Here is a 144,179-nt window from a genome sequence, read left to right as displayed (position 1 = left end):
CGGGAGCAGAAAGGGCATCCACCCACTCACTCTGAGACATGTTGGCGGACTGATGGTCCAAGCGGCGGCCTGAACGGAGCTCCAGCGAGTAGGCATTGTAAGGAGAGGTACTGGGATCGTCAATCCACCTCCACCACGTATGACGACTCGGTTGAAACGAGGTTTATTGGCCGTGAACTCGGGAACGAACAAGCGCAACGGACCCGAAGATGAAGCGCACGTTCAAAAGAAGATGATGATTGTCAGCCAGAATATATGATGATGATTGACTGCTGTTCAGATGAGGATGAAGCGCCTAATAGATGCCTACAATATATATATATATATATATCACTCTCCCAATCATTACTCTCCCAAACGCTGTGTTAGTAGCATTTCCTTTATATTATTTTTAATGCATTTCTAGTCGAGTGCTGAAGTCAATATTATTTTCTTGGTTATATAGAATTGTTAGCACTTGGTAGCTGGTTGTTTGTTTACTATAGTTAGTCCCTCTTTTTAGTGTCCGCCTTTTCTTCTGTGTCATATCGTATGGGACTTCGTTACTGCTGCTGTCTATATTAGTGCATTTGTATGAATATGCTGTAATAATTTAAAATCATAAACTTGGCTTGCTTGAAGCATTGGATATTTTTTAAATAGCGGTGATTATGAGAAACTCCGTAGTAGAAATATACAGGAACGTCGACTACCTTGGCATTATTAAAGGGCCCGAATCACCTCTTAAGAAATCTTAGACCATCTCCACGAAGGAAACCCTGATGCGATGCGAAGCAGTAGCGTTGCGCACGGGTGGTGTCACGGCTTGAACGGCGCTAACGCGGGGGCTGCGGTGAGCGCTGGGAGATTCGTTTGAAGCGATGGCTGGCGTAGGTCTTGTAGGTGACACGTGCAGACATGTTTGAACGCGTACGCTAGGCACGTGTCAGGTTTATTGCGCATGAACCAACGAGTCGGGGGAGTAACGAGCGGCGGTCGCGGCAGGTATTGAGGGCGAACGGACGAGGTGGCAGCTGCGGGCGCCGTAGTGAGCTTGAGGCAGGCAAGGGAGAGAGTGACGTCAACGCGTACTGCGAGGGGAGCGTGACTTCAACGCGCTGCAGCGGCGTGACCTACTTGGCACCGCGCCAACACCTGCGGCATGCGTTGCGTTCGTACGGAGGTACAGCGTTACACAGGTCGGTCGAAGAGTTGCTTCACTTTTAATATTAAGAACGAGCGCGTGATTCTCCCCTGTCGTTTTTCCCGTCTTTGTGGCGCAATTCGTGACCCCAGCTTTTTGTTTACGCGATATCACGCACGAATAAGCCCTTGATTGGTCGTTATACGAGAGACATCTGTTGGGAATTGTCGCCGATCCTTCTTTGCCTTGCAGTCGTATGCCCGTTCTGCCTTTTTTCGCGATACTATCGTGCGCGATAAACTGATTTCACTTCGTTTTTTGCGTTTGCGACTGCGCAAACAGAGATGACAGCGTGTAGAAAAAAAGGGCTAAATCTTGACTGGCCCAATGCTTTGTGCTGACATTGCACGCATTTTCTGAATAAATAAGTGGCGGGGAGTAGTTAGCACTTTATAAGAATGCTCTTCTACAAAAGACAGTGTACTAGATGTATGGTGTAAATCAGTCAGAAAAATAGGGCTTCATTCGCACAACGTGCACGATTTCTGGTTTTTGCTGGCGAGTTGTCCAGGGGCTGTCAGGAACGACCACGTAATTAACGTCGCTCAGGCATTGTAAAACTGCGTAGGGGCCAAAATACCTCTTCAGCAATTTTTCAGACAGTCCCCGGCGGCGGATAGGACTCCATACCCAGACTTTGTCGCCGGGCCGATAGACGACATGTCGGTGTCGCAGATTATAACGTTGGGCGTCGTTTTTTTTTTTATTTGATATGATATATAAGGAGATGTTGGCGCACCATTATGGCGCTGAGGGCGTCGTAGTTTTGCTGCTGGGTGATTCGAACGCGTGCAAGCTGCCTCGCTTAGGCCGCGTTCACACTGAGCATTCCGGCCGCCGAAAGTGCTCCGAATCCGGTTCGGCGGCGGCGAGATCCGCCGAAAGGGCCCTCTCCGCGCCGATCGCTCTCGGACCGATTTTTGCGGCGTCTGCCGCCGAATCGGTCACCACGGACCAATAAGAGCGCTAGTCAAGGAATTTTGAAAAATGGCGGCCAAGTCCTACTCACTTGTTATGGCGCAGTGCACGTAACTGAATGTTGAAACCAACGGGAGTTTAACCAACTCTGTGCCTACTTCGCGTCCGTATTTCGTGTAAGAGGTGACCGAGCTTGCTGTTGGCGTGACCGAGCTTGTTGCGGTCTTGCAGAGCAAAAAGAACCCACCAACGCCGCTGGCGTCGGTGGTTTTTCTGCTCTTCATGCATTACAAGACAGCCACTTGCCAGCAAAGTAAGCAGTACTGTCTTTTAGATGCGGAAGCATCTTATACTCGCGCCTTGTAGTGCGCCGTCCGCACCGCTTCTCAAACATTCGACAGCTGACGCGCGCGCATGCGCCGTCGCGCCGTCGCCCACCATCTGTGCCGCGCGCGCTTCTCCTTCGAGAACATTCGACAGCTGACAGCGCATGCGCCGTCGCGCCGTCGCCCACCATCTGTGCCGCGCGCGCGCTTCTCCTTCGAGAACATTCAACAGCTGACAGTGCATGCGCCGTAGCGCTGTATATATACTCAAGGTCGGCGCTCGCTCGCTCGCTCAGTTGCCGCTCGTAGGTTGGTTTGTACGGCGCGTCGACGTCCGAGGTCGCGGTGAAATGAATTCCAACGAATCCACAAACACAATGATCGACGTCCCTTCGACCAGCGCCGTCCTTTCGCATACGTGTGTACGTGTTCACTCATTTAACACCCCCTCCTACAACCACGTTAACCAATTTAGCCATCGACCCAAGTAAGTCGCACTTTAACACCCCATTTCACAACCACGTTAACCCATTTAGCCATCGACCCAAGTAAGTCGCACTTTAACACCCCGTTAACCAATTATACGCTCCGCATCCTCCTCAGTGTTCCCCCGAGGGAAGCTGCGGGCAATTTTTTCTTGCGTACGAGAATCGTCGAAGTATACACCACCGGATAGCATAGCGGCGTTTGCGAGCCGCGACAACAACCGGGTGACAGCGCATCCATCCCGCGTTCGCCCCGTAGTATACATGGCATGTTCGGCGGCGCGGGGCGCGTCAAGTGCGAACGACGCTGCGTTTCGGCGGCAGGGGAATTTCGGTCGCTGTAGAAAGCGGATGTTTCAGTGTGAACTAGGCTTTATTCTGCTCGTTGGGTAAAAGATGCAGCGTCTAAATCGATGTCATTGCAGTCGTGCAGTAACATGGCGTCAAGCATCGTCGTCACTTCACGGCCATGCAGGAGACTTAACGGCGTTCTTCGGGTAGTTTCTTCTGCGCTGTATTATAGGTGAACGTGATGTACGGTAGAATGTCGTCCCAGTTCTTGTGATCCACAACGTACATACTCAACATGTCGGCAATAGTCTTGTTGAGGCGTTCTGTTAAGCCGTTGGTTTGTGGATGATAGGAAGTGGTTTTCCGATGGGCTGTTCCACTGAGCTCAAGCACTGTCTTCAGCAGCACGGCCGTGAAAGTGGCACCTCGATCCGTTATTATGATTGTCGGAGCACCGTGCCTCAGGACGATATTTTCTACAAAGAATCGTGCGGTTTCAACGGCGGTGCTACTTGACAAAGCCTTCGTTTCCGCGTAGCGCGTAAGATAATCGGTGGCGACTATTACCCATTTGTCGCCAGCATGGGAAGTCAGATATGGTCCGAGGAGATCCATTCCAATTTGGGCAAAAGGTACCGTGGGCACTTGAATTGGTTGTAATAGTCCAGCTGGTTTTAACGGTGGCGATTTTCGTCGTTGGCAATCAAGGCACGTGCGCACGTAATGCTTCACAATAGCTGGAAGTCTTGGCCAGTAGTATTTCTGTTGGATTCAAGCCAATGTGCGTGTGCATCCGAGATGACCAGACGTTGGCTCATCGTGGCAAGCACAAAGTATCTCCCCACGGATTGACGTCGGAACGACAAGTAGGTGGGTGCTTCCTCTGGGAGAAAAATTCTTCTTATACAGAACACCACTACGTAAGCAGAATGACGGCAGGCTCCTTGCAAATTTTCTAGGGACGGTTGTTCTCCGGCCATTCAAAAATTCAATAAGGGGAAGCAACTCGCTGTCTTCTTTCTGCTTGCACGAAATCGTAGTGGTGTCGACAACTCCTACAAACGCCATGCTGTAATCTTCTGTGTCATCGTCGCGCTTTATCAGTGACCTTGATAAGCAATCGGCGTCGGCGTGCTGCTGTCCGGACTTATACACGACCGTCATATCAAACTCTTATAGGGCCAAACCACATAAGCGCGAAAATGCACGCGACAGCGACGAGCGACGAAACAGGGCGTTCGCGCGACGTGTCGCGTGCTCGTTTTCGCGCGATCGCTCGGTTCTCCCGATTTGGAAACCGTCGCTCATCGCCCGGAAGTGCTGGGCTCAAGCAGCCAATAGCCAAAAACCGGAAAAGACAAAGACTACGTAGGTGCACGTGACCCTGCCCGAGTCACGTATGCGCAACAAGAAATAACGCAATGTTTATTACGCATGTGCATATAAAAAGTGCTGCAAGGCAATAATAAACACTTTCCGTTTCATTACACAACAATATACCTTATTTTTAAATTGCATACCGCTCGCTACGCGGTTTTCTTGGTGCGAGTAGACGGCCTCATGCCAGCAACAGTGAAGTTCGCTCGCCGAAGCCGTCGCGTGAATGAGGTTTGCCTGCGCTAGCGACTGATCGCGCGAAGACGATCTACGTCGCGTCGCTCGTCGCTGTCGCGTGCATTTTCGCGCTTATGTGGTTTGGCCTATAGGCGTAAGCTCCACCGTGCGAGCCGACCAGACGGGTCTTTCAAGTTGGTCAGCCAGCAGAGGGAATGATGATCGCTGACTACGTGGAAGGAACGACCATAGAGGTACGGACGGAACTTCATAACCGCCCATACGACAGCAAGACACTCTTTTTCTGTTGTGGAGTAGTTGGACTCGGCGCGGGAAAGCGTCCTACTAGCATATGCGACCACACACTCGGCTGAGTCTTGCCACTGGACGAGTACAGCGCCTAAACCCACGTTGCTGGCATCTGTGTGGACCATGGTAGGAGCATCCTCATCAAAGTGAGCAAGCACAGGCGGAGTCTGCAAGCGTTGTCGGAGATCGTCAAATGCTGCCTGTTAATTGTCATCCCGTGTGAACGAAACGTCTTCTTTTGTGAGTCGTGTTAACGGCGAGGCTATGTGGGAGAAATTTGCAATAAACCTTCGGTAGTATGCGCATAGGCCAAGGAAACGCCTGACTGCTTTCTTGTCTGTTGACATCGGAAATTTTCTGACGGCCGCAATCTTATCGGGATCAGGTCGAACACCTTCACGGCTCAGCACATGCCCTAAAAATTGGAGCTCCTTGAAACCGAAATCACACTTCTCGGGTTTCAGTGTCAGGCCGGCAGACCTTATTGCCCTGAATACCGATAGCAGCCTGTTCAGGTGTTCCTCAATTTTTTTTTTGAAAAACAATGAGGTCGTCCAGATAGACCAGACATGTCTGCCGCTTAAGGCCTGACAGAACGGTATCCATCAGTCTTTGAAATGTTGCGGGGGCTGAGCACAATCCGAATGGCAAGACTTCAAATTCATAAAGCCCGTCAGGCGTTCGTTACAAAAGCCTTTTTTTTCTCTATCTCGCTCGTCGACCTCAATTCGCCAATACCCACTTTTGAGGTCCATTGACGAAAAGTAGCGTGCATACCTCAGCCTGTCGAGTGAATCATTGATGCGCGGTAATGGGTATACGTCTTTCTTTGTCACACAGTTCAGCTTGCAGTAGTCGACACAAAATCGCAAGATTCCGTCTTTCTTTTTAACCAGCACTACCGGCGATGCCCAAGGACTTCTTGACGGCTGAATGACGTCATCATCAAGCACTGTCTTCAATTGTTCCTGGATTGCTTCACGCTCTTTCGGTGCTACGTGGTACGTGTTCTGTCGTATTGGCCTGCCGTCTCCTCCGTTGTTATCCGGTGCTTCGTCAGTGGCGTTTGACGGACCCTCGAGGTCGATGAAAAACAGTCTTTGAACTGATGAAGAAGATCTACTAAACGCTGTCTCTGCGCTGGTGACAAATCCGTGCTTACGTCAATAGGTGATGGGGCTGACGTGGCTTGCGGCTCGTCCTGTTGTACTACACAGCACTCGCGGATTTCGGTGATCTCGTCGAAGTAGGCAACTGTAGTGCCTTGTGTAATGTGTCGTCGCTTGGTGGCAAAATTCGTCAACAAAACCTCCGCTTCGCCGCACACAACACCGACAATACTTCTGGCAATTGCAACACCGCGAGAGAGTAGAAGTGTCAATACTTGTTCAGCGATTCCTTCTCCAGTATTCTGCTTGCTGCACGTGACCGAAACAAGGTGGCACGATAACGGAGGTACGGTCACATCGTCAATGACTCGCAGGGATTTTCGGTGTAGCGCTGCGCTTAGATCCGCTGAAAAGGTCAGTACACCGCCCGGTACATTGATGATGGCACCATGTTCACGCAAGAAATCCATCCCCAAGATTGCCTGTTTGCAACACTCTGAAAGAATAACGAAAGTGGCGACGAAGGATGCATCTCCTATTTTCATTCTTGCGGTGCACTTTCCGGTAGGTGTGAGTAGCTGCCCGCCAGCTCCTCTAATCTGCGGTCCTGTTCATTCCATTCTAACCTTCTTGAGCGTGTCTGCCAGACTCTCACTCATTATTGAGAAGTCCGCGCCAGTGTCGACCAATGCCATGACGTCATGTCCGTCAATAGTAATTGCAACTTCGGCAGTAACAACCCCCTCTTTCGTCGATTCATTGAAAATGTGTCTCTCTTCGCTCGGCAGTATTGGGGGATTTTCAGCACTTCGACGATTCACAACCTTCCCCCCTGAGGTCACTGCTTTTAGTTTCCCCGGGGTGGACTAAGAGATCTCCCTCTTTGCATTTCAGTGGTGCTCCGTCTATAGGATAAAGAATAACGCCCAGGAGAGGGTGAGCGTGACCGAAACCCAGGAGGAACATCGCGCGGGGTCATGACACTCGTGTCGACGTCAGGTGTTTCGTTGAAATGGCACCAAGGAATAGTGGAAGGAAACCCTTGGTACCCTGCGACGCGATACGGGCAATACCGAACGATGTGGCCTGCTTCCCCACAATGAAAGCACAGGGGCCTATGATCAGGGGTACGCCAGATGTCAGTTTTGCGAAGTGGTGGCCGCCTCGGCGTCGAAGTTTCTCTGTAGTACCGAGGCGCTGTCGGCGGATGTTGCTGATGGTACTGATGTGGTGTCGGCACGTTCGCTGGCTGTCGGCGGACTATGTCTGCATAGCTTGCCCTGGGAGTGCTCGTGTTCGGCTCAGGAAGCGAAAGCGCTTGCCTGATCTCCTGGCGTACAACTTCCGTTACTGAGGCGATCGCGCAGTCATTCGGTTTCGGCGATCGCGCAGTCAGTCGTTCGGTTGCGAACGACGGACCGATCCCACCGCTGCCACCACTGTTGCGAACGACGGACCGATCCCGCCGAAGCCACCACTGTTGCGAAAGACGGCGACGCCAACACGGCCCCGGAGGCGCCACTGCTTTCAACTCCGCCGGGAAGGTCACCAGCCGTTTGGTAGCGTATGTTTATCAGCTCGCGACTGCTTCTGCGCAGAGCTGATAAGACGAGCGGACGAGACGACGGTGAGTTAAACAAGGTTTATGTACAGCATATATACAGAGGCGTTACAATTTCGGCACTGGGGCCGACAGAGACTCGAAGAGCCGAGCTCTTCTCTCTAACACATAGTTCAGCCTTTCGCCTAAGACCGCTGATCGCGACACGCCGCAGGGCTTCTTTTATTTGCACCGGGTCCAACCAAAACGTCCAATCAGAAGCGCCGCTGGTCGTCAGAGCAGACTCCTCCAATGGGGTTCGCCGCGCGATGCGTCAGACCACCAGACATGAGGACGCCGGCTCGCTGTCACGTGCGCAACTGACTCAATGCACGTGGGCCAGAGATGCGCCGCGCGTGTTCACGCCGTGGAGTTGTTCGCGCCCGGCGGACTGCGGGCTGGCCTTGACCCAGATTGCCTGTTTCAGAGGCACGGACGTTTGACGAGGACTCGCTGGCATAACAGCACCCCCGCCGCCAGACAATGCACCGGAAAGACGAGCTGCTTCCACGGGGCTCGGATGTCAGGTGCGCTCGTTCGCCCGGTCCCTCCAGGTTCGCCTCCAGGGCCATGGGGAGAATACAGCTCCAGACTGTTCCGGGAACACATCCCATTTTGACGACGGATCCCAGCTCCACGGGCTTGTCGCCACAACTTGCTGGCCAACTTCGCTCGTCTCTTCCGACCATCTTCGGTTTCAGCACTTGTCGATGGTTCTGCAACTTGCTAAGAACGGTTCGACAACAGACAACACACGACACAAGCAAGTGCCCTCGGTCACCCAACAGAACACCAGACAAAGTATAGAACAACATATACCTATCTACGTGTCTATCGGAATTTCGTTGCCTCTACATCAAGAGGCACATGTGGGACAAAAGACTCCTAAAGTAAGAACTTGAATTTTTCACAATTACAACCCCGCAACGAATTAGAATACCACATAAAGTTGGCCCCTTGAGATCACTCTGAACGAGAGCGCTCAGCCCAGGTCGTGATGAGGTCAAAATTTTGCCCCGAATCGCCAGCGAGAAACCGAAAGGTTGAGAAGTTACTAGCTGGAACGCACTGCTCAATGCACCTGCATTAGCGTTTACCTTTCCTTTATTTTTTTTTTTTGATAGCGAACGTCAAATTTGCGCTGTGGAGCAACATGCTCCACTTCAGTAACCGGCCACTTTTAGGCGACGATACCTATGCGGCACCAAGAGCGGCTCACACTTGCGACGTTGCACAGGGGAACAACGATACGGCTTGCTACTGATTGACTCCTCACCGCTTAGCTCGATATCGTGTTCGATCACCCTCATGTTTCCGGGGCGGTCCGAAAACACGTCTTCAAACTCGGAACCAATCTTTCTCAGGTCCTCTTTCTCAGGTCCTCCTTCACTTAAGCTAGGCTCTAGGCTTATCTGCTCCCAAATTACTTTCGATCTCCCTTCGATCACCTCACTAGAACTCAAATTTTCTGCTTCCTCTTCCACTGAAGCCTTCAACAGCTGATTTACGACCGCTTGATGTTGAACATTTGGTTTCATCAAGTTGTAAATTTTGTGCTGCCGCCTTCCTACTTGCACCTCATAATTTGTATCGCAAGGCTTCGATAATACTTTGGCGGGCCCTTCCCAATCAACCTCAAGCTTGTTCCTTTTGGGTGGCTGCAGCCGCATTACCTGATTATCAACTTCAAAAGCGCGCTTCTTCCCCGATTTCTCGTAGTGCTCCTTCGACAGCACTTTTGCCGCGTTTTTCTGGCTTTCCACTCGCGCTTCAATTTGGCTTTCCACTAGCGCTTCAATCGAGAGATCCTCACTCTGCCCTCGAATGAGCGTCTCTCGATCAACTCTCGGCAGCTCGCTCCAACTTTCCGCTACAGGCGAGAGCGTTGCAACCCTCTCGCTCTGACTCAATGGCGCCACGTCGTCTCCCCCAGCGCATACCGCGCCGGCCGCTCCCGCGACGGGCCGCTCGCGTGACTGCTCACATGACTCATGCGGAAAATTTCCTTTCTGGGGTTCCGTCGACCCGCCGACAAGGTCACTTGAGAGTTCACCGCATGGAACCAAGTCAAGCTTCCGCGAAAGCTTTCGCGCTTGCGATCGCGTGGGAGCCATGCACGCTAAGTTGGGGAAGAACGATTTGCCCTGCTCTTTGAGAAGCTGCTCCGAGTTGTTGGAGAAAAGATAAGAAAAACGACCATTCAGCGCGGCAGACACAGCCGCTTCGGTGCAAAGCTTACCGAACGGGCCTTCAATGACAACGGTGGCGATTGGTAAGCGAACACTCTGCTCCTCGGCGACTTGCCTGATCCACGCGCATTCTCCTGTGAAGTCATCCGGAGACACCAATGAAGGATGGACAACGTCCATGGTTGCCGCTGAGTCTCTAAGTGCTCGGCACGTTTTCTCATTGACCCTAATTTCTTGGAGATACGGCTCCAACAACCGCATGTTTTTTTCTGATTCTCGGATCGTTGCGAAGGCAAACTTTTCCTGACAGTTTCTCGCGATGTGCCCTTCCTTTTTACAGTTGTAGCAGATTAGCGGCTTCCGTTTGTTTTCCGGTTCTAATGCCTGTGTGGTAGAAACCTCACTCGATTTCTCCGCTTCTGTTTGCCCTTCCCCTACACTGTCCTTCGTAAGAGACGGGTCCTTCTTGAAATTACGGTGCGGAGCGGGTTTCCGTTGATCAGGTTTCCTTGAAAAGCCCTCTTTCCTTTCATCCTTTTCAACGCGCGCTGCCCTGCTATGCAACTTTCGGCGAGTATAATACTCCTCAGCTAACTCAGCTGCCTTGTTTAACTGTACGTCCCCAAGTCTGTCCTGCAGCCAAAGTTTGACATCCTCCTCGATGCAGCGGTAGAATTGCTCCAATGCAACGCATTCCACCACTTTATCGCGGTCGTCATAAACACCTTCGCCCTTGAGCCATTCAATTAAATCGGCTTTAAGACGAAACGCGAAGTCAACGTGTGACTCATTCCCCTTTTCAGCATACCGGAACCTTTGTCTGAAAGCCTCGGGTGACAACTTATAACGTCTCAAGAGCACTTCCTTAACCTCGTCATAGCTCTCAAACGCTTCCCTCGACAAGCAAGTTATCGCGTCGGACACTTCGCCGGGAAGAAGAGCTAGCAGGTTCCGCGCCCAAAGAGACTGCTCCAAAGCATTTCGCTCACAGACGTGTTCAAACTTGACGAGATACTTCGCCATGTCCTCGCCTACTACGAACGGTGGCAGTTGATCCCGAATTCTAATACCGCTGACCTGCATCGTCGGAGAAGCTGCGCTAGGCGCCTGCGAACACTGTAGGATTGCCAATTCTAGTCGTTTCAACTCGAGACGCTCCTGTCTCTCGGCCTCCTCGCGTCGTTCGCGCCTTTCAGCCTCTTCACGTTCGCGAGCTTCGCGCCTTTCAGCCTCTTCACGTTCGCGAGCTTCGCGCCTTTCAGCTTCTTCACGTTCGCGAGCTTCGCGCCTTTCAGCCTCTTCGCGAGCTTCGCGCCTTTCAGCCTCTTCGCGAGCTTCGCGCCTTTCAGCTTCTTCACGAGCTTCTCGCCTTTCAGCCTCCTCACGTTCGCGAGCTTCTACTTCTCGCCTTTCAGCCTCCTCACGGCGTGCTTTAATATCCACCCAGGCCTCATCGACTTCCTCAGCCGACACTCCCTCATCCTTCATGATATCAAGGATCGCTTGCTTTCGTTTCGCACGGCCCAAAGTAATGCCGAGCTCCTCACAAATTTCGATGAGTTCCTTCACTTTAAGGTTCTCCATCGTTCACACTAGCCTCTTGCTGTTTGCCCCTGTTAAGAATCTACTTGCCGTACCCACTATAAGCCTACTAGCAAGACGCGCAAGCAATTTTTCACCCTCCCGTGTTTACCACCTCCGCATTAACTTTGGTTTCAAAGCACTTCAACTTGGCTTGAAACGATCAAAGCTCACTTCAATGCTTCACACAGCCCTTTCTCTAAACTACTACAACCTGAGCTAGAGTAGTCTGGTGAACTGAGGGGAAAACATCAGGCACTCACCGCATCGATGTCGCTGACGCCGGCCGATCCCACCGCTGCCACCACTGTTGCGAACGACGGACCGATCCCACCGCTGCCACCACTGTTGCGAACGACGGACCGATCCCGCCGAAGCCACCACTGTTGCGAAAGACGGCGACGCCAACACGGCCCCGGAGGCGCCACTGCTTTCAACTCCGCCGGGAAGGTCACCAGCCGTTTGGTAGCGTATGTTTATCAGCTCGCGACTGCTTCTGCGCAGAGCTGATAAGACGAGCGGACGAGACGACGGTGAGTTAAACAAGGTTTATGTACAGCATATATACAGAGGCGTTACAATTTCGGCACTGGGGCCGACAGAGACTCGAAGAGCCGAGCTCTTCTCTCTAACACATAGTTCAGCCTTTCGCCTAAGACCGCTGATCGCGACACGCCGCAGGGCTTCTTTTATTTGCACCGGGTCCAACCAAAACGTCCAATCAGAAGCGCCGCTGGTCGTCAGAGCAGACTCCTCCAATGGGGTTCGCCGCGCGATGCGTCAGACCACCAGACATGAGGACGCCGGCTCGCTGTCACGTGCGCAACTGACTCAATGCACGTGGGCCAGAGATGCGCCGCGCGTGTTCACGCCGTGGAGTTGTTCGCGCCCGGCGGACTGCGGGCTGGCCTTGACCCAGATTGCCTGTTTCAGAGGCACGGACGTTTGACGAGGACTCGCTGGCATAACAGCCTATGATCAGGGGTACGCCAGATGTCAGTTTTGCGAAGTGGTGGCCGCCTCGGCGTCGAAGTTTCTCTGTAGTACCGAGGCGCTGTCGGCGGATGTTGCTGATGGTACTGATGTGGTGTCGGCACGTTCGCTGGCTGTCGGCGGACTATGTCTGCATAGCTTGCCCTGGGAGTGCTCGTGTTCGGCTCAGGAAGCGAAAGCGCTTGCCTGATCTCCTGGCGTACAACTTCCGTTACTGAGGCGATCGCGCAGTCATTCGGTTTGGCGACGAGCTTCTTGACCTCTTCTTGTACGATTTCTCGTATTAGTTTGCGCAAAGAACCTTCGTCGGGTGTTGTTGCTGTGGTCGTGGCTGCCACGCTGATCGGTGCACTGTGGGTTGGGCGGTCATACTGGCGATAACGTAGATGCAGTGCGCGTTCGATAGATGTCGCCTCCTTGGAGAATTCATCAACACTTGTAGGCAGGTTTCGTACGAGACCAGCGAAGAGCTGCTCCTTAACGCCCCGCATGAGGTGGCTAACCTTTTTGGCTTCGGGCATATTAGGATCTGTTCGACGAAATAGCCGCGTCATGTCCTCAACAAACATCGTAACGGCTTCATTTGGTTTCTTAATCCGTGACTCGAGGAGACGCTGTGCGATTTCTCGTCTTTCAGTGCTCGCGAACGTGTCGAGGAACTTCTGCCAGAACTCGTCCCAAGACGACCACACGCGATTCGTGAACCATGTTCGGGCTCCGTCTTGAAGCGGAAAATAAACGTAGCCTAATTTCTGTGTGGTGTTCCACCCGTTAACATTCGCTGTGTGCTCGAATTCCTCGAGCCATTCATGTGCGTCCTCATATGCGTTTCCGTGGAAGTCAACCGGAAGTCGAGAGTTCAAAACAGTTACCTGTGTCGTGCTTGGGCTGGACATGTTGGGGCCAGTGCTTCCAGGCGCCGTCATGCTTTCTGGCACGGTCACGCTTTCCAGCAATGGACCAAACTCCGGGCTGAGGCCTAACAGGCGGCGCCCGCTTCGGTGAACGGGGGTGTCGATGCGCGGAAGTCTTTCTGGACTAGATGCGGGGCTGTTGTCAGGCGTCCCGAACATGTACCCAGCGCCTCCATCAGTTTCACAATGCAGAAACAGCAGCAGTTGAATACAGAAAACTCACTTTAATTGTACCAGAACACTGGCAAACTGATCGGAAGAGAGCCTCGTCTTTTTTCTCTCGCTGCGCGTGTTGTTCGTTGTTCTCTTGGTGCTGCATATTCAATGTGGCAATATAAGAACATCGACCTACAAGATTTTGCCTCCATCGAAACGTGCCTACAGATGTGGCAGCGACTGCTCAGAGAAGCTCTTTCTGCTATCTGCGGGCAGGTCGAATAATGGTGACGAAACGTCCCCCTAGTTGGCAAAGCTCATTTCGAACTCAGATTTCTGGCATGGGAGAACTGCAGGAGAAAGGGGATACATTCGCAACCTCTAATCGTTCACGTAGGTTTGTAGCGTAAGCTACACTGACCGTGGTTGAGCAGTTTCATGTGTCTTATCGAGAGCCGTGTTGCGCATGCCCGAGAGGCAGTGACGCCTTACGGTGCACAGCTGGCGCGCCGGATGAAGGCATGGAGAAGGCATGAAGGCATGGAGAAGGCACAGCTGGCGCGCCGGAGACAGCGGCAGCGGCAGCGGCGGACAACTACGGCGCTGCGCGAGAGCCAAGTTGTGATCTCATAACAGCTTTCGCTGTAACACCACACGTGACTTACTTCAAGAAATCGACGACACCACATCATCGATTGGCCAAAGCTGGCCCGATTCGAGGTCTGTCTGTCTGTCTGTCTGTCTGTCTGTCTGTCTGTCTGTCTGTCTGTCTGTCTGTCTGTCTGTCTGTCTGTCTGTCTGTCTGTCTGTCTGTCTGTCTGTCTGTCTGTCTGTCTGTCTGTCTGTCGGTCGGTCGGTCGGTCGGTCGGTCGGTCGGTCGGTCGGTCGGTCGGTCGGTCGGTCGGTCGGTCGGTCGGTCGGTCAAACAGACAGACAGACAGACAGACAGACAGACAGACAGACAGACAGACAGACAGACAGACAGACAGACAGACAGACAGACAGACAGACAGACAGACCTCGAATCGGGCCAGCTTTGGCCAATCGATGATGTGGTGTCGTCGATTTCTTGAAGTAAGTCACGTGTGGTGTTACAGCGAAAGCTGTTATGAGATCACAACTTGGCTCTCGCGCAGCGCCGTAGTTGTCCGCCGCTGCCGCTGCCGCTGTCTGGAACACGTCGCGCAAAATTAGAGAAAAAAAAACTTAGTATCAATGACACAGTGGCGCTCGAACCCGGCTCCGCTGGGCGCCAGCCCAGTATTAAACCACTGAACCACACCGGTTCGTTTTTTTTTTTTTTAAGCGTGAAATACTCCATCAGATGTCAGGCAGACACACAGAAGCGTCCAGAAGGGGAAGCCACTCCGGAACGGGGTTAAAAGTCGCAACAACACTGCGCACTTGAGCATCTGCTTCTCGGAAGACAGATCTCGTCGACCGTGGTGGCTTGACGTGTCTCTGAATCATGCAACTTTTCCATAGTGAATGAAGTCCCAACAACATAAACAGGTCATATGTATTAGTATTATGAGTCAGGTTCTTTTTGAATGGGAGAATCCTGATACCATGAGCTGTGATTAGAGGTTGTTTCCTCATTGCGGTGATTGGAACTTGTTGGCAAACTTGCCTTAGGCAGGCTTGATGCCGGGAAAGCAATCGCGTTAATACGACTTATAAAGCGTTTTAAAACAGTGAAAGAACAAGGAGTCGTCGCACAATGCGAATAGCGTAACGAGTGGGTCGTCCAATGCTCCAACCCATTACAGAAGCTTGTTTTGTTTTGTTTTTTTTTTCAGCTATAAGCTGTGGCTCATACCCAGTTCAGGCATAATTCCTCATCATCTTCCGCCACTGCATGAACAATCGGCACAAAATTTTTTTCAATAGTTTAGCTGATACCACGCTTCTCGGAAGAATGACGAAAAATAGCATAGCGAATGCCGGCCTACTACCCTAAAATTTTTATTATTAACGTCATAGTGGGCATCAAGCAAATTTGCTTGCAGCAGTTTGCTTGCATGATCCTTTTTTGGTGTGGCTCTCACCCCCTAAGAGGGATTGGTCAAGAAACCGGCGGTTAATGTAAGTCAACACCTTAAGATTATCCAGGTTAGGGAAATAGGATTACTTTATTTTTCTTGGCGCTATTATTTTGGCACAATACAGAAAAAGGGGGCAATAAGACAAATAATAAAATTTTTGAACAACTGAGGTGTAATCGTTATATAAAATTCTTCTGAAGGTTAAGTCATTATAGTGTAATTGTTAAATATTAAATGCTAGATTGGCCAGTAAAAATCGAGAGCCGATCAATGGCTCAGCAAGGTAATCTTCTTGTGTTACATAGAAATTCGCAGAACCCCCCGCAGATGTTCCTGTCGCTGAGTCCTAATGAAGCAGCCCCAAAGGACAAAATATAAGGAGTAGTAAGTGACATTTCTAGTTTTTTGAATAAAATTACCAATAAGTGTTTAGAAAGGGCTTTGAAGGACCGCTCTTCTAGCTTTCGCTGTGATTGTGCTGCGCCTTCCGCGCAGTCGTGGCGTTTCTTGGACAGAGTCTTGCGAGAACGTACGAGACAATTGCTTGGCGTTAGGTTTCGCTGAGTCCCATAAAGTCTCGCTCAAGTGTCGCGGACGGGAGTGCTAACATGGTCCCTCAAGATCGTGCTGCCATAAATAAACAAGTAGGCTTCGTCAACATACGCCTTCAATGGACATGGAAACTAAGTTCTTACATATTACACCCCACGGAAGGGACAGTTAATGCCAAGAAGCGCATTTTTGAGCGAAGAAGGACTGATAAATGGACGCAGTGCTTGCATTGCAAAGAAAGGTCAATCTGACTCTTACTTCAAGCCATGGCACTTTCTGAAAGCTGCCCTTTATGGTAACTAATAAAGATAGCTACTTAATAGGGGGGGGGGGGTCAATTTGTATTTCTGAATCGAAGCAGCTTGGTGATGACGCTTTCGGGCCTATTTGCGCGTAGTCGACTGCGTCGGAATCGCGAATATAACCTGCGTCGGAATCGCGAATAATCGTTATCAAGTCGTTGCATCAACGACTGCGTCTACTACGCAGCGCGTAGTCGACGCAGCCGTTGATGCAAAGACTTGACAGCAAGCCGCTCGTGATCTCCTCATGGCCGGTGCTTGCACAAGAACTCTGTTCTGCAGGCGATGGCCGCTTGCTTATAGTTACTTTTTGCCGAGCAAGTAGCCTGCCCGAGCTGGCTTCGCTGCAGACGGCCGTTCAGTGAAATAACCCCGGAAACCCGAATGCTGCCTCAGCTATACGCAGCGCAATAGCGCCGGCGGAGAAGCCGTTTCGCCGGGCAAAAAAAAAAAACTTTCTCTCCTCTCTTTATCGTCACTCGCCCCGGAGCCACGACGCTCCGAGAAGCTGCAGCAGCGAAGAAGAGCGCCGCCGATATCCATCCCTTGGTTACACCACGAACGCTCGGGCACCAACGTAATTCGTTTCTTGGTTTCTCTTTTTAAATTTTTTGTCTTAGTTTCCCCCTTGCTTCCACATCTGGTCCTGCTCTTGTTGCTGTGGGCGCTGAGCCTGCGGATCGACGAGCGCCAGGAGCGCAAGGAGATGAACAATCGTGGACCGGCCACGAACGTAGAAGGGCCTACGGCAGCGGCGTCGCAACCGGTTGGTTCCCTCCGGGAGATTCGGTCCCGTGGTGGCATTGAACCGACCTACGGCGACGCAATCTGCGCTCATCACCGACCGATTGGCTCGTCGATCGATCTGCCGCGGGGGGCCGAGACCACTTTCTCGTTCCGTTAACTGCGCGCGCGAAGACTCGACCGGCCAGCGGCGGCGGCGCAGCGAAAGAAGAAAGTGCTGCTCTTGCAGATAAGCGGCAGCGCTTCCTGGACGACGACGGACGTGGTTGCACGTAGGGTTGAACGTCCCCCTCGCGTCCGCGATGTCAACGGACCAGCCGGGCCACTCCCGGAACTGCCAGCCATGACCCAGTCACTTCGCGAAGCTATATGCACAGGTGCGTGGCTGTTGCCCTGCAGCCACGTCGAGGGCAAGCTGTTTCGTCATGTTTGCACGTCCGCTGACGTTTATAATACCACGGCTGCAGGCGGCACTTGCGACATGAACCTGCGACATGCTCGTTGTACAAAACACGAGCTAAAGGAAGCGTATATAGACAACTAGGTGATTTGAGTGCTTCGGAAAATAACCGTCCGCTTCTGGTTCGAGCATGCGAACTTTTCTTTTTTTCATTTGGTTCTATGGACTTGAGAAAGCTAAATTCACACGGCAAATCTTGCCCACAACTTGCAAGCCCAGTAGCGTGAAGTCATAGCCACTGGATCATATGGCGACTGGTTACAGTCGTCCTTGATATTAAACAGTTCTGACGGAAGCAGTGCGTGCACTCGCAATGCTGGTCCTTCGGTACTCTGAAGATCCTATACCGTCTCTGCAAATAAGTGCATTGGCGATGACTTATTGTGTCCACGACCTCGTAGATCAGCAGTCTTGAGCCATAGTTGCAGATCAATATTGGTACCGTTTTTTGTAGTCCTTGAGAATACAATGTTCTGACGGACGCAATGCATACGCTCGTGATGCTGATTGTTCGATACTTTGGTCATCTCATCGAATTTTTATTTGCAGCTTACCTCTTGTTGGCCTGCTCAAGCATGGTTGGATCCAAGATTTTTCCAATGAGGAGATCGGGGCATTGGGAAGAGGGGAGGTGGTCAACCTAAGGGGCGGACTGATAGGCCCCTTATTGCGGGTATACATTAAAAAGACTTGGTCGGTGGGTGAAGACATCTCTTTTCGACAACGACGATGACGATTATGATGGTGGTGGTGGCGATGTTGGCAACGGTGGCGGCGGAGGTGACTCGCTTTCGAGTCGGCTTGAATACATAAAGTATCCCGTAAATCTATTTGACAGCGAAAACTGTTGTGAGATCACAACTCCAGTCACTAGTGGCGCCGTAGTTATCCGCCGCCACCGCCGTTGTCCGTAACCACTATCGTATGAAATAATAAGAAAAAACTTAGTAAATAAGAAATACCAAGGACACAGTGGGATTCGAACCCGGGTTGATGCGTGCCAGCCCAGTATTCTACCACTGACCCACATCTGTGCTTGCAACTTGTTTCCAAACTGGCCTTAGGAAGGCTTGATAGGTGGGTAGGTAGGTAGGTAGGTAGGTAGGTAGGTAGGTAGGTAGGTAGGTAGGTAGGTAGGTAGGTAGGTAGGTAGGTAGGTAGGTAGGTAGGTAGGTAGGTAGGTAGGTAGGTAGGTAGGTAGGTTTGTCGAACGAACAGCCTCACGAGTGTCCACGGACGCCCACAATGAATGTTTTAGAGTGCAATTATGAATTTGTTTTAGTTGCAGCCCTATCGACAGGGCAAAAAAAATCTCCCAGATGGCCTACTAGCACGTCGATGTCGCCGACAGCATTGCTGGTCAGAAAGGGAAACTATGTGTGAGTGTGAGTGTTCTCGCTCGTCACCTGCATGCAGTTTTCACCGTGCGATACTAATTAGTCCGGCTGTTTCGAAATTTCAAAGAGCGTGCCTTTCTCCGGCATCTACAAGCATGTAGGTATACAGCAAATGGAACTCCGCGGTGTCTCATCGACGGCACGCTGGGGCACGACGTAGCTGGGCCACGTCGTTTAATGTGCGTAGCCGATGCCGTCAATGGAGATCGCATCACCGTCGTGGCTCTGGTCCTGCAAACACGTGGACTTGCAAACCCGCCCCACGGCGTCCCCGTGGCGATCGACTGCAGCGCGATGGTGAAGTACGGCTCTGTGCCTCGGTGTACTTCGTCCGCCCGTGAAAGGGACGTCAGCTTTCACAATAGTCTTATAGAGAAAGGCACGGCTGCTCTTTCTCTAAGGATTTTTTTTTTCTGCAGTGCAACGATAGGGACAGGGAACACGAGGATATGCGTGAGAATCACTGGTTTCTGCCACTCCGGCATCCGCGAACAACACCTGAGATAATTACTGCAGAGCAGCCGTTCAAATTGCTGCTTCGGCAGTCGATCTTCCATTCATGGCATCTACTAGAAATACAAAGCAGCATCAAATGACCAAGTTTGAGATAATCGTGCTTGGATTGCAGTTATGGACGTCGGCGTGGCGCAAGCCCGTGTTGTAAGAAAAGTCCTGAGGGGTATAGGTGTTGGTGTGAATCGGGAAGGCGGCAAGTTACGATTTAATGCACGCCCTGACCGATGCGAATGACTGCAGTGGCCTGATGTGCGACCGATGGCGGCGCTGCGAACGGCGCTTGTATGACGCCAATTTGGGGATTCGCGCGCTTTCGTTTCGGGGCCTATCGCCGTATAGAAACCACCGAGGGGGATAAACCTCGACAAAGAAGCAGTTCAGTTGGGTAGCTACAGACACTGTTCGAACAACCGTCGGTCTCCGTTATTAACCCATTTTGAAAGCACAGCGCCTTGTTTCATACAATTGCGTGCGGCCACTTGCCTCCGCGGCAAGTGCTGCGCAGTGTTTAACGTTGAATGTTAAAGGGCTCGTATTGATTATGTTAACTACATTATATTGCAATTACATTCGCCTTACCAGGCTCATGCATAAAATATGAATTTATAATACACCTCTCCAACCTACAGTCTTATGTTGTAATGGCAGTACAAATTATTAAGCTGTAGAATATTTACGGTCTCTTTTTATTAACAGAAATAATAGAAATTTGCAGCGCCACACTTGAATACTTCATTATTAAGTTAAGAATGGTGGCAAGAATAAATATTTAAATTAGTTCACAGTAGTGACTATGGGTTCCTAATTTATAAACGTTAACACAATGCACAATTCGATGTGAGCTCTCATGAGTGCACATGCTTTTTTTTTGTCTCTCTTTCTCTGTCCCCCTTTCTTTCTTGCTCCTATTACCTCACACCTATAGTGCTGGGTAGCAAACCGCATGCCAATATCTGGTTAATCTCCCGGCCTTCCTTTTTTTTTCTATCTCTCTCTCTCTTGATCTCTCTCTCTTGAACTGCAGACCAGCAGTGAACATAATTTCTGTGTTAGGTTACACGAAGACGTTGCCTCAACCTGCTTCACACTTATGTTAAGGCACTCGCGCAAATATTGCCCCATCCTGATTTGCCCGAACAGCGAGCATTCTCCACTGCGGCCGCAGTAGATCACGAAGGAGACGTTGAGTGGCGGGTTCGCAAGTCCACTTGTTTGCAGAACAAGAGCCGCGGTATAGAGATGCGGGTCTCCGTTGACAGCCTCGACTGCGCATTCAACAACGCGGCCTGCGTCGTACACCGTCTCGCCCTCGATGAGACATCGCGACGTTTCGCAAGCTTTGTCTACGTACTTGTTATATGCTAGAGAAAGGCACGATTACTGGAACATCGAAAAAAAAAATACCCGAACAAATCAGTATCGCACGTTTCAAAGTGTGATAACGAGCGAGAACACACACACACACACATATAGTTCCACGTTCTTACCCGCAGAGCGGTCGGTGGCTTCGGCGCACTCATCGGCCATCCGGGGGATTTCCTGGCCCTGTCAGTTGGGCAGCAACTATAGAACAAGATTATAATCTCACTCGAAAACAGTCTTTGAAGGCGCTCCTTGACTCTCGCGAGGCTGTTAGTTCGACGCAGTTCCCGTTTGAAGCAGACGATCTGCGTATGATCTGCTGCAGCGCGGTCGAAAATGGAATCCTCAAATTAACGCCACATGCGAGAGGATGCCACTCCAAGATCTCGAGGTCAATAAGGAGCTTCGCTCTTAAAAGGCGTCTTGGGTCAATGTGCAATGATACCGCAACGGTTGGAACGCGCGCGTCAAGTTTTCTCGGAGTTCTCTCTTTTTTCGAGCATATCTCGTAGATTTCCGTGGAAGCATCGCACACCGCAGAAATGTATACCTGGGCCGGGAACGTAGCGCGTAGGCTGGATAATATCTGGTCATTAAGGGAAACTGCTTGGATTTCAAGAGAAGGGAGACGCTTGAGGGGAAGCCAGAAAATCGGGTGGGAAGATGAGATTTAAGAAGTCAGCGGGTATAACGTGGAGGCGGAAAGTTCAGGACCGTGTTGATTGACGGAACGTAGGAGAGGCCTTTGCCCCGCAGTGGGCGTAGTCTGGCTGATAATGACGATTATAACTTAGAAGGGTGCGAAAAATACTTTTAAAAATACTTTTGTGGTACTTTATTTATAATACTTTATTACTGTATGTTATGATGATCGTACGCGAAAACATGGCACTGAAAAGTGTGCCGAAATGCGGCGCTGCAAAGTGCACCAGTCATGTAGATGTACCTCTCAATCCCGAGCTTGTCGGCGATAAGGTGTTTTTGATACAGGGTGTCCCACGTAACTTTCGCCAGAGCTTAAAGATATGCCGGAACACGTAATTACGATGCGACCAAATGTTGCTCATCATTGCCTGGAGTTGGTCAGACTATTTTTTGTGCTTTCAAGTATTGTTTAATTAGATCTGTTCAATTGACTAACTTTCGTAGGTACAAAGATGGATAACAAATTTCAATGAAAAGGTGTTAGATCGGCTTGCAAAACATCCAAATATATACTTTTGAGCTTTATATCTGTTAAGTATTAGTGTCTTTCTGCTAATTACAAATTAACGCGAAATACGAAAAAAAACACGTGACCAACCCGCTCGCGCGTCAGTGCGCACGATGATTCCAGTGCTCCCTAACGTTCCGCCCACGAATGACACGCTTTCCTCGCACTGGTTCATGACAGCGATAAGCAGTCACAGCGGTTATCGTTTTTGTGGCCGATAGCGAATTGTGTTCATCGCAAAGCCACCATCATCGTTGCGGCCCTGTCGAGACAGCACAACGGGGCAAATGCTATTCGTTCGTACGCGGAACGTTACGGAGCACTAGAATCATTGTGCGCACTGGCACACAAGTGGGTTTGTCACGTGGTACTTTTTGTATTTCGCAGACATTTGTAATTAGCAGAGAACACTAATACCTGACAGATATAAAGTTCGAAACTCTCTAATCGGACGTGTTGCAAACTGATCTACAACCTTATCATTGAATTTTTTATCTATGTTCCTTTCTTGAAAAGTTAGTTATACATATCTAATTAAACAACATTTGAGAACACACAAAATAGTTTAACTCCAGGCAACGGTGAGCAACATGCGTTTGGTCGCGTCGTAATTACGTGTTCAGGCATATTTTTAAACTCTAGCTTAAGTTACGTGGGACACCCTGTTTACGGCACTGTTATGTTTTATCGATGTCACTTGTCATTTCACGTTCCTACGTTTCATTGTTGCCTGTATATGTACGCATGCGTGCCGTTTTTACGTGTAGAAAGTGAAGTGCTGCGCTGCTAAACACGCGATGAAGGCTCACGGCATGGAGTAAAGAAATAATTGGAAGCCAGAATTGTGACATTCCAATTAAATAAAGAAGGGAAGAGAGAAAGAACAAAAGAAAGAAAAGAAAACAAGGGAGGAAGGAAGGAAGGAAGGAAGGAAAGAAGGAAGGAAGGAAGGAAGGAAGGAAGGAGGGAAGGAAGGAAGGAAGGAAGGAAGGAAGGAAGGAAGGAAGGAAGGAAGGAAGGAAGGAAGGAAGGTAGGTAGGTAGGTAGGTAGGTAGGTAGGTAGGTAGGTAGGTAGGTAGGTAGGTAGGTAGGTAGGTAGGTAGGTAGGCAGGTAGGTAGGTAGGTAGAAGGAAGGAAGGAAGGAAGGAAGGAAGGAAGGAAGGAAGGAAGGAAGGAAGGAAGGAAGAAAGGAAGGAAGAAATTGAGGGAGCGAGGGAGGGAGAATTTGTTGCGGGCTATCGATGTATACTTCCGTTCACCGAACACGTAGTCTTAAAAGTAAGGTGACGGTGATACCAAACGAACATTCTCTTGGTGGGTACGACAATCTTACAAGAGCCTTAAACTCGCTTAAGCTTTAGATTAACTATTGCGCGTGATGATATAGTCATAATTCGTTCCCTCCATTAGAAGTTCTATCGACCATTTATAAGTTACCGGATCTAAGCACATGCTAGTGCCCGCTCCAGCTCACACGTCAGAGTTATAGCTGCCCCTGAACAATAGCAACATTCCCCGAATGCTATGTTCGGCATGTGGCGAAGAAAAGGCGCGAGCATCAGCACGGCCGTCTAGAAATGACTGTAAGAATATATTGTAGGTGAGATGGCTTTAGTGCTCGTTGTTTGAAGGTTTGTAGCAGCTGCACTGGGAAACAGAAGACTCGACCTCAGACCTCTTAATTAGATCTGTAAAGCAATTCAGTGAAAGTACTTGGAATATGCACCTGAGGCATACTGAGGACGCACGAAGTCTGTTTTTGAAGGCCAAGTGGCCGCATTCTCTATCCGGTCCACGTGACCGCGAAAGTGGACTTGCGCAGCATTTATCGACACCCACTTTGTGTCTGAGTAATTTCTTTCAAAAAGGAACTGCAGGGACTCTGAAGTCGCACACATTAACGAATGAAAACTGCGAGGTTTGTAAAGAGCGACATCTTTGGCGGAAGGGAACGCGATGGGCTACAAAGGGGAGGACGCGTTCTCTTTTCGAACGCGCCAGACGAGGGGGCAAACAAAAACGAACAAGCGCGCGCTCGTTTGGAGACGAAAACGCCCCCCGGAAAGTGAAAGGCCGCTCCGAATATCACCTCGACAGTCTCGAAGAGATTCTGCATACGAAGTCGCACAGAAGGCAATACTGTTCGCGGGAGCGCCGTCTTCCAACTGGCCGGCAGCCGAGATGAAAAAGGGGGAACGGAAAGAGAAGGCTAAGCGGACATCGTGCCCTGAATCGAGGAGCCGGCTACCGTGACAGACCAACCATTCCTCAATGGGTGGGGGGGGGGGGGGGGGGGGCGAAGAAGTTCAGTGAACGTATATAATAAAAATGTGAAATAAAAAAAATTATTTACGGCGTCTTATCGCTATGTCCACGCGCATGCCGGATGTGGGACAAAAGCACCGGAGGGCTTCCCAAAGAAGTGCAGGGAAAGTGCGCCTTCACGAAAACCAATTCATAACAGTCCCAGCAACGTGGCTACCCCCTTCAGAACCCGCCCGACATCCTTCCTCCCCTATGTAGCCCCTCTCCCGTACTTTCCTGAATACACGGTGTACGAGTGTGCGTCAGCGCGTCTGGGTCGGTCGAAGACCCAGACGATGACCCCTCTTAGAGCCAGGCTTTCGGATGGCTCCGAACGATAGGGTCGTGCTCTGGAAATCGAAAACTGCGTTTGTGTGTTGTGCGTGTAATATTATATGCGCGCGCACCTTTTTTTTTCTTTTTCTAACCACTCGCTCGCTGTGGATGCAGACTACCTTCATCTCGTCGTCCGCGTCGGCCCGTACCTCTTTTTACCTCCTTCGGCCGCCCCTTTTCACTCGGCGCAGCAGACGCGCCAGAACAGAAGACGTGTTCCGCCGTCTGCAGGTCCAGAAGAAAAGGATTCGAGAACCCTCCCCGTTCCTCGCACCATTGTCCACCTGGTCCACGCGCCTCTCGCTGGCCCGGATCTCGGGACTGCGGGGTGCCCTTCTGGATGCTTCTCCCCTTTCTTCACCAATGCACGTGCTAAGGCTTCCCCTTGGGCTCGGCGAAACAAACAAGTGAGACTGGCCAGAATAGTAAACATGGCTGCGTTGCCAGACGTTGTGATCTTCGGTTGCGATGCGTTCCACGCTGTTTACTCATAGACTAGGACCACCTCCGAGGCCGTGGGTCTGACGCGATGGGAAGTGAGAGAAAGAAGGGTTTCGACAACTACTGTCCAAGCTGTCTGGCAGGCAAGAAAGGGGAGATGATTTTTTTTTATTTGGTCCAAAAGTAGCCTGCGACTGTCTCGTTGCCGGGTGCTGGCGAGAACAGTCAATGGAAAACAGGATGCACGGATCGGGCGGTGGGAAGTTAGGGTGGCCACAGTGAGGATTGGGTATGTAGAGCACCCCGGCCAGAGGCAGACGGCCCTGGCGTAGAAGGCGCACACACAAAAGGGTGCGAGACCAAGGGTTTCCCTTTCGCTCCAGCCACGGGCACCCGGGTCCATTGTCTTGCCTTGACCAGGTGCTGCAAGAGACCCGGTGGCCACGTGCACTTTCGGAGAGAAAGTAGAGCGCTGCGCGGCGCGTGCCGCTAGCGAAAAACTTTCGCAGATGGTCGCGACATGTGAGAGTTCAACTTTATGGGCCATTGGCCACGCCACGCTGGCGGTGGTGACTTTTGTGTCTTGGGCCTGCACGAACGATTATTTTCATTGTATATACTAAAGGAAAGCACTAAATTAATTTAGGTTGGTGAAACATTCATTGATCCTTCTTCCGTCGACTTCTCTAAAGATCTACGACCGCTACTGTACATAAGCTTCTCGTAGTTATACATTTATTTGAGTTCTAATATAGTTATGGTAATTGACAGCTTGACCTGAAGTATGGCAGCTTGGGCTAGTTGGTATGGAATGGCGATAGTTATAGCACAAGAACAAAACGACGACACAGAGACAAGAAGGAGACACTCCTTGTCTCTGCGTCGTCATTTTGTTCTCGCACTAGAACTATCGTTTGACCTGAAGGTCGCAGGATCAAAACCGGCGTGGGCCAAGTTTCAGTGGAGGTGAATGATGATTGATTTGATTGATATGTGGGGTTTAACGCCCTAAAACCATGATATGATTATGAGAGACGCCGTAATGGAGGGCTCCGCAAATTTTGACCACCTGGGGTTCTTTACGTGCACTCAAATCTGAGCACACGGGCCTGCAACATTTCCGCCTCCGTCGGAAAGGCAGCCGCCGCAGCCGGGATTCGATCCCGCGACCTGCGGGTCAGCCGCCGAGTACCTTAGCCACTAGACTACCGCGGCGGGGCGAGGTGAATGCTGGAGGCCCGTGCAGTTTACGATGTTAGTCCGTGTTACACCAGATAATCGAAATTTCATGAGCCCTCCACTTCAGCATCTCTCATAATCATATCGTGGTTTGGGACGTAAAATCCAAGATATAGTAATAATAATAATAATAATAATAATAATAATAATAATAATAATAATAATAATAATAATAATAATAATAATAATAATAATAATAATAATAATAATAATAATAATAATTTTCAACAAACTCAATCAATCAATATTCATGCATAACTCTTCACTTCAATCAGAAGCTTCGATCTCTATTTTTTAATAAACTTTGCATGAATATTCAGAAAATAGGAAGCGCTTTGAAAAGATATGATAGTGTCATTTGCTTTCTCGCGCCATTAAAGGTTCCCTGACGATTACGACGCTCTCTAACGCGAATGTACACAATGTTTTATTATTGACATATCGATGCAATTATATATACTTACATAGCCCCGCTGCCGTGGCCTAGCGGCTAAGGTACTCGGCTGCACTTTGGATGGAGGGTAAAATGCTGTAGGCCCATGTGCTCTGGTCCAGCAGGCCCACGAAGCGGCCGCCAGGTACTCCCTGTCGGTCCCTACGTGGGAGACGCCCGCTACGCACTAAGCGCGTTCTGCAGGACTGAAATAAAGTTTTTTTTTTTTTAATTCCATTCCATTCCCATGTGCTCTGGTTTGGGTGCACGTTAAAGAATCCCAGGTGGTCAAAAGTTCTGGGAACCTCGACTGCGGCGTCTCTCATAATAATATGGTGGTTTTGAGATGTCAGACCCCGCCTATTATTACGCTTATATAGGTACACTATGTAATTATTTATTCACTGATGCAATTATATATACAAAGGTTACATTACTAATTACAAAGCCGTGAGACGCGCTTTTCTTTGAATATTACAATTTTGTGGTCGGTGAAGTATGCGACGAGGGAATCTTCAATTAGAGGTTGCAATTGAAAGTTGGAGAATGCAATGTCGATACAGGTGCCGAGTCTAGGTTCTCTTGCTGCCGCTTGCGTGCCGCCTCTGTTTCACCGGCTCTCACTTTGGGGTCCGCCTGTCGACGAGCTCTCTTTGCAGCACGAAGTGCACATGATGCCTCACAAATGTGTAGTGGGTACTTCGCTTACGAATGACATAGTGTTATAGTGGGTCATTCCATATATACTTCGTGGAAGTTACGGTGGACGTCTAGTGGGTACATTGCACTAGCGTACACGCCAAGGGGCAAGTCCCTTTGCTTGTACTCTTGGCTCGCAAAGCACAAGAAGCTTGGTGAGCAAGCTTCCAAAATATTATTCGCAAGTGTCTTTAGAACCCTCCAGGGTACCTTGACCAGCGTGACCTGACCTGGGAGTGGGACCCTAGGGTCCCACACCACGTCTACATAGCCACGTCTCTGTTTTGAACGCTGACAACGGTAGTCCGAGTTACCTCAGCAAGCTGCATTGCTGTTTAGAAAAAAAAAAAGATTGATTATTTATTGACTTTATTCTGGACACCAGATACGTGCTCTGCACTTGGAATTAATGTTCTGCGGCTTAGAGTACAACATACTCTAACAGGGGAGATGAATATACATTACTAGAGCCAGCACGACCGCCTTCAGCAGGAACTCCCAGTCCAGGTTCTAAACGTAGCCTCCTAACAATGACCGATTTTGAATTGTTGGCACCACGCATTTTTGTTCAGCATTATGAATTGGACTGAAACGTGGCGTGATTTTTCAGGCGTCCTTTTATAGGGAACTCTGTACATGGCTAGGAGAAACGAAAGAAACTGTGCGACACTGGTGTCATGTGTCACGTCTTTATACGATGCTAGACGATTTGTACGAAGGATTCATGGGTCAGTTCCGAAAAACTTTCCCCATCGTCATTCACTTCGTGGAAATGCCGGGAGTTTTCCGTCTGTCTGTTCTTTCTATAGGCTTGTTAGCTTGATTCTGTTCTCGGTTTGTCTAAAAGTTTTTAATAACACCTTTTTGGGACGACTTCCCACTCTAGCATAGTAGGGTACGTAATACTTTATATCAACAAACATATTATAAACACACGTTCTTCAAACCTGTCTTAAGGTAAAATATTTATATAGCACTGCAAGGCGATTACCACTTTTCCCCCTTAACACCACAGATTTTGCTACGCTGTGAAGTTGTTAATATCAATCGCTTATGATACAATTTCGCTAAAGACAGAATCTGGAATTAGCAGTACAGCACCTCATCGTACACGTTTTTTTTTCTATAACGACAAAATTTTTTTTCGTATAGGGACAGCTCCCATGCACACGTTGCTCTAAGTCGTATAATTTACTTCAAACACAGAATTTTTTCAGAGACTTTAATATTTCATTGGGGAGTGCTTACCGCTTCCTTGCAGTATAAGTGCACAGCGCTATTATTCGCCATACTTTTTGAATAGCACGTAACTAAGTGGTAATCCTCCACCAATTTATTGATTTATTTATTTCCAATACGTACACCACCCGCATGGGACATTATTGTAGGGAAGATAACAATTACATACATATTTGAAAACATATACAAAAATATTACATAACAGAACAATAAAGAAAAAAGAAAACAAATGCAGAATGGCGACAAGCCATTAACACTGCGGTTTACTTGAAACAAACAAACCTAGATAATAAAGCATGTAATGGTGACACGTATTTATCACAATATACACAGAAAAACATTTTTAAATCTAATAAACACATTGCATGAGAGTCATTCTATACGTCAAACGAGGCAGCCTTTTTGGCGACCATTTCAAATGTACTTGAGAAAAATCATGCCGATTTCTCGCATTCTAAACAGCCAACTACTAGAATATTTCGAAAAAAAAACAATATTTTGCTCATGTAGGAGCCTTCCGAATAAAGGAGAATATCGTATGAGTGTTGTTTGTCAGAAAATTCATTTTGGGAGTGGTCGAAATTTTGCGGAGTCCTCCACTACGGCGTCTCTCCTAATCATATATCAATATCAATCAATCAAATCACATATCAATCAAATCAATCAGCATTCACCTCCACTAAAATTTGGCCCGCTCCGGTTTTGATCCTGCGACCTTCAGGTCAAGCTGTCACTTACCAGAACTATACTAGAACTCAAATAAATGTATATCTATGAGAAGCTTATGTTCAGTAGTGGTCGTGGATCTTCAGAGAACTCGACGAAAGAAGGTACAATGATTGTTTCACCAACCTAAATTAATTTAGTGCTGTCCTTTAGTATATACAATGGAAATAATCGTTCGTACAGGCCCAAGACACAATAGTCACCACTGCCAGCGTGGCATGGCCAATGGCCCATAAAGTTGAACTCTCACACGTCGCGACCATCTGCGAAAGTTTTTCGCTAGCGGCACGCGCCGCGCAGCGCTCTACTTTCCCTCCGAAAGTGCACGTGGGCACCGGGTTTCTTGCAGCACCTGGTCAAGGCAAGACGATGGACCCGGGTGCCCGTGGCTGCATGGAGCGAAAGGGAAACCCTTGGTCTCGCACCCTTTTGTGTGTGCGCCTTCTACGTCAGCGCCGTCTGCCTCTGGCCGGGGTGCTCCCAATCCTCCCTGTGGCCACCCTAACTTCCCACCGCCCGATCCGTGCATCCTGTTTTCCATTGACTGTTCTTGCCAGCACCCGGCAACGAGACAGTCGCAGGCTACTTTTGTACCAAATATGGTCCAAAAGTATGGTACAGCTGGTACTTCAAGTTGGTAGTATGGTAGAGTTGCTTGCTTCAGCAGCTAATTTGGCTTATGTAATAATAAAAGATCTACGCCTTTCGAACTTATACAATATTACCACGATTTTACAGGCGTAAAAGCCACCGGTAAATTTGCCGAAATGTTTTTATATTTGCATTTTCCTCTATACAATATTCCGCTATACATTAATATCAGAATAATGACTACCTAGTTTACAGGAAGTATACTTCGTGTTTGAAATTTTTTGAGGTAACTGATGTTTTATAACATTATGAGAAAAATATTTCGGAAAATCATCATTCTGATCCACATCGAGACGAAATTTACACTTTCGTGCTCCAATTATAAACCAGTTTTATACCTCAGTAGAAATGAAATAAACAGTACGTCATACATAGAAATATTCATTATATCAATTTACGACTAAGGCAAGAAGTTATTTTGATGTTCCCCATTGATGGCTATTGTCCCATCTAGTCATGCGGCAGATCATTCGTTTAAGTTCCCCATTGCCGTCAATGGGAATTCTCAAAATTATTTACTTTCTAAAAAGAAGAAAAAAATGTAATGGTAAAACCTACCGTATAAGAACAACTGCGGTAATATATGCTTATAACACCATAGACAAATGCCTTTGCTTAATATGTAAGCCAAATTTGCAATCGAAACAGGCAATGAAATAATTTTCAGAAATAATTTTTCTGACAGACACTCACAACATATTGGGAAACTTGCAAGGCTGCCACATGACGAAAATATTCCTTCTCTATATATAGTCGTTTTGACCTAGAACAATATCCGGCCTAATGAGAATTTAGACAGGAAAGGGCGGACCTATATGATATTTGGGCCTGCCCACAGGCGGTCCGACAGAGCTGGAAAAATCAGAATGGAAGGCAGTGGGATACTGCTACTTAGCACGGCTCCTGAGGACCAACTGATAGCCGTCCAGCAGGACAAGGACGCCACCAAAGCCCTAGGGCTTCTGGGCGCTATTAAGCGGAGTTGCCCTCCCCCACTTCCCTCACCCCCTCCCACCACCACCACCACCACCAATCTGCTAGCAAAAAAAAAAAAAAAGCAGATCCTGCGTGCAGCGGGAATCGATTATATGCGAAGCATGAATGAGAAATGTTGATATGTCACTTTAAAATCAGCACAACGTTACGAGGTGGAGGTAAATGATGTACATAACTTCCGTGTTATGATTACCATGTTTGCATGAGTCGTATACCTTCGTCATCTATTTACGTCACGTGATACCAAACTCAGTATATGTGCAGCTAGCGAAATGGCGGTGAGCACGCATGACATGTTGTCATGTTCTTACATGACGCGCATGTCAGGAATATCATGTTTGCACCAGTCATACATTTCGTCATCCATTGACGTCACGTAACACCAAATTTGGTATATGTGGAACTAGCAAAACGGCCGCGAGCGCATCAAGAAGGGCAAAATATACTACAATGTAGTGTTGACGTGCGCGCACGCTATAGGCACAGCGACGCTACGTTCGCAAAACGTGGTCGCGCCTTGACTGTGGCATGTAGCCATGTTCTCACATGAGACGCATCTCATGATTATCATGTTTGCACCAGTCACATACCTTCGTCATCCATTGGCGTCGCGTAATAACGAGTGTGGTACATATGAAGCTAGCGAAACGGCCGCGAGCGCATCATGAGCGTAGCATGTAGTCACGCTGTTACATGACACGCATCTCATGTTTATCATGTTTGCACCAGTATCATACCTTTGTCATCTATTCACGTCCCGTAATACGAAATTTGATATAAGTGAAGCTATAGCGAAACGACCGCCAGCGCATCATGAGCGTGGCATGTAGTCATGTTGTTACATGACACGCATCCGATGATTATCACGTTTGCACCAATCACATACCTTTGTCATCCATTCACGTACCGTAATACCAACTTTGGTATATGTGATGCTAGCGAAACGGTCGCGAGCGCATCATGAGCGTGGCATGTAATCATGTTGTTACATGACACGCATGTAATGATTTTCATGTTTGGGTCTGTCGCTTGTGTTCGCCATGCAATCATGTCATACCATACCAGTTTTGCAACATGCCATGTGAACGAAACCACTGCAAGAGCTGCAGGACCATGAAGTGTAAATCATGACATTCATGACATACATGTCATGATTTTCATGTTATGACTAGTCAAATATGTTCTTCATACAGTCATGTTATGCCATATCAAGTTTGGTATTGATGCCATAATCTAAACGGCCAGGAGATCTAAAAGTCGTAGGCGGCTAGATGGATGGATGGATGGATGGATGGATGGATGGATGGATGGATGGATGGATGGATGGATGGATGGATGGATGGATGGATGGATGGATGGATGGATGGATGGATGGATGGAATGATGGATGGATGGATGGATGGATGGGTGGATGGGTGGATGGATGGATGGGTGGATGGGTGGGTGGGTGGGTGGGTGGGTGGATGGATGGATGGATGGATGGATGGATGGATGGATGGATGGATGGATGGATGGATGGATGGATGGATGGATGGATGGATGGATGGATGGATGCGCTCAAAGTCGCTGACGTTCGCTAAGAAATGCTTCGCATTTAAAAAAAAAAAACAGCGGCCCGCATTTTCCCACGGGGGAACTCGAGTAGATGCGTGACAGTGTGGCGGAGGTATCACGCGAATATTCCGTAATTGGGTATGGTTTGAGAATGCTTGATTGTTATTTCGTCTTTATTATTCCTATTTGTTGAATGAAAGAGAAGCGTTGCCTTCCGCGAGTGGTGGGACACTGATGTTGGGTTGTGCCCTACTACTGGTTGAAGGTACTGTTGCTTCAATCTCATCTACTCTAGTCAAGCAAAGCGTCAAGTCAAGCGAAAGCCTGACGTGAAAAAAATCGACAAAATATCTGAAAGAAAAAAAATGAATCCGTCTAAGGGAAAGCAGTATGCTTCATATATCGTCACTACGATATGTATTTTTCACCTAGTTCTCATCTTCATAGCCTTCAGCTTACTACACTCTCTTTTCGTCGTCACGTCGAATCATTAAAGTTGTTTTACACTCTCATTCACAGTCGACGATTTCCTTCACTCACACCTGCCGAACCGACTTCTACCAGACATCATAATGAGTTGAACATGCTTCCTTTTAATCACTGAACAAACTCGTATAATTACTGTTTTTTTTGTGCGCACCATTAAATTATAGAATGCATTGCCCAGCCATGTTAAATCTTCATCACGGGTTGAATTCATTTTGTACTTTAATAACCACTGACCTTCATGCTCTGTACCTCTTGCCTTGCATTGCAATTTCTTTTGTAGTCTGTATCTATTCCTGCGATAGCCTATCAAGGCTGCAGGATTTTAAAATATATAAAATGAATAATAAAGACGGCTTTGACCGAATTCCAAACTACGTATACGGGTGGCCAGTGAAATGTTGTACAGCACGAGCAGTCGGTTTTTACTAGCAGACGCTGCCTGCGTCGGCATTGCGAGGCGAGAGAGAGAAGGGGAAGAACAGTTGGCACGAGAGGCGAGCATGCGCAGTGGGGGTGTCGATGACACCGCTTACGCCGGATTTGCGAGTAGGTGCGACTATAAAATGCTCCACATTTGAAATGTTTTCCCACTATCCGAAATATTCTAGTGATTCACTGTTTTCAATGCATAAAACAAGGCGATTTTTCTCGAATACATTAGGGGTGGTCGCCCAAGTGGCTGGGTCGTATGGCGTGGAATGACCCAGAAGCGTTTTTTGTCAGGGGCAGCTCACTACTCCACAGGTGCACAGAGGAATAAACTTTATTATAAGAAACCAGCAGGTTCAGGTGACTGGGCCTAAGCCTCCCGTGAGGAGACGTCAAGGGCCTGCCTCAACGCCTCCTCACGGGCGTGCTGGATTGCCCAGGTTTGGTCGTCAAGAGCGGGTCTCCGCAGAGCTTCATGAAGCTTCGACGAAAGGGTCGTGGCGTTAGTGTGTCTGTACTGTGCCGCGCACTCCCACAGCATGTGCGGAAGCGTAGCCAGGTGAGTGCCGCAGCACCGGCAGTGGGAGGTTGTGTACACGTCCGGGAATATAAGGTGTAAGCGGGCAGGTGAGGGATACGTGTTTGTTCGAAGTAGACGCAAAGTGGTGGCCTGTGCCCGGTTGAGCTTGGGGTGACGTGCGCATACAGGAATCTTTTCCGGAAGGAAATGGAATTGAACTGAAAACCTTATTTCGAAGAAATTCTTCCTGCGAAAGTGGAGCCCTCGGTATACAGGGTCCCTGTGGCCTTTCCAATCTTCCGAGCTCTGTCGATCAGCTTGAGCTGTTCTTCAGGCTTCGAGCAGGACTAAGCTGCCTCCCACTGCTCCGGTGTTGGTGTGCAGTTTCTTGGAACTACCTTTGAGTGTTGGTAGGCCCATGTTACCTTGTAAAGATTTGGGTGTTCTCCGCGTACCGGGCATTTGTTTGCATATATTGCCGGGCGATTTTTCTGAGAGGGCTGAGATTGAGATAGGGAGCGGCTTGACTATACCCTTTGTTTGTTCGTAATTGTGCTTGTATGTGTGCGCGCAGGTATGCACATATAAAATGGTACAAACTTCGTATACGGGGCAAGACGAACCCCCTAAAGACCCCACTGGTCACGCCAAGACCGGTCTCCCATATTATAGGGTATGCAAATCTGAATCATAAAACATTTTTTCAAAGATAGAAAATTGTGTTGCATATACATCGGCAGCCATGCTGCTCCCTCGGGTTCCTTCAGCGTGCCGAGCACGTTTCAGGCGGGTCTCGTGGAGTTCGTTCGACCAGAGCATCCTTTCTGCCAGGACACCTCTAAGATTTCGTGAGCCATCTGGCACGGAGAGGACTCCCCACGCACGACAGGCAAGAGATCAAGGGCATGGTCCCATCTTCGATATGTCCAAACTGCCCCCACCGAGACTCAAACCGGCATATGCCGCAGCGATGTCCAATCGCTTGATTATTTTGGAACATAAAACTTCCTAAATATACACTTGAGGGAATTCTGGCGCTAGTGTCTATGGGAGCTGCAACGCACGGCGCTTCAGCAAGCATGGCAATAATGGGTATATAGTGCACGAATTTGCCTAATCTTCATACTTCTGGCTCCGTGTGTGTTCATGTGGCTTGGAGCTGTTTTCTCACGAAACAAAAATCTGCAAGTGTTCAGCGGTTGCACTTCATTGCCCTATTATTTTAGGCTTACCATTTCAAATCGGGTATACAGAGTTCAAAAAGGTTCGTTCTTTCTTTAGAAACAAAACCGAAACACAGCAATAAACGAAGCCACAAGTGCGATTCGCCACCCACAAATACGAAGAATAGGCAAATCCGTGTACTAACCATCATTCCTTTGGTCGCTCAACTATCGCAGCGCCAGAGTCCCCTCTAGTTAATATTAGGTAACTCTGTGGCTGTGGTTGTGTTCCAATACTCACCGTAGACTGCTAAATAGACAGCTAAATGGACGGCGGCCATCTTAAGTCGTATTTCAATTCTCACGTAGCCGGCAAAATAGACAACTCCGAAAAGACCACATCGTAGACAAATACGATGCAGGTTACTTTGCTGTCTAAACAAGATGGCGGCTCAGCGAATCGCTCAGATAGATCGGATATCGCCGGAATGGTCGTCTGCACACAAGCTGACGCTATTCCAGACGCTCCATGTGAGTAGCGTTTACTTGTTTTTAACTTCAACACGAAATAAGCCAGAAAATACAACTGTTACGTTTGTTTATTTTAGCTTTTTCTTCGCGACGCGAGGTGGCGCATTGTCGCATAAAAGCCGTCTAAATGTGTTCCATTTCTCGGACAGCATGGGCTCGATGCTGTCGTCTAAGCAGTCTTCGTAGACTGTCTACGTGCTGTCTAAGAATTGGAACACAGCCTGTGTCGCACTTCTTAGACAGCACGTAAAGAGTCTACGCCGACAGCTTAGAAGACAGCACCGAGCCCATGCTGTCTGAGAAATAAAACGCGTCTAAGACGGCTTCTACACGACGAAGTGGCAGCTTGCGCCCAGAAGCGAAAGCTAATATAAACAAACATAACTGTCATTTCTTTAGCCTATTTCATGACCAAATCTTAGAAAAATTGAAAGTTACTCACATTGAGCGTCTGGAGAAGCATCTGCTTCAAATAATACACAATTTGGGCGATATTTGAGCTTTACGAGCAGTGCGCTAAGCGGCCTTCTTGTTTGGACAGCAAAGTAGCCTGCATCGTATTTATCTCGGGGTTGTCTATTTTGCCGGCTACGTGAGAATCGAAATGAGACTCAAGATGGCCACCGTTCATTTAGCTGTCTATTTAGCCGTGTACGGCGAGTATTGGAACACACCATACGTTTTGGAGGACAATGCACGCTGATTTACGATACCTGTAGTCGCTTACAACCGAATAGTTAGTTGTAAGCTCCGCCCACAACCGCAACTCTCCCACCCCGAGAAAATTTGCACATATAGCTCACCAAACCACATTTGCTCCTTTCAGTGACGCGAAGGACGATTCGCTTATTTTGCGTCGGTTGGTGCCACTGGTCGTTCGTCAAAAAACGTTGACTTCCTCCGCTATTTCCGCAAAGATTTCGACGTCATTGTCTGTCAAACGAAATGTTTTGAAAAGACACGACGCAGTTTAATTACTGTTTTTTTTGGGTTGCTTCTTTTTTGAGTACCGTTGAGTTTTATTCTTTTTTTTTCGCTGCAGAACTTCGTGATATGGAGTAACCGAGGCAATATAGACCTCAACCTCTCCACAGCAAAACAGAACAGAAGAGAACGGAATAATTACTGCGCGTAGTATTTGTGTTATCGGCGAAAAAGTATTTATCATTGCAAAGGAAAGCACGTGACACAATTCTCTAGCACAGATGAATTGCAGGTGAGCCACAGTCTTGGGGGCGGGGCCTGTATTTATTCTCAGAGTGTAACAGACTTTAGGTGTTGTCCCTTCGTTGCATCAAGTCGTTGATCACGTAGTCACTTCGCAAAATTTCTAATTCCGGCGGGGGTCTTTCACCTATGGCTGACTGGTGCGACGTTCATGCCAGGGAACGCCGTTTAGGTAACTTTTCTTCCTCAGCCAAGAATATCGTCGCCTGATTCACATCATGCTTGCACAATCTCTGCCCTAGGCAAGTTCTCTTTTCGTCCACTTTGATTTATTCACATTTACATTACAATTACTTCTATAACAACAACATTCCCTACACCTTCTTTTCTTTGGCATAATTGTCCATTAGTATTCTTGTACAGTGCAACAGCTCGTGCGGTATATATATATATATATATATATATATATATATATATATATATATATATATATATATATATATATATATATATATATATATATATATATATATATATATATATATTCTGTAGTTCATTAGTTCATACACCAGCGACGACGACGAGGTTGATATGCACACACTTTATTTACAATAATATCAGCGGCGGAGGGGACGACCACCCTCAAGCAGCTGGCTGGCTTCGCCCTGGTTCGGGACAGTCACACCGTGCTGGTGTCACGTGATTTGTAGGTAATGCCCCGGCTCTTCAGCTCACGCACCGTGGCCATAGGAAGCCGGCCGGACACCGAGATGGCGTAGATGCCCTTGGCCTTGCGGCCTGCGAGGAACAATCAAATGGTTGAGTTAATAACAAAAACACAGTTCGATTCCTTCCAAATACGAAGTCCATAATGGGGGTGACAATAATAGAAGCGACTATCCGCTTGAATACGTTCTCACCCAGCTACACACATTGGCCACAGAACAAAAAAAATGGGTGTATAAAGTTCATTTGAAAATAAGGAAGCTCGCCGAGATCCTCTGTGGCGATAGGCGGGTACTTTGCCAGACTGCGGCAATCATTCAAAGTGTCTTAGGGTTCTCACTTATTTAACAAGCAGCCATTTGTACCGGGGCGGTGTGCGCTTAGTGTACACTGTGGTTTGTCAGTGCCGCTAAACCATCCTGATCAGGCCGCTCTGTCTTCCATATTGCGCAAATATAGCTGCGTGGTTGGATTCGTGACAAAACGGTGTAGAAAGCACACAACACTAACCGAAATATGAAATCAACAAATTTCATTCACGCCGGAGACTGCCGGGTGTCGAGAGAGAGAGATAAAGATACAAGGAAAGGCAGGGAGGTTAACCAGACGCACATCCGGTTTGCTACCCTGCACTGGGGAAGGAATGAAGGGCAGAAAAGAGGTGTCGAGAAAACGCACAATGTATACCACGTTGCAGCATGACTGTAAACCATGTTTTTTTTTTTTTTTGTATCACCATGTATTCAGTCCACGAAAATTCTGCAACTGCAGGATAGAGAACACAGTATAAATCTCATAGCCATTTTAGTACGCGCTCCCAGTCTTTTTTTTTTATGTTAATCTAGCCCACCGATAAGCCGAGACGCGGTATACCTTGACAAAGAATATATACACTTACGTCTATCCCACGTATTCTAGAACGCCCCTTCACTTGAGAAAGCCGATGGGAGCGCCATCTCTAGGCAGGGTAAGTCACTGCATAGCAGTGATAATTTGCTGCTATTCTTGAGTAGTGCAGCGTCATTTTAGCCGAGCAGTGGCGCAGTGCTCAACTCTGTCAAGTGAAGGGTGAAAGTCGAGTCGAGGAGCGTTTGTGAATATGGGGGGGGGGGGGGGGGGAGGGGGTATGATTCTCTCGTGGCTAGCTGCGCTTTTTATCTCAGTTTTACAATATTTCCTCGAGCACGGCACCCTGAACTCCATTCTTTTTAGTTTTGTTTTTCTTCCTTCGTGCAGCGGCACGCATACTAACACGCGTCTCCAGCAATGACGTCAAACCGATGAATGCACATAGATCTTCGGAAGCGGTAACCCGGCTTCCGCCCACACATATTATACATAAAACAAGCCATCTCCGATGCACAGGCTTCTTCCTTGCGTAACACACCCGAGATTTCATTTTTATTGTAATTTTTTTTTCACTTATACGCTATGCTCCCACCAATGCTTCACACACACGCACTGTCGGATACAGACAGTCTCAACGGAAGAGAAGCGGAGTACACAGAAAGTCGGAAAATGCAGTCAGCAATCATTCAAGTTCTCCGACAAGGGAGGGGGGTGGCATTGGATGATGGCAGCGTCAAGGGTGTATCTGCATCGACATGCAAGAAGAGGAGGAAGAAGCCAGATGATACAAGATCTAGAGACGAGCTTCGTTCACTATATATGGGCGTTCGTTCTTGGCGCTGCAAAAAAGAGCGCACGCAGTGAAGCGAGCAGTGCACCGCGCGGAGAGGCCCCCCCCCCCCCCCCCGACTCCCACGTGAACGTAAGCTTGTATAGCATCGGCGGATCGACTTTCCTTCTTCTTCTTCTTTTGCTGCTTTTTTTCGAGGTCGCTCTTTCCGCTGCCTAAAGAAGTGGACCCCTCCCCGTCCTTCCCCACATCGACTATGCAGTGCTCCGACTGTGCGAAACGCCAGTGCATGCATTTTCGTCGTTGTGCCATGCGTGCATAGCAACGCGTCTCGGAGCGGACGTATACGCGTACCTTTCACGTGCGAGGACGCCTTTCGCACGGATACCGGCTGCTTATCGCTGAAGGATTTTGAAGAAGAAAAGAACTTGCAAATAGAGATTGTACTCGTCACAATGCACGTACTTACAGTGCACTGAGTAAATATATGAGGGCCAGTGATTTGATATAAAGCACTTTTTTTTGTCCACACACAAAATCGCCTTGAAGAACTGCAGCACAAAATACGCCATTCTGTTCTCACAGATTTGCGCTTATTCGACTAAACTATTTATCAGTGCACTTGTCCTTTTTTATTTTCTTATTTAACCTGTCATACGCGTATCGCTCTGCCTAAAAATGCGTAGTTCCGGAAAAAAAAAACGAGCGGGTTACTTCATTTAATGTTCATTAAATTTAATTATTTAATTCAGTCCTAATCTTCCGTGCCAATAAATACCAAGATATCATTATGAGGTACACTGTAGTGGGGGGAATCTGGATCAATTTCGAACCAGCTGGGGTTCTTTAACGAGTACACGAATTCAGGCAAAGGGTGTTCTTGGATCTCGCCCCCATCGTAATGCGGCCGTAGCGGCCGGGCATCGAACCCGGGACCTCGAGCTCTGCAATACAACAGAGTGGCTTTAAGCTTCCACAGCAGGTCGGACGAGCATATAGACAACTAAAAAAAAGAGTGGCACGAATTTGTATTCAACAACGCAAAATGAAACCATGGCACACGCATCATTGTTTGACGTGTTGCAACCGCACAGTAACTTCGAAAAAAAAAAAAAAACGCTAGTAGACGGGCTCCAGAACCTGTGCTGCACTCCCAACAATGCCATGCGTAAAAAGTGCTAGAAATAACCAAAACATAAGGCCTCTTTCGCACAGTTTCTTCCTGGTTATGGCTAGCATATTTGCCCGGGACCTGATTAAGAGCGTAATAGAAAGAAGAGGCAAGTGTTAAATCTGAAACGGTTACAATCTCTAGACAGAAGAAATCAACTCCTTGTTGATTCAAGAACCAAGATACAAGAAGACAGCAGCACAGTTCCAGAAAGATGCAAGCGCGTTCGTATGAACTCGCTACTTCCAGTCCAAGGGTGAGAATCTCCACTCCCGAAAGAGGATAATTCGCCCGCTCTCACCATCGCCACTTTTTCCTTTTTTTTTTACACATCTTCCATGCCGTCCCAAGGTTGTAGAGAGAGGGAGGAGAGAAAATAAGTAAGCGTAAGGAAGCGATGGTGGTGGCGGAGGCGGCAGAACATCCGCGTGAAACGGAAACTCGCTTCCTTGTGACCCACTGGCCCCCTCTAGCTTTAACACCGCCAAACAGCGACTTGACCTTGGCGCTGAGTGACCGGTCGGCCGGCCGCTCCCACACAAACACACAACTCGCGCAGGGCAAACGAGAGCAAAATAGGAAGCTTCGTTCTCACAGTACCATCACCTCACAATGGGGACGGGGGGAGTGGTGGTCTGTAAGGTGGCTGTTGGTAGACAGGCGTTTACTGCGGCAAACGAACGTAAAATATAAAAAAGATAAGCGCAACATGAGCGGAGATGCGAATACGAGCACGCCGATGGGTCTGCTTAGCAAAGCCGGCGAGAAATAAACACCGTCCCGGGCGAGATGGGGGAAGGGGATCGGAGGGGCATTTACAAGGTCTTCGTTTTCACAAGTGACAGGGGACGTCTGCGAAGTGTTGCGGTAAGCGCCTCCGAAGCGCATTCCCGTCGACGTAACCTTCGGACGACGACGAGGAGGACACGAGAAAAGTACAGCAAGGACGCACTCGAAGTCCGAACGTAACCTTCAGGGAGTCGAACCATCGACGGACGGACGGAGGAGGCGATGCACAATGGGAGGTGTTTAGTGGGTCCTGCCGTTCGGGAAGGATGGAGGAACCGCAGCGGTCTTACGGGGAGCCGGGGCGAGTGAGGGGACGAGGTTTTTCAAGGTGAATCCACGTGGGACAGGAGGGATCGCAGAGGTGCGCCGGCGATCACACGATGCTGCTGCGTGCATCTTTTTTTGCAACGCGTAACCACCGCAAGGTTAAAGGAGGGAGGGGGGCTAGAGAGAAGTGCCGTATGCATGAAGTATTTTCTCGACAAATCTATTTTCACTATGTTTTCGAATTTATGACTGCGCGCAAGCAAAATGACAGTCAATGTTACTTTCCCAATTTTCCAAGAAAGACAACGGCTCTTTGTTGGGATACTTGAATAGTGATAAACCGTCCGCATTCTTTTCGGGCGCCTCATCGTCACGAGCCGACAAACAGCGTCAAGGCACGCATGCAGACGGGCCCACCCGAACCGACGAATTCCGTTCGCCTTTGAAACCCGAGAACACGATCGCGCACAGAGCATTCGCTTCCGCGATCCAATTCGGAGAAATGCACTTCACGAGGTCGATTTCATTCTTCCGAATGCAGGCTCGTCCTACTGAGACGGCTCGGCGACGTAACTGCCTCTTATTACCCACCGGTACGTCACGTATGCGGAAAAAAACAAACCCTTATTTCGTGCAGAAGGCGTTTAAGTAGCGCTTAGTTGGAAACTTAAACCGTCCTCTCAGGTTCCTTCGCATGAAAACGATTTCGATGGCCGAAATGCCAAGTAAATGCGAAGCTATCAAGTCGTGGCATAAGCTATATATCGATAAAGCACACACGGCCTACTTAGCATGACGCGATGTACTTTGACAACGACATGCCACTGCGTGCCCCGCCGCGGTGGTCTAGTGGCTAAGGTACTCGGCTGCTGACCCGCAGGTCGCGGGTTCGATTCCCGGCTGCGGCGGCTGCATTTCCGATGGAGGCGGAAATGTTGTAGGCCCGTGTGCTCAGATTTGGGTGCACGTTAAAGAACCCCAGGTGGTCGAAATTTCCGGAGCCCTCCACTACGGCGTCTCTCATAATCATATAGTGGTTTTGGGACGTTAAACCCCACATATCAATCAATCAATGCCACTGCGGTCTAGTGGTTAAGGTGCACCGACTGCTGACCTATGGTCGCGGGATTGAATCCCAGCCGAGGCGGCCGCATTCTCGATGGAGACAAAATGCTATAGGGGCCAATGTAGATGGATTTAGGAGTACGTTAAAGAATCCCAGGTGGTCGAAATTTCTGGAGCCCTCCACTACGACGCCTCTCATATTCATAAGGTGATTTTGTGTCGCTAAACTACAACAATAATTATTTTTTTACCACGGTTCAGCACAGGCTGCCATCATGCGCTGGTGTAGGTCTATTGCAGTACGAGAATCATGGCACGCTCGCTTCGCCTTCGATTGCCCTGGTTCCCGTTACAAAAACGGCGTTCAAGCATTTGCGGTCACGAACACTGTTCAGTCGTATACCACACCAAGTCACTACATTAGACCAACTGTCTTTCAATCCGGTCAGCATTGCCCGGCGACATTTCAAAACCGATGATGGCATGAACGAAAAGCGGAAAGCTTTGCTCGAAGGAGAAAGTTACATATAGTCCCTAATAATATATTGTATTGTTTATGACAAAATTAAACGTTTGATGATTGATTTATTTATTGATTGATTGATTGATTGTGCATTAGCCTACGACGACTCGAAGGCGAAAGCCATCTTCTCAGTCACTGCATTGAGCTAATGTCGCAAAGTGACGTCATATCACATGAAATCGTAATCATATCATTACGATTTCTTGTGTTGAAGCGCCGACTGTCGCTTTCAGCGTCTGATGAGGCATCAAAGCTTTGGCCTTAAAAGACACCCAAGTGTTCGATTCCGTGTTTCCACGACAGTGTGTGCTCGCAAGAGTTTTGTAACTCCTGGACCTCGTCCAGTACTGATCACTAACTATCAACAGATGAGACAACTGATCAAGTGCTATAGAGGTGTTGATGAGCTTCTTACCAATGCTGATAGACGGTAGAAAATGAGAGGACGCCTGCTCGCTATCTTGCAAGGACAACATAAACTGCCTTCGCAGCGAAGGTTTCCAAGGAAGATCGTGAGAAAGAACTGCATTCACTAACCATAACTCTTCACAGCACTCAACGAGAGTGATATAGATAACAAAAACACGTGAAAAAAAAAGGCGCGGATGCATGCGGGATCTTCATTCTTGCACTGTTGCGGCTCGGAATTCGTTTTACTCTTTTAATAATATTAATAATTGATGCGGCTTCATGTCCCAAACGTTTACTTCCAATCAGCCCCGCCACGGTGGTCTAGTGGCTAAGGTACTCGGCTGCTGACCCGCAGGTCACGGGATCAAATCCCGGCTGTGGCGGCTGCATTTCCGATGGAGGCGGAAATGTCGTAGGCCCGTGTACTCAGATTTGGGTGCACGTTAAAGAACCCCAGGTGGTCAAAATTTCCGGAGCCCTCCACTACGGCGTCTCTCATAATCAAATAGTGGTTTTGGGACGTTAAACCCCACAAATCAATCAATCATTTACTTCCAATCAAACCCCTCGCCAACGAGGTAACCTTTCGTATTACAATGCCCTTTCCCACGCCACCGTTGCGAATGGCAGTGATAAATACAAAACGAAAGCGTGACGATAGTTATAGCGCGAGAACAAAACAACGACACAGAGACAAGAACGACACGAAAGACACGAGCGCTTTCGTGTCCTTCTCGTCTCTGTGTCGTCGTTTTGTTCTCGCGCTATAACTATCGTCATGTCATACCAACTAGCCCAAGCTGCCACACTTCTAAGAAAGCGTGACACTTCGGGAATGCAGCGGCGAACCGACCGCACTGGAATCGGACACGGGCGCAAATCACCCAAATCTTCACACACGCGACCTTCGGAAGACCAAGAGCAAAAAAGAAAACATCTGCTTTCACTCAGTGAAACGTGTTTCCCCAATTTATTAAGACAGGCCCACTATACTATACACGGCTATACAATACACCCCTCACCTCGACTGCACACTCTGTCGAGCCCAGCCGGGTCTACTCGTGTCACATAAAGAACGGAATGAATTCCCAGCGGCGATGCATACCGTCAGGGTGCCAAGGCAACGAAGTATATAGATGTAGCTAACTTACGACACTATATAACTAGAGTCCAGCTGCTACACGCCTCTAGCGCAACGTGGCAAGAGCGCTATAGGCGTTTGACGAGTTCGATGACACTGCCGTTTCCCGCCGCCGCAGCAGCGGCAATGACCACAATGCGCCATAACTAAGGAGGACTTGCGATCGGACGAAACGAGCCCAGTAAATCCACGGCAAGCAGTTGCAAGCCTGCAGGCGAGTGGCCAATAAAAAAAAAGGGGGCGACCGCCAAAGGAGCGCGCAGGAAATGCAAAGGAAAACGGTCGGATCCACAGGTGGACACCATATAAGCGCGCTCCGAAACGGCATACGGTACCTTCGAGGGAGACCGTATACATGGCCGCTGCATGCGAAGACGAGCCATGCATCAGCGCACCATATCCGCGCACTACGTCGCGCTCTGCAGCAACGCTTCCTTTCTTTCGTGTCGCGACCCCTCCCGTTTCACTCTGAATAAGGAATGATGAAAACGAGCTCGGCCCCTGGGTGACCCCCTGACCACTTCTGCGCCTCGCATCTTGTCCGATGAAAGGGACATCGTAAATTCCCGAGTCCTGACTCTGGGCGCATGTAAGAGCTTTCTCCCGCAACGAATGCCGAGAGAACGCCATGGCGGAGGCTGCATAATACGGGAGTGAGACAGATCTCGTTCGTCGTTGATTTTTCATTTTCGTTATTATTATTTCTTCAAATCCCGAGAGGAAACGTAAATTATACGGGATGTGTGTGGCGTGCGTTAGTCTTAGCAGCGATCGTTGCTAAGACTAACGCACGCATGTATATACACAAAAAACACAAGAAAGAAAAAAAGGGAGGGCCACATTTCATGATCGCGGGCCGTCAAAGAATGTGGTTATAGCTATGTAGCCGAGAGACATCCTCCGGTCGGAATATCGTGACCTTCGAGCGGATGGCGGGGTCACCGAAAAAAAAAGTTACGATTCCGGGAACCGCGGCTCGGGACCCGAAAATACGAGACGGGGAAGGCGTAGGGAGAGGGGCGACATGTCGAACCCCTGAGCATGGCTGTGCATGCCACCCGTGTTTGCCGCGGCTAGCGCCAACACAATTCCTTGCAGCGAAATGAACACAGGCTGCGGTGAACGAACGCGATGGGCAAAATAAGGCACGATCGGCGGGAGTGAAAGTTCTATAGGGTGAAATTAAACGTAGGTACAAAAAAAAAGCGATGCCAACCTCTTCGCTGGCCCTACCCCGACCTTTCATGCTCCCTTTTCCCTTCATGTCCCTTTTCCTGTCGTTCGCATAATATGTAAGCGGTTTGTTCGAAAGCGTGGCCAGTGATACAGTGCAGACGCTTGGGCCACGCGGAGACGAAAAAACGGATATCGGCGAGAGCAATTCACCGCGCTGCGGATTCGGAAACTGTGACACCGGCGAGCTTCAAGAGCGCATCCGACACGAGTGGGCCGGACATCTGCGTCGTTCGATCGCATAAACTATATAGTGGCAATGACCCGGAGTGGGCGCAACTGGAATAAGTCAAAGAAACGAGTTTCGAGGACGCAACAATGTACGCTTGCGGCGACTGCAATGCGACCGAAATTCAATGCCATTCGGAAATCGGGACGTTGTGTGGTGTCGCGCTTTGCGGAACATCTTCTGCACTCGCCGAAGCGGAACGGACAGCTGAGATGTCAGTTCACTGCGGACTACTATAAATAGAAGATGTTAGTGATTACCTGTTCAAATGTTGTGCAAGTTACGTATACTTGTAGAGAGTCTAAACTATGAGACATCCTTCGGTGCGCATGCGTGAATAATCGCCCGCTGTCGCTGTCGTTTACTGTGCTGCCTCATTCAATGATGGCCACCGTTCAGTTGTGATACTCTTGAGCCAGGTACAGCGGTCATCTAACGAATTCGTTTTTTCCTCTTACTAGTTTCTGTATAGATTTTCAAGTTAGAATTCACTCATTCCTATCACTCTCTACCACGCGACTATAATTGTCTCTCGAAGAGAAACACCTCATTGACCTCAACCGGTAAACACACGAGGAAATGGGACGAATAGAGAACAGAGCAGAAGAAATACGCAGGGGCAGGGGGGGGGGGGGGGGATGGTGACCTCTTCGGCTCTCTTGTACCGACGCGCCAAACATGGCTGGGAAGGGGGGGCGCAAAAAGTGTTGTCGCGATTCGGTGAAATTAAGGCGTTGAGCAGGTGCTTTGTCGCGCCTGTTCTCGCATTCACGTGAACGTGATGCGTGACACGCCGGCTTACGGCGAACTGTCAACGCCGTCAGGTGTACTTTCTTTCCTCCGGAAAACGAACTGCACCACGGCCTCAACCACCGTGGACACTGAGTGCTGGGCTCTTGTAAAATGAATAGGTATCAGTCAGTTGCCCCAAATGGCATCTGCAGGCGAGTTAACTGGGAGTCGCATCGAGCTGGCAGGCTGTAATCTCGCTTACATGAACATGACAGCAGCGCATTTGCTCTGCAAGCGCGTTTCGTGATTGATTGATGTGTGGGGTTTAACGTCCCAAAACCACCATATGATTATGAGAGACCCCGTAGTGGAGGGCTCCGGAACTTTAGACCACCTGGGGTTCCTTAACGTGCACCCAAATCTGAGCACACGGGCCTACAACATTTCCGCCTCTATCGCGAATGCAGCCGCCACAGCCGGGATTCGAACCCGCGACCTGCGGGTCAGCAGCCGAGTACCTTAGCCACTAGACCACCGCGGCGGGGCGAAGCGCGTTTCGTGAAGGTAATGCGACACCGTTTACAGGATCTCTCGCATTCTCCCCGCAGCAGTCATGTAACGAGCGAGTCAGACTTGACGCTGGGCGAATTGGTTGATGCCAAAGGGATACATGCGCAAACCCGTGAGCCCAGCATGCGAGACAGAAATTAGCTTGCGTTATTACATGAATTCCTTATAGATAAAGGTGCACGGTCGGAGTTAGCACGACATGGGGAACACCGTTTTCCTCCTCGTAACTTATGGCCTGTGAGCGGACTGGGACGCGTATAAGCGCGATATGTATTTCCCAAGAATTGCCACTGCTTGTATGAATGCGATGTGCATTCGTGTAAGCGTGTTTTACGAATGACGACGTCACCATACTTGTCACATAAACTTATCCTTTTCAAGAACGCTCGTTCTTGTCCGGCTGTTGGACGCAAGTCCATGTTCAGCTACATCGGCTGGTCAGCCTTGCGACTCACGCTGCGAGCGTATACACAATCCGCTATCTTCTAAACATGGCAGACTTACGAAAGCCGTTCAATTGTCAGCCGCTGCTACATTCCTCCGGCGTTTCTCTTTCAGGCGAAAGCGGTGGCATATAAAAGAACGAGCTGAGCAAAGATAAAGAGGAGATGTTCGGTCGCGAGCACAATAACATGCATTTCGCAGAGATGGAACAGCTGCCGATTTCAGCCGCCAGTGCAGCAACACAAGCCTATAGAGGCATGCGCCTATAGATTCTCGAGCGGCGGTCACGAATCAAATGTCGCTGTGTTCTGACGGCAAGAGGGCGTAGTGTGAGACGATGCGATATTTCGGTTCTCCTTCTCGCCACCTCACCATTTACGATGGTGAGGTGGTGAGAAGGAGGGCATATTTACGGAAACAAATAATAGATAGAGACTGCAGAATGCGGCCTAGTTTTGCGCAAAATAACATTTATGGTACTTGAAATATGCGAAGTACCAGGTAAAGTGTTGCAAGTGTTTTTCAAGTATTTTTTGTGATAAAAATGCTCACGTGACCAAAAGTTTGTTTTATGAGTGTGTGTGGGGGGGGGGGGGGGGGGCTCGCGGGTCCAAAAACAGAAAATAACTGTTTATTTTTTTTCGTGAACTTATTTTTGTCAACGACGTAAAAAAAGATATATTTTCTGTACCAGAACAGAAATTTTCTGTATAGTTTCTGAATAGTTTGTTTTCTGTATTTTTTTCCAGAACAGAAATTTGCCGCAAAAATGCCTGTTATTTCGCACACGTTTCTACAGTGTATATGACGCCAGCATGGCGTCACGCATCGCCAAAACTTGTGACGCGACCACGATTTTACTATGACGTCATCATGACGTCACGGCCCGTGATCACGTCGCCACACGACGATCGACCATGGAAGGATCACAGATGGACTGATCACGGAGCCAGAGCAATTCCATATGAGGTCCATAATGGAATAATTGGAAGCGCAAACCAACGGGACAACAAGAGAAGAGACAAACAAGCGCAGACTGAAACTCAGTTTATTCAGAGAAGAAATTATATACCAGAAAGATGAGAAAGGGAAAGAACTGGAGAGAAGGTTCCACCTTGATCAGGTGTCGTCCAGAAACGATATTTCACATATAATATATAATTATTCTCTGGTACATAATTTCTTCTCTGAATAAACTGAGTTTCAGTCTGCGCTTGTTCGTCTGTTCTCTTGTGTCCCGTTGGTTTGCGCTTCCAATCATTCCATTATGAATTTGTACCAACTAGCCCGCCTGTCAACCCTACTGCCATATGAGGTGCACAGAGATTTCGGCTCGAGGGAGCTGAAGAGGATCAATACATTGACTGAGAAAAACAGAACACGAAAAAGACGACGGCCGCCTTTAGGTCGACTCAGACGAATGCATACGGGACCCTGTAAGTTTTCGTGTTGAATACCTACTCTCAATGACGGTTAGTCCGGCTTGTCACTTCATACTCGTTAGGCGCTGGGTGAGTGGCTTAAGTTACAGCAGTGTATCGTGTTTCGGCAAAAAAAAAAACCTTTCCTCCACCACAGTAAAGTTGCAACAGCGTATCGTGTTTCGGGCAACAAGATTTCCTCCGCCACACTAGACATACGTGCGTCCCGCGCTTTGAAAAACGTTGAACGCGAGTCGATGAGGTGGCGCCATCTGTCGCCGTACACTCGAGTTCGCTACGCGCTGGTCGGTAGCCGCGGGAAGTGCGAACTTGTCAACGTCGTGCGATTGACTGCAGCCTGCCACGACGTACAAGACCTCACAATCTGCGCAACAATTGGCACGAAGTCCGCCCGATACGTCACACACGTCGTCCGCGAACATCGACGTAGAGAAATGCTCTCTAGGCGGGAAAAACCATACTCGCGATGAAAAAAAGAAGGAAATAAAAAAAGAGCGTATTTACGCTCCACTCGGCGCAACCTCCTCCCACCAGTTCTAGTTTAAGGCACTGCAGGTTTCCTTCCCGAGTTTCGATCAAGTCAGGCACTATAAAATTTGATGAAATTTGCCCTATGTTCGTCTTTTGGCTCGACTAACAGAATGTCTTTTTTTTTTTTTCACCGTTACATGATGTGACGGCAAAATGGCGCGGGAATTTAGAGGCTGCGTCACCAGGCACCTCTTCTTTTCTACCTTCATTTATAGCGTTTTTTTCTTTCCGTTTTTCTTGAGCACACGTCCTCTCAAGGCAAGGGGAACGCGGTTGGCATTGCAAAATCGCAATTTACTAACACAGTCGAACCCTACTACATCGACCTCGCGTAAATCGAATAACCGTTTATAACGAACTGTTTTCGAACGCTGCAATGCTTTTACACGTCAATTTGTAGAACAATTTACTGTTACATCTGGACAGCGCGAAACGCCCCTGAAAGCTGACTTTCCCTCACTAATGATTCGCTTTTTTTTTTTTTTCTCACGGAACGGGCCTTTCCCGCATACCTGTGCGAGAGCGAGCGGTGTGGGAGACGTTCGGCAGCTTCCGTGGCTGACGGTTGTCTCGTCCACGACGTCATCTCTTCGACGACCAAGCTTCAAGTTTCATGGGGACGATGTTTTGCGTCAGCCTGAGACTTCCATAGCTGTTCGTGGGTTTGTTTTGTTTACATCATCAAGTTATCTCCTCCGCCACAAGGTTACGCGCGCGGTCCACACTTCGCTAGGGCACGGTGTGGTGGCGCTGGCTGCAGAGCTCCTCCTAATGGCAAAAAGACTCCCGGAGCACATCTTGGCCCTGACTTCAGACGAGTGTGAAACATTTTAGAACTACGCGCGATATTGTCGTTTTTTTTTTATTACGATATGCACAAAGATGCAAAGGAATATGCTTGGATGCATATATTTGCACGGCAACCTATGCGGAGTGAGGTGGCTCATGGAAAGAGGTGACGCTAAATGAAATCGCGAAGTTCATTCGACATCTTATTTACAGAGGGATTATTCACATCACTGCTTTCCATCTTTATTGGAATACCTAGAGACTCTTATAGCAAGGCAACGAGAATTTACTGAGAAGAGTGTGCGAGTACACTTGCGTCTTCTCGAAAAACCACGCAATGCTTCATCGCCACATGGCATGAGCAATGAAGCAGCTCCTCGGTTCTGATTCTCTTTGTCTATGCGAAGAGAAACATTTTCTACGACATTAATTATTTTTATACTGTTCCTGGGTCATTTATCTACAAAATCTATATTCTGAATTTTCTTTGTTTCAGATATTTTTGCATATATAGTGCTTTTTATTCCGCTGTTTACCAGCTGGTGACACAAAATTGCACACTTTTCCCATTTTTATTCATTGTAAGACATTCTTGTTGCTTTACAACCTATATATTTTTTAGAAAGAGTATTTCATTCTGCAAAGTTTGGTATGTTGCAATGCGTGTTCGAGTACTTTTCAAACTGACAAAAAACGACCTTCCCCGAGACATATGAAAAACAATCATTCTTGCGAGGTAACGAAAGAGTTGACGCGACGGGTGCCGTAAAACGGAAGAACCTGCCGTTTTCCGCAAAGCGAACGATAAACAACACAGTGTATAACTTGGATAAAGGAACCATCATGTCACACAGCTATGTATAAAGTCTCTTCCCCCCCCCCCCCCCCCGAAAAAAATAAAGCACACTGAGCACAGATACTGAAGAGCAAGGGGACCCTTAGGTCAACAAGTTAGGTCAAGGCAGACAACACGCTTGCGACGCCCGACGAGTTCGCACGGCTGCGTATGAAAATCCTGAGGCGTTATCTACATCTATACCGCACTCTGTTCCCTGGGTGGTCGAAATTTCCGGAGCTCTCCACTACGGCGTCTCTCATAATCATATGGTGGTTCTGGGACGTTAAACCTCACAAATCAATCAAATATATCAACCGCACTCTGTCGCGTTTACCCTACTGCTGCATATAACCCCGCACTCCCAACTACAAACCGCGAATACAAATAAAGAAGAAAAAAAAATGATCCACCTATTACCGACAAGGTGTGTTTCTTACATTATCGTTAGGCTGTGCCGTGAAGCCGACACCGTGACCAAACAGCACTGACAATACAATAACTTCGTTAGAGGTTTGTAAATTGAGGTATCCCATATTCTGAACTAAATAGGTTCCTATTCTTCCTTTTTGCGAGTTCGAGGTACGAGAATTCGACAGACATCCAATGAGTTTCTATTGCTTTATTTACTTTTTTCCTACTTTAGGGTCCTCCAAAAAGGTGGCCCCGCCGCGGTGGTCTAGTGGCTAAGGTACTCTGCTGACCCGCAGGTCGCGGGATCGAATCCCGGCTGCGGCGGCTGCATTTCCGATGGAGGCGGAAATGTTGTAGGCCCGTGTGCTCAGATTTGGGTGCACGTTAAAGAACCCCAGGCGGTCTAAATTTCCGGAGCCCTCCACTACGGCGTCTCTCATAATCATATGGTGGTTTTGGGACGTTACACCCCACATATATATCAATCAATCAATCCAAAAAGTGGTCGGTCAACAAGGGGCTACTTAAGCCATCAAGGCATCGGCGCAATGTCGGGCAGATTTCTCACGCACACGGCGAGCGCGACGATATAAAAAATCGCAGAAGAATGCGCGCGGTATGCAGAGAGTGTCGCCAACGTGTTATACGAGGCCCGCATTTCGACAGACGGGTGACAGACGAGTCGCGTAAACGGGCGACCACATGCGAACGCGAGAATGGCGCGACAAGCGCGGCATTTTTCGCATCTGTCTGTACTGTCATATCATACGCAATGCGGAGAACAACACAGTAAGCGGATTTCTCCAACAAAACCTTTTTTTTTTTTCGAGCGTAAAAGATAACGGCATTCTTTCCGAGCCTATATACTCGATGGAATACCAGACTGAAGATAACCACGGCATTTGTGCGTGAGCCGGGCTTTAGTACAGGGCCGAATGACAAGCGGAAGAACTGTAGTGACGTTCGCGGGAAAAATGCATTCCCCGTGATTGGCGTCGCATAGCGATTGCAGCAAAAACACATACGTTACGGCATGTACGAAATGACACAAAGACCGCCGGAAGAATTCGCACAGAGTAAATACACACCAGCAGTTTTAAAGCTGAGAACAATTCGCTGGCAACGCATATGTTTGGTGTGGTTCGTGAGAACTAACGTACCAAAGCGACTGTGAGGGACGCCGCACAGAGGACATCTTCGGACAATTTTGACCACCTATAGTTTTTCTTAACCCACAGCACACGAATTCCTAGCATTTCGTTTCGATTTCCTATAGCAATGCGACCACCAGCGCAGCCGTGATCGAAGCCGCGCATGTATACGTACGGGGTCAGCAGGCCAGCACAGCAATCATGAGGCCATCGCGGCATAAAGAAGAGGCCCAATAATATCGCAGTACAGAATGCGCAACGACTTCCAAGGCGCACGGGCTAACCCACACTGCCCTAAATAACAGTTTGCCACGGGCACCACTGTCACCTCTCTTCTTTCTGCACTATATTTGTGCCACGAATTGCGTCGGTTATAAATACGTGGCGAGCATAGGTCACGCCTCGCAGTGGTGATGGTGGTTGCGCAATATCCGGGGGTACTAATTGCGCACCCACGGCGGAACGTTGCTATAGTCTACTTCTCTTTCTTTTGTGCGTGTGCATGCGGGCGCTTATATCACCGGCGACAAGAGTCCAGAGTTCGTTCTTCGTCGAACCCTCCATTACCCCGGACAAAAGGCGCCACCGCGCTGTCTTTGGCGGTCCAGCGGATGCGACCGAGGGAGGGGCATATAGGATAGAGGACAGACAACGCGCTATAGCGGGCCGCGCCACAATATCTGCACGGTCGCGGCTGCTTCCACGAAACGGCGAAAGTGATGTCGATCGACGCAACATCTGTTCCCGCAGTCCAACCCAGCCTCGGCTGTGTCATGCGCACACAGAGACGCACAGACACGCACACTGTGGCGGCCTCGCATAGCGGCACTTTCTTTTTGACGTACTGTCACGATTCTCGGGAAAATACCATGGATACAAGACCCCTCCTCCCATCCCAATCGTCCTCCTCCTCTCCCCAATATATATAGCGGCTGCAGAACGACCGTCCGTCAGCATGCAGCGGCACGACGTTCGTGAAAGCTGCGACGCCGTCAGGCTTAAACAACTTTTGTATACTAATTCTTCTACCAAAGAAATAGAAAATAGAAAAAGGCTCAAAAATACGAGATAGCAGGCAAATGTGTGTGTGTCGGTACGGCAGAATCCGTATAACCACCAGGCTGCGGGCCAAGGAACGGTCGCCATCGATGATCACCACGCTGATGCCTGCGCCAGGGGTCCTCGACCAACGAGCCTGGACCCCACCCTGGTTTTCACTTTCGCTTCCCCCTCTCTCTCACACACACATACCCCCTCTAGACACAAAGGAGAGGGAGAGAGTGGCAGTGCGTGAGGCGAAGCCGGCGACAAAGGTCCACCAACTTACCTGCCCAGCAAACCCCCCCCCCCCCCCCCGACGCCACACTACTGGCCCCTTACGCCACCCAACTCCCCACTACCTCCGCAGTTCTTATGTCACGGTGGCCAATCCCCTTTTCTAAAGTATCTCCCCTCCTTTCGACGCAACAAATATGACGCGGAGAAAGCAGACGCGCTGACAAAACACACAAAAAAAACGAAAGAAGGAGAAAAACGAAAGAAACGAACACGGGGAACGTTCTTCAAAAGTTTGAGGGGGAGAAAGCAGACGGGAAACAGACTTCCCTTCCAAAATTGGGATTTTCGTCCCTATTTTGAGCAGACACCATTTTTTTTAATTTTTATTTCGCCAGAGTCCACCCCTACTCTTTACTGAAAACTCTCACTACGTGATGTAAAAAGACCGGCGAGATGCATGCACAGTGCAGGGGCACTCGCTAAATTAAAAAAAAAAGAAAAGAAAGAGAAAAAAAAGCAGTGAAGGTTAAGGGCATACAGCTTTAGAAAGCGAAAGCAAACGCCCCAAAGATAACCTATTTCTCCTGCGCGTGCTATCGTATTTTTCTCATTCATTTTTTCTCCCTGCAGCGCTTTCTGTACGCCGCAGTTCCACGTAATACGGGAGGGGCCTGTAGCGAACAAGATGAAAAGGCCGCGAGGGGTGGATACGGTCCGAATGCGGCGCCTCAGTGGTCTATAGACGGTCAAAGCGCTCGCGAGGGTGAGAGAAAAATTATAACGGTTTCTTCCACCCCCCTTCCTCATCAGCTTGCCTCCGACGTGGTCGCGGATCTCTTCGCCGACAGGTCACCCTGTCGCGTCTCGAGTTTGCATGACGATTTCATGCCATACCAACTAGCCCAAGCTGCCACACTTCGAGTTTGCAGCTCTTGCGTACATACAGCTAAAAAAAATTGCTACGACGCGTGTCTGCGACGCGATCGCCTTTGCGGACGGTCTACATAGTGCGGTATACAGCGCGTTAAGGATAAATTGAACAAGAATCACCAGCTGCGGGGGCGGGTGTTCACCCTGACCTGACTTCCAGCGCAACACTGTTAGAAAAACAGACAAAAGAAGAAAAAGAGACAGGCGCTGACCTAGAGTAAGCGTGACGATAGTTATAGCGCGAGAACAAAACGACGACACAGAGACAAGAAGGACACGAAAGACACGAGCGCTTGCGTACACAACGCCTAGCTCGCGTACACCAATCCAGTAGCGCTAAAGTAGCGCTGACCCCGCGTCAGCGCAGTATCCTGTTCCTTTCCCAACCGCGGTACGTTGCAAATCGTCTCACAAGAAACTGAATAACCGCATCAATTGATCGAAAACTGGAATGAAGCCCCCTCGCACTGCGGCGGATGCTTGCGTATAGTGCGTAGCCTGTCGTCGTCATCATCAACATCATCATCATCATCGTGTTTTATGTCCAGTGCTGCGGGACCTGTAGTTCTCCCAAAAAACCCACAATGTATCCTGTCCAGGGCGGGATAATTTCGTCTTATTCCCGCGACCTTCTTAGTCTCGTCATCTCCAGCTAACTCTCTCTGCCCGTCTCGGCTCCATTTGCCGCCATCCCCTGGTATCCACTCCATCGTTCCCACTGACAATCGGTTATCCACCCTACCCGTCATCATCGTCAGGTGATGTGACGCGCCTAGGTCCGCGCACTTCCCCTTAACGTCAGTAAGCTTGGATATCAGCTACCCATTTCGATGGAGGCGATATTGTAGAGACCCCATGTACTGTGCGAAGTCAGGCCACGTTAAAGAACGCCAGATGGTCGAAATTACCGGTACCCTCCATCATGGCGTCCCTCATAATTACACCGTGGTTACGGTAAACTATAACAGTGGTTTCGGGACGTTAAATCCCAACAATTATTATTATCTCTCAATGTTACGCCTATCGTTATACCGTTCCATCGCAAACTGCGTCGTTTCCAATTGCTTCTAGAATTTATTCGCTGTCTTCCAAGCTTCTAGCCCCGTCCGTACGTTACAACTCATACGATGCAATGGATGTGCACTCCACGCTTTAGAGACAGCGGTGAAATGCCTGCCGCGATTTGGGAATGACCCGTATGAGCTCGCGCCTATTTTGAGTCTTCGGTGAAATTCCCTTTCGTTAGTATACGCTCCCCGGTAGTATATACGGCTCAAACGTGCTTATACTTTTGCCGAGATTCCAGAAAGTGGTAGCTAATCATAAACCGCTCTTCGTTCACGCAGCTATATGGAGCAATATTTTTTGTTTCCTGCATATTATGTTTTAGCCTTATCTGATACTTTCTCGGTTTAAGGTTTGTTTTGCTTGCTGCTTTGCCGTTTTTCCACGGTACGATCCAGATATTCATTCCAGTGTCACAGGAAACTTGGTGTTGTGTAAAATATTCTGCACCGACAGATACATCCATCCACCCCACTCGGCTGTAGAATACTCGGCTGCTGACCCGCAGGTCGCGGGATCGGATCCCGGCTGCGGCGGCTGCGTTTTCGATGGAGGCGGAATGTTGTAGGCCCTTGTGCTCAGATTTGGGTGCACGTTAAAGAACCTCGGGTGGTTGAAATTTCCGGAGCCCTCCACTACAGCGTCTCTCATAATCATATGGTGGTTTTGGGATGTTAAACCCCACATATCAATCAATCAAAGCTATACAATAGGAAAAATGAAGTTTAAAGGGGCACGTAAGAATCAACCGCTCGTAAAATGAGAGAGAGAAAAAAAAAGAACTTACAGCGCGTAAAAGGCAACCGTTCGCCTGCGTCGTTCGCGTGAGTGTAGGGCCGATAGTATAGCCGTTAGATTTCCACCTCTGTACAGCTGGAATAGCAAGATTCAGCAGCGCTATCGCACTAGGCATATCGAAAGGTTTACAGCGTTCCACAACTATTCCGCGTACTGTATCATGAACCTGTTGATACAACACGCGATCGAGAATAATCGCTGGGATACAGAAACTGACACACGATGGTTAGTGCTGCTCAAAGGAGAACAAGAATATGTAACTATTAAGGAAGGTTACGATTAGTACAACCTCGAGTTTAATATACGTATACCTTTATTTGAGCGAAGGAGAATCGCACTACCTTCACGCAATAGAGTACGCACGCGGTATCAGGGCAGCTATCTGGACACACGGGAAGGTCAATACTCGAACGTATCGAGGATTGATAGTAGGCATACTTGATTAACACAAGTAAGATAAACGCCCTGAAATTTTTGCAGAGCACGAGAGCCGGCTTCCTGTTTCGACAGCAACATCACGGAACGAAAGGTTGTAGATATGCGGAGGTTTACGGAAGCTTCGCCACACTTAACTCATGTCTATACACTTCAAATGCGTGAGAACGCAGATTTAGTTCCTTTCGTTCACGTATACTTCGTGGATTTTATTCAGGACTTACGCCGTCAAAAGAGAACCTGACGTACGGTAACACCAGGAAATGAGTTTACTTTTATTTATACCAAACTTTAGCAGGTGACTTCTAAATTTCGTAAGCTGAATCATCAAGCTATAAGCACTCCTTACTCAACAAGAATATAAGGCAAATCTGTATTACGTTAGCACTTTACATGTCTAAGGCAGACCAAATCGGTTTAGTTGTGCACGCCATTCTCGGATGCACCACAGAGGCCGGCGCATTTTTCAATACCCTTACAACCATTTTAACAAATCCACGCATAAAAATTAACACGCTTTGTAAACGGATCAGTGTTTAGAGAAATACGACACCTGTTTTTTAATGCCGAGTTTAAGAGATTTGCAAATTCGTGCTTATAGTTTTCGCTAGAAATTCGAGGCCTTAAACATTTTGGCGTCTAGATAGCTTCGCTATAACTTTGTCTATCAATAGGAACGAATCAAATTGACACCCCTGTCGCAATTGTACCACAAGAGTACTTCTGACGGTTTAAGTGCACCTTATACCAGACGTCGTTCAGAGTCGAAACAGCCACTTCGGGAGCTCGACGCGTCACTGCATTCCGCGCCTATCGTAAAGAATCCCGAGCAAGTTATACGAATTTTACACGGCATGGTTGAAGCGGTGGTAAACATGACGCCGCGGTCCGTCACGTTCCGAACCAGAACTATTCACTATTCCCGATTTCTAGTCTCGCAAGACCAACATCGTCCGCTTTAACGAGCGCAACGTCAGCCGAGTGGTTGCGTCACCGCGATGGTAGCTTAAGCAGCATTTCGGGTGAGGCTGTGAAAGCAACATTTTTTTTTTTTTTTTTTTTGCTGCGCATACGCTCGCAGGGCCCCTTTCGCATAATATGACTCCAAGGCAGCGGGTGTGTGAATATTCGACAATATCAAGTAACGAATCGGATATAGCGTTCTCTTCGATACGGTACCCGAATCGAATATTGCGTGTTCGAATAGAATCGGTCTTCGAAATACCGAATATTTTTTTTTTCGAATACTTTTCACAACAACTGACAGGGTTTAAGGTCAGATAATTCGAATACGTTTGAATAATGAGAACCTGCGGAAACCCCCCCCCCCCCAAAAAAAAATATTGGTAGAGCGATGGATCGTGTTTCTCGTTTTAAATATTAAATTACTACGATGCAGGGCTCCTAAAACAAACATATTCAGGAATATTGGCACCAGATTGGAGTAGGCACAATCCCGTTAGTAGTAGTAGTAGTATTAGTAGTAGTAGTAGTAGTAGTAGCAGTAATAATAATAATAATAATAATAATAATAATAATAATAATAATAATAATAATAATAATAATAATAATAATAATAATAATCGGATGAAGCCGTTTTTGCGTACGGTGCCGCCAAAGCGGTGTTCCTAGTCCACCATCACGGGACTCATGGCGATGATAGTGACACATTGTGCAGTTCTTGTCCTTTCTTTTTCTTTGTAAAGGCTGATGACGCAGTACCACCTTCAATACTGGCCGGCAAACCATTTTCTTCGCCGCACAAACAGTCCGCAGGTCTTCCCTTTTTTTTATCATTATTATAACGCGGTCAGTAAATGCGGCCGATCGGTGTATACTGAAGGCTCCCCTGAACATTGGAACCACATACTATAGCGCTGCCCGTGCCAGGTAATCTACAATTACGTTTCAAAGACAACTGTAAAAATCTTGCTATTACCTTGACAGATCGCCTAATACGTCGTCGAGGGGCCCGGTTGCGTCAGCGCAGGAGGAGATGAGACCGTTGGCTTATGCGATGACCGCGAGAAGATACGTTTCATAAAATTTTAACTCTGCGGCAAACCGATTCGTACAAGGCACTAAACTCCGATAGTGGGGTCCTTGGATGAGGCGATTCGCAAATGCCGCAGACGGTTCGTTCCCAGCAGTTAGCGTCAGCCGATTCCGCTACTATGCGGTCACAGTATACTGGTTACGTATTTAAACCTCACGCATCGTGTTTAAGGGCTGCCCACTGACGAAGCCCACAGACAAAGGCTTCTTACAGCGAAAGCTGCTATGAGATCACAAGAGTCGCATGCGGCGGCTGGAACTGTACGCCGCCGATGTTCGAGCGAAATAAGAGTGGGAAAAAGATAAATATGAACACCACGGTCACAATGTGATTCGAACCCGGGTCCCTTATATGCGAGCCCAGCATTCTACTACAGAGCCACGTTGGTGCTATAGTAACTCCATTGCAAACTCGCTTTAGGCAGGCCTGATGTCGGGAAAGGAATCACGTTAATATGAGTAGTAAAGCGTTTCAGAACAGCGAGAAAAGAAGCCGTCGCCATGCAATGCTAATTGCGCCACGAGTGGGTAGTTGAATGCTCCAACAAATCACTGAAGCTTCAGTCATGATTCTTCATCGTCTCAGCCACAGCATAAAAAAAATGACACGAAATTCCTCGCAAGTGCGTAGCGGGTACCACGCTTCTCAGAAGAACGACGAAAGATGGCGTAGTGGGTACCATGCAAGTGCGCTTGTAGCAGTTACCCAAATAATGTGCATACTTTGGGTAGGAGAAGAAGAGGAAGAGTGTTGAAAAAAACGCCGCCTTTCCAGCTTTCGCTGTGACATGTGCTGCGCTGTGACATGTGCTGCAGGCTTGGAAGATTTTTTTTTTTTTCGCCTTTTCCTATTTAACGTGTACCTATCGTTCTTACCTCCTGCATCAAGTAAATTTCGTTTTCATTATTTCCGCAACGATTTATAGATCACCTGACAAACGTCTGCAAATCAGCTGATACTAGTTCTCCATTCGCGTGTTCCTTACGCTTTAGCAGGGGCTCAACGTTACGGGCAGCAAGTCTTGCGCCATTTTATGCTATTCCGAATGGCGTAAACGTCACAGGTGCGTGCGGGAGCTAACTCCGCATAACAATAACGAGGACGCTGCGTTTACGATCTACTTAGCACACGTCGGCTGAAAAGAGCCCCTCTAAGCTTACGCTCGTGACAATACTCCTCGGCAACGGTCAGCAAATGTTTACCGTTCCCTTCCTGCATCTCGACACCGAGCACGGGCTGGACGTTTCACCACGCTCCGCCAACAAGGTGGCTGCCATATACGGCCGGTCTTGCCGGAGCTGCGAGCGAATATATTTATTGCGTGGGTCTCGTCTCGTACTCGTGTTGCAGCGCTTCTCAAGCTTGTGTTCGACAGCTGCAGACGTCACTTGCAATAGCACTGCAACTCAGTCGCAGTTGGCGTTACGAGAAAAAAAAAATGAAACGACGTAACTGCAGTGCTCAAGTATTGCAGTTACCTCATTCAATACGCAGTACTTTCAAGAAAGCTTTGTAACGTCTTCAAGGAAGCGATTGGCTTGGATAGCAGTAAAATATTGAGCATGCAACTCGGACAGACTGCTGTACAAAGGTCAACGGAAACGGCGTCACATCAGGAATGTGATGATGCCAAGATGAAATCGTCACTAGCCAGGCACTGTGCACAGACCGGCTTAACTGCGCCTTCCTGTAGTCGCCGGCTCCCACTAATTCGTTATTGCGCTGCCCGAAGAAATGCCGCTTTGCAAAATCGACGGGCATCAATGTTTTCGCATACATCTAGGCCCGCAGTGGTGGCTATGCGGCCGAGGCCCTGCGCAGCCAAATACGAGGATGCATGTTCGGTTTCCGAGTAAGTTCGACGTGGCCAAATGTAAATAGTCGCGTACTCAGATTTAGAAACGCGTTACGAGAACCTTATAAATGTTAAACTTATTCTCGAGCACCCCCCCCCCCCCCCCCACCATACGGCGTGCCTTAAAAGCACGTCGACACGTGAAGCCAATTTACCTTTTTACTTAATCTTTTTTTCGTACTTTGCGGGCTTCACGATGTCTAGTTGAGTAAACTGCCGATAAAGCTTTCATCAAGACTTTTAGATACACACATTAGTACATAACAATATCGGTGGCTTGCCACGCCATTTCCTTTTTTACTAAATGTCTCTATGCACCTGAGTGAACAATTTCGAAACAGGCTCGTGATTATGCCATTGCGAAAAAGAAAAAAAAACATTAGAAACAATGAAGTCTAGATTTCAGACTTCACCACCAGTCAAAGGTATGACAATGTAAAGAATCTAACCGGCTTAGAAACAATGCGAGATCAGTCTTTGACTAGTGTTAGAACAATATAGGCACACGGTGGGACCACTGTATTAACCGAATAATAATAATAATAATAATAATAATAATAATAATAATAATAATAATAATAATAATAATAATAATAATAATAAAGTGGATGGCTCCGAAAATTTCGACCACCTAGGGTTCTTTAACGTGCACCTAAATCTAAGTAGATGGGCCTCAAACATTTTCGCCACGGTCGAAAATGAAGCCACCGCCGCAGGGATTCGATCCCGCAACCCTTCGGGTTAAGAGCTGAGCGCCATAACCACTGGACCACCGCGGCAAAGCGCTGCTGTACACCGCAATCAAAGGATATATATATATATATATATATATATATATATATATATATATATATATATATATATATATATATATATATATATATATATATATATATATATATATATATATATATATATATATATAAGGGAAAGAAGTGTGCACCTATGGGCTCGTTTTTCCGTGTTTTGACACAATATTAATGAGATCTAACAGACAGTAATGCCAAGGAATGAACAGGGGAAGTTATTAGAACCAATGGAATGTAAATAAGAAGAAAGAAAAGTGGTGAAAAAATAACCAGCCGTGAGCTATATATATATAAATAAATATATATATATATATATATATATATATATATATATATATATATATATATATATATATATATATATATATATATATATATATATATATATATATATATATATATATATATATATATATATATATATATATATAGAGAGAGAGAGAGAGAGAGAGAGAGAGAGAGAGAAAGACCTTGTGGCAGAACGAGTTACCATTCATTCATCTTAATCTGTGATTCCGCCCGCTCTACCATATGAGGAGCATAGTCCAGAGGCCAACATAAACGTTCGACTCGGTGAAACCACGTCCATGCTGGCCACCACTTTGACAGTAACCATTCATGCAAACGAGGCATTTCATAATTAGTTCACGGAATTTCTGCGACAGTGTTTGGTGTAGACGCATTTTAGAGCTCAGCTATAGGCATCTGAACCTCGTTATAACGAAGAATATTATAGCGATTTATCGGTTACAGCGAAATAAATATGAACATTGGTTGGCCACGGTTAACTTCGGTGGCATTTATTCTTTGCGTAACGAAACAGAAAATGCAAGAGCCGCCGCAATATCGGCTGTAACGAAGAAACTGAATATAATTTACGGTGTCTGTCTGTAAAATGTTTTAATGGCTTGCTGTAACCATAAAGTGTCGAAAAATAACTAGAGGGGCTCTGGCACTGCGATCATTCAGCGACCATGAGAATGACGGGTAGTACATGGATTTGCCTAGTCTTCGTGCTTGCGGGCTTCGAACGCAGTTGTGATTTCGTTCAAAGCAGTGTCTCGGTTTTGTGTCGAATTAAACAAAAAAAAACGTTTTGAACTTCGTGACCAGATTCGAATTGGCGAGCCTAAACGATTAAGGAGGTGAAGCGTAACTGACAAACTATTGCTGATTGTTGTTTCGTGACAAAACAGCTTCATCCATGCCAGGCCAAACGGAACGTAAAGTACGAAGATTATAGGCAAATCATCCGTGTACTACCAATGCTGAAGCGCCATGTGGTGCAGCTCCCATTGACAAAGGCGCTAGAGTTCCCATCTTGTGTACTTATAGGAAACTTTATGGCTGTAACGACAATGAGAGAGAGAGAGAGAGAGAGAGCAAGCAAGTACACAGCCAGGCGAGGGTGTCTACTTGAATTTTACAGACACTCTACTGACGGACTCCACAGATTTTTCGCAGGGGTGCGGCACACCCTATATTGCTTGCCTACAGTATTACAGTGTATGGACGCTTTCTTTACGTTCTAGAGGGCACACACAAATAATTTCGCCGGCAAGGTCAATGCGAGCTCGTCCCGAATGACGTATTGGCCTTACTACTGGCTACGTCGGCCCTACGCCTTATACGTCGACCTCGACCGACGCTGAGGGTGCTGTACGCCGCGCCATTAACCGCCAACACGGGCATTGTTAAAATGTGGTCGTTCACTGCCAGACCGGCCATCATCAAAACGCGGTAGGTGGTCTATCGCCGACTAGGAAGAACGAGGAAAGCGGAATAAGAAGAACAAGGAGCCAAGCCACGACGACGATAGAATGGCAGGGCGATGACGGCGTCGACGACCGCCAAACGACGAGGAAAAGAATAGTGGTGGGGGGCCGCCAGACGATATCTCTCGGCCGAAAATCCTCGAGAGAGACGCCTCCGGAAGTGCGCGAGATTGGCTCGCCAACGGCCTCTTTTGTGTGTGCGTCCTGGAAGAAGGGGGGGGGGGGGCTGCGTAATATGCGACGGCACCGTTATGGGGAACAATCGAGACAAATCGCATGCGCACGTACGTAAACGGTTCCGGCCAATATGTCGGTCGGTCGGTCGGCCGGTCCTCAACCTATCACCCGCAGACGTCTTTCCCCCGGATCTTTTCGGTTTCTTGCTTTCCGAGTTCTTCTTCGGGCGCCCCTTAAGGAGACTTGGGCCAACAGTTTTTTTTTTTTTCGCGAATAAACTTTCCCTCGCGGAATATAAGCGACAAAGATTATTGGGAGAAGCGGGAATATGGGTTTAAGAGAAAGAAATATGAGCGCCACGAGAAAAGGAGAAACCACCACTGTTTACGTTCGTTTCCCCACCCTCCCTCCGCGCCGACAGCGCCCGTTTCAGCTGCTGCAGTTTGTGGACGCGTGCGTGCGTATTACTGCCGGACGGCTGCAGAGTATGCGCCCATCTGCCGGGCGTCTTTATTTTTCACGGTCAGGGACGCCGACGACGACGCCCTCAATTTTTCGGGAGCGCAGCCAGTGTTGCCCGCCGCAGGTCGGGAAAGAAGGGAGAGAGAGGAGCCGTTGTTCGGGATTGCGTAATGGCCGTGAGCGTATGCTGAAAGAAGGGAGACGAAAATGGGGAGGACAAGCGTAGGAAAGAACACACGAGGAATGGGTGCGCGTAAAGAATTTTAAAAAAATATATATATAAGTTGCCGAATAGAAAAACGAGAAGATCAGAAACCAGACACAGACCGGCCGGCCGGCTTCTGCTGCCATTGAAAAGTGGCAGAAAATTCGTTCGCCCCACCCTGGTTTCCATGCGGGCCGGCGGAGCGCACACAACATCGCAGTGTTCAGTTTCTATTGTCCCACGTCTAATTCTTTCGCTTGTTTGATGTAGTCGCTCGCGGACAGTTTTCAATGGATGTCCACACACTGCGATTCCCGAACACTCAACAACTGATCCTACTATAAACTGCGCTCTTTTTTAATATTTATATTCTACTTCCAGTGCGAAAGAACAACGGTCAACGTTATTTCAAAGTAGAAGTTGCCCGTTTGACAATTTTTTTTTTTGCTCTCCACAATTATCTGCCTTTCTTGTTTGCTTGTTTTTCTGCTTTTTTGACACGCAGTACGCGTCAAACCGCTTTCACTGTCTGTCCTTTGTACGAACGTTTCTAGCCTTAATCGCACATTCAATCAAACGTATCTAACACCCCCGCGTAAAATGATGAAACTAACGTGTACAGGAGGCGTGCGTGGCAGCTCTTGGGTGTTACGTTTCGCCACTTTTGAACGCTTTAAGAAGAAGAAGAAAATAACTGTTCACGTGTGCGCATCCTTCCCGTTGTACCTTGCTTCAAAACAATAACACTAGTCACCCGTCTTGGTTGCGCTTACTTTATCGAAAACTTCTGCTCCGATTGCTTTCATGCCAGGTCACGCTACGATACCCCGATCGCTGCAGTATACCGAACACGCTGCATCAAAGCAAGGAAGCGCTAGCATGACCGACGAAGATTACGATGCGAACGCTGATGATATTTGGAGTTTTACGTCCTAAAACCACTACACGATTATAAGGAACACCGCAGTGGAGGGCTCCGGAAATTTCGACCACCCGGTTGTTTTCTTTAACGCTCGCTGACATCGTGCACTGTACACTGGTCATTACCATTTCGCCTACGGCAAAATGCGACCGCCGCCGCGGCTGGGGTCGAACCCGCGACCTGCGAGTCAAAAGCGGAGCGCCGGAACCACTACACCACCACATCGGACCAAGATGTGACCATCACTTATCCCCGTGTTCACAAACGCTCAACTCGACTTTTAGCCTTCCCTTGACAGAGTCGAGCACTGCGCCACTGCTCGGCTGAAAGCGACGCTGCGCTACTCAAGAATCGCCGCAGATTATCGCTGATATGCAGCGACTTTCCCTGCCTAGAGATGGCGCTCCCATCAGCCTTCTCGAGAGAAGGTGACGCGTTGAGTTGGAGGGACGTTCTAGAATACGGGGGTTAGTATGTTATGAGCAAAGATCATTAATAACGGGGAACCATAGCGGAAACTTGCATTTAATCAGAACGTAAATAAGAAAGACGTATAAGACACTTGTCTTACTCGTCTGTCCTCTTGAATTCAATTATTCCCACAATTCAATTATTTTCCTACATTCAATTATTTCTATTCGCTTGGCCTTAAGGCCAAGGGAAGAGGAATAATTGAATGTGAGAAAAGGTTAAACGGACGGATGAACACGTGTACAGTACTTTCAATGGAGATATTCATAATGTATACCACGCCTTCTGTCGACCATGCCGCAAGGTCGATCCACCGTGTTTCGCTGTGCGCGAGAGTCGCATCTCCCTCCGGAAAAAACCCTTTTCTCGAAGGCCAATCTCAGATCGGAATCACACGCCACTTGAAACGGCAGTTCGGCATTGCAAAGCCGGGCGCCTCGTGCAGCTGCCGTCTGGGTCAGTTTTATTGCGATAGCAAATTATATGGACGCTCTCGGCTGGGTTTTGCCGCTGACGTCGGAGTCATTCACCGTATATGTATACGTACTTACATATATATAAATTCTAGAAAAAAAAAAGCCAGCCGCGATCGGCGTCTATAAAAAAAAGATCATGTACCCCCCCCCCCCCCCCATCCGCGTACTTTGCCCCGCCGATTGAGAGGGGGGAGGGGGGGTTGATGATCGTGCGCTTATCCTTCGGTGGAGATAATCGTGTTGATGCCTTTGGGCTTTTACCGGAACCATTTCTTTAGTTGCCGGGCCCACAAAAGGGTAACTTCGGTCGCTGCACAGACGGCCCCGTTTGCGAAAAGAGCGCGCTTTTCATGCACAGCGAAGTATAACAACTGGGACACTTGTCAGTTTGCGCTCATCTGTACCTGCGATTACGTTTCGTGCGACGTTTTTTTGTTTAAACAGCGCGTTAAGTGTCGAGCGGTAAACGCTGTTAGTTCGCTCTCGTCCTGCGTGTGTGCTTTTCTCGTGCGCCATTTGTGCGTGAGCAGCGCGCTGCACGTTTCGATCTGTTTGCCGTTCCCAGCGTAACATTTCAAGCTGCTGCTTCAAGCGCGCAGAGCTCCGATGTTGAGCACTCGTCAATTTGTGGCAGCATCAAGCGCCCTGACCGTTCGGTGACGGATGACAAAATCAACGGCCGCATCTTTTCGGTCCGAAAGCACCGCCAACGACGCCGGCTCAGCCTCTCCTACGGAGAAGAGAAAGGCACTGCGCCGTGCTCCCAACCGGGTTGCAGAAATTAGGTGCCTTTTCTCATCTTCTAACCACTAACACCACCACCTACGGAGACGTTAGCAGAGGATTCCACGGCGGTGATCAACAAAAAAATGGCGGACGCACCCAGCGCTGCCGAAGCATAAAGCAGAAGGGCCTGCGATAAATCTCGGCGTAGCGCCCTGTTGTTTGAAGCCAGGACGGCAGTTTTGCGGACTAAAACGTACCGAGCAAAATTCGAAGGGATAGACAAACTATGCGGAGAACGTGGAAAGGAGGACACGACTGAACACCTGAGACATTTTTTTGTAAATGACCACTCGACAGCACACGAGTCAATGGGACTGATTTTTTTTTTTTTCAGAACAGTGAGGTTTACGGACAGCGAAGGCAAAATGAACTTTGAGCAGGCCGAAATAACAGGAATGAGGTTATCCGATTGGTGGCTAAAATCAAGGCAGCGGAGAAATTGATACATCACTACACAGAGTAAGTAATTCATTAGTTACAGCCAGGTGGCATCAGCCTCCGCCCACTCAACCGGGTACAGGCCCATCCATCAATCCGTTTCTTTTATCATTTATTTATTTATTTATGAATACTGCAATCCCTACTAGGGAATTTTTCAGAGTGGGTTACATGAATTACATGAATGCTCAATATGCAGACGAACAAATTTTCAAAACAGGAAGATAAAAACACACAGAAACAAAAGTACGTACAAAGCAACTCAAAATATACAAAAATTCGAACGTTTACGGGGACAGAGCTTAATTGGCATGCTATCTTAAACACTGTTATTAAGGCTAGAAGAAAACAATGTTAAGGATGGCTGTAAAACATCGGTGTTGGTTAGTTTGTTCCAGTCGTTTATAGTTCGTGGAAAGAATGAATATTTAAAGCAGTTGTTACGGGTTGCATAGGGTGTTATTGTGCGCTCATGCCTTTGTCGAGTTGCATATCCGGACGATATGCAACTTCTATGCAGTTCATGAAACTCGAACGCCTATCAACATGTCCCGTCAATGCCAAGACTCAACGCCTGGCGAACTATACCGTAGCTGTGGCATTGCACGTACGCGTCCGCTTCTGCTACGGGAAGTGCGGTGCTCGATCCCCAGCGCCGGCCGGCCACCCACCGGTAGCTAAACAGGGTACAGGCGGGCTTCGGGGGGCTGTGACACGTCGCCCCAGTGGTGAAGCTTACGCTGCCTGGAGGGCTTCAAACCCGTTGCGCGGGACCCGGTAATACCTGGCGAACTTGAAATGCGGCCGTCAACGGCGCGGCCCGCAACGAACAAGGGTGAGACGATTTTCCGTCCGGTCACGCGATCAACATTCGGAGGTATGAAGACGCGTATCACGGTCTCCTTTACGCCCGCGAAGCGGTCGCCGCATATGCGTGGCGCATAACTTGGCCGCACCACGTGATGACCGATGATTGATTTGTGGGGTTTAACGTCCCAAAACCACCATATGATTATGAGAGACGCCGTAGTGGAGGGCTCCGGAAATTCCGACCACCTGGGGTTCTTTAACGTGCACCCAAATCTGAGTACACGGGCCTACAACATTTCCGCCTCCATCGGAAATGCAGCCGCCGACGCCGGGATTTGATCCCGTGACCTGCGGGTCAGCAGCCGGGTACCTTAGCCACTAGACCACCGTGGTGGGGCACGTGATGACCGAAGCGCGTTCTTTGCTTGGCATCGCAAGCGCACGGAATGCACATGGACAACGTGCCTCCGGGAGCAAGCACACATAATGCCTCGGTGACACACCTCTTCAGTCACCTCGCGTCATTCCGCGACTTTATTTGCACAATGACACGAGACACGCGGCATTTGAGAATCGACAGCGCTTGCGAGATGCCCAGCGCGCTTCGATACTACAAGTAATATATTCGCGTAGCGCGAAGGTGTTGGCGACTTGGATATCGGGATGGTGACTGAAGTGGCGTTCATCACCCGTTCGCCATTCCGTAGTCATATGTCTATATTTGTGCGTACATCTATGCCCATGAGCACGGGCATCAATAATAATAATAATAATAATAATAATAATAATAATAATAATAATAATAATAATAATAATAATAATAATAATAATAATAATAATATATTTGGGGTTTAACGTCCCGAATCCCCCACATGTTTATAAGGCTTCGGAAATTTCGGCCACCTGGTGTGCTTTAATGTACACCTATAAAAGTACACGGGCATCTACCGTTTCGCCCCAGTCAAAAATGCATTCGATCCCGCAACCTTCCGGTCAGCAGTCGAGAATCACAGCCACCAGTCCACCCAAGCGAGTGATGAGTATAGGGAGTAGACATTACAAAACGATGACAGAGATGCCCTCCTTGTGAACTTTCAATACGAGCTAGTGTACTTTATTCACTACGCATTTTTTTTTCTTCTTGTAAGCCAGAACATTCAGGATAACCTTGTTTAAGAAATTCCGAGTAGAAATTTCGGCACCAGCACTTCAGTATGACGTCACTTCAATGAGGATATAGCCTTTAAGTTTCAGTTCTTTGAATCGTCGAATAGATTTTCGCAGCACCAATGTGCCAAGATTGACAGTCTGTGCAATTACCATGCAGAGCTTTTCAATAGAATCTACTGCTACTCGTTCGCTTTCTTTCTTATTTTCAATGACAACAAGGTCAAGCCTGTTTATAGAGGTATACACATCTGGCAGGCTAGTTGAACAACTTCAAGCTCATACAACAAAAAACTACGGCACCTCCGCACAAGTGGTGCCAAGCCTGAAAGCAGAGCGGATCTTGGGGCCTTCTTTGTTTTTATTTACTTTTTCTCTCTCTTTTTTTTTTTGTCTCACTGCCTTTTACAGCGAAAGCTGTTATGAGATCAGAACACGGGTCACGCGTGGCCCGTTATTGTCCACCACTGCTGGTGTCCGTAACCAGTATCGAAAGAAAAAAACTCAGTAAATAAAAAACACCACTGAAACAATGGGATTTGAACCTGGCTCCGCTGCGTGCCAGCCCAGTATTCTACCGTTGAGCTATGCCAGTTCTTGGAACTCGTTGATGGAATCGCGTTAATGTGAGTAATAAAAAGTTTTAAAACAGCAAAGGAACAACCCGGAGCCAGACAATGCGAATTGAGTACCCCCGTGGGTTGTCAAATGCTTCAACCCACTAGAACACTTGTTCTTGATAACCCATTAACTGTAGCGCACACCCACTTCAGGCATAATTCTTCATCGTTGTCAGCCACTGCATAAAAAAAACTGTGCAAAATTCCAAACAAATGTGCAGACGATACCACGCTTTTCTAAAGAATGACAAATGATAGCATAGTGCATGCTGGCCTACTACACAAAAATTATGATTATTTATGGCCCAGTGGGCTCTGAAAGACCGCTATGCTAGCTTTCGCTGCAACTATTCTGCGCGTTCTGTGCAGGCCTAGCATTTTTTTTCCCCCACTCTCTCTCTCTTTCTATCTTTTACACTTTTTTTCTATATCGATCCTTGTTTCTCTATATTTTTCTTTCTCTATTTCTATGTCTTCCCATATTTTCATGTATTTATTCCCTTCATTCCTTTCTATTTCTCTTTCTCGACTGCCTTTGTATGCGTTCTCTTTCCCATCCGAGTGATAGAATGCCACGCCGGGCATAATGGCCCACTCGTTCGGAGAGCCAAGAAGAGGATGAAGAGAGTTCGTGCCAGCCGAGTTATCGTGTTTATAATGGTGATAGTGTTTACACGACCGGCATAGTTCCTCCTCGAGGAAATAATTGATTTAATTTTTACTCTGTGGTGGGGCTTCTCAAGAGCTGTGGTGCGTACCCGATCAAGTTTTCGTTTCCCTGGACAAGGAACAGTTTGCTAAAAAAAAATGCCATTAAAGGTCTTAGTGGCCAAAAACAGTGCACAGCATCAATGCTGCAAATGTCTGTCTCGGTCTGCCACAACACCGAGAGAAAGTTCAATGGGAAGTTAAAGAAAAGACGGGTAAGAGAAACTCTGGCTCCTGCGCTAACATGAAAAGCAGCACAGAATTGTTTTTTTTACTTGTGCAGCTTAACTTGGTATTAAACTTTAGCAACTATTTTTGGCTGCACTTGCTGTTGTAGAAGATGAGTAGTTGAGTAGATGGAGAAAAGTATTAGCTTTGATTACTGTTTGCAATTTCCAAACATGTTACCAAAAGCTGGTAAATGGGATGACAACTTTCAAACGAACAGAAAACACTGTTCTACTGAGATTCCACAACCACTACATCAAATAAAATGGAGAAGTCAACCACGAAATAACTCACTGATTCTCTGCCACTTGGCCACCCAGCTGTCCTCAGGATTCATCAGAGCAATCATGCTGAAAATTAGGGAAACAACAAAACAAAGCAACCGAAATGTTAAAATCACTTCAGAATCCCCTGTGTGGCCTACACAAATAAAGCATTTTGTTTGAACTCTTAGACATGAATTGTCAACAAAACATCAGTGTTGTAACATGGTTGCTGACGGTGGAGCTGACATTTTCCAAAGGCAAGGTGATTTCAGCTGCAGGAACATTCAGAAGTCAGCCTGAATGAATAATCAACTTCCGGAAGAGGAAAGAAGGATCGTAACAGACACTGGGTGGATAGAAGTGTGCAAGTATGTGCATGGTATGCAAAGGACAGCAACATCAATGCAATACCTTAAACATCTTACAAACATGCCATGTTTAATCAGCAGATGTCAGAACTCCATATAAAAACATTCCCGTCCCATTCTCAGCTATTGCGCCGCCAGTTTCAAAATTCAAGAATGATTTTCAGTGGCGGCGTTGAGTCTAATAACTAATGATCCTACATTCACACCTCGAGCAGCGAGTGAGACTGACTCCTGCTAAGCGCACGGCATTCTCAAGAGAATGCGCAGACACTTTTTGCTCGAAATTTCGTCTGTTTCCCCAGCACAGATTTTTCGTTTTGTGCTTTGCAGACATTATCCCTCCTCTCTGATGTACCTTCAATATTTGCACACTTGCAGTACTCAAATATGGCAAGGGTTCTTTCCCCACTAAGCTCGGGAAATGATCGACTCATCATGCACTAAACCAAAGCAATGCTATGAAAACTGCAACGCCAACACTGAACTCAAATTAGTATTCTCAAATTTCTTCATAATCCAACACGCTTCAGTTGCCTATGTTATAAAGGAAAAAAACAACAACAATCGAGAACTGTATAGTTGTTCCTTTCGGTATGATCTTATTTCTACAGTAGACGGTACAAAATCACATAGCATGCTCAGAGAAACATATATCGGCACTGTTTTCAACAATTATTTGTTTGATCTCCAGCTGTTGCTGCTGCATAGATAAAACTGTGCGTTAACATAGTTGTCTTATCATATTCGTGATGCGTGACCGGCTTAGACCACATTCGTGTTACACTGCGGCATCCAGTAAAACGCAAATGACGCGGAACACAAGATCCATATGGCTTAGTAGCATACTTTTCGAGGGGACTACATAAACACAAGGAGTGTATTTCAAAACCCTACAGGAATAGCACGCGGTTTCGCACTCGTTGTCAAACAGGACACAGGCGCGATTGAAGTAAGAAATGTGGACACTACATACCCGTCAAAGTTTGAGCTCGTGCAGTCGTACACCATGTCCCTGTTGTTCTTCATGTGAAGGTATTCATCACAGTTGTCACATCCGTCGAATTCAAACTGCTCGAAAGTCTGAAAATAAGCAACAAGAGCAAGTCAGATACTGCACAAAGGAAGTCGCGTTGGTTTCGTTTGCGCTGTACATGCATGTTTTCAATCAGCTATTCACATAGAGTCTCTTCGACTACATTTTATTAAAGCAGCACGACGAAGTCACTCTGCTTAACACAGTCAAGCTTCATTAGCAACCGCCGGTGGCGGAGCGATTAGTGGTCAAGAAACAAGATACCGATGCATTAGATCATGCGAGCTTATTCGCGCATTGTTGTTTCACTCATAGTAACTTGTGAAGTGCGTTTACCTTGATCATTGAACACAAAAGACAAGCTCTGAGGTTCCGCAGATCTTTCGGGATGCTTTCCAAGGAGGCCGCCATGTTTGCTTTAGACGTGCCAGCCAACAAGCCAAAAGTCTAAAACAAAGTCAGAAATAACCAATAGCCAATAGAAGACAACTATAACTGGTGTCGCCATCTAAGGGCAAGCTCAGACACTAAAAAGTTTCTTCACTTGTTCTTTTAATTTTGGCCCTAAAGCTGCCGCCGTGAAGGCTGAGGAGGCTCGAATGAGTTTAATGCGTTTAGGTGGGCGTGACGCCGCTACGGACCGTAATGTTCGTTGCTTGTCTCCCCGCAACAGCTTCCCTGTTGATAGCCGGCTGAAGAGCCAGAAGAAATATCCCGCGTTTTACGTCACCGACGCAAGCGAAACAGAAAGTGGCCTGGAGCGGCGTGGTGAGTTTGCCGAGCGGACTCCCCTGCACCTGCGCGGTGCTCGCGCGATTCCCCGGCAAGTTTAGCTCCTGACGGAACTCGTCTTTCGGAAAATACGCTGACGAGACTTGGAGAAGAAAAAAACTATGCGACTCCGTTCGCGCATCGTCGAAAGTCAGGCCACACGAGACCGATTTTGCTTCGGTTGATCGAGCTAGCAGCTCGCGCGTGGGTGCGCTCCGGCCGTTGTTTCGTGTGTGCGCCTACGAAAGCGTGCGATATGTCAGTGTCGGATTTTTGCATCACGCTCGACGACACCGTTGACAGGGAGTGCATCGCCAATCTCGGAACGTGCATCCTTAACGCCGCGCTAGCGTTGACGGTGTGTGTGGCGACATTTCTCCTCTGTTCGGACCGACCTCGCCGTGCGCGGGATGCGCTATTCGAGGAGCACAACTCGCGATGGGTCCTCACGTTCGCTGTGATCGCCGTCCACTTGTTCGAACTGGCCGACGGCGCTCTGATCCTGCTGAGGCGCGAGCAGCCCAGGCAAAACTTTCACCCCATGCTGGCCGCCGGGACGTCCATCGTGGCCGTCGTTTTAGGAATTTATTACTACCATAAAGTTGAAAAGTACGGCAGGCCGAGGAGGCTCTCCGTGCTGCTGATTTTCTGGTCTTGCGTCGTCGCGTTGAAGATGTCAAAGCTAGTGATCCTCTACGGAAAGGACCTTGGCATCGAGCATGCAACTCTGGAAGCCACCTGGTTTGGGTTGGTCTTCTACATTGCAATGTTCCTTGTCGAGCTGTCGACTTTCTTGCAGAAGGTAAGAGTTCAGATTTTGTTGTTGTTGTTTTTTCTGCACAGAGTTGTTCTTACGAACTGACTGATGTGATGTGTATTGCGTTTTTTTTTCTCTCGCACTTCTTGCTCAGATGCAAAGAAGTAGCACATTCCTCAGTTAATCCTAATTAATTAGGTGCGCAAATTATTCTTCAAATATTTTTCTTTTCATTTGCGATTCCCTCGTTTTCCGACCACCAAAAGGCTTTAAATCACTTGGAATGTGCGGGAACATATGATTAAAACATTTCTGGTAGCTGCATGCAGCCCGTTATGAAACAGAGACCGCACAGAAACATACAAATAGACAAAATACTTAAGCAATGAACGTAATACTGAAGTTGAAGTTCAGCACATATGTCTTTTCCCTATTTGCATGTTTCTGTGTGGTCCTTTTGTGTGTGTGTGTGTGTGTGTGTGTGTGTGTGTGTGTGTGTGTGTGTGTGTGTGTGTGTGTGTGTGTGTGCGCGCGCGCGCGCGCGCGCGCGCTATCATGGTCATCAAATTAGTACATCTTAAGCAAGGCTGTTCAGTCCTTCAAAGATTTAAAAATTTTGTAGTCTATGTTGTAATGAGGTTGAGATGTAATATGCACACCATCAAGCAAGTTAAGGCAGAAATTATCCATGCATAACTTCTTCATCCGAACATCCATAAGATTAGCTTCTTCATTTTTCTTTCTTTGTATTGATTCTTTTCCACTCCTCTGAGTGCTACCTATAGCTCTATGAGTTAATAAAAAGCAGCAGTTCAGGGGAACGAGAAAGTTGGAAATTGTGAAAAACATTTTAACATAGGGTGTCGCTGAAGGCGAAGTTGAATCCTCGATGAAGAAAAGTCCATTTGTCGGAATGTGGGCTCCGTTGCAACTCGTGTTAACGAATTATTCATATGATTAAGTTTGTAGAGTATTGTTCCTGCATGGAACAGTACAGCACTTCTTAATTGACGTGGATGTTCCACTTTGACAGTTCTGCTCATCACAGGCGTACCAGTGCAAATCGGAGCTCCGAGGGGAAGCCAACGGAGACGACCAAGTCACCTACCGATACAGCCGTGCATCGCTGCTCTCCAAGTGCACATTCTTTTGGCTGGTGCCTCTCCTGCGACAAGGCTACCGTCGTCCATTAGAGCTGGCTGACCTTGGCTTCCTGCCAGAAGTAAAGGCGCATCCCCTTATGTCATTTGCTATATTTTCCAGCCTAGCTCCATTGTTTACGTTCACTGAAGCATGTGTACCTAACTTTGGTCTGGTGTTGTTTGTTCGAGGGAACTCTTTTTAAAAATATGTGTGGCCTGTCGTATTTCAGGTCGTTTCAGGAGCGACAGGAATGCGCTAGTGCGTTCCATTCATTCGTGACGCGGACGTGTGCGTAAACGCATTTTCTGCAGTCCTTCTTCGCAGAGTTGGCACTAATATACTCTGCCTGTGGCTACACCTCATGAACTCATATTTTCATTCGTAGGGTAGACTATAATTTCAAACTTCTGGCTTTTATCATTCTGAGTGTTTCATATTTTCTGGTTAATGTAGCTCTTTTCCTGTTATTATGCAAAAGCTTCAATGAGGGTGCCATAAGTGTTGTTAAAACTAAATTGAAGACACAGACTCTTATATGACAACCAGTTCTGTTTCATCATCAACAAGTCACCTAAATCAGAATCCTCCTATTGGCAGCACCTCACAAGAGGAGTTTCCTCAATAATATAACCAGTAAATTTTACGATGGGTTATGGTGGGCTTATATAGGAAGAAATCATTCAACAAGTTATCTCTTTTTATCACATATACTGATTAGCACGTAAAAAAAATAAAGAACCCTAAGTATACTTTGTTATATTAGGCCTGTACAAATTTGTAGCATATCATTATCTGTGCCAAAGCACACATATGAGAGTATGGAAGGTGCATTGAAGTTGCATCTTTAATAGAGATATTCAAATACCACTGCACCCAAGAGCTTCAGTCATCTCATAATTCGGTTTATAAGAGTACTGTATGATTGTTTAAAACTTTTTGCTAGAACTTCACAAACAAGTCATGTTAGTACTAGAGGGTAATAAAATAAAGGCGGAACTTCTCACTCAAATTGCGATTTTCTGTTCGGGGTGTTTTCACATGCATTCGCACCTTTCTTTCTTTTTATTTTCCCATAGTCAGTACTTTAGGAACATTGCCAAATTTACCTTTGATGGGCTTAAGACAGCAGCACTGGATTATTTCTGCTTGATAGGCTGTACATCACCCTCATGGAAGCATTTTCACAATTTGCGTTATCTGAAGCAGTCAGTTCATGTGAGAACTTCATGCTGGATTTTATCAGTTTTTCGTTCTAAAAGCCATCTTTCGCTAAAAAATAAGCTCTCTAGTGTTACAGAGCAATATATTAGTACGGCTCAATTAAATTTCCTCTGCTATCTCTTTATTACAAAAATATTGTGTGTAGCACCTTCATCCGATGCAGTATCCAGCTGTTAAACACCTCATAATCCCACTAACCTACTGAAAAACCTGGCAAGTCTTTAAATATGTGCTGTGGCTATTTTTTTTTATTTATAAATGGTAGCTCATTTGGAAGTTTATCAGACTATTTTTTACAAATACTGTTCTTTTTCTTCCAGAAACATACGAATGAAAACCAGTTTCAGCGATTTAATTATGTTTATTCAAAAGAGAAGGTAATTTCTTTTCTTTCGTATCACCTATCACTGTGCTTGCTGTAATTCTTGGTTTAGTCTACAGGCTGTATTTGTTTGAAGTTTGGAATTTCATGCAGTCACTCACGATATGTCATTTTGTAAGATCACAACCATGCTTAAAAATAACATGGCATATATATATATATATATATATATATATATATATATATATATATATATATATATATATATATATGAAACTATAAAATCACTTTGTGGAGTATAGATATCTGTTTTTTTTTGTAGCTTAGAACTTCAGCAAATATTTATTATTTAAAAATTATTGATAATGATTTTTTAGCACTTATCAAACAATTTTTTTGTTGGGTGCAAAAGAGGTACTTATTCCGCAAAAAAAAAAAATATTCAGAGCCTACTTTTTCATGACCTGTCTTTGTTGAGAACCGGTAACGGAACGCAAGGGTAACTAGTAAAGATACGGTGATTTTGCATGTCAAAGTTGTATTCAACATGACATCTTCATCAATATCCTTGAAACTATTTTTGTCTCTTTCCTTTCTGTTTCGTTCCTTCTTTCTGGTTTTTGTTTCTTCTCGTGCTTTTCTATAAGTGGGTTAACTGAATGTTTTTGGTTTATCACTCTGACCCCACCATTGCCAAACTGACTTTGCTATCTTATCAGGCCAAGGCAGAGGCAAAAGGCACGATGGTGTCACTGTGGTGTTGCTACTTGAAGACATATTGGAGGACTGCATTAGCAGGTGGTCTCATCAAAGTGATAGGGGATGTCATTGGCTTGGTAGGTCCCCTGTCCATCAGCCTCATACTGGAGTATGTGGACGATGTTACCACAAACAAAAGCTCTAATTCGGTAAGCCATTTGCACTGCTACTTTGATGTGCCTGTACTTTTTCCAGAAGGCTTTTCTAGATTGTACATTAATTGTAAAGGGCTTACAGCAAGTATGATTACCCTGCTCTTTAGCAACTTATTCACCCAGATGAGATCACATCTATAAAGGTAGATTCCCTGTTGTATCCATAAATATGGCAAGTGTATGTTTGAGTTGCTTGAATCTGGGTAGAGAACTTGAGTGACAAAACGAAATCGCCAATTGTGTCACATATGTAGCGATGCTTAAAAATTATTTATCTTTAGCTTCATTCCAATATGATGCCTCTGTAATTGTGTATTTTTATAATACACTAGCATCTTCTCATAGAAGCAATTAGTGTTTTCAATTCACTGCCAAGTAGAAATTTACCCTAACAGGTAGTTGGTTGATTTGTGGGGTTTAACGTCCCAAAACCACCATATGATTAGCCTAATAGGTAGTGACCCAACCGTTAGTCACCACCGCTACAGGTGTACAGGAGCTGTTGGATAGCTTCACTGAAAGCCACTCGATGTGCGATTGACGGTGACTGTGAAAATGTGACTTACAGTATGAGCTTCCACATTCAAGTACTCCATGAATCTAGTGTAGGGCATCTGACACAACCCCGTCATAATATGTTATGCAATGTAGCATTTCTTTATCGATTAGTTTATCTACATAGTACCGACATTTGCCATTTCTTTTACGCTAGAGCCTAATGTATATTAAGAATGTGTATGAAATAAGTGAATAAATATTATTAATTTGACTGTTATTCTTGTAGTCTCTTGTAATCAATATGAGTGCCTTCACAGACAAAACACGAATGTGTTTTTTTCTACTGCTTGTTATTGCAAAGTCTTTGCAAGATAATTCAGAGTCGCAACTCGTCTCACATAAAGTTTTGCTTTGTTGCAGAGTGCGGACTTGTATCCAACTGCAGGTGAAGTCCTGAGCAATGGCTACATCTTATCTTTCATTATCCTCATCGCTACCTTCATGCAGAGCACATTTTCAAACAACTTCAACCACATGGCCATCATGGAAAGTGTTCACGTGCGCTCTGCACTCCAGGTAAGTTGGGCGGCCTGTAATAACAGCTGTCACAATCATGATGCTTCGTGTATATCAGGGTACGAATACCTCCGCATGTACATAGTCACATACAGTGCTTACAGATTGAAACCCAACAATTTTGAGTTAAATAATATGCATACTTTCATGTCATGTCAGACTGGCGCAACTTTCACTCGAAAACTTGTGCCAGAGCCAACGTTATCTTTAGGGGCCAAATTGCTAGCTACTTCATGCGGCTATCTGTAGAACTTGTGCCACCAGTTATTGTACTACACACTCAAACCTCGATATAGCTAACACTGACATAGTAACAAATTTTGAAAATTTTTATTTATAAATACTGCAGGCCCAATTCGGGCCCAAGTAGGAGTGGGTACATAAAGTTCAGTGGCAATATTGAAAATGTCTTATAAAAAAACATATATACACATATATATACACAAACATATTGGTTATAACAGTTATATATTAGAATTATTGGTTATAATGAAGTAAATAAAAATAGTCTTGCAACATATAGTGTTATGAATATACCTTTATAACAAATTTTTAGATGTAACAAACTTATTTTTGTGTAAGATGCAACGTTGTTGTAATGAGGTTTGAGTTTATAAAAATTCTTTTGATGTCACATTTTAATCCGTAAGCACTGTACATATGCATTCACACACACACTCTTCTACATTGCAACGAGTTGTTACTAAATAATTTTCTTACATGCTTCGAATTGCACCGAAGTTCTGTTTGGGTTCTATTTCGCGTAGTATAGTCTGCTGTTGCTCTGCTTTCTGTGCTCTCAATTGAGTTACAAAATCATGACTTTATAAGCTTTTCCTGGTAATTTTAATGTCATCATTGCTTCCTTTCTAAACAAGCTATCATTTTAGCTGTACTTGACTGACTTGCAGGTGACTTAAACTAGTTTCTAAGTTTGTTCTCAGCCAGGCAAGATATCGCAATGTTCGGTTCAGTTAATTTAGTACTACACTGCCCATGAACAGTTATAAGCCTTGGTAATTGTGTGCTTTTAATTTACAAAGGAAAAAAATTAAGCCAAAATGTGGACAAACAATAATACAAGATGATAATATACAATAATATATTAAGAACATTTTTGAAGTGATATAGCACAGATTTTTTTTCGAAATGGGACAAGACGAAGAGGAGACACACAGTGCCTGTGTGTGACCTCTTCGTCTTGTTTCGTTAAAAAAAAAAAAATCTGTGCTAGATCACTTCAAATATGTCGTACCAACAAGGGCAAAAGTCAGCCCTTGACATTAAGAACAAAAAGTATAAGTTAGTCATAAAGGAGGCATGCGAGTCAAAAGTGTCAACTTTATCATGGAAGCCATTTGATCGCCCAAAGATAAATTGCAATCTTAGTAGCGTAATAATTAAGCAAAAATTAGTAGCAGTTTTGCTAAAGAGGTGCGCATTTTATAGGATCGTCGGAAAGTGGTATTCGCTCTTGTGCATTTAAGCAGAAGCAAGAAGCTCATTCCAGCACATAGAATCTTTTTTTTTTTTTCAATCTCTGGATGATTGCCACAGGTTATCGTAAATGGGGTATCTACGTGGTCAGCTTTATCATGCAGTAATTCCTGTTTTCACTACTCTGTGCAAGAAACTTATCTCGAGAGGTCAGTGCAGATCTGTTAGAGATCTGTAGGGCACACTTGTCATTTCTTTCATTACTCTTGGTTGCATCGCCTTGACTCACCTGCATGTATCTTGCGGTATTTTCTGTTCTACTTGTTATCTTAAAATAGGTGTGACGTGTGCGACTCATGAGTGCTTTATGATACGTGTGAAGGAGCGATTGCATTTAAGGGGATTGGTTGAAATTTTGCGTTCGTTGCATCAGAAGAATTCGTTGTTCCTGTTGGCTGTCTCTAAACAAGGACTATATGTGACGCATGTGTGTAGCGCCTGCACTGGCATGCTAATTTTCACTATGAATTTTTCTTCTTTGAATTATAAAATTTTAAAATGAAAAATACTTCAGAAGCATATGATTGTTTAGCGTGAAATGGTTTATCAATACATGAAAAATTACAGAAGTATAGTCTATACTAAATAATAGTTTTAACATTTCTATGTGTGTATACAGGTATTTGATGTGTATTTTATATGTTTGTTCACGTAACATATTGTAGTTTTATTTAAACATCAATTCAGGTCCTTTTAATAGCGTTTCAGGTTAACAGAAATGTATTTACTTAGTTTTATTGAACAAGAAGACTGTTTCAGGAAGTGCAACTTACTCCAGACAGCAACTTTTTGCCATGTGCTTTTTTTACTTGTGGCTATAAAAAGTTACCGCACTCATAGCCTCTTGCTTGATATGGGGAAGGCACAAATGATAAACAGTAAAATTGACTATTTTCAATTATACAGTTATACACCATAATTGCAGTTCGATAGTTCGTGAGGGAGCTAAAGGGCATGTTTTAAAGTTTGTTCATGAGTGGCTTGGTAGGAGCTGCATAACTTGAACACGACAAAAAATGAACTGCTTGCTTCTGCAACACTATTAGGGCTTTAAGTAAGCATCATTTATACGGGCTCATAATTCTATATAGTACGATAACCGCTTATAAGAAAGAGGTAAATAAATGGCCTTCAAAGTTGGTGCGTTGTAAAACTGGTGGCATGTAAACATCACAACGCAAACATTGCTGAGCTTTTTACATAGCAATATGTATTTTCCAGTTTAAATCGTGACTCTCCATTCAGCTCTGATTTTTTAAGAGGAGTGATGAGTGCAACTAGGAACAGTTAATTTGTTCAGACATCACATTCTTGTCTCTTGGAATCTCAAGATCAAAAGTGAGACTTCTGCAAATTAAATTTTGCATGGCAGCTCTAAAGCTCATTCATGCAGTCTTACAAGTATTGGCACAGCACAAAAAAACCTGCTGAAACATGTTGTAAAAATGTAACGAGAAAGTAAGAAGTATATTAATATAATATCTAAGGATGCAGACATGTATACCTCTTCTTTTGTTAGTTTCAGTCTACAAATCTTTCCTTTTAACATATGTTACAGGCTGGCCTAGTTATTTTATGTTTGAGTTTGTTCTTGAAGGTAACATTACTCTATTTCTCTTGAATGCTTTAAGCAAGTGTAACTCAAGAAAGGCCTCTCTGAAAGTTATATTTATTGAGTCATAAACAATGTGTTTGCAGACTCGCTGCTGCAGTTTCTGTTTGGCGAATACATGACAGCTTTTACCTTACATAGGTTTGTTCCGCATGTTGCTTATGGTTTGTCGTGAGTGAAAAATACAACAATCCTGGAAGAGATCTCACAGAAAAGTTTCTTCCTTGCTTTCTTTCTTTCTTTTTTTAAATATTTATATCGGCCAACTTAGCCTGGGAATATTTGTTGAAAAATTTTATCACCTGCAAAGGCAGTGCTGCGTGTTCCCCTTTGGTGTTGATTTCACTCTTTTCATGAAAAGCTTGTTGGTTATGCTATTCATAAGAGCGAAAAAATCTGAAACGCCAATTTAGAATAAATATCTGTGGTATTTGTGGTGTGAAGGTAGCATGTTGTCAAATGATGCCGACAACGTGGTACCTCGCGCGAGACCCTGTGGAAATAGCATTTCTGGGAACCTTTGTGTTGTTTATTGGGAAACATGGGGAGTGCCGTAAATCACGGAAGAATGAATGAATTGACACTAAACGCTCACTCTGCATGAATGTCGCAATTATTTCAGAGTCTGGTATACCTTAAGTCTTTGTCCCTTGCCAGTGACATTGACGTGGGCATGGCTGTGAATCACATGTCAGTTGACTCCTTCAATGTGATGCTGCTGTTCTCCATGGGCCACTACATCTGGGCTGTTCCTGTCAAGGTGAGATTATGTTATCACATCTGATCAGGGAAAGGTGAGTTATGGAGCCTCTTGGAAGTGTTTGCCAAGCTGACATGATTATTATGTGTCAGCATTACAAGTCAGGTTATAAGAAAAAGTACGACGAATTGTGCTTGAGTTGTTCATCTGTAACAGTGCCTTCAAATGTCAAAAAACAAAAAAGGACGTAAACATTAGGATACAGCTACTGTTCAACGAGCTACAAAATAAATTTTACAAATGAGAAACTCGCTCAAAAACTTTCGTTCCACAAAAATCAAACTAAGGACCTCTTGCACGGAGGCCCAGTGTTAGAACCATTATTCTGTGGTTGTAGGCTCTGACGAAAATTAATGCAAAATGTAACAGTATTGAGAATTTTCGACAAGCGAGGTAGTGCATTGAAATGCTTGACAGCATTTCATTTCGTCACCGTCATATGAGCTCTGTGAACTTTACGCCCCGTTCGCATGTTGTGTAGCTACTATCCACGCTATGCTTCACCAGTTCGTAGGGAAGCTGATAGATGACGAGTTATTAGAACTTGGTTTAGTCTTTAGGCACTTCAAGTTACTTTACCAAAAAACTCTTAATTAGTTTTGTCTGTTGTATTTCAGCTGACCATCCTTCTGGTGCTTTTGTACAAGCAGTTGGGATACAGCGCCCTCGTGGGCGCAGCGACTATCTACGTACTTGCCCCACTGCAGTATTGGATCTGCACCAAGCTGTCCGAGCTGCAAAAAGAGTCTTTGGTACGGTGAGCTCTGTATCTTGATCATTCCTGCTTAGGAAGGTCTTTGGTGCCCCATTGGTCTTTTGTTCGTGCTGTCCTTGTTTATGTAAGATCTGTTCAATCTTCACACGGGGTTTCTTCTAAAGTCTAAAAATGTACCTTCAATGCATCCTCAAAATCTACAGTGTTTGTTTTCGACATGTACCACATTCGAGTTACATATTTCGGCAGCAGTGGCCTCACTTCTAGCTGAAGGCTAAACCAGCTTTCAAGCTAAGGCAGAGCGGTATCACTTCTTTGGAGTTTACAAGCACTTTGTTTATCTTAACAAACAAAAAAAAAGAGCTCAAAATACCTGTTTTTTGCTTAAAAGCTGACCACATCAAGCAAGCTCGAAACATCAAAGGCAGACCAACCAGAAAAATTGGGGGACCCTTAAGCTTCGCCTTTAAGAGATGAACGCGACAGTGATATCCTGTCTCGAGTGTGCACTTTAAACACTTAGTGCATACTTTTTATTGTTTGTTTGTTTGTCCCTTTTATCCTGGCGCAACCCACCATGGGGGATCGGTCATGAAACAAACGGTGTCTTGCTATTTAAAAGAAAATGTTCATAATTTCGAAATGTTAAGTTTTTAAGGAATATGCTTGATTTTGATAATTTTTTTTTACGGTGAACTTCACGTTCTATTCTTCTCGTCTCCCGAAGGAAATCGCAAACGGCTTCGCAAACGCTCCTGTGGCTAAAACCCAGCACGGTAACCCCAAAGAAAAGAAGAACCGGAAGGGATAAATTTAATCTCACCCTTCGAAGCAGTTCGTCTAGAAGTCTTTTCCTCTGATTGGTGAATAATCTGCATGTTAGAAAGAAATGATCAAGAGATTCACACTCGTTGCAATGGAGGCATAAAGGTGACTGTACGAGACCAGACCTGTGTAGGTAAAAATTCAGTGGGGGGACTCGGCATTGTATTTTGGTAACTGCGATCTCGGTCCTTCTGGAGGAACACCATCGATTCTTGTGATTGTGTGATGTTAGGTACTCGAGATGTTTAAACTGTGGATTACTACTACAATGTAATCATGAAAGTTGAAAGCGGCTTGTGTCAGTGAAACTTTCGCATATGGCTGTATTCTTTGTAATACGTTGCATGCTTTAAACCACAAGAAGTTATTCGCGTGAAATTTTTTCAAACTTGCTATGCGCTTACTACGTGGCTTAAATTAAGGGAATAGGCGTGGTAACGTGTGTGCCTTTGTAGTGGGTGGCCACCTTTAAACCATGAAGTTATTAATCACATGTCTTGACCCCCTATCACAATGTACACTCTTACCATGCATTATTACGGCAATATTACATGTTGTATTGTAAAGCATGTATATGGGACACATGTGTTTGTAAAGCATGAAAGTTACATTCACTGCGCTTCCAAGCAGAGCAAGTTGCCTTCATCCTGTGTGCTGCGTAGTTGGACATCTGCTTGTCATGCAAACGACCCGGGTTCGATCCTCACTCAGGCTCAGAGTTTTTATTATTTATTTTATTGGCATCTTTCTCGATTTTTCGGTCATATACAAGATGATTTTTTGCTCACAGCCAACGATGCCGAAGCCGGAAATTTTGCGAAACGAGCTTTTTAATGCTGTTGCGCTTAAAACCAAGTTTGTCTTTTTCCTCTTTTTTTTTCAGTTGTAAAGTCTTGGGTCAGTGCATTTGTCATACGTCGGCTGTCTTATCAATTTTTTTTTTTCAAACAATCGTATGTTTTGAAAAATATGCATGAATAAGCATAGAGAAAGCCTGCTGTGTTTGCAGAAGCTGTAGCCGATTACAATACAAGCGCTCACTGAGCAGCCAAAAGACCGGAAATCCTCTGAGTAATCAGGGCGTTTCAAGGGGCTGCCTTATCTTCAACACTTTGACGTCGACCTGGGTTAAGTGCTCGAGTTCATGAATGCTGCTGCATGTCTCTTCGTGTGCTCTGATAGCTAGAGTGGTCTAAAAAGGTGCTGAAGGTTGCTGTGATAGCTGCGACCCACTTTATATTAAATGCTACCTTTAGGTTGTCTTGAGCTCTTTTTGCTTGTGCCTCCTCCTTGCCTTTATAGCCTCTTTATTTTAGCGGATACTTGCAGCCTCTTGAATAGAGAGCTGTTTGGACAAACATTTCAGCACATTTAATGGATATTAAAACAAACTATTATCAAAAGAAAGAAAGATTGAATTACTATATAAAGAGTGGCCAATAGTTTCTTCACTGGGAAGCAATGTCAATTTATGCGATACCAGGGAAGTGGTACAAACTTCAGCCGGCTTTCATGTAATATGGAATCCACATGTATGATTAGCACATGCGTGAACATACATGCGTGCTATGTTACATCTGTACAATGCGCTCTAAAATGTTTTTTCATGGATAAAACACACTGCTAAACAGTGCTTGTATATCTGCTAAATGGCAATGGTCCCCGAATTGTTTGGCACAGGAATGTGCCTTTGTTTATGTCTGAATGCACACCAAAGCTCGCCTGCTGAGTGCTATTTTCCTACAATATTTAGTATCTTTGTCAATTTGGCATTATGTAAGCTTGTGCGAATAGTAAATTTTAGGTTGGTGGCGATGTCGAAGCGAATAGTGACTTTGTTTAACAGTTTCTAATAGAATTAGCATAGTATATATAACATATTATTAAGAAAAATGAGCATGTTTGTCATGACTTAACTAACCCACATAATATATATTCAAACAAGGCATGTGAACATGTAATTCCTTTTCGTTCAAAGGAATAGGAAGCAACTTGGAATACTAGCAAGATTTACATTTCGGTAGAATGCTAATGGTGACCTGTAAAATATGTTACATTTAAAATCTTGGATACTTAAAGCATATCAGTCATTATAGCAAGCTTTTAAACTTGAAGAATGATTAATTGATGTGAGGGCAATGCTACTTGAAGTGGGGCTCTGTGGCAGTGCGGGTTTTTCCTGGTAAGGTGTATTCACAGTATAGCATCTCCTTGCTGCAGTAAAACCACTTTTAGAGGGGTTGCATGCAGATTAATATATTAGTAACAATTCGTTCACTTCGAATACTTTGAAATGTTCTATAGTTTAAACTCAAAACAAATCCAAATAGCTTAACAACAATTTGAACATTCTAACATGTCTAGTATAATCGTCTATCTTGCAATGTTAGATTATAAATAAATGGCCCTTGTTACATGTAAGACTATTAACTAATCAAAATGTTTTCTTTTTATATGACAACTGAAGTTTATTGTCCAAAAAGCAATACTAAGGGTGTGAGAGACATTGCAGCGAAACACTTTATAATTAAGTTTCATCAATTTTTCTTTCCATATTGGCAGAAGTGGTTTAGAAAACAGCCAGAGCTGAAAGGGAGCTTCTAATACTTTATTTTGTCAGTCGGCTTATTTTCTGCATATGAACTGTGTTGGATGCTATTCCAGCTTCCTTGTAGACTAAGACATAGGAGAGGGTTTTTAATCATGCCCGCACTGCAAAAAGAAAAATCGAATTGTAATTTTGCAGAGATTACAGCCGATGTAGCCTGTTTTATTATGTCATTGCTCAAGTTTCTTGGTTGTATGTGCATTATTAGTCGATAGACTTTTTCATAGCACAGTGTGCATTTGGTGAAAATGGAACAGTTTGGACATTTTCTTTATTTGTGCAGTTTTTGTTGGTGGTATGGTGCTGTTCCTTGCAGCTGTCTTGATATTTGTGTGCTTGTGCTGATATAGATCTGCATCATCATCTGACACAGTAAAATACCTCCTTTTATTTCTCTTTCTTTCCTTCTTTCTTTCTTTCTTTCTTTCTGTTTTGTTTTTTCAGTCAATATCTGACAAGAGAATAAAACACACAAGCGAATTACTTCAAGGAATTAAGCTGCTGAAACTCCACGGCTGGGAGAGGGTGTACGCCAACATGGTCAAGCAAATACGAAGAGAGGAGCTTGCCGTTCTGAGGAAGGATGCCATATTCGTTGCCCTTAATAGTGTGTAAACACATTTAAACACATTTTTATAATATTTTGTTTGCTTCACAATGAGGCAAAGCGGAACCAAGTGTGATTCGTCTTTGAAGTTGTGTTTGTTCACTAAGTGGTAGTGCTAATTGCACGAATGTCACATGAACTACCGATATTACTCTTACTTTTTTACATTTATGTGGTCTCACCTAAGTACCCAAGTAGCAAGTGTTATCCAAGTCCTTGTGTATTCCTGTAGTTTATCACTGATGTGCAAATCACTTCATCTAATTGTTGTTTTCTTTGCTTCCTTTCCCATTTTTTCAGCTTTTATCACACAGGGCTCTGCCATCTTGCTCACCCTTGTGGTAAGTACCCTGTGTATAAAATCGTGAAGCAGTTTCTTCTTTTGAATAATCTTTTTGATTCTTGTTTGCTTTTTTGAAATTATAAATTTTGAAACTGTGCTGCCATTCTCAAAACTGCTGCATCCTGTTTTCATGGTGAATTTTTGAAGATGTAGTGAGCATTATTTTATGTCTCTAATCAAATTGTTCTAATTATCAGCTATCTTTGCATGCAAACTTAAATATACTAGCATCTTGCCTCATATTTACAAAAAGCAAACTCAGTCAGGCAATCAGAGAATAGTAAAAGAATATTGTGCGTCGGATGTGAAAAAAAAAAAAAAACATGGGAAATTTGAGAAGCAGTATAGTACACCGTTGAAAGAAATGTATTTATTACATTAGCACCAGTTACAGATATTGGACAGTGACAGATGCAGACTGATTTTCTATTGTTGCATGTCCAGCTAATGCTCCTTGCCAATCACCGTTCGAACATTTCAAGGACTCTAGAACGCTTTGTTGTGTACCGGTGTGGTTTCGTTCAAGAGTGGATCTTATTGCATGGCAGGAACTGCCCATGAAAGCAACAGCACGCCAGTATCCTAACCAACACAACTGCAACACTTCATCAGAGATTAAATGCCTGGTGTGATGCATTAGGTACACATGTAATAGTATAGAAGTTATCGCTGGGGCCTTGCTGTCAATAGTAAGCTGTTGCCTTTTTCAAAAACGTTATGTGGTGTCGTGACTACTGCCAGAACAAAAGATGATGCAGGTGACAGTTGAACAAAAAGAAGCTGTTTTGGAATTGTATTTTACAAGAATGCAGTGCCACTGGCTTGTAAGACTTGCTTACATTTACTTTTCAGACATTCTCTCTCTACTCTGTAATTGAAGGCAGGCCACTCACGCCCGCACAAGTATTCTCTGGGCTTGCCCTGTTCAATCAGCTCACCGTTCCACTGTACATCATTCCTGTTGTCATCCCGATTGTCATCAATGCTATTGTGAGTAGTTTTTTTTTTCACAATGTTGATGTTGTTAGGTTGTAGTTAAAGAAGTTAGCTCTGTGATAAACCTTGACGTTGACATGAATGCGCTGGAAGTGAGGAATGAAGCAAGAAAGCTGGAAGTGAGGAATGAAGCAAGAAAGAGTTAGATTTATAAGCATTTAAATTTCAAAGTTGATGTTTGTTACTGTTGCTTGTACAAGCAGCCACTGGAAAATGAAAAATCTTGTTGTCAAGCCACCATCATCTAAATAAGATGTTTTCTTTGTTATTATTACATTTACATTTAAGAACTTAGGCTCAAGAGTTGCAGAATTTTCTAAAATATCACAATTTTCATCAGGTAAGAATATATTATTATTAATTCAGAGTTTCAATACGTGGTGGTTTCTGGAACCTACAGAACAATACTTGGAAGTAGAAGTGCTGTATCTTACACTGAGAAGAGATGTGAGTGTTGAACCCATGTCTTGTAGACCTTTTTGCCGGGCCATACAAGTGATGACAGGATACATTTTAATGGGACAAAATCGCTCTTAGTGAACAGGTTTGGTCAGTAAGATGCACTTAGGCAAACATTCTGCTCATGGAATTGAATGCACCAGGTATTCATTCACTTGTTTATTCTGGTGTTGAGGTGTGATGCGCTCTGAAAGCCAAGTGCTTCCAAATGCATGAGGCTTTTACGAAAGATTGGCAAACATCATTTCAGGTGAGCACAAAAAGATTGTCAGAATTCCTTAGCCAGCCTGAAGTTGGCACTGAGGCCCCATGGAGGAAGAAAGATGACACCCCTAAGGCTGTTGTCGAGTTCCACCCTGAGAGCGGCAGTGTGCTGGTAAGGTCACATTTGAGCTTAAAGCATTACTCCAAGTCACGTTTCTCACATTTCTCTGACACTTGTGATTTGTTACACACTTTTATGTTGTTGAATTTTCAAGATGCGTTCCCAAAGAGCCTAGCCGCTCGCCGTCAAGCACTGGCTAACGATTCTAGGATTATACACTAAAACAAATAGTACTTGATATAGTGGATAGGAAGTGATGACCCCACTGTGGCTTAATTGCTAGAGCACTGCGTGCATTGCCCGAAAGTTGTAGGGTTGGTCCCTGCCTGCTGCAAGTTAGATTGTCTTCCACTTTAATCCTTTCTATCTATGTCATAATGTGTTACTGCACATACAAATAACACCCCTATACCTTCTGTAGCCTTTTTATCTATTGGTTTCAATCAGGTTGGGTCTAACAAAAGAAACTAGTCTGATCAATCCCCCTCTTTCATCTAAGATCTGTCAAAGCAATCCGTGAGCATTTCGCCAGTGAAACGTTCTGCAGTGCTTCTAGCCCGTATTCGCGGAACTCACAACTGCAAATTCTTGCAGTACACTTTGTGGTGTTACTTTTTTCCTCATATTTTTTAACCACATTGCTTGAAGCTGTATTGTATAGAATGCTGCTAACCACTCACAGCACTTGTTGTTTTATCTAAACTTCATGCCTTTCAGCTCAACATCAGAGACAGTGAACTGCTAGACAAGTTCCTAGCATCCACGGGTGATGACTCTGATGTATTCTTGTCGGATGCCTACTCTCCCATCGACAGCCCTGCTGTGATTAACATGAACCACGCTTACTTCACGTACGACAATAACACCAAAATTCCAATCCTTCAGGATGTGAATATTACAGTGCCCACCGGTAAGCAAGCGTCTGAACTGGTAACTTCTGTCTCGATTAATTTCATCAATGTAATTGAAGTGTCTGTGAATGTAACAACTGCTCCCCTCTTTCCAGGAAAGCTCACCATAATAATAGGACCAGTGGGAAGTGGAAAGACAACTCTTCTAGCTGGAATGTTGGGTGAACTGACGCCATACAAAGGAAGTGTTCACTGGGCAAAGTAAGGTTCTTTTGCATCCCTATAAACCTGAGCGTTAAATGACCAAGGTTCTTTAGCCACATAACTGTGATTTTCTTTAAATACCCATAATCTTGCATGAGCTTATATTTCCTACTTTATTGAACTTCAAAGTTCAACAAAAATTTCATTACCCTTCATTCTTACAAGCAATGTAGGACTGACTAAAGTGGCGTAAAGAACTTTATGTTTGTTTTTTTATTATTATAGCAACTATGTGCACATTCTGAACTGGCTTTTGACACCTGCTATGCCATCTTGTTTCATATTAAGTTCAAATTGATAACACCCTCCTGTGCATCGTACGTTCTACTCGGAGGTAAAGGCGCGCTAGCTGGGGCGAAGAACACAGCTGAAGCAGAGATCAAATGTGCCGGCCTATCTCTGTTGCTCGGAGAGCACATGCAATAACATCCCCCACATGCTGGAGCTGCCGAAGTATGTTGCGGAAACAGACAAGATTACCCCGCCCTTCATTTTGAGGAGCAATTGTGAATTTTGTTTTTAAGGGCTTGGTCACAGCAGACAGCTCGTATACCCTTCCATATGGTGCGCTTTGGATGTGAAGAGACTGTACAAAAAGAGCATCTCTCCCTGGAGTGGCCTTATTTTCTTACACCAGCATCTAGAAGAGTGAGGGGAGATCAAAACCAAAAGAGTATGCTATCGCATTCATAGCTTTGCTGTTGTGGTGAAACTGACATTTCTTTCTTTTCGTTATTATGAATGCTCTTTTTTTTGTCTTATTTTTGCTATAGCAGCTAGGCTTATGTGACACATCTGCGTGGATCACAATACATTTCACAACCTGCATGGCCTCATCAGCACTAGCCCAAGCAGAAGCCCATCTTATAATTAAGATAAATGACACATCAGGATGTCATGTCAGCTATCTTGGCCATTTGACGCAAGCTTTTGAAATTTGAAGGCCAGACACTGGTCATGATGAATGAGTTCAGGGTAAACTTAAGTTTTTTCAGGACAGCCTATGTGCAGTTCCAAACTTCATGTTACATTCTGGGACTGCTTTGGGACACGTACACTCTCCCTCTCTCTCAATTTTAGTCAATTCTCTGAAATTTTTTTATTTGAGAAAAGAGCGTAGTGGGCATAGAAGACATGAAGGTACCGAACTATACCAAATAGGACTTGCCACTGTACTTGTCTAAATGAACTATCATTCAATATTGACACTAGAGTTTGATGTGTAGAGCATTTCGTGTATTTTTTACGTGGGATGTTCTTAAATATGAGGATTTAGCCACACTTTCACTTTGCAGCACCACTTGCATTGCTTATGTGCCACAAAAACCATGGCTGTTGAATGCTACTTTGAAGGAGAACATCCTCTTTGGACAACAGTATGATGGCCGGAGGTATGTTGCTACTATTTTGCTAATATTTTGAACTAGACACAAGTTCAGGGGAAGATGGAGGTTGAAGCAATGAAAACTTGTTGAGCTCAGAATGTTACTGGAGGCTGCATTTGAACTCATCTTTGGCCTCTTGTCAAAACGCTCACTCGTTCACTCCCAATTCAATGATTCTTCATCACTATAGTGTTGATGGTATTCTCTTACCATGTAGTACTAATATGCATAAGCGTGCGCAGGGTTTGTCTTTGGAAAGGGAGGGAAGGTTCGTTGCAGCGTCCCTCTCCTTATGTCAACGTATGGGACTGGCTTTGAGCCCCCCCCCCCTCCTGCCCCCCTTGCACACAGCTATGCTAATACGTATGTACATACCTTATTTCATGTTGTCATGCCTGCTTTATAATCCAAAATACACAGTCTTTTTTTACTTGGTACAGCTGTTTCCCAAGATCACTGATGTGCCTTCTTATAGCTGGCCATGTCTTGTTATTTCCTCGATAAGTGCGGCATATCTGTAGGACATATGCATCTGTGCAGCTTTGTTCACTTCTAGAGCAAATACTTTGTTAGTATTTAAGCAGCAGTAGCACCTTGAGTTTACAGGGAAGATATAGAAACAGGTCTTTCATCGTTAATGTTAATCGAATAATGTAGGCCACATTATTATTTTTTTTTACATGTACTAAGCACCAACTTGATAATGGGCATTTAATATTAGGTAACAAGTTGAACAAAAGGCATGGACTTTTCTACAGAAAAATTGCTAGAGGCAACTGTGGCGCTAGTTTCGATGGAAAACTTCCAGTGTGGTGGTTCAGTTGTAATATATATGATGGACAGGCAGGACAGCATACGTTTACGCATTTATATAAGCTTTGTTCTTCCAAGTTAAAATGTGCTTTGTGACTTAGCTGATTGATCGCCTTTAGTAAAATACTAATAAGCTATAAATGTAACAATTTGCAATGATTGCACTTGTGCATAGAGAGCTATTGTTTTACTTCATTTAAAAAACTGCAGTTGCTTAAAAATTTTGGATGTGTAAAGTGTAAAACTAAGCTAACTCCATACAAGCATCAGAAGCTTTACGTATGTAAGTTATTCAAATCCATGTACTAATCAACTCTGTGTAATTACTATGTGCTATGTACTAGACCAGTTAAATCTCGGTGATTTGTGCAGTGCCATAGTTCCCTTTAATATTTTTTTTTTGTGTGTGTGTGTGTGCAAAATTGTACAACTAAATAACTTGCAATTGTTGGGTGACATTTGCAATGCCCAAAGCAAAAAAAAACGAAGAAACCTGGACAGGATGGTTGTTGGAACACGTCATGCACATAAGCATGTCACTCAGTTCAAGCGAAAAATCAATCTGTTTCTCCTGGCTCAAAACCATTTACAGATATCATCAGGTGATTCAAGCATGTGCACTGCAGCCAGACATCGACCTGCTACCAGCACGCGACATGACTGAAATCGGCGAGCGTGGTTTCAACCTAAGTGGTGGGCAGCGTCAAAGGATCGCCCTAGCTCGGGCATTCTACTCACCAGCCAAAGCGGTTATCTTGGTGAGGCTTTCAGTGCCTAAGTGGACGCTACCGTAATGTGCGTATTCTTATTTTATGAGCACATTAATGACTTGCAAATTATATTGTGAGTTTATTATGTCAATCTTATACAACGCGTTATAAGGGATGTTGGGGGTGCTGTAGTGGAGGGCTCCAGAATAACTTTAACCACCTAGTTTTTTGTAACGTGTGCCCATAAATACAATACAGGGACATCTTCGCTTTTAACCGGCATTGAAAGGAAGGTAGCATTGCCAGGATTAAAATAGATGACCTTGCGCTCTGTATCACAATACCATAAGTGCTGAGTCACAGTGGCAGGCTTGGTATGTTCCTGTAAAATGTCTAGCAGTTTAGCTTAGTTCATTGGATTGAAGCACAGCTTTTAGGGGCGAAGCTCTTTAAGGCGTGGGTCTGTACATCCTCTGAGGTATGTAGTTGTAGTAGTAGGGTCGCCACCTCTAGTTTAGTTCTTGTGGTGTTCACTAAATGGTGGTACTTGTAGTTGATGAAAAGATGTGAGATGAGATAAAACTAGATAACGGTATTTGTATTTGATGATAAAAGATGCGAGATGTTATAATAGGAATGATGTCACATATGACGCGTGTCACTGATGGAAGGCAATCGTTCGGTTTAGTGCGGCAACGTATGCTAGGGGGAGTGTTGTAATAAAATTCGTTCACTGTTGGCGCATGCTCGGAGTTGCCGGGTGGACTAGGCTGCAGAGCGGCGAACGCTCGCTCGCAGACAGAATCCCTATGTGCAAGCCCACGAAACAGAAGCACGCCGGGAAGCTGTGCGATGCTGCTGCCAAGATCCTGCCGTACGAGAGCGGGAGGCCCAAGTGGCACGGCATACACACGCAGCCTTTCTCACGTCTTCAAATGATGATTGACTGGGCGAATTGCACGGAAAATTCACAATTTACCGATAATTTCCTCTGGAGCTTCACCCACTCATTATCATTCACCCCGTGTATATGCTGTGACTTTTTTTAATTTTTGATCAGTGTTGATGTACTTAGTGTGAATGCTTGTTTCTTTCTCCTAGGATGACCCACTGTCAGCACTTGATACTCATGTCGGCATGCACGTGTTTGAACAAGGCATCAGGAGTCTCCTGCTAAGGAGGCACCGGACTGTTGTCCTTGTTACTCACAAGCAGGACCTGCTAATTCATGCATCAAAGGTATTTATGCATCGTTGTCTCTTCTTTAACTGATATTGATGCAGGTAAGTACATTGCGGGTGCATTTTTGCCATTTGAGTTTTACAAAGAGCCTTGTCTGAAACACTTGCAAACTATAGAGATTATATCTCTGTCACTCACTAGTGTCTGTTCACTAGTGTTTGTTCACTAGTATTTGTTCACTGGTGTTTAATTCACTCAGCTGGTGCTATGTTAAATGTGTTGGAGTTAAAACAAGTCCCTTGATGTACACCTTGTTTACAGGTGATCATCTTGGAAGGAGGCAAGATCAGATGCCAAGGCAACCTGGCTGAGATTGAGAAGCTGGAACCAGACTTGGCAACCGTTCTGAGCTGCTCCACCAAGCGGGAGGTCCCATCTAGCCGAGACAACACGACCAAAGAGCGCCACAAGCTGATGCGCATGATCACTAAACAGTCCCTGTACCTGCCCAACTCTGGTTCTACACAGGTAAGCCTGCCCGGCTTTTGATTGCAGGAGAGTTAACAAGCGGGCTAGCTTACATGTACAGTAGACTCTCGTTAAATGGAACCTCAAGGGAGCGGGAAAATGTGTTCCATTTAACAGGAGTTTCGTTTACTGAGAGGTGAAATAGGTTGCAGCATTCGAGTTAATTTCTGGAGCCCTCCACTATGGCATCTCTCATAATCATATGGTGGTTTTGGGACGTTAAACCCCACAAATCAATCAATTCAAGTACGAAACCAATCATATACCCAAAATATACCCAACATGAATGCTTGTTGTACTTGTTGCACTTGTTGCGTCTTGCTTATTTGGGCCGTATGATGAAGCAGCTTTGATGAGTAAAATTTCATTTTACATGCTTTTTTGCAACAAACATAACAGGAAAAAGTCTTTCTGCTCAAGAAGTAATGAAGATAGAAGATAGTGCACATATCTGATCGCACATTCGACTGCATGTGGTTACGAGCCATTTTTCCAGGACACGAAGATTTTAGAAGGTTATCAGAGCTGTACTGCTTAATTAGCTTTCACAGCCTTTTTTTAAAAGAAATAATAACCCAATCGGTGTCAGCATGGTTTTGATAGGACTGAATTTTTCGGAATAACAATTCACACAGAGCACTCTTTGATCTGTAGTGTTACCATGTCATTTTTCCACGCGCTTTCACAATATTCCCCAACACAACAGAGTATATAATTCGTTGGACGTTTTTTACAGTAAACAGTTGTCGATTGCAACTGTCCGATTGTCTGCCTCGTTTTTGTGTCCGTCTTCTGTTGCATTAATTTCACTTTTTTTTTTATTCATAACAGGACCTGCGACAACAGCCACGCCCTGTCACACTAAGTCGACAGCTGTCCCACGACCCTTCGAGCCCGCTTCCCCTCCACGACCTGAGTAACGACGACACCAGTGCAGCGCCGCGCAGTAGCTGCACTCCGAGGCCCACATCGGTCGGCTTCCGTTTCAAGGCCAGCGTCTCGACAGACAGCATGCACTCGGCCTCCACTGGAGTCTCAAACTCTTCTTCGCTCGTCCGTAATCCATGGATGCGTAGCCCTCCGTCTCGCCTCAGCTCACGGGTCTCAAACACGGCAGAAAATTTCATCGAAGAAGAGGAAGAGTACGAGGAGAGTGAAGGAAAGAAAGAGGGGTTACTCGCCAACGGTACTGGCCAGTTAGGGGACGATGGTGCGTATAAATGCACATCTCTACTCTTCTTCTGTACTTATGATAACTAAACAGCGCAAGAAAGCTTGAACATGAGGAAGAGAGAGGCAGACGTGTATTGGAGTGTGTAACATTACTGTAAGGACTTGTGTAGTCTTAGCTAGGTGGTATACAAGTATGCCATTATGTGAATTTTATAGCACTAGTTATCAGCCCTAATGATATACTGAAAGTGCATCTGATTTAAAGATGAGAAAAGAGTTTCCATAAAATTTTAAAACATGTATGAGTTTCTCTATTACCTTTTGTAAGTTGGTTCATTTTTTTGTCACACAAAGCACAAAAACTTCAGATGTGGTTTGGAAAGTGAGAAAAAAGCTACATTTATGTAGACTTGCGATAAGTAGACTTGCGATAAGTTTAACCCCTTTATTTAAGAGGCATGCTCCGGGCAGCACTTCTTGTCTTTTATATGAGATGTCTTTTATAAGCAGGGTAGCACGTATGCATTTTCTTATCAGCCCTTATCTTACTGTAGGCACACTGCACCTCTTATACCCATTTGTCTCTTATATCAGTGTCTCATAAAGGGGTTCAACTAATCCAAGTTATGTTAAATTGTACTTTCGGTTAAGTCAAACAAAATTCATATTCTTGATTAGCCCGCTATTCATTCAATTTGTATTTGTATTCATTCAAATGTATTTGAAGGCAGCTTAATTGAAACTCCATCATTCAGTTAATTCGTACTTTTTGAGTGTCCATACCAGAAAATATCTACTAATTTTCCACTACCATTTGAAAGTTTGCGACCTTATATAGTCATACCAGTCGAAAAATGAAAATAAGTGCCTCAACCCTTCAACTCTTCCAGTAAAAAGGCTTTGCTAGTGACTGAATGTTCGAAATGAATCGCGGGCACGGTAGGTTGCGATGCTTCTCTACTTTCCAGCTTTATTTACTGTTTTGATGATTGAATCAGAAACCAATATAATGAACAGGCCTCAAAACACGTTTAAACATGATTGACTGCCTACACTCGTTGAAGCGGTTAAAACCATGTGGCATCTGTTGCAAAAACAATGTGCGCCGCATTGCACAGTCGCATGTCAACATACTGCGCCATAGCTGGAAAAATAAGCAAAAAAGAAACATCTCGGCAGATGTGAAAGTCATGGGCATGGCATTCAGCTATTTCTGACAGCAACAGAAAATTTTTAAAATGAACTCGCCGCACTTACTGGCAGAGAGAGCTTTGTGTTGAAAACACGTATACCAAAGAAACATGTCACAATTCGCAATTTTTAAAAAAATCTGGTCAGTAGAAAGTTACCAATAAACTTGTCGACCTTACGCCTCTGCTTTCTGTTTATATTGTGCAGTTAGGGTCTGAAAATTTTTAATTGGGGTTAAAATCAATGCCTAATGTCAATGTGTGCTGTCACCTTGCTCAGGGTCATATATATACGTGATGTAGTGACAAAAATACGGGCTTGCTAGAGACGACAAAGAAGACGTTTGTTGTGGCAGAGGCTCGTGCTGCTGCAGCTGCTGCTGAAACCGCTGGCTGCTGGCTCGCTGCTGTTCGGCCCATTAAGCGGTTGTATCACCCCGGCGTGGTGTCTAACAGTATTCTTACAGTGAGAACGTCTGGTAATTCAAACTTTTTGCTAATTCAAACAATATCCAGTGATCCCTTCGAGCTTGAGTGAACGAGAGTCGCCTTTATACATATTGTGGGAAGTGCAGTGAGTGTAGGAATTTGTAAGAACACTTCACCAATCTAATTCAATAAACATTTACTTTAATGTCTTTTTCACTGCTGTTGATTCTACTTTTTTTTTCTGTCAGGGATAACGGGGCCTCTTCTTGGTGGGCCCGACTCGCTCGCTCTCGCTGAAGAGGCCCAGTGGAAGGTGATTGAGGACGAGGACAGGGAACAGGGCAAAATACCATGCTCAGTGTACCTCGACTACATGAAGTCGTGCCGGCTACTGCTGGTGGCGTTGGTGTGCGTTCTGTTTGCGGCAAACCAAGGGGCCAGGTTGGGATCAGACTTCTGGCTCACTGGCTGGTCGGAAGCGTCCAGAGACATCAACGTCACCGTCCCAGCCAGCAAGGTTTGTCAGTGGATCGCAACTGACGATGCCTTATACAAATTCCGTGAGCATGTACTGGGGTGCACTGGTGCACCGTGTTGCCCATGCATCATTTCACCTGGTCGCACCAGATGAACAAATTTTCATTTCTAGCTGGAGTATTGAACCGGAAATCTAGCTGGAAAGATTTCAGTTATAGAGGTATAGTTTAGCTCGAAAGTATTTAGCTGGAACTGGCCAAATTTCAGCTGGAAACTGACAACGTTCCTGCTGCATATTCAGCCACTTCGAGCTGAATAACTGGAATGGAAGCACTGCTAGCTGGAAAGATTTATGGTTCAAAAATCTAGCTAGAAATGCAATTTTTGTTTATCTGGAGCCCAGTGCATATAGGCATGATTTGTTGAAGATAGGACAGTAAATAGCTCTACAAAAAAAAATTTATATTATGCATTCAGTTTGCAGCCTTGGCAATCGCATGCTGATGAAGTGTGGAGGAGTGCTTAAGTGCTTGTTGACTAAAATAATATATGTTACCCATGCCAAAAGAGATTTTCAGGTCAACCCATTGTGCATCCTAGGGATGTGAGACCCCATCACTTGTTAGTAATTCGTTCGCTTTAGTGGAATAAAAATTTCTCCCAAAAAGCTTCTGATGCATATTTCATCCATTAGTACCTTCTTTGAATTGAAACAGACAGTATCTTTTTTGCAAAGTCTGCTGATTTGACCAAGAACAAAATGTTGTTTCGAATTACCATTATACTTTTTAGAGCTTTCTGCTTTTTAAATTGTGCACATTTCTTGTTACTCACAAATTTCATTTTACATTTCCCAATAAATGAGAGATTACAAAAGTAATGACTTAAGTGTCACAGATTAGAAAGGCATAGTAGTTGAATTGTGCTTTCTGCATTTAGACCACATTCATGAAAAAGGATGTGATTGTACAAGAACAGCAACGAGGGGGATAAAATACAGCGGTAGGTTTAATGCCTTCCAGACACAAATCACGTACCAAAATTATAAAGAAGACATAAAATGCGGGTGAGCAAATATTGGTCATGTGCATTTTATATTTAGCACATGTAACCGCATGCATGTAAAAGTAAATATGCACCCTTTCCAACTCTCTTTGAGGATAAAAAATCCTCATTCGTATGTGTTTTCGTCCTGTTTCTTTGTTTGCATCTTAGAATTATAAACAACGTGCAGTTCAAGCCATGTGTATGAGGTGGTCCATCGTCAAGGAACACCAAATGAGTATATATATCATGACTGATTACATCTCATTTTTGATGTATAAGTCCTGGCAACATCATTTTAATCCATGAAATGAATATGCATATTTTCTTAGTGGAGTCGGTAAAAGGTAGTTAATTTCAACTTGTAGAGGGCTTTAACATTATTAAGCGGAGTGTAAATTAACAGGTTGGGTGCTTGATTGAACAGACATTGTGCAAGAAGAACCCAAAGAAGCCACGTGTGGACTTGTTATTGCGATTCAGTCACTACTGCATGTTTGTGGCAGGTAATTTTGTAAATTAAGTACATGTAGCTCTAACAGCAAACAGAATTATTTCATCAGTCAGTGATACGCGAAAAACAAGCACTGATATGCGTTCATGTGAGCAGCGAGCCTTAATGTATAAATTTATACTTAATGTGTAAATATATAAATATAAACCGTCTACCACTGCAACAGATGTTGCAGTGGTAGACGGTTTGTCTGATCATAAAATTGTAATTTTTACGTGTCAACTGGGTGGACGATTAGGGCATGATTCCGACAAAAAAACTGTAAAAGACTTCAGTAGGTCTAACGACGAAAGTGTTCTTGATTATTTAGATTTTGAACTCGACAACTTCGCCGATAACGATGTTAACTTACTATGGGACAAGTTTCAAACAATTTGCCATTTCTGCATCGATAACTTTATTCCCGTGAGAACGAAGAAGGTACGCCGCGCAAACCCGTGGATCAATCGCGATATCATTCATTTAGTACGCAAGATCAAAAGGTTGAAAAAACGTAAGGTAAACAATTCGTTATCCAGAACCCTGCGCCAAACACTAGTGGATAAAATTCGTGCGAGTAAGCAATTTTCATATTCCACCACCTTGCCTAATTTTATTAAAACTAATCCTTCAAAATTCTGGCGTCACATAAATGCGAGAGGGCGTGACGACATTAATAGCATAATAATAGGAAATCAAACTATAACCGATAAACAGCTGATTGCGAATGAATTTAAATGTTTCTTTCAATCCGTTTATTCTGATTCAGTGCCTTGTAATGATATTGGAGAGATACGTAATGCAACCGGACTAAACTCTGACTTTATCAGTTATGAAGGAATAGTTGCAATGTTACTTAATCTTAAATTGAAATCCTCTGTAGGCCCTGATAAGATTCCAAACATGTTTCTCTATCGGTATGCCGAATCCATAGCTAAATTTCTAGTTGTTATATTCCGTCTTTCTTTTTCTGAAGGTGTTGTCCCCGCCAAGTGGCGTATTGCACGTACAGTTCCTGTTTTTAAATCTGGCGATCGAGCCATCGTTACTAACTATCGCCCCATTTCGCTTCTCAATTCATGCAGCAAACTCATGGAGCATATTATTTCCAACTATCTGGTCGACTTTTTAAATTCCCGCAATATTTTAACACCCTTCCAGCATGGTTTCCGTAAGGGCCTATCTACTACCACTCAACTCGTTTCTATTGTGCATACCTTTTCTTCAGTTCTCGACAAGTCCGGCCAAGTTGACGCAGTATTCCTAGATCTAAGCAAAGCATTCGACAGGGTTTCACATTCAGGTCTTCTCTATAAACTTAATACACTTAATGTCCCGCATCTTCTAATAAAGTGGATTGCCTCATACCTTGAACATAGAAAACAATTTGTTGATGTCGGTGGTCACGTTTCAGATCTTGGATCAGTTAATTCCGGAGTGCCTCAGGGAAGTGTTCTGGGGCCTTTATTATTTCTGGTATATATAAACGACATAACCTCTTGTGTGCACGAAAGCGTTGCTATTCGTTTATTTGCGGACGACTGTCTTCTGTACAGAGCTGTTGAATCAACTAATGACCAAATTACCCTCAACGACAGCCTAAATTTAATATCTAATTGGTGCGACATTTGGGGAATGAAGCTTAACCAAACTAAAACGGTGTACATGCGCATAACTAATAAAAAATGTCCTCTTATGTTCAATTACTCTGTAAAGGGAGTCGAAATGTTTCAAACCAATAGCTTTAAATATCTCGGCTTAACATTTACAAATAATCTAACCTGGTCAATGCATATCGACAAAATCTGTGCATCAACTCGGCGTAAGCTCGGCCTCTTACGTCACAAACTAAAAAAATCCCCCTCCCATGTTAAACTTCTTGCATATAACACGCTAATCAGGCCTCGTCTTGAATACGCGTGTATTGTTTGGGACCCGTTCACTAAAAAAGACATTAACAAACTTGAACAAATTCAGAGGCTGGCTGTACGGTTCATATATAATCGTTACCGCCGACATGACTCGCCTACCTCTTTAATGCAAACAAACAACATCATGACCTTACAGAGCCGCCGTAAAATAACAAGACTAAAATTTCTTTATCAGCTTTGGAACCGTAAACTTGCACTCGACCCCGCTCCTTATCTAAACCTTTTGCCCCATAGACCCACTAGGAACTTTCACCCTTTTAAATTTAACTCGATTTTTGCACGCACAAACAAATTCAAACATTCCTTTTTCCCACGCACCATAAGTGATTGGAATGCCTTACCATCGGAAACCTTCTTATCAAATAATGTTCTTCAGTTGTTTAACCAGCTCGCAGAATAAATTTGTAACGGTGCCTTTATCCTGTGATTGGTTTCCCATATCTAGTTGTGTAAAATCTGTGCTACGCTACTGTTATGATCATTGCTGCCTTGCTTCGTTTTTTTTTTTCTGTTTTGGTTTTTACCTTCTTATGTGCCATATGTCTGAAATATGCACTGATTAGTCCTCTCCTGTTCTCTGGTGTTTTCTTCGATTGTTCATTGCTTATTTCTTCTTGCTCTCAATTTGTATTTCTTTTTTTTTTGTTTAAAATTGGTTTTCATCATTGATATACAAACAAACCACTCCTGCTTGGGCCGCCCTAGGCCTGCAGTATTGTATAAATAAAATAAAAAAAATATGATGCTACATATTTATGCTCTGAAACACGCTTATTTACATGACAGTGTTGACACAATTAAAATTAAAAGTAATCGGTAATTTGCATTTGCTTTCTTTTTTTCTGTCGCAACTCCATCAGCATCGTTTGCAGCTTGCCCAAGAGCTATAGTGCAGCGTCCCAATTCTCACCTGTTGAGAAATGCTGTTGTTTCGTTGTTTTGCATCTCTATAAGGTTGGTTTGGTTAGATTTTGCAACACATTATGGTCACCGTAGGCTGACTACTGCGAACAGCAATGAGAACTTGGGGCTCCCAGTTCGAATTACCTGTTGCGGATACCAACGTGTTTCGATTATCGGGAGTTTTCCCCATATAAATGCACAGAGCTGTGCCGGCACCAAGGCATCAGTTCAAATTAACAAATAGTTCAAGTTAAGCTTTTACTGTACGTTCAAAGCATGGCTTGTCATCCAGTTTGAATTATCTGTTATGTACGGATATCAACGTGTTTCAATTATCTGGAGTTCTGCCCCACATAAATGCACAGAGCTTTGCTGGTACCAAGGCATCAGTTCAAAGTTCAAGTTAACCAAGTTCTAATTAACGAACTTTTACTGTACATTCAAAGTATGTTGATTCAATTACTGCAACATGTCTTGTCTTTACGCGTATACTGTATGTGAGAAGTATATGCTCCTATTACTTTCAGTGCCGTTTGTCCACTTTGCCGGTTCAGTGCGAGTGCATAGAAGGTGTCTATTTTCGCGATGCCAGCCTCCGTTGTTATTACTTTAAGAATCGAATTGCCATTGCTTTGCTTTTCAAAATTCAGGATGAGCTGGCGTGGAGCTACCTGATGGGATACCTGGGTCTCTCTGTGTTCTGCATCGTTCTTTCTCTGGTGACAAACATATCTGCCCAGCTTGTGTCCTTGCGGTCGGTCAAGGTGTTCCACAACAACATGATTGACAACATTGTCCAGTGTCCCATGAGGTACAGCTATGTTCTGTGACCTGAAAAAAAAAATTTTTTATGACTGTTCTTGCGAGCTTTCTTGTTTAACTTTATTGAATCTCTGAATGTAGTGCACATTATCTGCAAAATTCCTGCTGTAAAAAAGCATTTCTGAAATTTTCTCTGAATTTGCTTCCAACAGTGGCCAAGTCATCAGAAAAAAACATGGATTATCTATAGCTAGATAGCTTTGTTTCTAAGCAACAGTGCATGATATATATGTGTTAGATACATCTAGTGATCTTTTTGTTTTATCACTTTGCTCTCCCATTAGTGGATGTTGTCCTGAAGCCATGTTTTTTTCTTAACATAGAATTGTGTTTTCAAAAGTATTTCTGCCAGTGCATACCATGTGTGTCTTGTATAGTTGTTTGAAGACATTATGTAAAAGAGCACAGGCATGGCTCTGTATCAAGACACATTACGTAAAAGAAGTGTAAACTTTCAAGTAATGTGTCTATGCACCTGAAGCTTGTCAAACAACAGCCTGAATACTTATTATGCTTTTGTTTTTCTGCTAACAAAAATTTATCATCAAGGCAATGTTGCTTATAGCAGATATGGGTTCTGGCTGTTGTAAATCTTTTATTGTTGTTGGTTGAAACATCTTCATGGCCTTATTTTAGTGCACATGACGATAGTTATAGCGCGAGAACAGAACAACGACAAAGAGACTAGAAGCACACTTCTTCTCCTTCTTGTCTCTTTGTCGTCGTTCTGTTCTCGCGCTATAACTATCATCATGTCATACCAACTAGCCCAAGCTGCCACACTTTTAGTGCACAATTTTAAAAACAAATTAACATCAGTGTTTTGGAATAACTTTTTAGTTGAGCTGTAATATTTCCATTCCATGTTATATCTTTGTGCAGATTTTTTGATTCCAATCCGATTGGAAGGATCATAAACAGATTCTCAAGTGATATGGGCGTCATTGACAAGGTGAGATGTTAATGAATTATTAAAAGATGGCACATTACCTTTCGTTCTCACGACGTGCTGCCTTTGTGAATTTGGACATTTTGATTTTTTTTTCATTTCATTATTCTCTCATCATTTTTTCAGATTTGGCTAGAACACGTTCATTAAATCACCCAGCGAGTGCTGATATTGCGGCAAGCTTGTCTGCAGATTAAAAAGATAGGCCTGCTTTAAATGCAGGGTACTTTTTCAACTAAACTGAAAGAATGTTGTTGGTGATCAGTTGAATCACTAAAAAAGTCCGCTTTAACTTAGACACATTGATTATAATGAGGCGATCCAGCTTACTATGGGCCTTGTGCTTTGTCACTTCGTTTTTACCTTGTCTGTCTTCCTCTGTGCAGAATCGCAGGCTAGGGCAAACAATCTCAGGTTGACCTCTCTGCTTTCTAGAAAAGTCATCTTTCTCTCTCTCTTTTGTACAAATACATTCCTCACAATTTTCGTTGCTTAGCTGTGCTTTTATATGTTCATTTTGCAGAAACTTCCCGTGACAATACCTGTCCTGTTAAGGTTCTTGATGCTCTGCCTCTCAGCTATACTGGTTGACGTCTGTGTGACGCCATACTTCTCAATAGTGGTGGTGTTGGTCGTAGCTGTCTACTACTACATTCAATCCTTCTTCCGGCACTCTTCAAGGTGAGCTCGTTCTCACAAATGGCTAGGATATATCTCAATCCTGTGGCATACACGTAATTGCAAAAAGAAATTGTGTTTAAAATAAGCAGGACTAGGCTGCATAAATTAAGCATGGGGCATCCTGCCTTTAAAAGACTGGTTGGCATTGTATTTCGTAAAGCATCCCTACATTTGTAAATTTTGCAGTTCTACAGCTTATTAGACCAAGGGTCACTACTTCAGTAGAGTAATAACAGCTTTGTTATAATTTCGAATAGCACTTCACTTTTAATACATATCATTTTCATTAATGGTTGCTTTTCATTCGTTGTCTGGCATTATTTTTATTGCGATAGAAAATATATGGACACTCTCGGCTGAATTTTGTCACCGGCATCGGCATGGGCGTCGATGTCTTGCATTGTATATGTATACATATCTATATATATCAAAATGCAAGAAAGCAAAAAAACCCAGAAAGTACTCTGGCGCGCTGAAACGAACGTGGAACCTCTGCGTTGTGAAAGCGAGGTGTTAACCACTGAGCCACTCCAGAGCACGTTCTTCACCGTTCAAACGGCAAGCTATTTATATTTACCACTGCTCACGAACATCTCAAGGGAATTGTGTTTTAAGCATTACCAGGAAGATGGCGCAATGAGCACGCATTACCACATCGCGTGGCAGTGCGCGCTCTAATCTCGCGCACATACTTTTCCCGCTTATAAAAGGAGAGCAACTCTCCCTGGCGCTCCCTTATCTCTCAGTGGGGAGAAGGGGAGGATTGTACGACTTGGTTGGCCTCGGGCATTACCTGGAACGATTCTGCTGTAGTTACTGGGCACAGAAAAGTCACTGCAATCATTGCAGTCTCGAGATCTGTTTGCGAAAAGCGCATGCTTGTCAGACACAGTGAAGTAACAACTGAGACGCTTATTCACGTGCATTCGTACCTGTGAGTACGTTTTGTACGCCATGTGTGCGTGAGAAACACGGGGCAAGTCTCGATCTGCTTTCCAATCTGCGCGTGAACTTTCAATTTGTTTCTATCGCGTTCATTGCTTCGCCTTTGCGGCAAAGCTAGGATTTTTTTCTCAGAAACATGCCTTGCGCTCTCAACAACCTCAAGCAGCCCTCTGTGAATAATTTCAATTCTAGTGTTCTCGTGTAATACTAGAAACAGTGCCGTAAATTAGGTTGCCTAAGTACTCACTGTTGAATTACCAGCAGAAAACCAGTTTTTTACGTGCATTAACTTTAATCCATTGACTGAGGTACGTTCTGAATCACATACACAACAGAGGAAAATAAGGCAACACAGGTGTGAGAATTTTTATTTTCTGGGGTCATAAAGTATAGTAAAGTAGTAGTAGAAGTTTCTCGGCGTGACATTATGCATTTGTCAAAGCACTTTCATCTTGTTACACATTTAATCTTTCTATTTCAGACTGGTCTCTTCATTGGAAGTATAATTTAATTTCTTCTATCCCTTGATCTTTTCTTCTTTCAAACCACAGAGAGCTACAGCGCCTTGACAGTATTACAAAGAGCCCTGTTTTCTCACACTTCTCCGAAACTCTGTCCGGGCTGAGTACAATAAGAGCATACAGGTGAGCCTAGAGTAATGACTGTAGTGAAAGTGTGCGCTTACACTTATGTGCATTTTGTACGTTTACGTTGCTCGGAGTTCGCAAGTTTTTCTCGTGGTTATTTCTTGCAGGGAAGAGGGTAGGTTTGTAGAAAGGATGAATGAACACATCAATGACAACAATTTGGCCTTCATCATGGTCAACTGCGCCAACTGCTGGCTTGGGGTATCACTGGTGAGTTTTAGCTATATGCATGTTGTAGTATGTTTGTTCCTGTGTAGAATCTGATGAGGTTGGTTGCAGAGATTTCATCGCATAGTTAGAAGCAAATGTTGTTGCAGTACTACTAGCTAATCATTCTATGCAGGCGTTATTGCTGCTAAAGAAATGTACTATTACACTGACAAATTATGTACAGTAGTCTCAGATTGAAACGCGACGTCAAATTTTTAGTGCGTATATGTGATATGCACTCTTGCTCGGGAGAAACACGTCACGTCACGACGAATCAGCTCTTTAATAGTAATGTTGCCTCTGATCAATGCATTCGAGCCTGGTGTACGTCGAAATGACCTGTATTGAAGACAGTGGAAGTGAAAGTATGTGCATTACTTAGCCATAAATTGTCACATTCCACTCTGAGATTACTGTACACTTATGTCTGCTATTTCTTTTGATTACTGTTTCACTCAGCGCTGCCTTGTGGACAATGTTTTGGCTGCAATCATGTCTCGTAGCAAAAATGAAATAGACCAAGAACTCGTATTTTTGAAGCGTATGCCTGCATAATTGGCTGCTATGTGTCTTGTACAGAGGTTGCATAGAGACTTAAAGATTGTGTTTTTGAAGTGTAAATTTAGAGGCGGCTTATCTACACAGGACAGAAACCTGTGAAATTTTGTTTTGTTTGTAACATACATACGCATATACTTCTCTCCCTCCGTCTCATTTTTGCTGTGTTTTCATATGTATCCTTGCATTGTCTCTATTTCAAGGACTATCTTGGCGGCGTAATCCTCTTCTTAGCAACTATTTCCTCCCTCACTGCGGCCATTATGGGAACAACCAGTACATCCTTCGTGGGCATTGCCATGACGTACACATTGCTTGTAAGCAGGCACTTCCGTCACTTGTTAGATAAACACAGCGAAGTTGTGGCATTCTCACTCTATAAATGTGCCCTCCTTATTATAGTAGATTTTTCTGGAAGTGCAGTATGCTCTCTTCAAGTGTGCATCATGATAGAACGTCAGACAATATTCAGCTCTTTATGTTACTGCAGCTCTGCATTGCATAAACTGTACATGCTCCTGTCATTAATTCACGCACTGGAGGGTTGTACTCTGCATTGTTAGGCATGATGAACTTGAACTGCTACGGATAACTAAACTTCTTTCTGTGCCTCCTGGATAAAGAAAAGCTTGCATTTTTTGCTCGCTTGATTTCTGCATGAGGCCCATCGTTATGACTTTTGTGTGATTGTTTCATTAGCCATAAAAAATTGCATTTTTGTTGCGTGCCTTCCAGGTGCCTATCTATTTAAATTGGCTCGTGAGGCAAGTCTCTAATGTGGAGATGTACATGAGCTCTGTTGAGCGTGTCAACAAATACTGCCATTTGCCCATTGAGCAAGTGCCCTCACCCGTTGAAGGTAAGTATTCGTTTCCTCATTTTACGATTTCAGTGTATGGCGAGTACCTAGTACATACGCGTATGTAGGGCTATATTGTCAAAACATGCGTAAAGGCGGGGAAAGTTAAGTTGATTGCATCCGATCAGTACATGTTGTCATGAATAAGCAAATTCATGAATCATGCACCACTGAACCTTTTATGCAACATTCTTTCAGTCAGGATTGTGCAAAGGGCAATCAAAAGTGAAAAGTATCAAATCAATTTTTATGGTGCATTGGCATGGCTTGTACCTTTTTTTAAACTTGAAGTAGCTGTTGACCATACTATTCGAACATGGGCATGCCAGTGGCAATGATAGTGAAGACACATGAGAAAAGCACGGTGTCTCTGTACTCATTCATTAGCAAGGCTAGAAACATGCAACATATGCATTATTTCTTTCTTTATGCTTACTAGCTCTAATACTAGCCAACAAAAAGTTGAGGTAATGTGGTATTCTTTGCTTTTCAGCGACTGCTAGGCTGTTTTCTGTTAACCAGAGCTAGAGGAACTGATTGGCATTTTAGTTTTTATTGATCAGCTGTGTGCCAACCACAATGCCTACTTATGTTGGGGTCAATTGCAAATTGTAAATGTTGAACATTGTTTAGATGTAATGATCGGTTGCTTCGCAAGGCTTGTTGGTAGCTCAGGAATGTTCACTGACCAGGAACTGTGTATTCTCTTTTGCAGTGCCCCTTGACTGGCCTAGCAAAGGGGAGGTGCGATTCGAAAAAGTCACGATGACTTACGAGGCAGGCCTCGACCCTATTCTGCGTAACGTCTCAGTCACTTTTGCACCCGGTGAAAAGGTGAGACCTCAGCAAAGCTTCTCTAGGACCGCTTTTATTTTTTAATGCACTCCTGAAACCGTGGAGTAACTGTCACAATACTTAGAGTTGGCTTCCCACTAAATTTCAGCTTGGTTATCTAAACAGTGACACCATCCAGACATACGTCACAGCTTAGCGAGACACATTTTAATGGCGGAGTAGTGGGACACATGATACCATTTCCAAAAATGCAGCATAGCCCAGACTCGACTCCAGTGAGTTGTGCAGAGAGTGATTACTCCTATAAACAAACACAAGCCGTCATCTCCGAGGACTCTCAATGATGGGCACGAGCCACGATTGTCTACACAGGATGAGCGAAGCAGTACTAAGCTCGCGAATAACTACCCCTCTGATCAACTTTCTCACTCTCCATCTGTCGTCTTTTGTTTCTTTTGACTAGAGACTTAGATGGTCACCTTTCGCGCATGGAATAATCGCAGGAAATAAGCTGCCCACTATGAGTGCCCACTATAGGCACCTGCTGCCCACTATAGACACTGATCGCTGTAGGGAAGACAATTAAATGCACAGTTGTAAACATTCTGGTAGCAGTTCAGCCAACAATAAGGAAGGCAGCTATCTCCGTCTGCGAACTCTTGCTATATTCGTGACATTTTAATGCAGAAATTGGTCTGAGGTGATAAACTCTTCGGATTTTTGAGATAGCTTGAAGTGGTTCAAATAGAATTTGAGCCACATAATGCAATCGTGTAGATTATCGTTTTCTTTGAGCATGTCCTTTTGTGTGATTGCTTACCTTTATTGGCATTGTTTACAAAAGCTGCGGCGCAAAAGTCATGGTCTGAAAAATGTAGTATGTACTATGAGGAAGAGTCGGTGACTGCGCTCACAGTACTTATATTAGCAGACACGAACTCATATTACACACATCTTTCTTCAAGGTTGGCATTTGTGGACGAACAGGCAGTGGCAAATCATCACTAGTTATGGGCCTTTTCAAGATGGTCCCCGTCTGTGAAGGGAAAATTTTTGTGGATGACATAGACATCTCTCTGGTACCTTGCGATGTGCTGCGCTCTCGCCTTGCCATTATACCCCAGGAACCAATTCTCTTTTCTGGAACAATCAGGTACGTTGGTTGGTGTTCTTGCATATGAAATCAGTACTCATACTCGTAGATTGTGTAAGCAAGGGAATTAATGTTTAGGTACACATTCTACACACCTTATCTTTCAAGATGAAAGTACCGTAAATGTGCTAAAAGTGCTGTTTAGTGCTTGTGTTGCCTGTGTCTTGATTTATTTAAGTTCTTTTTGGGTTGCAAAAGATAAGCAGTTGTGTTTAAAAAAATGTGTGGAGGAAACTTTGCGCAGCTGTCATCATTGTCAGGCATTTATTGTTGTTTTTAGAAAACACGGAAAGAAATTAATGACTCAACTTAGTCGTTTCAACTACCAAGTATCCTAACCTCTATAAAGCCACTATAAATCTTGTTTGAAGCAACAACAAAGTTTGTTTCTTTCGTAGTATTGAAGTGCCATTTGCAAAGTGTAATTGAGAAGCTATTGCTCTTTATTTTTCTCTTTCTCCACCCCCCTTTTTTCTCTCTTTCTCTTCTCTTTCTCTGTGCATTCTTCCTCTTCCACTTCTTCTGTCGACTGGAAGCAGTGCCCTCTGATCGTAAGCATTTCAGAAATTCACATGCTACTTTTATGTTTGTAATTAAAGTGACGCTTTTATATAACGCAGGCTATGCAATGCCTAGAGCGTTGCAGAGCCCCTATCAAGTAATTTTCTGTTTTGGTGTTAAAATATATATGATCTATTCAGGCCACACTTTTCTGATGTGAACCTTCCTTGTTTTTGTTTCTTACCCTTTTTTTTTGCATTCCTGTGATAATGACTATTAAGTAGGTTTCAAAGCAAACCAATGCTATTAAGGGAAGATGCGAATAGAAAAATGGAAGTTTTTTCAGAAATTACATATTTTTCGTTTTTATTTGCTTTTGCAAGTTTAGTTTTTTTACATTCACCAAAAAAATGAAGATTGTAATTAAACTTGAAGTATGTTAAAATCACTTTTAAAAAGCACAAGGTGGCTACTAAAAATTAAGAAGCTCATTGTGTAAAGTCACCTGGAAATGATTACCTGGCTGCTTGCCATTGCATTTTGCATGAGGAGTTCACTAAAGCTGCACGCTCAAAATGACTATGATTGCCAAGCTATTATGTGGAAGAAATCATCTTAAAAAACATACCTTTCCTGCATAGATTAACTTTCACTTATATCTTTAAAATGTGTTTTTCTCAAGATCGTGAAAGGTGCAAGTATCTCCTTTAAAACTTGGTATCACCTGTATAATTATAACAAACCTAAAGTAAGCAGTTAATATTGGCTGATGATTCTAAGAATTCTCACATTATAACTTTATTTGTTCATTAAAATTGCTTTATAAGCACTTTCTTGATACTTATTTGCATTCTACAGTAGATGTTGAGCAATATGAGCCATTAGTGTCTCAGAACATCAAAAGTTTAGTGGTATGAAAAGTTTGGCCAATAAAAGTACACCTAATACATTGGTACAAAACAAAAACCGTGCAACTTACTAAAAAACTAATTACATATTTCAAATCAGCATAAAAGCCTATATATACATCAAAAATTTCATTCTCTCAGGCTGCATGGTACAGCAACTTTTTTTTTTTTTTGAAATCGCATCTTTCCTTAAGATGAAAATTTGCTTAATTTCCAACAAATGGGCAGCTGAATGACAGTCCACTGAATCATTAGAAGAAATACACATTTTGAAATCTGTACAGTTTTTTTATATACTGTATGTTACTGTTATGTCTCTTTGAATGTATATCATGTCCTAGGCAAAACTTAGACCCCAAGAGGGTTCACACAGATGAAGAGCTTTGGAACGTACTGGAAAAAGCTCATCTGAAGGAAATCGTTGCTCTGTATGGTGGTCTGGGTAAGTTCTCTAATTTCTTTGTTTTCTTCGTGTCCTCACATTTTGTGTTTTCCCACCAGATGGCGAAGTTCATGAAGAAGGGTCAAACTTCAGTATTGGCCAAAAACAGGTTAGTAACCAACAAGGCATGCAGCTCTGCTGTGTGTGTGTGTGTGTGTTGGGGGGGGTGCGCGTGCGCGCTACTCACCAGTCGCAGTTATTAACATAGAGTTGCGTAATAGCTGAACCTGTTTCGTTAACATGCCCTAAGACTACCACACAACTAGGCCCTTTCCCTGAGATGCAATGCTCCCTTCTGTATTAGCTAATGGTGTCACTGTATGCACAGAAATCTTTCAATATCATTGTGCCATCTCCGCTATTCTGTACGATCCACAACAGTGCATTTTGATTTCTTTCATGCTTATTCTGTAAGTGTAATAAATCACGGTAATAATTTTTAGTCCTAAATATTTTATAGTGCCCTCAAGTGTACTTTGATCGTTAATCTCGTCTAGGATAATTGTTTGCCTACATTTATTCTACAGTCTATCCAACCACCTTTCCTGTCTGTTCACATTGTACACATCATTTGTTTTTCAAGTGAAGATTGTTAAGGCTCGGACATTTTAGTTACAAAGATGCACACGAAAAAAACCCAGCACCGGCGATTGTACAGGGAGGCAGCCCTCGAAGGTGCCCAAGTCATGCTCACATGTGCCATTTTCCAATAATTGATGATCTCTCTTTTGTGAGATTGGCAGTAATCAATCGTTTCTGATATGGAAATCTGACCTTTTATCAAGGTCACTTGTAATTCCACATTGCCAGATTTCAGAGCTTTTGCCGGGATATAGATTCATTGTTGTCTTTGTTGCAAGTAGCAATTGAAGTGTTGCACTGCTAAGCACGTGAATGAAGATCGAATACCCGTAATGAAAGAAGGAAAACGTTAAGAGGGACTATTGTGGATGCAATTGAAAAAAAGAAAGAAAGAAAGAAGTGATAAGTCAGACACGCACATGCCATGCCAAGTTTTGCTAGCCTCCATTTTCACGATAGAGCAAGAGGCCCCGAATTTTTCCATCCCCAACTCAGCAATCATTTGCTTCTTTCCAAGCTCCCTCATAGCTTGTTTTGTTGAGTTTTAGTATGTGCACAGTACCTAACAAAGTTTCGTGTGTGTGTATTCAAGTGGCTGTGAAGTTATATTCTGTAACCATTTCCGTCATGTCTTTATTTGTTCGTCAGCTGTTTTGCTTTGCCCGAGCTCTGCTGCAGCCCTCGAAGGTTCTCATCCTGGACGAGGCAACCTCGTCCTTAGACGTCAAGTTGGACAACCTTATACAGGAGACTGTACTCAATGAGTGGGCCAACTCAACTGTACTGGCCATAGCTGTAAGTACCTGGTTGCAAGCACTTCAAACTATTGTTCCACAAATGTACCTTTAGCAGTACTGCACATTATTGAAGCGAAGCCTTCTTTTTTTCACAAATATTAGTAGCTTTTTGCATTTTGTCATTGTTTGTGAATAATCTAGTAAGAAACCTAACAGGGCATCACATTATTGTTCATCCTGCATGGTGCATAAGCATTGTTTAGCATTAGACAGAATTGCATAGCATAACATGTACTAAATCTGAACTAGGTGTCACTATTTTTCTAGTAAATATGTATTATAACATGGCTTCACTTGAATCATTGACTTTTATTTTTTTTATGACATGTTCTGACTATATTTTTTCAATCTATATTGTGTTCTAATGTGATAATGTCACAATATTAGCCTTTAAGTTCAAATTCATCATGGCTTCTCGGCAAGCAGCTATGGCTATTTCTGGCAGGGTAGCACATACGACACATTGCTACCACTCAACGTTGTCATTCAAGTGCATTTCATTTAAGACGGTGAAGTGTCTGAAATATTTTAGTCCTTCAGTATTGAAATGTTTGTGTGATTATGCAACTGTGTGCACAACTTATGACCATGCTGTACTCACTCATCTGCTACAGTTTGTGTTAACACACAGATATTGATAGTGTTTTCTGCTTTTTACCATTGTAGCATCGCGTGACCGGTTTGCTGAACTTCGACAAGATCGTCGTTCTCGAAGCTGGTCACATTGTCGAGTCTGGCTCACCGGCGGAGCTGAAGCAGAAGAGAGGAAGCATATTTATGTCTCTCCTGAAGGAAGCTGAGCAGTAGCAGCGTAGAGAAATGATGTGCCATCTCCAAAGCTCGGACAGGAGCATCTCTGAACAGGGCCACATACACACTACACTGTTGAGCAAACACGCACAGATTCAATTTTATCTAAAACAGCACGCCACGCGAGGCACTTTAACTCTACCATCTGCTGTACGTTCCAACTGCACCCTCATTGTTTTGGGAAAATACCTAGTAGAGATACTTCCAAAAGCTTATGACCGAATGGCTTACTGCGGCTGGCAGTGCTTGCTCTAATGTTATATTCAAGCACTGTATCTGTAAGGCACTGTCTGAACTACCTCATGAAAATTGCTCCGACATATTTCAGCCTTTTGTCAGCATGTCTTTTTAGCTGTTCCTTAATGATAATCAATAGATAATGAATCCAAAGAAGGTACAGGAGATGTTATTTGTACTCTTTTAGCTGTGTTTTAGAAATTATGATATAGTAAGTGTGAAGAAATTAAAGCGGCTGAAAAGACAACATGCCGCCAGTTGAGACCGAGCCCGCAACCTTCAAATGACGCTTCCGGTGCTCAACCGATCGAGCTACGGCAGCAGTTGCTTTTCCGTCTTGCCTGTCTGGTATTTTCATGCATGCAAACCTCGGTCTGGTATAGTTGGTGCTGCTTGTGGTTGTGACAGCAAGTGTGGAACATTCTTATTTGCCAGTGGACATCACGTAATCCATTTAGAAGCTGGTACCTGACCAATAAGCCCACGCATACTAGAAGGAATCAAGTCTGCCGTAACGAGACCCCCGGAACGAGTGGGGTTTTAAGAGCTCACTTTTCTTTACAATACACAACGTTAGTAACAACAAGTAACACAACCACAATCGCCAGCTAAGGTGCACTTGGCTGTAGTTGTTCTGCAAAAGTTATGTCTTATTGTCCGTGTTTTAGCCACGATAGTAGCGAGGTTGTAATCCCAGCTAAAATTTCTTGATTAGTGTTGTTGTTCGGAGCGGACAATTTTTTATGTGCATTTCTGCAAATACTGACTGCAGGATTTTAATTTTGACCAAATTGTGTTTTGTATTGTCACATACACTCAAACCTCGATATAACGAATCTGGATATAACGAAAATCGTTTATTACAAAGTAAATGAAAGATAGTCTCGCTATAGATTTAGTGTTAGGAATAAACCTTTATAACGAGTTTTCAGATATAACAAACTTGTTTTCTTGTAAGATTCAAGTTTGTTATAATGATGTCCGAGTGTACAGTTGAGCCCCCTTCAGAAGAGACATGCTCCGGGCAGCAATTCTTGTCTCTTATTAGCAGGGTACCTCGTATGCATATTATTATCAACCCATATTTTACCGTTAGCACACTGGTCTCTCTTATACCCATTGTCTGTAATAGCAGTGTCTCTTATAAATGGGTTCGACGTATATGTCTGATTAAGCCTTATGCTCGTTATAAACATCTTTCTTGGTAACACCGGTAGCCATCGTGCAAATGCTACATCTGTTGTAGTTTCCCTGTTGAAGCACTGAGTTATATGTGCCAAGCACGCTGTGTAACAGCCCTATTCCATACCAGTGCGGGTTCTTTTAACAAGTGTTTATTAAGCATATTTGGTTCCGACTGCCTAAGTGCCATTTGCTTATGTAAGTATGTAATGTGCCATTAACTTACGTACAGCACTTGTTACACTCTCTTCTTGCATCAGCCGAAGGGTTCACCATTTTTCTCTGTCATTGCCCCTTGCCATCGTCCCTATTACTGAGCAGCTTTTAGGATTATTTATTGTTTTTTATGTTGTGTCTTTACTTTTTTACTGTTCTGTGCTGAAGTTCAAAAAAATGGTCATTGCATAGAAGGAGATATTTATTTTACGGACGGAATACTCTATTTTTGCCAATGTCACTTCAACACATGTTCTTGAAGAAGTTATTTAATAAAGATATTTATCAAGTATGCCTTGGACATTTTTCAAGTGATATTTTATAGCGAAAATAAATTTAAGTATGCATGCATACTTTTTGTATGACTATATGTAGGAGCTCACACTACTCTGAAATTCTGTGACCAATGGGAAAAATAAGATGTTTAATGAAAGAAAGAAGGACAGGTTGGCCTGCAAAGCCTGCTACTCTCACAAGTTTCTATTTATTTCACTCTTTTTTTTTTTAACATAACATTTAAACATTCACTTTTTGTTTCAAATTCTATTCAATTTTTTTTTTGTTTCAATGTCTAAGCAGCCCTCCAACTATCATCAGGATAAATAAATCATGAACAATGAATTATTAGGTAGAAGAAGCATTCTGTAAAAGTAAATCTTGCAATTATACAGGCCTCATATTGTAGCAGCTATGCAGTGTGCACAGTTAACCATGTTTCTAATGGTAAGGGCTTATTTATGCCAAAGGACTGCTTGCAAGCATGGACGCAAGAGGTAGGTCAAAACAATTCAAATGCACTTTGTTTTGTCTGGATTTCTCTTTTGGGCACTGGTCAGCATGCTCAGGACTTATTCACGTCAGCGATTTCCGGAGAATGCACAACCAACTTGGTTTCTCTGTTCAAAAGCTTTTCACGGCCACTCGGGGCAACAGGCAGATCATACTTATCAGGTCTTCTCACCATTTTATATATAATTTGAAAAACGAAAACAAAACAATAAGTCAGTGGTATTGAAGCGACCAGCACTCAGATTGCAGGCCGTTCTTCCGGCACAACATTCACTTCAAGGGATAATCGTCACATGCAGTTGACACAGAGTAAATTGAACTTTACAAAAGGTTGCCTATGCAATGTGCCATAAAAGTTCTACTTTGTTTGGTAGATTGTATGACATGTTGTCCACGATATGTTGCCCAGCCCTGCCCGTTGAATTCTGATGTGGGGAACGTTCAGTGGGGGATCTGGAAAGGGGCGGTAGGGGCGATCCCCCTCCCAAAGCCTGTATCAGCCCCCCCGTCCCTCTCATTAGTTGGGGTCGTCCATCTCTTATCACCAATTAGAAGAAATCAATGGGACCACGGGGAGCATTCATTTCCAGTATTTATGCTATGACTGGGTTTTCATGCTAGTAAGAAAAAAAAAAAAAAAAGGCCCGGACAATGAGCTTGCTGCTTTTCGAAATCTCTTTTCAATCAGTTCATTTTAAACAATTAATACACTGTCAATCCACCACATTTGCCTCGAGCCCCACCAACAATCAATCAATCAATCAATCAATCAATCAATCAAACGTTAGTTGCTGTGGCGAAGTTACAACGAATTACCCAGCAAATCGACTCTTAAAACTAATAGGTCAGATTTGCGCAAGGCTCGCGGCTATGTCGTGTCTCCCGCATCTCTGGCAGAGTGTCTATGGAGGCTGCAAAGCGTGAAAACAATGGCCTCCGAGATTCCGTCGCTGTTTGGTGTCGCGTGCGCATAGAGGTATCGTGTAAACGTGCTATTCTTGCAATGCTCGTGTTTACGACAACCGCTACATCAAAACGTGAACGGTATAGCCTCATATTGCGTTAATTAAATGTATATTTAAACCTCTAAAGCATCGCGTGCACATAAAAGTAACATTTGTGTATTTTCGCCTAGCTTCTTGCGAGCGCCACAAATCTCATTCGCAAAATTTTAAAAAGTCTATTACAACAATAATAAAAACTTTACTAAATATTATTTTTAAAAAGATATGTGCTTATTTTATTTTTAGGTTACAAACTTCTTGGTTATCTTTTGTAGCAATATTTGCGTGCGACACCTATCGCCAGAACGACTGGACCACGATCTCGTTCATTCCTGCAGCCTTTTCCACGTTTCTGTGTTGCGGTGTAGAAGACGTTTCGTGTCCCCGTGACTTAAAAGTGAGTAAATCGTCATTAACTACTGGCAGTGTGTGTCCGCGTTGTCGCGCTGATCAAAATGTTGATCCTGAACTGGCAAAAGTACTCACATTCAGTAATTAAGGGCCAAATCGCTTGGGAAATTCCAACAGCCGCTGTGTAAGGCATTAAGCCTAAGCCGAACAACACGTGTAGAAGTGTGCGCGAAGTACGATACGACCGATCTTTATATGAGAAAAGAAAGCCGTGTGTTCGTCTCTTGAGTTTTATTTTCGCTACGTGGGGCAAGATGTTTAGGTTGATTTCTAGCGCCGTTCTAAACTTTGACTTAGTCCTGGAAGCGCGAGATATGGTGTTGGCAAACGCTCGTAAACAGCGCACACCGAATCGCGTGCTTTTCACGGTTTTCAAATTGTCTCTTCCGTTTATGCTATATGTGGTTTGTTTGCCGTTGTGTCAGTTCATATATGGAACAAGGTATGAGGCACTTGTTTAAGGTAAGCGTTAGACAGGTTAAATTTTACTCTCGATTCGTGCAGATTAGGTAATGAATAAATACGGTGCACTGTTACAAGCAGGTCAAAGTAGACTAAACCCTCGTACCACACATGAAAGTAATTTGCCTCATCCTGCACATGGTTACACCTTGCACAGAAGTTACCGTGCACGTGCTTGCACCAGGCGTTCTGAAGTATTTCGTGCTGCCTAATTTTCTATGATAGTAAACTTAAATACTGAAAACAAATTCACCTACTACTCGGCCAATTTCCTGCATTGGGTATGAGCCGTAAAGGAGAAGATCCTGCGCGATTACAAATCGAAGTACGTGTTCTGGCAGTTTTACAAAGCCTTTGAGACTACTTGCGAACGTCGTGTTTATTGCTTCGAGTATGTGCTTTGAATGTAAATCTACCCGGCGCAATGTTGCCATTTCTGTAGCATTGCCCTTCGTGAGCGGCTACTGCTTCTTGTGGGTATTACTGCGGCGCTCGACTGAGGCCGATATAGCCCGTTTGTATTGCTCAGCATGCGGCGATCGAATAGACTAACTTTGAGCTTCGTCGCAGATGCGTTACGTCGCCGCTTACCTCCTGGCCTCCATGGGCGGCAACAAAGACCCATCTGCCGCCGACATCGAAAAGATTCTCGGCAGCGTCGGCATCGAATCCGACAGCGAGCGACTAAAAAAGGTCATCAGCGAGCTGAAGGGAAAGACGGTCGACGAAGTCATTGCAAAGGGTGAGTGAGCTGAGAGTTCTTTATTGTTTATTTTTGAAGCGTTTAGGCTCACCAGTGACATACATGGCGTGCAAAACGTAACAACCCTGCCATATGGCGCTGATGCCGTTTCTACCTAATACAAATTCACGTGGTTAGTTGGCTAGCACATGGAGGCATTAATTGAAAATGGCTTGTGCAGATGAATGAGTTGGCTGTATTTAGTCGAATGTGTTAATCAGGCATGAGCACTCTTGCCGAAAAGAGTTTGAATTCAAATATGTAATAACGGGTAAACTATTTCATGATAACTATTATTGTTGTCAGCGTCAATGTCTAGAGCTTTGCTGGCCGTGTCAGGCCATGTGCTTATACATAATAGCTGTGAGTCCAAAGTACAGCTTGCATAGCAGGCTATGGCACCAGTGCAATCAGACATTTGCTGTAAACAATTTTTATTGAGGCCTGATATACATAACATTTTTCACGCGTGTGGCAGCCCTTTTGTCCATTCCTGTCTGATTTGTCGTGACTTCAGTCGTATGGAAATGACATTGCATCCTGTCGTGTTGCAGTGCATGGCACCCGATGCCATTTCATGTGTCAAATGTAATTTGATACAATTGACGTCAAACCTTCTTGTGGGACAAAGGCTTTGGCTCAGTTTTACTAGTTTCGGCAGATTACTTAGTAGATACACAGCTAGGTTCACTGTGCTAAATGTTCAGAGCAGCCCCAGGGACTCGCTAGATCACAAATGGTTTTCTGAATGAACTTGTGCATTGAAGCAATCGGGCTAAAAGTTATTGCATGGCTGAAAAAAGGGAATTGCCACTTGTGTAAATTTTTAGAAAAAGTATTTCGTAGCAAACGGTCTCATTGACTTAAATGGCAAGTGCGTATGATGCGTCTCTACATTTTACGCAACCTAATTTTCGCTGTGGAAGTTGTGGGGAATATTTAAGCTTGAGAAGAAGAGAAAGCGTTAAACGAGATTGTTGTGTGAGCTAACATTTCAGGTAGGTGGTTAGATACTTTTCTAGATAAAGCTTCCAAAAATTAGCTAGAGGGGACTGGTGCTGCAATCGTTCAGCCACCATGGGAATGATAGGTAGTGTGCAAGTTCGCCTTGTCTTCGTGCTTTCGGCTTCGAATGCTCTCATGGATTTGTTATCCTTGTGTGTTTCCGTGTTTAATTTGGATAAAAGAACGGATCATTGTGGACTTCGCAAACTGATTTGGATTCGTGAGATTAAAAGGTTAATGTGCTTAAGTGTAACTGCTAAGCATTTGCAGATTTTCGTTTTGTGACAAAGTGGCCCCAGGCCACGTGAAGCCAAACGGAGTTGAAAGGACGAAAACTAGGCAGATTTCTGTACTACCCATCGGTTCCCATGGTGGCTGGAGGGCCATACGTTGCACCTTCCATAGGCACTAGCGCCAAGAGTTCCCTCTAGTAAGCATTGCAGGAAACCATATGCTTTTGTATACGTTAGTAGCATAACATGGCAGCATATTTCACTTTGTAATTTTTTAAAGGGTTTCGTTAAAGCCAGTGAAAGAACTGAGCCAGTGACTTGAAATTTGTACTTATAATAGAGTATGATTTAATCGACGTCTATGAACCTCTTTGGGAAGATCAAGCAATTGTTGCTACATGAATTGCTGGTGATAACTCATTGCTGTTGTCTTTTTCTGTGCAGGCAAGGAGAAGCTGGCTACAATGCCCTCTGGTGGTGGTGCAGCTGCTGCTGCGGCGCCCGCACCTGCGGCCGCTGCTGGTGGTGGTGGTGCAGCAGCTCCAAAGGGTGAGTGCCTCATGCGGTCAAACGTACCTGATTGGTGTAGTTGTAATAGCTGCTGGCGAAAAGTCAGGTACATAGCTTGTTTAGCAGACCAGCTCCCTCTCATTTAGAATGTCTGCCCAGTCATGGCGTAGAAACGCTGGTTCAAAAGCTAAATGCGGCTGTGTGTGCGAACAACGGTGCAGGGACAGCAGCATTCTGTGTTCATGCTTGTTGAGTTGTCTATTACTTTCCCTTTACGCTGCCATTGGCAAGACTTATGGTTAGTTTGGCTGGTAGAGTGACCAATCTAAAAAGGCTGAAATGAATTCTTTGCCATCTAAACAGCTTTATTGCTAAGCAATCAGTATGGATTTTTCTGTGGCTTTAGGCCGCAAGTGGGTGGTAGTCAACTTTCTTTTATTAACCCTTCTATCATTTAGTGAAATTCTCCAGAATAGATCTGCAACTCTTGCTTCAGATCAGTGTGGCCTGCAGAGAAAAGTGCCAAGCTTTCTATGGACTTTCTATTGGCATTTGTAACCTATTTGAGGAGTTAATGAGACTATTGTGTTTCTTCTCTTGTAAAATATTAAGTTCAGTAGACTCTCAGTAAACGGAAGTCTGGTGAATGTAACTGCTGGTTAATTAGATTAAGTGCTTCTGACACAATTGTATTGCTCTTGTCTTCTACACCCCTGGTCATCTCACGGTAAACATAACTACTGTATTTACTAGCGTAATTCTCGCACTCGCATAATTCTCGCAACCCCCACATCGCCCAAGAAAAATACGATTTCTTTTTTTCCTGAAGTAATTATCGCACCCCCGAAAACTGCCTCAATAATGTCTGCTTGTTCCAGCCACTGATGATGATAGCGTGCACCATATGGGGCCATCTCTTGAGCATCAAGTGTACTATTGCAGATTTAATCCAAACCAAACTGGCCAGTGCGCGTTGCAGCGTGTTTTGTATGCTGTGTCGGTAATCTTGGCACGTTATGGGGTGATACTGAAGCTACACGGCTGCTTCAAGTTGCAAGTGATAGATCATGCACTAAACGACAGCAACACGGCCGCCGGTAGGCCCTTCGGAGTCTAGAGTTTTGTGTTCGCTACTGGTGACGGCAGCTGAAAGCCACCAAGACGCGTTATGCCTGCCGTGGGCCTAAAATTTAGATTGATGGTAAACTTTATTTCTTCAGAAGGAAACTGCGGACGATTCTGTTAAATAGCCATCAGCCCAATATTGACATCCTACGCTTACCCTTTGAGGGCTCTTGTTGAACGACGAACACTACCGTTATGCCTGCAACGCCCACAAGCTTTGCTCATGGTATTCTAATTCTCGACTATTTGCTTGCACTTTTTGTGTCTCAAATAAATCTTGCCTTGTGTTGAACCTCTGCTTTTATTGTTGAGGTAAGTTTTAATTAGTACTTCTCAAAGCTTGCTGTTAGTTGCTGGTCTGAGAATCCCAATTTGCAGCCACTTCGTTTTCTTTTTCGCTCTGTACGTTTTCGTGGAAAGTTTTCCCCGAGTAATTCTCGCACCCCCCAACTTTGCATCAGTTTTCCGTCAAAAAAAGTGCAAGGATTATGCGAGTAAATACGGTACTCTTGTTGGACAGAACATATTTCCTTAGTCTTTTCATGTTCAGAATAATAAGAGTACTCTACAGTTGAACCCTTTCATAAGAGATGTGCACCAGGGAGCAATTCTTGTCTTTCATGTCAGGCGTCTTGCAGGGTACCTTGTATGCGTTTCAATATCAACCCCTATTTCATTGTTGGCACATGCCTTATAAAGGGGCTCGGCTGTAGATAAGATACAGCTACAAAGTGAACATTTTGATGGCTTTGCATTTTGCTAAATCTTAACTGCCTAGCAGTTAGTTGTGCAGCAAAGCTGTTAACACATGCTTAGACTTGTATTTCACTGTCTATGCCCTTAATTTTCAAATTTGTAATGGTGGCACCTACCTTAAACCTTGTTTTGTTTGTTTTTTGCAGAAGCAGCCAAGAAAGAGGAAAAGAAGGAAGAGTCCGAGGAGGATGACGACATGGGTTTCGGCCTGTTCGACTGAGGTCGCAACACTGACACAAGCCATTTTCATTGTAAATGAAGGTCATGGTTGCTTTGTTGTACATTTGTCTATTCTTTCATGTGTGGGTGTCGGGTTGCATCGTATCAGCAGCCAGTGTTGTGTATTTCACAACAGTGACAACTTGCCGCAACCAAAATGTTTTAGAGGAATGGAAAGTTGTTGGCAGTGATTTATCGGGTTGAGTTGTATTATCAAGCATAAGACCCAGGTTATTAGCTTATTATTCTCTACCAGGCAAATATATTACACTGTGTTTGTAACATTTATGGTTGGCTGTTTGAAATATGCCATGCGCAATAATTATATTTTTTCTAATATATGCCGACCTTGTTTTCCCTAAAATGTTGCTCATAATCTCCTATAAACCTACCGTATTTACTCGTGTATTGAACCTACTCACATAATGAACCCACCTTGGTTCTTAAAAAAAAACAATGGATCTACCATAATTACTCGAATCTAACGCGCACCTTTTTTCTGGCTAAGCGAGTTCATAAATCGCATGCGCGTTGAAATAGAGTGCGAAAAAAAATGGATACGGTCATTCCATTTCCAAAATGGCCGCCCCCTACGTGTTTCGGCATGGCGCGTCGGCCATTTCTGCCTATGTCTTTTCCATGTGCGGCACTTCGTACGTGTGCTGAGGAGTTCGTCATCTTGTAGTTAATTAGCATCGACGGCATGGAAGGGCTGACTCCAAAAACTCGACGAGTGCACCACGATGCTGCTTTTTAAAGAAAAGTCCTCTCGTGTGCCGAAACAGACGAAAATCGGGCCGCATCGCGGTCGTTCGGAGTTCCCGAAACGTGCGTGTGGGACTGGCGGAAACAAAAGCAGAAAATTGTCAGACTCACGCAAAGGCTTCAGTGGACCACAGCAGGGCCGGTTTCCGCGAATTGAAAAGCTGCTCGCCGAGTATGTGCTTGAGCAGCGAGCGGCCCGTGACGAACTACTCTAAGTGCGGGCTATGCAGTTAGCTTTAGAAAAAGGGCTAATGCGGAGCCAGCGCCAGTTCAAAGCGAGCAGGTGCTGGCTAACTATCTTTATGAAGAGGAAAGGCTTTTCCCTCCGAAAGCGAATGGGCATGCGCCAAAACTTGCCGGGGGAGTACAAAGAAAAGCTTCACAGTTTTCAGAGGTTCGTCCTAAACTTGCGGCACAACAACGGCTACCTGCTTGGGCAAATAGGGAATGCCAATCAGACGCCGCTTTACTTCGACATGCCCGGCACCACAACTGTCGAGAAGAAGGGGGCGAAGCAAGTTCGCATGCTGACATCGGGCCACGGTAAAACAAGAGTGATGGCAATGCTCCGTTGTACGTCAGATAGGCACAAGCTTCTCCCGTACCTCATATTTAAACGAAAGACGCTCCCGAAAGGAGTCGTTTTCTTGAGTAGTGTGATCGTGCGGGCCAACGAGAAAAATGGGAGCGCATTGCAATCGATGTCTTACTTTTTTTTTCGTCGGGAAAACCGAGGGCGCGGTAGGATCGAGTAAATACGGTATTCCTTTTATTTCGGTATGATAGCCAATGCCGTCGACGATCAAAACAACAGTAAAATCATGCCATTAGATCACTAACAACACAATTAAAGTCAAAACAGAGTTTTGCAACCATGCGAGCGCGTACGACGTCAATCAAAATGTGAAGGTAATGCCTTTTAAAGGGGTCCTGCAACACTTTTTGGGCATGGTCAGAGAACGCTACTGATAGGTAGTAGAGGCTCCTGACAACACGCGAGCCAAATATAGCGCAGCACGCGGCCTGGAATTCACAATAAATTATCAGTCAGCTAAAAATTGCTTTTTCTTCTCTCAAGAAATCGTGCAATATGCCCAAAAATCACACTTAGTAATCCCATCTATCAGCCATCGGCTGATTTGAACATAGCGCGCTTGCTCGTTACAGAGATTGGCATAGGAGGCCGCTACTTGTGCGTGATCACACTTAAAAAGCCGTGTGTTTGAAAGAAAAAGTGGTCAATGTCACAAGGCGCGCTTGTCGTTTTCTTGTCGCCCTGCAATTGCAGCACGCAACAAACCTTTGTAACTCCACTTGCACTGGACGGATCGTTAACATTTTTTCGGTGTTGAATTTGTGAGGCAATAAGCTCTTCCAGTGAATTCATTCCATGGTTATTTGAAAAAGTGTTTCAGGGCCCCTTGAAGGTCTTAGTCTTTTTTTATCTAGGGACCTTAGCACCTTTTGCGGCACATCACCATCTGTCGAATGCAGGAGAAACCTCTTTGCATATAGCACCACGAAAGCACACCGGCACAAAAACAAATTGCGTGAATCCGAAATGGCGGGCGCGTGGCGTAGAAACGCGCAGAGCGCCCGCCATCTTGTAGGCAACCACATTCACCTTTCCGACGGCGCGTCGTGCACTTGCAAAGTTTACCGCAACTTTTGTGCGCCGCCACCGGATAGTGCGTTTTATTGCGATAGCAATTAAATACACAGTCTCTGCTGGTTTTTACCGCTGTCATCATGCACCATAATTGTGCACTTATCTATATTTAGGGAAACTCAAGAAAAAAAAGACCCCCCACTCTCGGCTGCCATTACCCAAACTTCTGCAGCACGTTGTGGTGTTGGAGAGTTGAGCGTCGCATTGAACTTTTATGCGACCAAAACTAGCTCTTCTCACATTTATGGCTTCGTGCATCCGAAGGCGTTGTTGGCGGCAGTTGTAGATGCCGAGAACAGCATCTCAAAAGTTTGCTGTGTGAAAGCTGACCGTTAGTCTTCATGCTGCCTCCTATTCCTTCTCGTATTTTTTCTCTCTTCCGTTCTGCTAGTGAAGAAATGTCTGGAAAGCTCAGGACCTTGCTTGCAACATTTGAAATCTGCATGTGGTGCTCGCCGCAATCTACGATAACTTCGTCGCAAGGGCACTGCAGCGGGGCACACGCGAGCGTGCACCTATCACATGCTTTAGAATGCCTGTTTTTAAAATTTTTTTCGCTTCGTATGCACCATATTTTTACCATGACCATGTCTGAAATGTTCGTTGTGAAAGTAGGAGGCTTTGAAAAATGTGCGCTACATGTGGATTTAGTTTCAAAAAGGTAGCATAGGAAAATCGTAAGGCCATCGAAATATGGTCAATAAAACCTCTACGTTGTTATATCTGGGATCGTTATAAGTGGGTGGACTGTAATCGACACACTTGCAGTCTGTTTACGATCTGTGTGCATTTCGTGGCCCCAGCTCGAGCGTATGAATTAAGCTGCAGACCCGACAGGTAGGAATTGTCCCCAGCATCTAGTTAAAGCATTATCGCCATGTATTGAGAATGAGTGTTACTGAAATCGCTCTTGTCGTTTGTCTGAATAACTTCTCGGGCACATTTGTTATAGGCGAAAATTTACCGTAACGATTCGTGGCTATGTATTTTTACACCACACATTTGCATATCGTATCATAAAGCTTGCTGAACTGGGTCTATTCTTGCATTAGTTTGTGCACATGTGTGAAATATCATAGCAAGGGCAATGACTTTTCGCAAATGAGCTACATTCCCGCCGTTAATATACCTCATGTTCTGACTAGGTTCTCAAAGCTAGAGCTACACGTCACCAAGAATCATATGTTCATTTCAGAGTTCCTACTGCCACTGCAACTTCCTCTGTTGCAGCCGCAGCTTGCAAACACGTGGGAGGCGTCCTGAGGCGTCGTGCTCGGAGGCAGCTTTTGCACCTGCTGCGCCAGTTGTCACATAATCATAGAGGGGGGTAGCGCGCTTTTGGCTGGTATGGCTGGGCAGACCCTACGTGCCACGACATCGCTACAAGAAACCTGCATATACGACAGTCTTTACCGCTGTTCTCTAACATGGAGTAGATCTCTACCATAAATTCTGGAATAAGGATTGCACCTGCTCTCTTTTCAGACTAAGTAATTTAGGGTGAAAAATGTTATTTAGCACACCGCGTTTTCAAGATCTCCCAACAAATGCAGCTGCTCCGCCATGTTTGCACTAAAACCTGAGATTTCCCTACATAGGCTGTGAAGTCGCTAGCCGTGCTGCCTGCTGGTGCTCAGATGCACTGGCCTGGGGCCTCACTCTCTGTTTGTTGCTCAATGAGACGCCACTGCTCGCATTTGTTTTTGCGTGGTCGGGGCGTCACAATGGCAGGGCTACACAGTTGACATCAAGTGCCAAATAATACTTTTTGCCGAGAACTTCAGCAATTGTGCCGCTGAGCATCAGTTCAGAGCACGATGTATAGAAGAATTGATTGGGCGTTGGTGGCAGCAGCAGGACCGACTGTTTGCATGCAATGGCATCAAGCTTTTCGTCGCTTGGCAACCAGCAGGCATGACACTCTTGAAGAATAACTGGGGCTCCTTGTGAAAAATGAGCGTGACAAAGGGCTTTCAGTTACCTGTGAAGATAGACGAATGCCCAGAGGCTGGCACGAGACTAGATTGGCTGGTCAACTCTTGAAGGGGCCAACAATTGACCAGAAGCAATGAAAAGATCATTAAGTATAGTCACAGATTTCAGCATTCTTCTTGCATTGTAAGATTTATATAATTAAATCTCACCTAATAGCAACAAAAACCATCGTGTGTTGCAGCCTAGTGGAAAAGAGTTGAAGCTGGATTATGAAATATGTAGTTGATCACTTCACTGTACGTAGTTGCGTAGTCTGATGCTGTCATGAGCGCCATTCCTCAAATTTAGAGCATGCATATTATTGAGCCCCGCTCAATTCTGCACGGCTTACGACGTAAAAGGAGTTGCACAGTGAGAAGCACACGGAGCGTACATGCGCATTAAACCACTCCACTCCCGCTCACTGTTTGGACCATGTCAGTATACAACTTCATATTCGCTTCAGATAGAAAAATTCTGATTACAAATGGTTTGCAATGTTTTCGAGTTTACCATTCCGGGATTAGAGACGGACTGGTAAGCTTTCCATTCCGCTAAAAAAAAAAAAATGGCTGCGTAAAAATTGGTTGTCGGTCCCATTAAGGCAAGTATGAACAGGGTTCATTAGTTATGCATTAGAATGGACTGTCTCTCCATGGTAAAACAACCATCTGTAGGTGTTTGCCGGCACTGTATGAGGAACAGCTGATGGTGTTCCAGCATTGCGTTAGCTCCACTGTTAGAAATACTACATTCTCAGTCAGATAGGAAACCCTGTTCTACTTTGACATGCCCACTTGCACAACATTCACAACCAAAGGATGTGTGCCTGTTGACATGTCATAAGCACAGGGTTCACCTTGATGCTGTACTGCATAGGACGAAACTGCTGCCATACATAGTATTTTGCCGCAAAGCCTTACTGAAGAATGAGAGTTCCCCAAGAATAATAATCCACGCTAATGAGAAGCGGTTAGTGAAAAACAAGGCGACAGTCAAAGTGGTTTGTTTGAAACATCCATGGGCAGACTAGCAGCTGCCAAATATGCTGGCCCTATATTCATTAAAGGGCCAACACAGGCTTGGTCGTCGTACCTGGCGGTATAGGCACCCGGCAATGCAGTTTATGAGATTTGATGGTAGTGCCAAAACACGGCTTAGTGAATAGGCGCAGCAAAACAATCTTCCAATGCCTAGCCTAGTGAGTAGACGCAGCAAAACCGGACTTGCACGTTAATATTATTTTCTTTTTGAGTTGTGTGTAGGAGGTCATGGCTGATTATGTAAGCGCCCAGGAAGCGTTCTTTGAAAATGTGCCAAAAAGGACACTGACACTTAAGCGTTTTAATGTTTTCAGCGAGAGTTCCATTTTCTTGGTATCCCTGGTGGTCGGTACCAACAATGCTGAGGCGGCCCAAAAAGCTTCGTCGTGCCCTCAGGTCCACTGTCGGGTGCGTATACACCAGAGCACAGCGAGCTCAATGCTTGCTGCCATATTGAAAAGCACGTGGTGCCATCTGTTGCAAGCGTAGCGAAGCAACATCCTCAACTGCCACACGAGCAGACGGTCTGCTGATCAAACGTGAAACTTCACAACCCGAGTGCGGCTGTAAGCAGGCTTTGCGCTGTTCCTGTGCTGAAAGTTTGCGCTGATTGCGTGTGAAACGTCGAGGAGACCTTTCTCAACAGTCCGGAATGTCTGCAGCACGTGCATTGTAGACTGCTGAAGCAACTTCATCAGGTATGTATGATCCGACTGAAAGAAACGCGAACAGCGTTAACTGCGGCGTGCCTTGGCTGTGACAAGGCAGAATTTGCACTGTAAGCCGGCGTCAATGTAGCGCTAGAATCTGGCTCCAACTAGAGTTACTGTATATGCTACCTTTAGGTAGCATAATACAGTATAACTGTATACTGTATAACTGTATACAGTATACTGTATACTGTATATAACAGTATACTGTATAACTGTATACAGTTACTATAAAGGTAGCACATACAGTAACTCTAGCTCCAACTTACGCTCATGCATCGCATGTGTATCGATTGCCAGTCCTGCCGGGCACTCGGAACACACACGTGGCACAAAAGTGCCAGCCAGAACAAGATTTTAAAATGCTACGGTGACGCCGGCCAAAAGCCCGTGTAGATTCACCTTGTGGCGGTCAAGGCATGTCGCAGTTCGACCAAGTCGAAGCCACGATTTCCGCGCCGTTCATGTCTCTTTGCGTTGTAGTAAGCATGCGCGGCGCGTGCATCCACGCGTGAGTATATTCTATTATTGACATGTGGCCTGCGAAAGAGTACGACAATAGTTTAGTGCCGCAACTACATACTGCACGCAAATCGCTGCTGTAAAGTGGGACAGCTGGAGTCGCGCGAACAAACGCAATAGTTATACTTACTCGTATACTTCAGCGAGCTCGTAGTTTTTTCTGCTGATTGTGATTACATCATATCGGGCGGCGAAGCTCAGCGTTTTTAGTTGTGGACGGAAATCTGTGCAATCGCAAAACACCGCACCGGCACGATTCACGCGATGCGCTGTGAACTTCACAGGCAGTGCTCAGCAATCTCTTCCTCTTGCGCTGGTTGTCGTCGCATAAGATGACAGCGCAGTGGTACCCAGATGACATTTTATAAGCGGGCGCAGCGTGAACAGGCGATTTTTTTTTTTGCATTTTAAACTCCCAGAGTCACTGTATGCCATGCTAGTGAGGCGCGCCTTGGCAGTTGCAAACAAATTATGGCGTCTCTGGGAGCGAGGGTATACCGCCAAAGGCGCCTGGGTGCGAGATAGGCGTGCTCTCGTCTATAGCCACTTCGACGCAGCCATGAACAAGCCCTTTATGGACCAGGTGGCAATGAATTGCTCGTGACGGAGGATGCCGCAATGACACCGATGGGATGCTGCAAGGAGGCTTCCTCCTGCGAAGTCTCGACGTGGGAAAAGGACAGATCGAAGGACTTGCCGGCGGAAGTTATCGTGAGTGGATTTAAAAAGTGCTGCATTGCCAAGGTGCTCGATGGCAGCGAGGACGACATCATTTGGGACGCTGCGGATTTCGGAAAGAATCCGACGAGGACAAGTTTCCTTGCACATATGACGAAGCTGCCGCTCCGGGTAGTGACTAAGGTGTTAAGTTATTGTAAATAAAGGTGCCCTATGTTTAAATTTTTTCCGCTTCTAAGAAAACATCAGTCGACCAATATTAGACAAAATTATTTCTCGTTGAGCACTATATTTGGGGGTCAACCTTTATTTGTGCCTGACGTATTTTCAATTAAATACGGTAATTACCTTGTACCTCCGGAACTTCATACATTTTTGTTCACATGCATCACGTTTTCCATTTTTTTATTGTTCTAATGGGGCATCTTTTTGACTAAAAGTACCTACCCTATTGGAAAAAAACGAATGGTGGGCATGGTGGAAACCACCACCCACCATTATAGTGGATTAATGTAGTGGGTGAATGGTGGGAAACGCCCACCATGGCGCATGGTGGGTATGGTGGGTGCTGCAGTGCCGGCAACACTTGAGCGCGAAATGACGTCAGAATCACCGTGACGAGCTGCCAGAAAAAATAAAAAAGAATTCTATAAAAACGGTATAAAAAAACACCCGTCCCGTAAAAAAAAAAAACCACGGCGCCACGGAGGATCGAACTTGCAACCTGCGGATTCCCATGCGAAAACGCTAACCACTGCGCCACACCAACATGACGTTGATCGCGTGTTAAAGACTTAGTTGCCATACAAACTTAAGGTTCAACTTAGTTATGTTTGTCGTGTACACAACATAGACAAGATCTACACCTGCTACTAAATATTGCACATTTATTAAACACAAGCAACTGCGGCCTGTAACGATCGCCACTATGTTAATGGCACTAGTGCTATTTTTTCTTTTACAATTCACAACTTCAAGAAAAAAAACCAAGTGGACTGGGGAGCAGCAACAGTTTACCGGCGGGGTCTGCCAAGTTTAATATCCGTTTCGCGCTCGTTCTAAAGGGCGACATCTACTCACGCTTTATGACGCTTCTAGGCTCATTCCATAGATACGCCCGCCTAATTTATTTGATTGAGTATTTGGATGCTTTTCGCGCAATGTAGAGGGCGGTCGCGCCAGCGCAATGCTGTAGCTCTTTCGCTAAAGCAACAACTACATAACGGCTTGGCCAAAACGAATGCAGTGTGCCAGAAACATTACGCTATCATATTGGTTCACCAAGCACACGAATTGCACGTCTGAGTTCTCGTACAAAAGCTAGAGAAGTGCTGGCGATAGTGACTGGCGGCTGTCGGTGAGAAGACACTTAATTACGTTCTCTGGGAGTGCTTTAATCGCATCGTATCGATGTTTGTTGCTTCTTGAGCGGACACCATACACAATGAAAAATGCTTCATTTAGGTTAATTGATGCCATATGGCTGCGCTGTATTGTCATACTTAATCGTCGTAATCATGTATTCTGAAACCCGGAAGCACGGATAACACAATTGTACGGGCTCGGTCAGTAGGCCTAACCTTTGGTGGAAATCATGGTGGTAGAACATGTAGTGTACAGATCCCAGCTTTGTACACTATATAAATTGCACGCCATTATAAGCCCACCCATCATCTGCTTACTGCTTCCTAGCATTATCACGATGGTGGGCAGAGCTTCTCAGCTTGGTACACCATGTGGCCCACCATCACAAGCAGCACCCATCATCTGTTTAGTGCTTCCCAGCATTATCGCAATGGTGGGAAGAGTTTCTCAACTTGGTACACCATGTACCCACCATAATAAGCACCACCCACCATATACTTAGGGCTTCCCAGCATTATCGCAATGGTGGGCAGAGTGTCCCATTATTGCCCACTATCTAGCCTCTGCTTTCCACCATCATTTGCACTTTACCCATCATCTGTACACCATATCACCCAGTATGTGCCAGCATAACCACCATATTTTCCACTACGTCCCACCATAGCCATCATAATTTCCACCATGCCCACTATTATTTCCACCATGCCCACTATTATTTCCACTACTCCCACCATGTTTTCCAGTATCCACCATGGCAATTTTTCCGATAGGGTAGTAATTGTGATTTCATCCAAAATTACCTAATTTTGTGTGCAGAAATGGTGGTGAAATTACACTAATTTGGAATTCTGATCTCTTGCATATTCCTTTTTTTTCTCTTTTTTTCTTTGTGTGCTTGCACTGCTTCATTTCGCAACATACTCGGCATGACTACGCCAAACATCAAACGTGCTCCACATGCGCTTCAAGCTGTAAAGAACCAGCCACTCTTTTAATTTATTGCGGCCTGTACTACATCAGAGAATTTTAAAGCTCATTAAAAGAGGCTAGCTGTTGGGGAGAGAGTTGCATAGGTGTAAATACCCGAGGGGTGAAAGGAGGGCTAAAGTAAAACAATATGGACATCTGCATATGCTGTCCGTGGAAGTGTCCTCTCAATTCAGGCAATTTAGGTCTGCCTTTATCAAGTCCGATTGGCTTCCCTGGATATTCTTGATATTTAGTGTTCATTTGTTGCAATAGGGGTCTTGATTCTAGAGTTTCTCTGTTGGAGACCTCAAAAGTATCGAGTGTTCTCCGCCTTTTTCTTAACTTTCTTAACTTGTGCTATAATATTTGTAAATACGATTGAAATGCGACATAAAGTAGTTCTGAACACACACCCCATGGTTGGGGAGGAAACTGAACTGCTCAAAATCTTGCAGTCGTGCTCAGCAATGACTGTTCGCTAGTGGATCACGAAGTTGCCTTAAAGTCTGTGTGTTTCTTGAAGTGAACACATCATCCTGTGTCATCTGCTACACCGCAGATGGAACACCAATATCAATGTGCGAGAACAAACGGGGTCTAGAGGCACCGTAACTAGCGTGCACCGGCTACGAAAAGGGAGCAGCTTGAGTGTTTACAGAAGTTTGCACGCGTGTTTACTACACATTATGCATGTTAAAATGAATGAAACAACACACGTCTATAGTGCGTGTGCCGAGGCAGCTTCTGTGTTACCTTTCCTTGGTGTTACCTAAAAACACGTTCGGAGAACACAGCATATCCGCGGAGTGAATGATGATGAGTGGGCGAAGCTCAGGAGGGTCATTGGTAAAACCGTGAATCTTGCCCCCGTCTGTCTGTCTCCTACTCATTGGAGTGGAGCGAGCTCCACAGTGCCACCTCGTGAGCACTCCGAGAGCAAGGGGTGGCTACGACGGCGGACAAGCCTCCGCCTCATGGAGCTTAGCCCCTAAACCTCGCCGGGTCTCTTATAGGGCCTCAGTCGACGCGATGATGATAGCCATCTTTCTTCTATGTCGATGTACTGAACCTCCTGTGTACCTCTTGTGCCCGCCCTCGAAAGCTTTCTGCAATTCACGCACTTTTTTTAGTGCCTACACGATTGAAGGCTTTGGAAGCTTTCTGAACCTCGCCTGGTGTGGCACTGCCTCTGTGATCGGCCCGGCCCAACTTTGACCAAGTGATGTTATGCGATGACATCTTGTTATGCGACGTCACAAATTATGACATCTTTGACCTTATAACTTGGCGATTTTTGTGATCACTCATATAGATGCTGCCGGCGTAAAAAGCCGGTCATTTTTCGCGTTTGATGAGACGTCTAAGACTTTCGGCTTTAAAAAGACACTAAAGGCTACTATTAAGTCGACGTTGATTGCTGAAATAGCGGCCTAGAAGCCTCGTAGTGTTACTTTTATGCGAAGGAAGGCCTTATTTCGAAATGAAATCACGTTTTAGTGATCGTCATCGGGTTAGCGCACTTCAAGTTACCCGCTTCAAGAAACGGACCGCCTAACTGTGCACAACATTGCCCGGCTTTAATGTGCGGCCGCCGACACTAGTAGCAGCAGAACAAAGGCAGCGAAGCCACAGCAGCAACAACGGCCCCTGATCAATTTTCTGTCATTGGCTCCGAGACGGCAGACGTGTTTTAGTTCAACTGGACCCCGCTAGATGGCATGACCTGTCCAGTTTACCCACGTGAAATTTGAGTTTTCGAACCACTTGCGCCATGCTTCACAGTAACCTCCGGTGATTCTTTTTCCATGAAACAAGCCGCATTTTATTGCGTCTCTTGGTGCACAGAAGGTTCTTTATTTTGTGCAGCTATAGCAATTACTAGTGATTAATTGTAGGTGGTTCGTCTGATGTCATCAGAATGAATTTGAGAATGTCCAACTGCGGCGCATGTACTCTTGTGCATTTACCTTAATTTCTCGGTAAGTAGGGAACCACTGTTGATAATATTGTCGTTTTAGCTGTTGTCATACATTGAGCTTTCACTCTGACGTAAATTGTTATTTGACTTAAGTGTCCCTTTATTTTATTTTTATTAATTCCTAGTTGCATCTGGCTGCACATATTCTCTAGCCCGTTCTACCATTGCTTGAAGAGAGTTGTAGATGATCCCCACGCATGGTTGTTCTGCATGCGGTTGAAGTGCGAAAGAGTTTCTTCTGGGAAAGTTGTAGATCCGATGGTCCTTCAATTTCAGCTGCGGGGATTCCCCTGTGAGCATATTATATTATATTATTATAGACGCGCAAGATGACAATCGAGAGTGATTTCCGTCTTGTACGTTTTTCTCGATTTTCAATTGGGGCATCAAGTCTTCCGTTAAAAAGACGGACAACCAATTTTTATTGTAATTGTATATTCAGCAGCGTGAAAACTTTACCTATGAGTGTGTCTAATCACGCAATAACAACGTGAAAGGCACCATGAAACAATTATAAAATGTTTTTCTGGCATCTGTGAAGCTGTAAAAATACTTTGGAAGTTCGTCCTTCCAGATTTCGTCGTGGCTGTGCTGCGCGTTCCGTGCAGGCCTGGCGTCATTGTTATTATAATAATAATAATTATTATTATTATTATTATTATTTTCATTATTATTATTATTTCCACGTGGTTTGTTGGGGTGCGGCGTTATATGCTATGAAATACGGCGTCGATGTTAATAGCGCTTCCAAATTTTCAAACGCAGCTTTGCGCACTCATTTAGCACCGGAAAGCACCTAGTTAGCATAGGCCCTTATGTCAACCTCGTTTCTCAATGCCGTACCGCTCGCTATCCTAGATTCATGAGGGAGATATCCTTTTAGTGAGGAAGAACCAACCTTTGGGGTGTTTTGCACTTTCCGATGTTCGATATTTCGAGTGTTCCTGCTTTCTATTTAATATTTACTTGGGACTGACTGTATTTTGCATTATCAGGAGAAGGTCTGGTCGCTTAAACCATTGGTATTTTTTTATTACTCACTTTCAATTTTTGCACACACAAAAAAACTGAAGTAGCTACTTACGATTTGTGAAAAGGGCGTTTGCAAAACTTAAATGCAAGCTGTAGGGATCGATATGTGAATTCAGTCAGCCATTACGAAATTTCTATGTCTGGTGCTAAGTCACGAGTCTGTAAGCTCCTTTCGTTAATTATCTAAATGATCAATTCTCGGAAATAGTTGTGGAACAAGGCTCTCTCTCCTAAACAAAAGAGCCCGTAAAATTTTATTGTTTCTTGAATGCAGTGTTAACTTAAAATAGCTTCAGGGCTGTAAAAAAATGGAGCACGTTTCAAGCAGTTCCCGCGGATTTAAGCAACCAAGTCAGAGACTCAAAATTGCCGGAGCATAACTTCCCATTTAAATCCACAATGGCGTAAGCGACGATTCTGTTGCATTGCATCGCTACTGCATTGTTTGGCGCTCGCATTCTGATGGCAGCAGTCAAACGAATACAGAGCCCACTGTCGCGACCCGTTATCTTCTTTTAATCCTCGTTTTGTGCACTGCTCCGAATGCCGTCGTTCGACGAAAGCCAATGCCACACGCTGCGAAGTCTGTCGAACGCCGAGTCGACCTCAGCAACAGGGGGCGTAGGTGGCGTATGATCCACTTGCTCCGGCGTCGGGCTACCGGCGTCGCTGGATATCTCCTCCGCAGTGCGGTAACTGCCGCTCGAAGAGGCCACACCTTCACTCTCTTGGCTGCCGCGTGATGTCGATCTTGATTTTCTACGTATCCTCTTGGCCTGCCGGGATAGACGACTGGAGACGAACTCTGCGCGGGCCCTCTGTCTCTTGGTGGTCGTGGGAGCCTTCGACGCAATGACTTCTCGCTTTGACGACGTCTTGGCGAAAATCTTCCTCCTGTCTCTTTTACGCTGTTCCGCGTCTTCCAGGTGACCTATAGCTCGTTGGGCATGATATTCCTGTTTCGTTTGTGCCTTCTCCATGACCTCGTCTTCTTCCACAGTCTTGAGTTTTTTTGCCTGCTGAGCAACTCTCCTAGACTTGCCGGTCGCGCTGCGTTTCTTGAAAGTCTGCTGGCAACGTGACGGGCCTGCTAACGAGTCGTCCTCGATGACCGGCCTGCTGTTGCTCGCCTTGCGTTCGTCCACTCGCGGGACTTCGGCTCTCTTCGCGGCGAGTCTTGCCGACCTCCGGCAGACAGTCGATGGTTCGCCAGACATGTCCAAACTGAACGAGTGACGGTACGAAACCTGGAGAAGTAGGCCTAACGTAACACCACTCGTTTCAGTGTTGCTTCTCTTGTGCGACTGTGTTACTGCCCCTGTCTTCGCCGGCGAGTTTTCGTCGGGACCGATGGAGTTAGGACCTCGCACAACACACGGTGCCGTCGTCCATTAGAAGGCCATTCCAACCGCCTTCTGCGATGCTGGAATGACTGCAATTACCGCTCCTTGTTTCTTGGTCCTGTGCGATGGCGCCAACCCACTACGGAGCATTGCTTGTTTTCTTGATTGTTTGTACCTACATGCTTTGGCTCGTGCCCACTACGGGGGATAGGCCATTAATCCGGCAGTAAATAACTTCATATAATTAAAAACAAAACGCCAGCCACTTTTTACTTGCAGACGTTTCACAAGCCATAGAAAAGAAAAAAAAATATTTTGAAATTTTATACATAAAATTAAAAACTGCTTTCATTCTGAAAATATCCTTTCCCTTGGTGCTTCTTTGGGCCACAGCAACAGGAACGTCAGCATAGCCTGCTGCAAATGTCTTAAGACACAATCAGAATTACTTGTTAGGTAGTTCCTAATCAATATCTGATACGTTTGACTTCTCATTATTTATGCATTTGAATCAACAGTTTTGTCTTACTTTATCCGTACGTAAGCTTAACACACTTAAAGGGGCCCTGCAACACTTTTTGAGCATGGTCAGAAAACGATGCCGATCGGTAGTAGAGGCTCCCGACAACACGCGAGCCAATTGTTATAGCGCAGCACGCGCCCTGGAATTCACAATAAATTATCAAGGTCAGCTAAAAATTGCTTTCTCTTCCCTCAACAAATGACGGAAAACGCTCAAAAATCACACGTAGATTGCCCATATATCAGCCATTGGCTGATTTGAACATGGCGCGCTTGGTTGCTACAGAGATCGCCGCGAGAGGCCGTCACCCGTCCACGCGTGCGCGCGCGATCGCACTGGAAAAGTCGCGTATTCGACGAAAAAAAAAAAAGATGCTCAAGGTCACGAGACGCGCGTTACGTTTTTTGTTTGCCCCCTCCCATCCCTCCCTGCTTAGCTTCCAGCGCTTTCGTCGGGACGATAGAAGAAAGCATGCGATTGCAGCGTGTGACAAATCTTTGTAACTACGCTCATACTGGACGGATTCTTAAAATTTTTGCGGCGTTGAATTTGTGAGGCAGCCCCGCCGCGGTGGCCTAGTGGCTAAGGTACACGGCTGCTGACCCGCAGGTCGCGGGATCAAATCCCGGCGGCGGCGGCTGCATTTCCGATGGAGGCGGAAATGTTGTAGGCCCATGTGCTCAGATTGGGGTGCACGTTAAAGAACCCCAGGTGGTCGAAATTTCCGGAGCCCGCCACTACGGCGTCTCTCATAATCATATGGTGGTTTTGGGACGTTAAACACCACATATTAATCAATTTGTGAAGCAATACGCTTTTCCAGTGAAATATTTCCATGGTTACTCAAAAAAGTGTTTCAGGGCCCCTTAAATTTTTCTGTATTTTTTAGATGACGGACCATTGGTCGAGAATTGGGCGTGACTTTAGTTGCTAGCCTAGCCAGTCGCTGTTATCCGCAACAATTACACATACAGACTACGGGAAGTTAGAAAATTGATTGTGTGATGTTGTGATAGCCTCTGGTGCCCGTACTTTAGCATTCGGACAAGACAAAAGAAATAAAGGCAGGTTATTGCGAATTGTAGGCTGGTTTACGTCCAAAAGCTATTCGGGCTACGTGATACACAGTGGATAGGTATCAACTCGTTTAAACCACTAGACTACTCAACAAAGCGCCAAAATAACCACGTTTGGAAACTGATGTCTCAACAAGAAAGAATATGTGCGTTTGAGTTGTCAACGCGAGACGCAATCAAATGGGCTAAAAGCAAAGAAAAAGAATCTTTCACATACGAATATCATTGTTTCCATCAATTTCATTGTTAGTCACATTGTCGTATTTCTTTTTTTCTTCGCTGCTTGTTGCTTTTGAATACACTATTTACTATTGTTTTTTTTTCTGAAGGAATGAATAAGAAAGCCATCTCCCTGCTTTGCTTCAATTCGTTCAAGAGTTGCACATCGTGCGCAAGGACGAATTATCTCTCAAAAGCAGTATACAGTGATACGTCCCTGAGCGTAATAAACACAGCAGACTCCCCGCCCCCCTCTTCCTCACATACACACGCACACATATGCACGCACGCTTCCACCACTGCAAGCTCTCGCAGTATGTATAGACGTAAAAAACCAGTTCTCCTGTTTGTGTCACTGGCATCGCGTTACTCTGCCGTTGCTGCCTTGTGTATCGCCTGCAGAACTAGTCTAGAGCCATGCAATTCTACTCGCATATTAGGGCCGGGAGTCGGTGCCAGAGAATTGCTTCTTATCTTCTAGGGTTGAAATTCGCTCGCCGGACATTAAACCTTCGCCTGTGCAACCGGTTCGTCCGATAACCCACGCTCCGAGTTCCTGCTCGAAACCTTTCCGGCTTTCATGGCGGTGATTTGGCTGACCGCCAGCCAATGACCACTCCTTCGGCTACTTCTACGACCACACAGTGTCATCGTATACTAAAGTGCACGCCACCCTGGATTCATAGCCACGGAACACACTACAGATGAATACAATATGCGCGACAGTGGTTCCAGGGTATGGGGAGTTCCGTACGAAAATTACTAGAAGGAACCACGAAGCCACGCTCGTTCACACCAAACGATGGTCAGTATCTGGTCGACCGTTTCCTAGTTTCCGAGCAAACACTTTTTGAAGCACAAACTGGGGAGGGGGGGCTTCGTATTACTCACAGCTCTCATAATAGTTTAACTACCATTTTACAGCTCTCGCAGACACCATTAGATTTATTGTGTATGCGCCCCTGTAAAAGTTGCATGTGCATTAACTTCATACAGCATAGCATCACAGTGCGCTCTATAGTGATTTTTCTAAGCAGCACTGTGTATCTGAAATGCTCTTTGAGACACTCAAACGTACACCGCCTCAAGTCAATCAGAGTCTTCGAAGGTACCTGTCCAATTTACCAGAGCTGACATGTTGAAGAAATCATCGAAATTGACAATATTGTCGCCTGTCGTGGCTGCCATGACGAGTCGAACATCACCAGAATCAGATGTCAAGAATTCACCTTATTGATCGAGCAACCCATTGTCGAGGAAACTAAGCAGCACCAAAATAACGAAATATCCGCGAGCGCAGACATATGTTGTCGATTGATATACATATCTGGCATCAAGTATACCATGTGCATACGTACAGCATACGGTTCCCTTTCAAAATGAATGCACAGTTTGTTTTCTGCCATCAATTCTTGCTGGGATTTGGGGCAAGGGCCTGGAGAATATTTCTTTATTTTTAAATGCATGTGCCTAATGAATTATATTAGTGAACTTTTAACAATATAGATGAAAAATTCCTTAGTTATGCACCTTCCCTTTATCAGCTGGCTATTCCAATTAACATTGGTTGTGACTGTGCATGTCGCTCAAAACGTTATGCGTTCGATAACTAAAGTTCATGCATCCTGCGCCACTGGTAAGTTTGTAACAGCAATTAATGACAACTGTTCCCTGTGAAAAAGGAAAGCGATGTACGTGTGGCAAGAAGACGAAATTTGTTAGCATGGTCGTTAAATTTAGTTTAACAGATAGTTAATGCCCATACTGGTTCAGCTTGGATTGTTAGACCCATTCAAGTGCATGACGATAAGTTTAAGTACATCGACGGCCCACTCGGTTATTGTGCATGCCGTTACCGTTCGTCATGAGGTTCGTCTACGCTGTCTGCCTGCCTGTTCGCCTTATGCGCATTAGTCCCCTTCTGAACGCCCTTTATACATCGATGTTATTCGGTCAGCAGTGCTTCTTAAGGGCTGCTGGCATAGATCCGGGATCTGCGTAAGGCTGTTAAGGCATGACCTTTGGGTGAAGACTTATCATTAGTACTTATCGCATTATACAACGCTAGGACAGGTACAATGAGTGCGACGGTTAACAGCTTCAGCTGAGCTCCGCGCATCCGACAGATATAGCTGGCCAAGTTGCATGCACTGTAAGCGCAGTAATGTAAGAAAGTCATTAAGAGAACCCGCATGCAGGAATAGATTTAAATGTGGAGAAGTATAAATCTTCTACAAAAAAAATAAATAACGTTCATCGATACTGTTAGTAAAAAAAAACAGCTGTTTAAGAAAATCTGCTAGACGTTACAGATGTGGTCGCAGTAGGCGCTCGCGCGCGTTTGGGTTAACTCTGAGACGTTCACTGTGCGTAATTCCCCAAGACACATGAGAAGCATGTGAACAAGGATTCTGCAAAAAAAACGTATGGAATTATCGGAATGTCATACAGAACGTTTCAGTATATGGGGTCGATTGCCGTTATGCAACGTACATAGCTATTGGACAATGTGATGATAATTTTTGTGGTTCCAGGTGTGAAAAACACGATATGATTCTGAGGCACGCCGCAGTGGGGGACTTCAAATTAACTTTAAAACCACTCGAGGTTCCTTCAACGTGTTCTTAAAGCTAAGTACCCGTGTTGTCCATGTATTTCACTCCGGTTGAAATGTGCTCCGGTAATAGAACCCACATCTTTGAGGTCAGCAGCGCGACTCCTTGAACAAGTATATGGACGACTTTGTTCGGAGACATTGCTGCAGACCAGGGATTCACGGAATGCGGTCCCGGGTGAAGTAATGGCGCTTGCCGTCTAAAGCGTTAGAGGACGTGCTAAGGATCACAACAGTTGCGATAATACCATACATAAGCTACTTGTGCAATATCTCGTGTTCAACAAAGGATCTCTAAGTGAATGGGGAAGCAAGCAGCTGACACACAGGACATGCGCGCCAAACGGTCCTGTGTGTCTATAAACTATGAGAGCCTGTCCTGTGTGTCTCGTGCTTACTTCCCCCGTTGCTTTAGTGTTCCTTTATTCCGCACCAAGTATGAACAGATTCGGCAACTAGCCTATAGAATCATCTCTTACTAAGTGCAATATTTCTTTCCAATATAAGGATGACAACAGATGTGATAATACCATACATAAGCTACTTGTGCAATATTTCGTGCGCAACAAAGGAACCAAGTGGCTGTGGCGGCTGCATTTCCGATGGAGGCGGAAATGTTGTAGGCCCGTGTACTCAGATTTGGGTGCACTTTAAAGAACCCCAGGTGGTCGAAATTTTCGGAGCCCTCCACTACGGCGTCTCTCATAATCATATAGTGGTTTTGGGACGTTAAACTCCACAAATCAATCAACAAAGAAAGTAAGTGAACGGGGAAGCAAGCAGCTGACACACAGGACATGTGCCCCAGACGGTCCTGCGTGTCTATAAACTATGAGATCCTGTCCTGTGTGTCTCGTGCTTGCTTCCCCCGTTTCTTTAGCGCTCCTTCATACCGCATTAAGTACGAACAAACTCGGCAACTAGCCTGGCAGCATCTCTTATATACTAAGTGCAATATTGCCTTCCGATACGTGGCTCGTAAGGCTCCTGATGAGCTTGCTTCCATTCTCGCTGGCCTTGAGCGAATGCAGCCGTGCTTTCGCACAGGGGTGTTTGAGCAAGGTATTGTACTTGTTGAAGACACGTGGGCTGCTCGACAGGTTTGTTCGCAGCGGTGGTGTGGCGGTTACTGTGCGTGGCTGCTCATCCGAAGGTCGCGCGTTCGATCCCTGCCACGCTGGTCGCATTTCGATGGCGGTGAAAATGGATGTAGAGGCCCGTCTACTGTGCGGTGTCAGCGCACGTTAAACAACACCAGGTGGTCGAAATTTTCGGAGCCCTGCACTACAACGTCTCTCATAATGTCGTGGTGTTGGGATCGTTAAACACCAGATATCATGACTATTATTATCAACAGGGATGATATGTTTCTGCTTTTTTACCTTTTCACTTATCAATAAAAGTGTCGATACACGCATACCCTTTGCATGTAACTGCTTATCTTAGCGATAAACTATAGGCGCGAGGTTTC

The 144,179-nt window shown here is 45.0% G+C and overlaps 3 protein-coding genes across 5 annotated transcripts; 2 read left to right on the top strand and 1 right to left on the bottom strand.

Annotated features, from left to right (window-relative positions):
* Positions 1-37,702: 37,702 nt before the first annotated feature.
* Positions 37,703-73,816, bottom strand: spt4 (Transcription elongation factor subunit spt4). Its single transcript, XM_037428275.2, has 4 exons — positions 73,693-73,816; positions 73,297-73,403; positions 71,984-72,039; positions 37,703-37,914 (listed from the first exon to the last, which is right to left on the bottom strand). Exons 1-4 carry the CDS (start codon positions 73,765-73,767, stop codon positions 37,796-37,798), a joined length of 357 nt encoding a protein of 118 aa, XP_037284172.1. The 5' UTR covers positions 73,768-73,816; the 3' UTR covers positions 37,703-37,795.
* Positions 73,817-74,132: 316 nt separating this feature from the next.
* Positions 74,133-116,169, top strand: LOC119176927 (ATP-binding cassette sub-family C member 9-like). 3 transcript variants are annotated; one of them, XM_037428269.2, is made up of 32 exons: positions 74,133-74,929; positions 75,918-76,106; positions 77,569-77,625; positions 78,290-78,478; positions 79,403-79,558; positions 83,290-83,427; positions 84,045-84,179; positions 88,020-88,182; positions 88,483-88,523; positions 89,378-89,515; positions 90,231-90,356; positions 91,023-91,215; positions 91,312-91,417; positions 92,716-92,811; positions 94,211-94,376; positions 95,430-95,567; positions 95,832-96,038; positions 96,870-97,248; positions 99,079-99,347; positions 104,329-104,489; positions 105,383-105,452; positions 105,973-106,130; positions 107,627-107,719; positions 107,830-107,932; positions 108,694-108,807; positions 109,226-109,349; positions 110,065-110,183; positions 111,110-111,297; positions 113,048-113,148; positions 113,208-113,257; positions 114,379-114,525; positions 115,194-116,169. In XM_037428269.2, exons 1-32 carry the CDS (start codon positions 74,384-74,386, stop codon positions 115,332-115,334), a joined length of 5,001 nt encoding a protein of 1,666 aa, XP_037284166.2. In that variant the 5' UTR covers positions 74,133-74,383; the 3' UTR covers positions 115,335-116,169. The 3 variants fall into 3 exon arrangements, with proteins under 3 accessions (XP_037284166.2, XP_075745311.1, XP_075745312.1); XM_075889196.1 differs by having other exon boundaries at positions 74,249-74,929; positions 75,933-76,106; XM_075889197.1 differs by lacking the exons at positions 113,208-113,257; positions 114,379-114,525; positions 115,194-116,169 and adding an exon at positions 111,837-111,848 and having other exon boundaries at positions 74,249-74,929.
* Positions 116,170-119,028: 2,859 nt separating this feature from the next.
* Positions 119,029-124,290, top strand: RpLP2 (ribosomal protein LP2). The gene is made up of 4 exons (XM_037428283.2): positions 119,029-119,162; positions 120,209-120,380; positions 122,063-122,167; positions 124,156-124,290. Exons 2-4 carry the CDS (start codon positions 120,209-120,211, stop codon positions 124,227-124,229), a joined length of 351 nt encoding a protein of 116 aa, XP_037284180.1. The 5' UTR covers positions 119,029-119,162; the 3' UTR covers positions 124,230-124,290.
* Positions 124,291-144,179: the final 19,889 nt, after the last annotated feature.

Source organism: Rhipicephalus microplus, chromosome 3 (genome assembly GCF_043290135.1).
Source record: "Rhipicephalus microplus isolate Deutch F79 chromosome 3, USDA_Rmic, whole genome shotgun sequence".
Lineage (NCBI taxonomy): Eukaryota > Metazoa > Arthropoda > Arachnida > Ixodida > Ixodidae > Rhipicephalus > Rhipicephalus microplus.
Note: the sequence above shows the minus strand (reverse complement) of the source record. Positions and strands in the feature narration are given on the sequence as shown.

Bases quoted from the DNA above. Each gene is read 5' to 3' on its own strand.
- spt4 (XM_037428275.2), bottom strand. From the start codon at position 73,767: ATGGCGGCCTCCTTGGAAAGCATCCCGAAAGATCTGCGGAACCTCAGA. The intron at 72,040-73,296 runs GTATGTAGTGTC...CCTAATTTTCAG, and splicing joins ACGAGCTCAAACTTTGACGG to CATGATTGCTCTGATGAATC. The intron at 37,915-71,983 runs GTGAGTTATTTC...TGTTCCTCGCAG, and splicing joins GGCCAAGTGGCAGAGAATCA to GCCGCAAGGCCAAGGGCATC.
- LOC119176927 (XM_037428269.2), top strand. From the start codon at position 74,384: ATGTCAGTGTCGGATTTTTGCATCACGCTCGACGACACCGTTGACAGG. The intron at 97,249-99,078 runs GTGCGTATAAAT...TTTTTCTGTCAG, and splicing joins TGGCCAGTTAGGGGACGATG to GGATAACGGGGCCTCTTCTT. The intron at 113,149-113,207 runs GTAAGTTCTCTA...TTTTCCCACCAG, and splicing joins TGCTCTGTATGGTGGTCTGG to ATGGCGAAGTTCATGAAGAA.
- RpLP2 (XM_037428283.2), top strand. From the start codon at position 120,209: ATGCGTTACGTCGCCGCTTACCTCCTGGCCTCCATGGGCGGCAACAAA. The intron at 120,381-122,062 runs GTGAGTGAGCTG...TTTTCTGTGCAG, and splicing joins CGACGAAGTCATTGCAAAGG to GCAAGGAGAAGCTGGCTACA. The intron at 122,168-124,155 runs GTGAGTGCCTCA...TGTTTTTTGCAG, and splicing joins TGGTGCAGCAGCTCCAAAGG to AAGCAGCCAAGAAAGAGGAA.